At 45.3% G+C, this 144,179-nt stretch overlaps 1 long non-coding RNA gene across 1 annotated transcript; it reads left to right on the top strand.

Moving 5' to 3' along the window:
- The first annotated feature begins 33,434 nt into the window (after positions 1-33,434).
- Positions 33,435-101,660, top strand: LOC138282859 (uncharacterized). The gene is made up of 3 exons (XR_011201014.1): positions 33,435-33,522; positions 36,587-36,659; positions 101,071-101,660. It is a non-coding gene; the product is annotated as an uncharacterized lncRNA (long non-coding RNA).
- The last annotated feature ends 42,519 nt before the right edge of the window (positions 101,661-144,179 follow it).

The following is a 144,179-nucleotide window of genomic DNA, read 5'->3' as shown; positions in this document are numbered from 1 at the left end:
AGATAAGATAATCAAGGAGATCGTGCATTGTAAAAGTCAACGTTGGTCAAGATGGAGTCTCAAAAGAGATTATGAAATGAAGTACAAACATGTTTTTGATGAGTTATCTACTCTAAATGATCTTTTATTCCATTCCAGATCATTAGTAGTACCCGAAGGAATGAGGAAAAAACTACTGACCATGGCACATGAATGTCATATTGGCATGCGTGCCATGAAGAGAAGGATAAGAGAGAGTTTCTGGTTCACAGGTTTAGACAGAAGTGAAAAACATTTCGTAAGGGATTGTATGAGTTGTGCTATCAGCAATAAATCACAAGTAACTGTTCCTATTCCAGTAGAAGCAGTCAAGGTTCCAGTGAAAGCTTGGAGTAAATTGGTCATTGATATTATAGGCCCATTGATTTTATCTGGTGGAACTCCGGAATATGGTATTGTTGTCATTGATTATTACAGCCATTGGCCTGAGGTCAAGTTTGGGAAGGTACCAAATTCAACAAGTGTAATAAAATTTCTGAAATCTTTTTTTTGCGATGGAAGGGGTTGTGGATGAGATTCTGACAGATAATGGGTGCCAGGGTACATATATGTAATTTGAAGAATTTTCAGCATTCATGGGCATAAGACACACTAAAACGTCACTATATTACCCAAGGAGTAATGGCCTTATCGAGAGGTCCAATAGAGTTATTAAGGAGAATGTGCATTTGGCTAAGGCCAGTGAGTTGGATTGTAGACTGGAGTTGAGAAAATTGTTGTGGGCAGTACGCACCACAACTAATTGCAAACAGAGATATCAATATTCATATTTTTGAGAGAACGTGTACCTGCAAGTTAGTGAGAGACTGGATGGGTCAAGTTGAAATCCCGAAAAGAAAAATAGATGATATAGGAAGGAAAAGGGAAAAAGCACAAAGTACATATGTTCAAACACAACATAAATGAGAAATCAGAAAGGTAAAGGTTGGTGATTATGTAAGAGTGAAACGTTCAAGAATAATTTCCAAAGGTGAATCAAAATTCTGAGACCAAAAGAAAGTGGTGGAAGTAAGAAATAGAGCTGTAAAGCTAGAGGATGGTAAATGGTGAAACAAAGATAAAATATCAGTATCTCAATTTCAGAAGCATGAAAAGCAAGAAGGAATGAATGCAATAGGTGGTGACATTCCGAAAGAAGGAGTTAGGCATAAACCATCCGCAAGACTAACTAGATTACCTAATAAGTTCTGTGATTATATTTTGAAATAGTAAAATGTAATTCTTACTAACCTCATGCATTAGTTATGTATTTGGACTTTAATATATACAAGATGTTTAGATGTATTTCACAAAATTGTTATATATCAGGATTATTTCCTGAAAGATGGTATATTTCATATGTTGTACATTTTTTTCTTGAAGGTCATATGTTATTGACAATAGTGGAACTTCCACTAGAATGTATTTTTTTTTTTGTTTTGTTATAAAGGAGAAAGATTTGTTGGGATGTAATGTAGTGTAATCTTAGACCATGTATGCAATGTGGGGTGTAAGGTAATGTAATGTTGTGCCATATATGCAATTTTATATCCTCATCGTCATGGTAGTGCCTCTCCTTCATTATAATCTCATTGTAGAATGTAGAGGGTGGAAAGGTTCTGGAGGGAATTTAGAGGGATGACAGTTGGTCGAAGGATGCAGATTGTGAGGAGCTGTTTTCCGTCCTGCTGTTAGATACAATACACTTGTTTCAACCTACCAGAATTTGTTCTTCTTAATAGCCATGCTGAGGAGTCTTCTGGCTTCTAGTAGGCATCTGCTCCACCTGCCCGGGATCAAGAACAAGATTTCCTAAGATCTACAGAATGTCCTGCCATCTTGATTCTGGAAGAATGCCACCTTAGAAACCCCATACAATGGAGCCAGCATGACAAACCTGGTTGCTACAACCTACATGCCCATTACATAGGCTTGGGCAGACAGCCATCTGATTCTGAGTCGAACACCAGACTAATGAGTGTGGAAAACTTTCTGAACCAAGTATGAAAAGAATGAAAATGATGTGGATTTGTCCAAACTCCTGTCAGGTGAGATGGGGTGGAAATTGAGCCCATTTTCTTTAGCATGTATTCAATACTGGTTTCTACTGTTGTGCTTTCTAAGCTACAGTGGTTCATAAGGTTCTTTTTTACTGATCCCCAAGCTTTGTAAAGAGAAACCTTCTACTTGACTTTCTCTCACAACCCAAACAGTTTGAGATCTTTATATCAGCATCCGCGCGGCATGTATGTGAACTTTTTGTGTCTGATTTGTGGGCTTGCTCTGAGTAGAATCCTTCTTGGTGTTCTTGTTCTCCTGATTTGAGGCTAACTTATCACTATAATTAAGTATTTTATGCCTTGAGCTAGGAGGAGGACAAAGCTGTATTCATGCATGTTTTACAGCGCTCCTTCCAAATGGCGATTCGTTAAGGTATGTTTCAATGTTTTCCAATGGACACCTCAAGGGAGGTCATAACCCATTTGCAAATGGGAAGGGGGTGCCGTTGGGACCCCTTATCATTTATAACTCTTAAAAAGAAAGTTTGTTGGGGAGTAGGCAATAGTCCATGGAACCAGCGCTCACACAAGCAAACAAAAACTTTAAATGCAGCCCTGTTTCCTTTAAGAATAATGGCTTGCATTAAAAAAAGCTGACTTTATTTAAAATGCAGTCACAGACATGGTGGTCTGCTGACCTCAGCAGGCCACCATGTCTGTGATGGCATTCAGTTGTAGTTAGTCACAATTTTCGACCTTCCTCATGAATATTGAGGAGGTAGGTGGGAATGCGAAACACTACGATTCAGAATTTGGCAAACCAACCTATTAATACAGTCAGTTCACAAAATACTTTTCCATTTGCAAACATTGTGCACAATATGTGACCATTTTTGCTAATGTTCCATTGACACCTTGTGCCTTGACACCAGACAGGTGAAATGTGCAAACCAGCTTACTCATCTGAAACTGTTTACATTTTTGTTACTTATGAAGGCCATCTACTAGTTCTTGTGAGTTCTTCTAGGCACCTGCTTGTACATTTGGCAAAAATGTTATTATGTGATCAATGCTATAAAATCAAATGTACAATAGAGTGTATAGTTGATTCCTGCTTTTTCCTATGGATCATTGCTCCATTGTCCATGTATGAAGGATCATCCTCTTTTCAGTGATTCTTGTAATTCAGAGACAGTTACATTTTGTCACATGTCACAGGCTCAGCTAAAATGTAAGACAAAGTTTTGTCAACAGGTCTTGGTGCTTTGGTCACCATGACTTGGCCAAGAGTGGTCACTGGAGTGGGGCTAGGGGTCCATTCCACAACTCCACGCTCCAAGACAAGACAGAGGTTTCTCCTTTAGGGGATTTAGTGGTAGGTTGGCCCTGTGTTTGGAAAACCAGTCAGGTCACACAATGCAATGAGGTTCCGTTTTGAAATGTGAGTCTGTTTTGGTTCTTATTGATAAATCAATATGTACTTGTTAAATGTCTTGGTAAGAGGCAATGGGAAAAAAAACAATGTCTGTGCAGGAAAGGGGGAGTCCTGGGAACTAGGAGATAAATACATGATTGATAGTTCACAGGAACAAAGTAGGATGATTGGGAGAGACAACATTATTGCTTAGGTCCACATTGCAGACTATATTGAATGAATGATGGTGTAAGAGGTACTGGGACTGAGCCACCTCAGACTTTTTCCAAGTTTTGACTGACTGTGACCCAAGGTGTTTGATTGCAAGGGGGGCAGTGAGCATCCATGAGTGCACTTTCAGTTCTCTCTCTTATGTTAACCACTCCCTTCTTATCCCGAAAGCTCCTCTCGCCATTCATGGGAATGAGCTGGGCTGCAAGATGGCAGACCACCTAATCCCTTATACTTGGGCAGAGTGAGGATATGGTAGGTGAAATCTGAGACCAGAGAGTCAAATCCGAGTAAGCTTCCACCAAGAGGGGCTCCCAAACATCACATACACCCGGTATGGCCAGAGCACATGTAGAGTTTTAAAAAGCTGGGTTAAATGTACTGAATATGATAATAATAGGTGTTTCTAAGAAGAAAGCACCTTTGATATTAGTGCCTAAATAGTCTCAAAAGAAGGACAAGAAACCCTAGGAATAGAGCTGTTGGCTTTCTTGAACTGGCATGAAAAACCCTGGATTGTCTGCAAGAATCACAAGTGAACAGTCTTAAGGACATCCAGGCAAATTTTTTCCAAAGCACCGCAGTTTCAATACCTCTTCACTCAAATCACTAGTGACATTCAGGAAGACAGGAGGATCTATTAGACATGATGATTTTCCCCGTTCCAGCAGATGGAGCAGGAAGTGTGGCAGTGCCCAGTGATGGTGCATCACTAGTTGAAATGCACTCCAGGGTAGCATATGCAGGGACAGCACAAGTAGTGTGCATGTAAGTGCAGCAAGCAGCAGTGTAGTAAGAACCACGTCTGATGCATTGACTAGGTGTGAAGCTGGCAGGATGACACCTGAGTTACCACTTTTGGCAAATCTTAGTTGATTCCTCAACATTCCAAGTAACGTGTGTCATGATCTGTGAGTTACCTGCCAGTGCTCAACAGGCATGCAACTGAAGTACTCCAAACTCGCGTGCTGAGTTTATTCCAGGGAAAGAAAGGATTGCAATAGCCCCAGAGCATTAGCACTGCTCGGCAAAAGGCGTGCATAGGCTGAACTTGAATGTTGTTTGGAAATGACAGTTTGAACATGTCCCGTGCAAGATCCACATTCTTTAACGTGTCCTTTCTGGGTAATCAAGATACTTTGTTGGTGACTCAGTCCCAAATTCCAGAATTTTTTGAAACTTTAGAGATTGTTTGCTTTCCTTTAACAGTGTGTCTAGAAATGGAAGGTGAACACAGAAATATTCTAAGGATTTAAGTCATGTTTGGAAACAAAGTTTGATAATTTGGAGTACAGATTGTGAATTAATTTGGAGCAGTATAGAACTATATTTTGGTGCACATCTTTGTAATTCTTGGCACGGCGACCACTAGGACGCCTTAACATGACTGCTGGTGATGGAGGACTCAGTCCTCCTTTTACTTTCGTAATCGCGCATGCACACAGTGTCAATTTTCCAACCTTCTCGAGGTTATTGGCCCAAGTGCAGCGTGATTCGACCTCAGGCACATCTCTAATCCCACGGAACGCCCAAAGGGGGCCTAATCGTTGGAAGGCTTTGCCCACGGGGTTATTTAGAAGGTGCTCCTCCACACTTAATTCTGCTGCAGAGAAAGAGTGTCTGAACACCTTTAGTGACTATAGTAATTGTTATAAACATTCTGGGGCTGCCCCCCCCGAACTCCTTCACTACTCTTGTTAGACAGCTATGACATACTACACCAAAGAGGATGAGTATTATCAGGAATTCCCTGATATGCCAGAAGAATATCTTATGGAGGACAGGCCCTGGGAAACTATGTCAAGGGCTCTGCCAACCAGGCTCTTATTAAGGCTTTGAAGCCCTTCGCCCAGCCTCTTATGGGATTTGGCCATTGTGAGATTAGGGGGTGACCCCACCGCGAGAATACCTCCAGGGACGACCTGACATGTGATTTGGGCATTACTCAGGGAGCCTCACTAGGGCCAGCTTCCTCAGCCGAGATTCTTGCGCACATGGATACGTCTGCCCTAAAGAATCATGAGTCGGGCCCTTCGCATTGTTTGGCTCCTCAGAATCCTTTCCTGGGCCCTCTACACTGATGATGGAGGCATCCCCCTCTACTTCTTCCCATGATCCAATTCAAATCAAGCACAAGACGATTCTAAACCTTCAGGTAAATGCAAACGTAAATCCTGCAATCTACAGAAGGACATTCTGGTGTAACGTGCCTTGTCGTTTGACCCTACCCACCCTCATTCCACAGAGTTGATTCCCTGTGCTGAAGTGGCGCATTACATGCAGGACAGATTGCGGAAGGAATTCAACCACATTATGCGCAACACCCTGAGTTCAGAATGTCCCTGTCTTTCCCTTTTAGGTAAAGTGGAGAATACTCCTGAATTAGATCCCAATATGGTGATATTAACTATCAAAGTTACTAAGTATCCTAAGAAGGGCCTGGACCACGAATGGAAGTGATGTCAGGACAAGCTCCTGGATTTTTCCGGTCCCATTACAAAGTTCCTGGACCTCGCGGTACAAGCAAAAAAAGCTGATTCTCCGCTGGACACAGTACTGGAATGGGCTCAGCGAGCCGTCTGTCTCTTGGGCAATGCCAACTATGCTATGTCTACTGAGCGTGGGTGATCCTTTCTGAAGCGCATTGACCCGAAGTTGGCAGAATTGGCCTCTAAGGAGCCGGGATCACTGACAAATGGAATGCTATTTGGGGACAAATTTGTCAAAGACTTAAGGAAGTATGTAGCCACCTTTTCTGCGTGGATAAGGCCCAGACATCGATGAAAATATGTTCAGTGGAGGCCTTTTTGTCAGGGCTGGACGCGACAGAGGCCGAGTGCCAGGTCACGGATTTTACCAGGCCTCAGGAGGATATTCCCAATGGGGTCAAGGTAACTCCTATGCCACATTCGGATTTTAACTCCACCCTATCCTGAAGAGGTCAGGCCTTGGCTTCAGAGGCAACACTTGAGGAGGTTTCAACTCACCGGATGGCGCAACCACAGGTGAGAGTCATTCCCTTTTCAGAGGTGAAGGCTAAAGTGGCATATTACAGCCTGGGAACACATTTCTCAGGATCCATAGATCTTGCAAACGGTCCGGGGGTTCAGACTACAATTTTGTTCCTCCCCTCAGCAGAAAGCCCCTCCAAGCCCCATTCATTTTTCACAGACAGAAAGAGAGCAATTTTATGGACATCAAAATCAGTGCGCTTCTTCGGAAGCAAGCTATAGTCAAAACTAACCCGCATCCCTCTGGGTTTGTCAGTACGATCTTCTTAGTGCAGAAGAAAGGCAGGGGCTCCCATCTAGTTCTCAACCTGAGAAAGTTCAACTCTTTGATTATCTACCGTCACTTCAAGATAGAAGGTATTCATTTATTAAGAAATATTTTGCAAGAGGGAGACTTCCTGGTGCGGCTATCCCTCAAAGACACGTATCTAACTGTTCCAGTTTATGGTCCGCACAGGCAGTATCTTCAGTGACCAATGGTTCGAGTTCCCCATGCTCCCCCTTCGGTCTATCATCGGCCCCTGGATGCTTCACCAAGCTCTTGCACCTGGTAGTGCAGTTCCTCAGGGAAAGAGGCATCCACCTCATTATTTATCTTGACAATATTTTGATAATGGCTCAAAGCGAAGAGTCAGTCTTGAGGCATCTGTTGTGGACGATGCAGCTGCTTCAGGAGCTGGGCTTCCTCATAAACTCTGACAAGTTAATCCTGATCTGGTCTCGAACTATAGAATTTTTAGGTTTCCAGGTAGATTCTATCAGAACTCAATTGTTGTTACCCCTGATGAAATTGAACTCTATCAGGAAAGAGTTGAGGAGAGCCCTTGCCTCTCCGACTATATCACTGAAGACTCTTTCTCGTCTGGTGGGTCTTTTGGCCTCTTCTGTCCAGGCAATTTTTCCGGGCCCTCTTCATTACAGGGCTCTTCAGCCCTTGAAGATTTTTCATCTTCACAAAGGGCTCTTCTATTTGGAACAGATTCTGCTGTCCCAAGAGGCCAGAGTGGAAATAACCTGGTGGGTAGATCACATGGATGCGTGAAACGCCAGGGCCGTTTTTGCCTCCTTTTCGAAAGTAGTGATAGAATTGGATGTCAGCCGGTGGGGCTGGGTAACTCGTTGCGGATCAGTGGATACGGGGGACCGGTGGTCCCCAGAGAAGCTGAAGCTCCATATCAATTGCCTGGAACTCCTAGCGGGGTGTTTGTGATTCGATCCCTTTCTCCACGCAGAGCGAGTTGTTGTATACTGCTTTGCATGGACAACATTTCGGCGGTGTGATATATCATCGCCTGGGTGGTACCGAATCCCAAGTTCTGGAGGAGATAGCCAAGAAATTCTGGCAATTTTGTCTCCAGCATCGTATCTCAGTGACAGCAGAGTATATTATGGGATGCGCCAATCTGGTGGCGGACTGGAACTCTTGCTTCCACAGATTTTTCGCAACCTACACCAATTTTGGGGTCCGTGTTCCATAGACCTGTTTGCGTCAAGACTGAATGTTCAGCTGCTGCGGTTATTCAGTTGGAGACCAGACCCACAAGCAGCGGGATCAGATGCCTTTCTCTAATCATGGGGGACAGAGCTGCTACATGCTTTTCCCCCAATTTCCATGATTAAAAGAGAACTCTGTCAGGTGAGGAGACAGGTAGCAGAGAACATTTTGGTGACACCGCTTCGGAAGGCTCAACCGTGGATTCCTGTGGCAATGTCGCTGTTATGTGATTGACCGATTTGCACCCCATTTGATCTCTCTCTGCTTCTGGATCCATCTGGACTCATCCTTTGTTAATAGCGGGGCAGTGTCACACATGGCCTAGAGACTTTCCAGCGACGTTGGCTGGTGCCATGAGTTTCAGACAAAGCAATGTTTTTCTTATCCCAATCCTGGTCCCCTTCCACACATAAACAATACAAATCTTCTTGGAAGAGATGGGTTTGTTGGTGTGGTGAACAACGTATTGATTCTAGGTGAGCGAGCATTAATATGATCGTTAATTTTCACTTCCATTTAGCTCCTCAGGGTTTGGCTTACAGAACCAATAATAATTAAAGGTCCGCAGTTTGTGCAGGACATCCTACTCTGGAGGGTACACCTGTACGAAAACATCTGTTATTATGCAAGCTTCTTTGGGGCATCAGAATAGTTAGGCCTTCTCAGCCTAGTTATTCTTCATTATGGGATGTAGATGTGGTCTACGTTTTTTGGGAGCCTGGCCTTGTAACGAGGACCTTTCACTCAAACAGTTATCAGCAAAGCTTACTCTGCTTCTTTGTCTGATTTCTTGTTGTTGTGTCTCAGATGTTCATGCGCTAGACTCTGCAGCAGTCGCAGCTCGTTTTGCTCATGCAAAGGGGGTTGGCAGTGGCGCGCACAGGAGGTGTGCGAGAGCAGTTCTAAAAATTAATTAAAAAAAAAAAAACGTACTTCGCTGCTTGCCGCGCCGCTTTTCTCCTCCGTCTTGTTGCAAGCAGGCACAGGCTCCCAGCCTGCCCTGTGGCCAATCCTGATGCTGCTCAGACCAGCGTCAGGATTGCCTGGGAGTGCCCTGGCTGGGCACTCCCACGCAGACTGGGAGCCTGTGCAGGCTCTCTCCAGCCTGGAGACAGCCTACCCTGCATGTGTGTTTGGCCGGCCTGAGACAGCTGGCCAAACACACATGTACTATGAGGTGCGTGCACAGTGCACTCCCCTCGGTGCTCGTCACACCTATGGCCCGCTCCTTCCACCACGAAGGGATAATAAACCCTGTTTATAATCCCTTCGTGGTGAAAGGTTTGCAGCTTCTGCTCCTGGCGGGGGAGCAACACCCCTCCACCCTGATGGAGGATCTGCCCCTGCTTAGCATGTAGGGTATTTACACCTTCGGGAGTCTCTTTGACTGTTTCTAGAAGTACAAAGACTGCATCTAAATGTATCTCCTATCCAGTTTTTCCCCATGGTCATAAGTTATGCGTAGTCAAGTGTTTGAAGGCTTATGAGGATTGTACTCGCGAGATTCGTCGAGGTGTCCAGGGACAATTATTAATTTTGTTACAGAGTCCATTTGACCCAGTTTATGCAGCTACGTTGGCCAGATGGGTCAGATGGTTGCTAGGGGAGGCTGGGATTGACATTTCCAAGTTCACTCTGTCCATGGAGATATGTCCTCTAAAGCATTTTGTACAGGTTCTAGTTTATTGTGGCAGCGGACTGGTCTTCGGATTCTACATCCAAGGTATTTAATCATAAGCCTATTGTTGATGTGGCATCTACAGTAGTGGACCAGCTTTGAACTAGCATAATCCGAAGCCTCCAATCCTAACATATAATAAAAATGTTTCTAGCTAACGCGTCAAGATTTTTCTATTCTATTAAGGACACAGAGGTGAGGATTATCCTATCCATAGTTAGAAGGAGATTGCATATTGTTCTGAATAAATGCATAAATTGTAATGCCACCCACTGATCCATTGGGTCAGAATGAGTAATATTTGTATGTCTTTTCATTTGTCCTAGGTTCGGACAATAAAGGTACATGAATGATCAGGAGATATGGAGAAGAAGGTTTCGTCTTGGTTTGGGCCAGTTGGCAGAAATTGATTAGAGAGGTCGGCGGTTCCCTCCTTCGTTTGGATTCCAGTTCAGAGGAGTCAGGTTGATATTTTCCAGTTGATCTCAAAGAAAGAGGAAGGACAGTATCGTTTAGGACATATATATATGGGAAAGGCATATGATTTGATAACAGTATGGACTACAGGGGATCTTTGGATAAGTAGTTTTTTGTGTTTAATGTTTTTGATTGGCTGCTGTTTATTCTTCAGTTAAGAAAGAGAAGAATAATCCTCATCTCCGTGTCCTTAAAAGAAATGAAAATTCTAGACCCATTAGCTAGAAAAAGGTTTTACCCTGTTGAATGTTTCTTATATTTTTATGAAAATATGACCTTGAATGTGAATCAGCACCAGAGGATGTGTACTCACAGAAATGGAAGGTAGTTACATAGTTAGAAGAAAGAGTGAGATTATTACTTGTGTTCAGCAGCATTGATTACATAGATATTATTTATGTTCCAGCTTTGAGTAACACCAGCATTACATTTTATCAAATAGATTCAGAAACATAGGAATAATCTGAAGATATGTATTTTTTCCATAAGATGTCATAGGTAATTCAACATTTTGGTCATGTACTAAATATATACATCTTGACTTTACATATCCGTGGCAATGAGCAGCTTACAGTGCCCAGCAGACTGAGGAGTCAGATTGGCAATATCTACTGTCTCTGTTTCCGAACGTTGCTTTTTACCAGCGGCTGTTAGTGAAAGCACAAGAGCAATATGTGTGGGTTAGCAAAATAAATTGTCTGAATTGGTGTCAGTGGCAAACCATTGTGTAGATGTTCAAGACTAAAAATAAACAACTGAATTAAAATTGTTTTCTTTACAAATGTTGTCTTTTCAGGAGATGTTCAGAAGGAGGGGCAGAGGAGGGCAGGATGGACAAGGAGGTGAAAAAGTTGGGACTGGCCAAGAGTGGGGGAAGAGGAGAGTCTGTTCCGCCCATTAAATTCTTCTGTTTAAGTTTTGGTCAGCTGGAACATTGGAAACCAGACTCTCTGACTCTACATTGGGCTGTGCATCAGCAGCTGATATTGTCAAGATTCATTTTAAGTAAATGCAAAATCAACCACACATACCTTACTATGCAATGAGTCCTGAGGAGAAAGCAGGAATCCATCTGGTAATTGCTGCTTTGTTGAAGCAAGACGCCTTGATCCCCCCTTCTCACATCCGTCATACTTCCATTTTGCCAACAGAAAGCCTGAACTTGGGATCTTTGAATATATTGCTGTGTCTTCCTGCTATATATCGAAATTTGCTACTGTTCTTTTATGGATCCCGCCTACAGCCATGCATTTTACAGTTGTTCATTTGTGCCCTGCTTTCTTCTCTATTCCTTTACACCCTGAAAGACACTTCGGGGCATATTTATGAGAGGCATGCGCTGCCGGTGCGTCACTTTTTTTGACGCTCCAGCAGCGCAAGCCTCTCAACCAAATCTATGAGGACACGTAAAGCCACATTGCGTGGCTTTGCATGGCCTCAGAGATACAGAGTAAGACAAAGCAGGTGAAGTCGCTGCATTGCCTTACTCTGTGCCAGGGAGGTGTTCCATGGGCGTTGCAGTCGGTTTTCCCACATAGCACCTATGGATTTTGACGCTGCCGCATATTGACTTTATCACGTAAACCTGCGATACTGCCAAAATCTTACGCTGCCTCAGAGCAGGCATAATGAGAAATATTTTAATCTATCCTGCAGCACACATAGGAAGAGGAAACTGCCTCTCGGAATTGTTTTTGTGCAGGAAGGTCTTCCTTTCTACACGAACACAGTCCTGCATGCAATGCAGTTACCCTTACCCCGGGGTGCAAGGGTGCCTGCGTTGGTGCTAGGCAGCCAATTGTGCTCTAGTGCAGGGGAAAAGACAAGAATGCACCATATTTTATAAATACGGTGCATTCCTGCCCTTTCATGTTGGCGTAGGAAAGGGCTGCAAGAAGACTTGTGGCGCTGCCCTATGCCAATTTCCCATAAATACGGAATTTTCTTTTTGCATTCTCATTCTGCTCTCAAATGACAAGGATTAGTCTTCCACAAGTGTATACAGAGTCACTATATATCCTTTAATAAGCACTTAAGAAAGATTTTAGTTGTGTCATGTGCTTCTACCATGTTTCAATATATTAGTGACTTGTTGGTGGTGCTTGATTATGCTGACTAGTGCAAACATGATCAAACATGATTTCGCTTCTGTTCACTGAACTAGTAAACAGGGACACATAGCCTCTAGAGACAAGTTGCAGATCTGTTTACCCTGTGTGTGCTTGTGTGTGTGTGGGTATGTGTGTGTGAGAGAGAGAGAGAAAAAGAGAGAGAGAGAGCTTCATAAGTAGCTCGGTCCAGTTACTGTTTCTGAAATGCGCACTGTTCGTGGGATGGCAAGTATTGTCAACAACTGAACTTAGGTTATGTAGGATCTCGTAAAGAAAGGTACTTCATAATCCTTTTCCTGGTCTACGGAATCAGAGCAACGCTTTGTGTCTCTGCTTCCGTACTTGCCTCTCCTAGCTCTGACTTTGCCTGATTACACAAATCCTTTCTCTCTCTGATGTCACTCTGTTCTGTCATGGGACAAAGGTTTGACCCAGGACCATGGTGATAAAAGAAAGCAATCAATTATTACTCATTTGATGCTGTGGCTGCAGGGTTGCCTCCATGCTTATGTGCCATGGTGATGGCTGAACACCTTGTTGAAATGTCTGAAAATATTATCCTTTAATCACCCCTCACCAGGCTCATACTACGCAAAATCGGCCTGAGCACTAAAATAAAAGTGCCCCCGACTAGCGAACCACATAGCTAAAAAGTGGTCCGTGTTTGGGCCAGATTTGAACTTGTATAGACACGTTGTATCTTTGTATCCATATGTTTACTGCAGGCAGTGCTTGAGGTAAGCTCAGAGAAATTATCAGTGAAAGCCACCCACCTGGCTATAAAGACCAGCATACAAACTGCTAAAAATACATCCCACAGTCTGATCTGTCAGAGAAGCTCATCGGGCACTGCCTGGCTGCCCACTACGCAAGTCCGTCCCTGCCCCTCACTCGCTGTGACCCATGCTTTGGTTGTATTTGTACTCACAACTAAAACATACCAATGCCAAGGCTGGAATAAATGTATGTGGATAGTTCCCGCCTTAAAATTTCTGAGAGTAAGCTAGTTGTTGACTGTATGCCATGCCCATGAAATACTGGAGAGTCATTGTGTATCGTAAGAATATTCTGACCAGTTTACGAATATTCTGACCAGTTTACTGAATTAACCCATGGTTGCATTCAAAGCACCAAGAAGAGTGTCACTATGTTCACTGATCCAAACTACATCTTTGGTATTTTCGCATTTTGTGATAGCAAAAGAGTTTTCTCACATCTGCAGGTACTCCCATTAAGAACTGATCTCATGTAAAAGGTTTACCCACTACTGTTTGACTCCCAGGGGAACTAGCAGTTGTTAAATGTGCTGCCAACCAATCTACCCAAGAAGAAGGATAGTGGGGAAATGCTTTTGCTGACAATGCTGCTTCATCTGGTAATTGTAATTTGACTCTATTTGTGCCCCAAACTGCTGAACCTCTCATGCCACCCTAGAGGATCTTGCAGTTACAGGAGCAGACACCGAAGCATGAAAAGATGATTTGGACAGGGTACCTGTGTCACAGAGAGCCAGATTAGCTGTGACATGACAAGAATAGTAAAATGGTTGCTGCTAAAATGGCTAAAATGATGTTACCTATTTTAGCTCGTTTATATCATGGTATTGCACATGGTATGGTATGATCTGTGCCACGGGCACCCACTGATTAGCACTACATTTTCCACCAATGCTCAACAGTACTGTCATTCATGCAGTTTGTCAGACTCACAATGTTCATAAGAGCAAAAAGACCACAGGCTGTCCATTCAATTCCTTGGGCACATTCCTTCCTTGTTCAATGCCCGGGTGTTGCTTTTATGTTTACTTGTTGGTCTTGTTTGTAATGTTTCAGATGACTGGAAGCATACCTAAGCTGATGCTATCATTGTGGCCACAAAACTGATAGAAACCCTCGATTATTGGTCTGGTTGGCCTGGATGACGGGCTAACTGTAAATGTGTGTTATCCTTGATGTTGGAGTGGAGGGTGAGTGCCCAGAGTGTGCCATGGATACAAGACTCCTTCCTCTACCAGTGTGGCCTTTTTTGCACACATATCGGTTTGATTTTCATAGCTGCCACTGTCCCCTTTTCATGTGTGGCACCTTCAGCCAGTCTGTGCTTCAGGTGATTTGGACTTTTGGTCTGGCAGTCCCCGGAATGCAAAGTGTTATTTAGGGTTACATTCACGCTATTGCCCCGCGTATTTTGATGAACTGAAGTTGCTCTTCGACATATTTAATCTGATACACATTTGTACCCATTAGCTTATTCTTTATTGATGGTTTGTGAAGGGGTACACATTTCTATTTCAGTCTGGAATGGCTACTTGGCCACAGTCATTTTTCGTAATCCTAATTTTTGCCTATGGTTACAAAAACTGTGATTTGCTGATTACAGACAGGTTTGTGTTTTTGTTTATTATACGATAGTTAATAACATGTCTGCCTGTGCCATTAAGTACACATTTTCATATTGTGGAAAACAGATTACATTTCTTGCCGTAGTGGTAAGAAGCTCAGTGAGTACTACATCATAAATTCAGAACTCATATTTCGAACTTAATTACTGAAACACTTTTAACGTGCATGCATACCATTTAAAAAAGAATAACTGGGTGTAAAAAAGGTAGAAACATGTTAAAATGATATTAGTAATATGCCATTAGATTTAAGTGGGCTAAATTAACAATGAGGTGACAATGTGTGGGCAATTAAACTCAAAGATGCTCTTTAAAGAGGTGCTGTTTTCATTTTGAAACATGAGCATGTTGTTCTATCAAGTTTGATTTTCCTGAAAATTAGTATTATATTAAATGAGAATAAATGGATGAAGAGGAGACCCATTTTCAGCTAGATTGTGTATTATCAAGGAGGACAGTGGAGAAACAGACCAAGTATTTGAGGGTAGAAATCTGTCCCACCCACCTATATGCAGCAGTGATTCCAGGGCAGGGTTAAACGTTTATGGTTTGAGAGAGTACATATAACAATGAAATTCACCTTTCAAAAAATGAAAAGATAATTCTAACTGAATAATTTCAAATTGAATGACAAAATCTTACAAATAAAATCAGATATTGTGAAGGCACACTTTCCACCAAGTACTACATATTTTTAGAGGTGGGCGGATTTCACAGAGTTTCACTTCGCTGAATTCTGTGGAGTTACAGAAAAACTCTGGCAGAAAATATGTTGCTCGCGCTGCAGTTTAATGCCAGTAGCACAAGCAGCGCTGAAAATCAGTGCAAAAGGTACTATGGCCCTCATTATGACATTGGCGGTAAATCATGCTTAATGCCACAGTGACGGCCACCAACATACTGCTGCGGTGGTGAATATCCGTTCGCCATATTATGACATACACACACCAATCCGACAGAATACAGCCACATACATAAATACACCAGCCCAAAGGTCAGTGATAAAGTGGTGGTACAAACACCCATACTGTTACGACAACAGAACAACCCCCATCACATTATGACCCATGAATCGTCATGGTGGACATTCAACGGCATTAAACCATTGGCGGTACATACCGCCGCACTCAGAATGGACACCCACATGGAAAACAACACCACAGTGGCTAATACAAAAGACACACAACTGACACACCCACACCACTATCAAACACACACCCACATTACCCACAAACCTTTACGAATACAAATCATTGCCACAAGACTGACACCAAGACCACTGCAACAACTAGACACACACACCCCTTACACCCATATATCCCTCACGCACCCCACATCACACACCCCACCACATTACTCAACACACTCTCACCAACACACACCACCCAACACTCATGTCCCTGCAAAAGGCACCCCTGTTTCACTGATGAGGAGTTAAGGGTCATGGTGGAGGAAATTGTCACAGTAGAGCCGCTGCTCTTTGGAGCATATGTACAGCAGATATCCATTGCAAGGAAGATGGAGCTATGGCAGAGAATCGTGGACAGGGTGAACGCCATGAGACAGCATCCAAGAACAAGAGACAACATCAGGAAGAAGTGGAACGACCTACAGGGGAAGGTACGTTCCATTGCAGCAAGGCACCAGCTTGCCATAGAAAAGACTGGCGGTAGACCCCGCCTCCTCCCCCACAGCTCACAGCATGGGAGGAGCAAGTCTTGGCATTACTGCATCCTGAGGGACTCACTGGAGTAGCCGGAGGACTGGACACTGGTAAGTCAACAATTACCACTTATCACCTCTATACCTGCATTCCATCACACACCCTCACACTCACTCCCATCACTCCACTCCATCCCACACACTGCACCTACACATATGACTAACCCCAATGCCAAGCCCTGCATGCTATACCAATGCATGGACAGCCCTCCCAGCCCTGCATGAACACCCATCACAAAAGCATGCATAGCATAGGGAAACTAACAATCATACAATACATCACCTTACAAGCAAAAGGTGGCAGGGCAACACCAACGATAGAGGGGAAGCCAAGGATGTACAATATATCACACACGTGAAGCATAATACATCACGTACATCCCCACAGGTACCCCAGCCAATGTCAGCGGAGAGGAGGTGCCACGACTATCCAGTCCCCCAACAGAAGATGCCCCCAGTGATGACAGTAACTCTGGACTTCAGGATCTGGATGTCCCACCTGGCCCATCAGGGACCACTGGACACCCGGTCACCCAAGCCCACTCACAGTTCACCACAGAGCCTCCCCCATCAGTATCCAACACCACAGCACCCACCCAGCATACCCACACCTCTGTCCTCAGGACACATCAATCAGCAGTGTGCCCACCTGTACAGGGACCCCAGTCCACACTTCGTACCCAAGACAGTCATGGGCCTGCCTGGGGTCAGTGGCAGTGGGCACACCGTTCAGGGGACAGAGGCACAGGACGAGGGAACCGACTCTTCAGGAGACTTCTCTGAGATCCTGGGAGCCTACCAACATTCCCAGGACACGATGGGCCAGATCCGTGCAGGAGAACAGGCGGCTGCAAGTGGGACAGTATCAGGGAATCAGGGAGGACTTGCAGGCCATTAACACCACCCTGATCTCCATAGCAGGGGTGCTGGCAGACATGGCCAACATCATGAGGGAGGCAACAGCACATCAGCGGGCCCCTACCACTAGCCAGTCCATTGACCAGCCCTCCATTACCGCTGCAGCTAGTGGACAGTAGGCCCACCAGAGGACCCACAAGCCACCAGCACCCCTCCCCCTGCAGAAGGTGAACCACCCACAAACGTTCCCTGTGACCCAGACAGAAGCCAGAGACATATGCAAAGACCACCACCAGGAAATGAGGCTCTCCTGATTGTCCCCCTTGTGCCCCACTCAGTCACCTTGCCCACTTTGAACTGCCTTTGCTCCCCTTCCTATGGCCCCTTGAACACTGCACCTGTGCTACAAACAGACTGGAACAATACCCTGGATGTTCCTCCATCATCACCCCATTCCATTGCACTTTCCCCTCAATTTCTTAGCACTACAATAAACACCCTTGAACACAAATTGACCACTAGTATTTTATGTATTGAAAATGTGTATTTATGGAAACAGTCACATCTAGTGCAAATTAACTGTACACTGTGAGAGCATAAACATAATGACCTGTAGCTGGCTGTAGTCAGCACATCAGTACACAGTTGTTATATCACCAACATCTGTAAAATGACAAACCATAGGTGACAGTAAGTTGAGATGCAAAGGAAGTTAATGCCATCATGCTACAGCCACAGAGAATACACCAGTAGTCATAGGAATGTGCAGTTGCACTGTCTCACCTGTGTGTCATTGAAAGTACTGATGGATAACTGATGTTCTGTTGTCCTCATCCTCAGCCTCTCTGTCCTCAGGGTCTACTGCTGCCACAGGGGCATTTCCAGTCTCCTCCTCCTGCAGAAAAGGTACATGGCATCTGAGGGCCAGGTTGTGTAACATGCAGAATGCCACCACTATCTGGCAGACCTTCTTGGCTGAGTAGACAAGGGATCCCACTGTCAGATGGAGGCGTCTGAACCTGGCCTTCAGGAGGCCTTCAGGAGACCGAAAGTCCTCTAGACGATCCGTCTGGTTCACCCATGTGCCTCATTATAACATTACTCAGCCCCTGTCCTGGCATTCCTCACAGGGGTCAGTAGCCACGATAGGCTTGGGTAGCCAGAGTCACCTGAAAGTATTGAGGGACTACATTTAGCCTCACACAATCCTATGGGGTTCACACCAGAAGGCATACACTGACATATAGTCAGTGGGGACCAAGGCCCACCTATTAGCCACACCCTGTGCCTCTGTAGATGGGCCATCACATTTGGGATGCTGCTATTCCTCAGAACAAAGGCATCATGCACCGACCCAGGATACTTAGCATTGACGTGGGAGATGTACTGGTCCGCCAGGCACACCATCTGCACATTCAGTGTGTGGAAACTGTTACGATTCCTGAACACCTGTTCATTCTGGTGGGCGGGGGGAACAAACGCAATATGTGTCCCGTCAATCGCCCCAATAATATTGGGGATATGTCCCACTGCATAGAATCCGGCCTTCACAGTGGCCAAATCTTCCACTTGGGGGAAAGAAATGGAGCTGCACATGTGTCTCACCAGGGCAGACAAGACTCTAGCCTGCACAATTGAGAACATTGGCTGTGACATTCCTGCTGGCAAGCCCACTGTCCCTTGGAAAGAACCAGTTGCCAAGAAATGGAGCACTGATAGCACTTGCACAAGAGAGGTGATCCCAGTAAGATGACGGATGGATGAGACCAGGTCTGGCTCCCATTGGGCACACAGCTCTGTGAGGATAATGTGCCTGTCCTCCAGTGTAGCTAAGTTCACAAGGGGTCTGTACACGGGGATATGTCTCCACCTACTATTCATCCATAGAGGTAGGTATCTAAGGGACACAAGAGTGAGTAGGCTGTCACAATTGGAACAATCGAACCACAACTTCAGTGTACTTGGTGCAGTTATGTAATGGGACAGTGTCTAATCTGTGACGCAGTTAATGTCGATATGACCGTTGTCCCCACCCCCCGAAATGGCGACTGTCTGTCCTGTATGTAGGGACAGGTGGAAGTGAGGTAATTCCTCTGACATTGGGCGTCGTGGCAGAAGACGGTCTTGCACCGCCGTGCAATTTCTCATTGGATAATATGCGGCTCTATGGAGTACAGTGGCCAATGGGGATCTGCACCGGCTGTGACAGTGTACACAGCTGCGGACGTGACCGCCATTTTCTATCTGATTCCTCACTTGTTTTTTGACCTTCAACAGGAGAACACCTACACCTCGTGTGCTGCTGTGACCTGTGTCTGGAACCTATAGGGCCCATGTGACCGGGGAAAGGGCCCCTGCCTTCACTTCAGAGGAGTTAGTGTCACTGGTGGATGGGGTCCTACCCCAGTATAGACTGCTGTATGGGCCTCCAGACCAACAGGTGAGTACACATTGGGCACGATGCATGTGGGAAGGATGGATGGGGATGTGTGTGCAAACATCCTGTCATCAGGGGTGCAGGGGGGAATGTCTTGTGGTGGTGTAGATGGTGTGTGCCAGGCGATGTATGTGCCAGTGGTGATGGAAACGGGTATGGTGGGCCATTTGTGTGACAGGCTGGACTGTTTGTTTAACAGTGTTCTGTTCTATTACCTCTGGAGGTCCACGCCCATCAAAATAAGGGATTATGGTGTGCCATCGGCAAGGACGTACGGACCCTGGGGGTCTATGGCAGGCGGAACACCCACTGTCAGAAATGGTGGGAGGACGAGAGATGCTGGGCATGGAAGACCGCAGAGGCCCAACTGGGGATGGCCTCCCAACGAGGAAGGGGTGCCCATCGGATTCTGAACCCCCCTCTGATGGCCCGCATACTCGTGGTGGCCTACCCTGAGCTGGATGGGCGCTTGAGGGAATCACAGCAGCCACAAGGTGGTGAGTACAGTGGGTATCATTCTAAAATTTGGTAGATGGGGTGGGATTCGGGTGGTGGATGTGAGTTAGTGGGTGCCCCTAAGGCCAGGCCAGACATTGCAGCGTGGGTCAACTCTAGGGTAATGGGTGTATATCAAATGCAGCTAGCCCAGCTTGTTAGCATCCCATTTCAGGCAGGGCTTTCTGGGTATGAGGAAGGGTGCAGTTGGTGGTGTGTGGCCCTAATCTTGCCTTAGCATCTAGCCATATCACTGGCAGTGCAATGCATAGTGCTTAAGCCTATTCCCTGTGTGTGACGGTGCTTTGTATGCCAACTGTGGTGTTGGTGCCATCATTGACCCAGTGTTTCCTTTGTCTCTCTCCTCCCCCTTTTTTGTTCTGTCATCCTGTCCTTGTGTGCATTAGCATTATCTGGAGGAGGAGCAGGGGCACCGGCGACAGAGGGAGCTGCATCCCACAGGACCTTGGAGGCAGAGTCCACCGACGCCGAGGGAAACAGTGGGACGGAGGGCGAGGGGAGCACCACGGCGGAGACAGGAGGTGACAACACAGACTCAGATACCGCCACCGATGGAAGCTCCCTGGTGGTGGCGGACACCTCCGTGACCACCCCAGCTGCAGGTACAGCCCCCACCCCTGTAATAGCACCGCCCTCCCAGTAGCCCCTCAGCAAGTTGCCTGTGCCCGCTCACCCAGGAGGGTGGGTATCTCCTTCGTACTAGGCACCTCAGGCCCTGCCCCAGTGAGCCCTGCTGCCCTGAGTGAGGAGGCTATTGACCTCCTGAGATCCATCTCTTTAGGGCAATCAACCATTGTGAATGCCATCCAGGGGCTGGCATCCCAGATGCAGCAATGCAATGCATTCATGGAGGGCATTCACGGTAGATTGGCGGCCCAACAGAGATCGATTCAGGCTCTGGCCTCCTCTCTGATGGCAGCCATTGTCCCTGTTTCTACCGTCCCCCCTCCAGCTTCTACTTCCCAGTACCATTCTCCTCAATCCCAACCCATCCCAAGCACACAGACAGACGAGCATGCGCACAAGACAACACACGAGTGGCACAGGCAAACACAAGCACCACACATCATCCCACAGGCACTCACACGAACACCATTCAGTTGCAGACACGACAACATCCACTGCCTCCACTGTCTCCGCCCTCCTCCTCCTCCACCACCCACCCAGTTAAGTCCACACTGACACCTGCATGCACTACATCAATATCCACTACCAGCATCATCACCACACCAAGCAGAACACACACCTCACTGGAAGACACGTACACAACATCTATGCACGCGTCCCCTGTGTCCTCTCCCACCGTGTATGCCCCCACTTCTAAAGTACACAAACGCGAGTACTCAGACACCAAACAGCCATCCACTTCACTTCAGCATACAGCCCATGCACCTGCACCCAAATCGAGCAGACATACACCTCCGATGACCACTCCCTCATCCTCCCACCCCAGCGTCCCTAAGAAACTTTTCCTTTCCACAATTGACCTCTTCCCTACCCCTACCCCCGTCCTGCACGTATGGACAGGGTAGCAAGGACACAGCCCAGCACCTCAGCCAAATAGTCCACGGGGACAGTGGTAGCACCACCTACTCGTGGTGGTAGAGATACCAGACCAACAACACTGAAGGGGAAGGAGGCAGCACCACCTGGGATGAAAGGGAAGAGTCCGGCTCCAGCTGTGAGGAAGGGGAAGGAGCCTGCACCAGCTGGGAAAAGGGGAAGGAGCCTGCATCAGCTGTGAAGAAGGGGAAGGAGACTGCACCAGCTGGGAATAAGGGCAGGGAGCCTGCACCACCAGCAGAGGGGGGGAAGAGCCCATCCACCCCTCTCAGGAAGGGTAAGGGATCCCCAACCCATGACCAGGAGGAGAAGCAGCACCCTACACCAGCGGAACCTGTCAGCCAAACACCACCACCACCAGCAGCTGTCACAGGGCCCCCACCGCCTGCCATGGATGTACTGCCATAACAGAGTGCAGGGGCTGTCCGTGAGCCTCCCCCAACCACCACCAGCATGCAGCCATCACAGAGTGCAGGAGCTGTCCGGGAGCCTCCCTCAACCACCACTAGCATGCAGCCATCACAGAGTGAACGGGCTGTCCAGGAGCCTCCCCCAACCACCACCAGCATGAGGCCATCACTGCCAGCAGATGCCATGTAGTCCACTCTCCAGGGGCTACTGTGCGGGCTGCCCCTTCCAGAACCAGTGGGCAAGACACCCACTCGAGAGACTGTAGCCTTGCACTCCCCAGGACAAAGAGCACAGGGCATTTTGCCCCCTCCAGAACCAGTGGGTAAGATCCCCACTCGAGGGACTGTGGCCTTGCACTCCCCAGGACAAAGCAATGGGCATGTTGCCCTCTCCAGAACCAGTGGGCAAGACCCCCACTCGAGGGACTGTGGCCTTGCGCTCCCCAGGACAAAGAGCACAGGGCTTGTTGCCCCCTCCAGAACCAGTGGGCAAGACACCCACTTAAGAGACTGTGGCCTTGCACTCCCCAGGACAAAGAGCACAGGGCATGTTGCCCCTTCCAGAACCAGTGGGCAAGACACCCACTCAGAAGACTGTGACCTTTCACTTCCCAGGACAAAGCAATGGGCATGTTGCCCACTCAAGAACCAGTGGGCAAGACACCCAATTGAGAGACTGTGGCCTTGCACTTCCCAGGACAAAGAGCACAGGGCATGTTGACCCCCCCCCCTCCAGAACCAGTGGGAAAGACACCCACTCCAGAGACTGTGGCCTGGCCCTTACCAGGACAAAGTAATGGGCATGTTGCCCCTCCAGAACCAGTGGGCTTGTTCCCGCATCTGGCAGAGGTGCCCCCCCACCACTGAGGTGCCAGCCTATTTGCCAACTGATGCCCCTGCAGTGTTCTATCCGGATTTGGGCAGGATTCGAGTTGGGCCTGGGACTGTGCCCTGTGGCCATGTGGGCCCTTTGAACTATGGACTGGGCAGTGTCCCTTTTTTATACATGTGTACATATCTGTTTCATGGCCAAATCGGATTATTAATTTTGATGTTGAACTGATTACAATCACTTGTGTCAATTCCTGTTGTCCTTGCATTCTGCAGATTTTCTGGTCAAACTGTTTTTGTAATGCAGCTGGTTGTGTGTATGGTTTGTGTGTGTCGGATGTGTGTTGTGCATGTGTGTGTCACTCTCTTTTTCCTCCCACCCTTCCTTGTGTGCTAGGCGCCTGTACTCACCGTCGTCTTCGCTGGCGTTGGTGTTCCAGGTGGAGCATAACATAGAATATCATCGGGAAAACTTGCAGTTCCGGTTCCATGATGGTGTGGTTCTTCCCTGTGTCTCTAATGGTGAGTCCTTTGACTTTTTTGCTCTGTTTCCGCCAGGCTTTTGATGGCATTGGTACCACCCCGGAAAAGGTGGCGGTTTGCAGGGTCTTAATATGGTGGGCGGAACTTTGTCTTCTGCCTGGCTGTAGGCGGCTGCCGCCATGGTGACTGTTGTTTCCGCCCTGGTGGTTGGTGTGGTACATTGGCTGTATATCGAAGATATCACCGCCATGGTCATAATTTGGCGGTAGTTATCGCCAGCCTGTTGGCAGTATTATTGCCACTTTACCACCAACCGCCAGGGTCGTAATCAGGGCCTAAATACTCAATCAGAGCCACACAAAACATAAGTAATATTGTCTGGTGTTGGGAAAACACTCTCTAACCAACCCTCCTAAACATGGAAATACATGAGTCACAAATGCTACTCTACAACATATAAGGGTAAAAAGTGTGGCAAGGAAATGAAGGATAAAAAGTATTTGAAAAAACTACATCTAGGGCAAAACAAGACTAACCAAAGTGGCAAAAAGTAAGTAAAAAGGGAAAGTGTCAGCATGTAGAACCTTGGTCAAGAGTCTTCTCAAGGGTCAGAAAAATCTAGATCTCAGCTCTGCATTGGGGCAAAGATAAAATAAAAGCAGAGAGGTCTGTTCCTCTCAGAGGTCATGGGAAGGAGTAAGTCCAAGCAAAGTCTGTGTTTGGGAAGGTGAGGGGCAAGGGGAGAGGTCACTACCTCTCAGAGTCCAGGAAAAGAGGTGCCTTCATAGTCTGGGGAAGAAGTGACTCAAGTCCAACTGGGAACAGTAAATTAAAGTCCAACATATAATTTGATTCGTCCATAGTCATCACCATGGGCATTAGAAGATTTTCCCATGAACATCATGGGAAAACATATATCTTTTTTTCCCCTGTACCACTTTGCAACAAATTATATCATTCGGCCATTCTTCACATCCTCTGGTCTCTCATGTGCTTCTTTAAGGTTACTTTGCCAGTCTCACTACGGGTAGAGCTATACAATATCTGTTCCCAAACAAACATTTGAATGACATCTGGAAAGAATGTCAAGTTAACAAGAATGACAAAACATTTTCTACACGTCTTATGAAATAGGGCCTTGCAGGCCTCAAATAGGGTAATTAAAATGAATTTAAAATAGTACATTCATTTATCTTCAGCAGGTCACATATATATCAAAATGATGTATTCATCATTAATAAACTTTGTCAGTATTCATGTTGCAGTAGGTTCAGAATGAAATAGCCTTGTCAATACATTTCATTAGATATAATGGAAAACTGCTTTTCGACATTAAAGTGTAGCATTTAAAATACTATTTCAAAGAAATTTGTTACCGTGTTAGTGCAGACTATTAAAAAACATGATAAAGAAACACAAGAAATCAAAACAAATTGTTATATTTGCAGTAAAATAGTTCTACTGCATCACACTAGTTCATTAGTCTATAGCGAATGTACCTTAACACAGGCCTTCAGTGCACCACTTTACAAATTACTTTGTTATGAATTACATTCTAACATATCACTGTTGTCACACATAGATTTTCAGTTGTGACGTCAAAGGTAGCACTAACATTTTGGCTACATCAGCTCTATTGTATTTAGAGTACACCATACACCTAACTCTTCATTTTAAAGACTGTAACCTTATATTATCACTATGCAGACTATGCTAAAAGCCTATCACATTCTCATTGGAAAATTAAAACACTTTCTATCACCATTTTACAAAGTACTCCAGGGTTCTTTTACTTCACTACCTTGAGGGCACCTATGTGCCACAGAGGTTGGGCCTTCAAACCTCTCTGGCAAGGTTTCCTTCAAACATTGGCCTCATTTACAGTATTATGGAATTAACATATGTGTTTATTATTAAATGGACTAATTAGTTTTGTGTCACTACCTTGCCATGGATTTATAGACTTGCACCACCATCACATTATCAATATTTGCACATGAGGAGCAGTGGACTGATTTTCAAGCTGTCCAAACATAAGTGCCACAATTGTGAGACCAAAGGGAGATCACCACCCTAGATGATCTGGAAGAAGATAGTCTCAACTATCATAGACACTGCAGGTTTGTAATAGGCCCAGCTGTTGCGTACTGGTGCGATTTAATCAACTACTAGAATCCTGGAGTGTTAATGGGGACTTTACTATATAAAATACTGTGTGAGGAGCCATTACTTACCTAGTGTAATTGGGTTGTTGGTGTATGCTGTTTGAAGGTGCTGGTGAAATGCGTATGCCTTCTGCATGCATCTACATTTGAGAGGCGTCCACAGTATATTCCGCTCTGTCATTTTGCTGCCTCCTCCACAAAGCACTTTGCTTAGTGACAGGGTTTTGCATGATTAATCCTTCTTGTATTGTGATTAGTATATTGAGGGGTTCTGAGAACCTCACCAGGGGTGGACAAATGATTATCCTGTGGGAGCAGCGGCATATTAATCCAAGACTTGTGAGTATTGAGAGAGCGCCACTTAATGACACTGGTGTGGGTTCCTAGGGTTGTTTCATGGAGCTGAAATATGGTGATTCTCCATGAAGCTGTTTATAGCTGTCGTTGGTTTTTAACCTTGGAACAAAAATGTACTATCTCACAATTTTTAATATAACTTTAGAGTGCTTTATTTGGCACTCCTGATCTTGCTAGGAGCTGTAAGTAGTAGTTTAATGGTACTCACTTCACTGTTCTCAGAAGGATGGAAGGCTGAGTCTTACCTTGTGACTGCAGCTCTGTTCACTGCTCTGGGTTGGTGCCCTGTGGGTTCTAACGTGTCCCAAGTATGAAGAGATTTGCTGTGGTGCAAGATGCCCTGAAGGGAGTTCTTAGTGTTTGACAGAGAGCTTTCAGCTGCACTTGAGTATAGAGTGGAGCTCAGAGCAGTAAGAAGTGCAGGGATATATGCTAGTACATTCCATTGTTATGCTTAGTTGCAAGAGTGTGGGTTTATAGTTTGACTTACGTGAGGAGGTTTTTGATGTCATCCATGAGCCCCAGAGAGGTGCTCCTATCGTATCATCGTAAGGATTGTAGCTGTGCTTCATTGCGAAGAGAATCGAGATAGTTGCACGTCCTGATTCCTACAATCATAGCATTGATAACTCATTCTTCCTTTGTGTGTCATTGGTTCAGCAGTGATCACCCTAAGCAGTTCTTTACAGTCTTCCTGAATTCCAGCTTATAGTGGTTGTTTGTTTCCTTTTTTGTCAAGGAGTTTCAGAGATTGATTGTTTGTACCGTCAGTGTATGTGTTCATGGTGAAATGATTCACTCGCAGCGCTAGGGGAAGAATAGAGTCCATGGTCACATGCTGGTTCTTGATACAAGAGGTGATCCAAGCTCCTGTAGCCAGCTGTTTGTCTATTGGTACACTCCCACTTCCAACAGGTGAGGGTCACTGTTTTGGTGGGTTAAACTTTCATGCAGTTGATCACCATTCATTGGTCTGTAGCTCCAAGGGAACAGACTAAACCGGAGGAGTATATGACTGCTGAGTTTCAGGCTTGCAGTAGGATCTGGATGTCATCTGCATACTTGTCAGAGTTTAGATTGCAGGACTTGTTGTGGTCTGCCAGTTGGCTAAGGTACAGGCACTGAAGAGGATTGGAGAGATGATGGACTCTTGCGGCACAACAGTCAGTGCAGACCCAAGTTGAAGACTGAAATAGGAGCTTGATGATGCTTGATCTTTGGGAGATCCAATCTAGAATGGTCCCTGGAATAACAAGAATGTCTAGCCTCAGTAGTAGGGTGGGGTGTTGGACTATCATTTTCTATCAAGAAGTTGGAGATGTGGGTGAAGGCCAATCTTTTAATGAGTTTGCCAGAAAATTGTGTGTTGAAGATTGGGTGTTAGTTACCCACCTCTGCTGGATTGATGTTTTATTTCTTCGTGTCCAGCTTGATGTAAAGGGTCTTCTAGTCATTGGGACAAATGACTGAGGTTCATGTTTCTATAGGAATAATGATGGTTTTCTGTATATTCAAATGGCAGCAATTTAATAATATGCCTATGTGTAAAATACACAATGAGCGAACTCCAAAACCTACTACGTTATGTTATTTCATACAGTGAATGTGTGTAGCACTCATTCCAATACGTCTGTCAGTACGACCTGCTTCCTCTGTATAATGTCATATGTGTATTTAATGTTCATTTTTCGTAGGCCTGACTCCAATACATGCACAGACAGTATACAGGCCTCCAGCATATGCATTGCATACATGCCTCTGATATATATACACTGAGTGGATGCCTCAGGTACACACACCGTTTGTAAGTATATATGCAAAGTGTAGAAGCTTTGGAAATATGCATAGTATTGCAGTCTCTGATGTATGCATAGTACAGAAGTCTTGGATGTGTTCACAGTATGCCGTTATCACATAAATGCATAGCATGCAAGCTTCTAATACATGCACAGCTTGCAGGCCCCTGATATGTAAATATTATAACATTTTATGTAGATATAGTTTTTCATACTACAGTTCTGATGTTTATAAAGACTGCAAATAACAAGTACTACTATTACCTAGTTTACTGGTAACAGTACCATTCAGAAGGATGAAAGGCTGAGTTGGCCTCTCTGGGATTCCAACTTGTGACTTGCAGTTTACAACCTGTGTCAGGGGCAAACACGTTATTCAGCCATGAGTTACACTACCTTTCCTTTACAATGCAACACAATTCACAAAACTCCGAGGAGGGGAATATTAACAGACTAGAAAAATACAGTACCATATGTTTGAGCGTTATCGCCAGCCACACGTACACCATTTTCTACCAAAAAAAAAAACCTGCACGTGGAAGACCCTGCCTATTGCCTGGGGACCCTTTCATTACTTCTATGTTGTGATGATTGGGGGCAACGATCCAAAAACGTGTTCTTGGCTAAGGCCTTGCTCCAGATTATCGCCAAAGAACACGCTCTTTGTCTTGTAATGATAAAACTAGACATTGGCTCCCAGCCTTCTGGCGAAGGAAGGTTCCAGAACCTCCCCCACCCTCAAGCACCAGCCCTTAACACTCGCTTGGCCGAAGTGAAGAAGATGATTGTAATGTGAGTGAGTAAAGTAAAGGCGGCCTCACGGGACTGCGAGGTGACGTCACATCTGAGGCGCAGTGAGAATGTGTGTAGCAGATGTTTCTGGTGATGTACTTTACGTGATCTCACGCACCCCCCAGGGCCGGTGTGTTTACGCACTCCAAGGACCATGAGGGGTGTTCTCCTTCTCCGCGGTGACGAAGTTCAAGCACATTTATCGCTTCGTCCTTGTGCTGTATCCAGCAAAGTTATGTGTCGTATTTTGGTTCAAGCGTAGAGAGTTCGATTATAATTTAGCCTCAGTTATTTACAAAACTGCATCACGTTTTCTTGTGTTTCCCGATAAGCAATCTGCTGTTATACTTTGCATAATGTACTACCTCCTGTGTTTTATAAACAGGGCCACCGAAATTATGCGTCGGGGAGGATCACGTTATGTTGCCGATTTGGTTAAATTATGTGGCTAGACAAGGCAAGGTATGCGAGTAATGTGGCATATTTTCTGATGGTATTGCTTCATTATTTTGACATTTTTACATATAGTAATACTGTGTGAGAACAAATATCACCTTTTTAGTATTCGTTTTTTACTCAAATATAGTAATAAGCAACAGGACACGTCACTATGTTTTTAGTAATGTTTGGTTGTTTGAGCTAGAAACGCCCCAGTTGCAAGTAGGATTGTTTTTGTGGAGGAAGGCACGCCTTCATGCACAAAAATAATCCTGAGTGGCATATTCCTCTTTCCATTCTGCCGCACACATAGAAAGAGAAAGTAATTAGGAGAAATAGAGATATTTCTCCTAGTTCCGCCTCTACTGAGAGTTGTATCTTTTTACCGAATTCCCAGGTTTACACGGTCTTGTAAATCTGGGAAAAACCATGGAAGTTGTGTGGGAACACCCACCCAACACCCATGGAACGCCTTCCCAGAGCAGAGTAATGCAACACATTGATGTGTGCTGCATTGCGTTACTCCAGCTTTTTGAAGCCACACAAAATAGCTTGGCTTGCCCTTCACACAGCTGTGACCACTTAGTTTATTTTTCCAGTTGCCTTAACTTGAACTTTTAGGGCCACACACAACATTTTAATTCTTTAAAAGTTTCCTAGATTTTTGTAACCAATTTTATTAGCATTTTAGTTCACAACACCTATATGATTGAAGGAACAATGACATATATAGGTGCGAAGCCCACCAAAGGGTTACATAGGATGATGTATTCAATCACAGGGGCATATGGTTCAGTTAATGTAAACCATATTAAAACTCAACAACTATTAACCAGTCATGTGATGCTTCCTACAACGTAGCGGTGTGGACTATTGCACTATGACACAATGCATCCTATCCAGGCAGGGTCCAGGCCAGTTGTGTCGGGATATGTCATGCTATTGAGATGTTACTCAGGATCTGTGGTGGTTAAATGAGTAGTGGTAACAATCATGAAAGTGTCTTCAATAACTAGATAATCTATGGTGTTTTTCTCTGGAAGCAGCACAGATGAGAGGAGGGCAGTCATTAACCTACTTGGATGTTTATATCTCCCTGCAGTACAACTGTCACCTAACCTTTTAACACACAGTAATTTTATCATACAGTTCTTTGCTTCCATAAAATACATATCCATTCCTATGGTAGTTACTTGTAATGCTTCTCATTACCATACAACATCCTTTTAAAGCCCGACCTATTGGCATTGCCAATGCTTGTTCTAATCATTTGGCCTCTGGATGCACCTTATAAAAGAAAGGTTATGGTTACAGATACCCATAACAAATGTGGAATATGTGCCATGAAAGAGAAATGCAACCTGCAGTTAGTGATTGGTTACAGAACATCATTTAAAAAGTTTAATGTAAGTTACTTTCAGTGTGGGGGGAACAGTTTGGAAAGTTTGGTAACAGGTAGCTAGAGTGCTGATTTCTTCACAGGACCCAATTCCGAGCTGCACAGTGCAGGACATAACAGATGCCAGAATCTGGTCTGTAATTGCACTCTGCACCATTCAATTATTAGTTTCATCCCCCGAAATGTCGAATCCGCAAACACAGTGTTGTTTTCCACATGGTTATCGCCAGGTCTGGGGAAAATTCCGGTCCTGTTTATCAGGTGCAGGAGCTGGAGTCCACTATAAGGCTGCTCGAGGGAAGTTATCTTTGACAAATGTGTGACTACAAGGTCTGCCTGACTCTAGCATCCTATGTGGCACAGAAATATGTTTAATGATGATCTGTATGAATGGCATATGAATGGATTGCATGCTAAAATTTTGAATTCCGCATGATAGATTTAAATAGAGTGAGACATAAAAATAAAAGGATCTAAGATAGATTGGTCCTGAGGAAAGCCACGTGACCCTGATGGGCACTATAGTTGACTGAAAAATGTAGATCTGCAGACGTTGGAGCAATTATACCTCCAGAGCATTGTCTTTGTTTTTAATCTTGCAAAAGGTCCTCCAAATAAATAAACTCAGAGCCATCCCGCAGGCAATTTTAGTATTCTTAGATCCCCTTGCCCACAATATAAGTGCTCCCTTGAGGGTCAAGGTAGAGCCTTCCCAAATACGCAAAGGAAGCGTGCCACTAGGAACTTCTAGTTGGTGAGAGTCCTTTTAAAACACCGTTTCTGTGTTCCTGCAGGCTACAGGATGCAGACTTTGGGTTGTTGTTAAGGGTGTTTTTACATTGCTTTGTGCTCCCATTTTAATACTTTGTATGAGCAGGTGATAAATGGGAGTAGAGAGTCTGCTGGAGTCCAAGGTTTGAGAGTGCATCTAGATTTGGGCAGCTGTGGCTTAAATGGAGGAAGCATTGCATGCTCCCTCTGACATATTGGTGGGGATTCACGTGGCAGAACAGGCTGTGCCTTTGCACGCAGCTCTTTCTTCAATGTCTCAGGAGATTCTAGCAGGCACACAAACACACCTCTAAAATCTGGCACGATGCAGGATCACTGGGCCACTTGGAACTACTGAGTGCAATATCTCCCATGGGGGATACCTCTCTTGACAACTCGTGACCGGATCTATGATCTAATAGCCGGAAAATGCAAAACTAGTTCCTCCCGATGGTCAGTTAGAAGTTAGGGAAATGTTTTGCTGATTAGTGATAGCTGAAGATTTGAGATGCCGCTTGCCATAAGATACCCCAGAGAGAGTTCCTACAAGTGCAGTACAATTCACAATAATCCAGCTTTCTCCCTGCCTCAGGAGCACTACGAGCAGCACTGATATGTGGTGAGAGTGATTTTGATTATAATTAGGCAGTGTGAGCACAGAGTACCCTGATGTCTTCCTCCTGAAACTGCCGCTGAGGGAGGATCTCCCCTCCATTGCCTGATTGGCTGTTGCACAGAAACAGATTTGGTGCTGTATGGCTACCTAATAGAGAAGACTGCACCAAACACTGATGAGGGAGGCGATCAGTGGCATAGAGATGGCAGTGAGAGCCAACACCCTACACCGCGGGGCACCACAACAATTCTTGTGCGTTGGTGCTATATGGTCCTGCCTTTGCCCTACCAGACTTATTTCTCCTAGTTCTGTGTGGGTAAAGGGCCTGACTCGAATTGGATTTTGATATTAGATATGGAAGCACACTAGTAATTACCATAGTTCACTCCCCTACACACCCACAACCCTCAGAGCCCCAGTTTAGTATGACTAAAGATTTTTTCTATGTGGAAAACGCCCCGACGCATAGCATTTTGGGCCTATTTGAAGCAAGGCAAACAGGCACTACTGAAAAGGTTAGTTGGGGTGTCCATAGGAACTTTTACCCCTTTGGTTAGGGAGTGCTCAGGACTTATACTGACCTACTAAATAGTGCCAGGAATAAATGCCCCACATAAAGGCACCACATCCAATCACTTTCTTGACCGGAAGAGCAAATGAGGACTGGACCTGCTCTCTGTGACCTGAGAGGAGCTCTGAAGCACCGGATCTGCTCCCTTTTGTACCCAGGATAAAGAAGTGGACTTCAGTGGTCAGTTGGCTGGCCTCTTCTGTGGCTACAGGGGCACATGTTTCAAGAGGCCTTTTTCTAAACTGCCCAGCTGACTGGATACAACTGGACCTGCACTGCACTTTTTTGTTGGTCCCTGCCTGAGACTCTGAGAGCCTCTAGGTGCCCTCCCCTAAGGTCCTGGGGTATTTAGGCTATTTGGGTACTAGGTCTATCATTGGCACTTTGCACTTTTTGGTGTTTTTTCTAATTAAAACTTTAAAAAATATATCTCCGGTTCCCCTTATCAGATTTTTGTTGTTAAGGTGTCATTTTACTAAATTTAGGTCTATTTTTCTAATTCAGTTTAGGATTTTTATTTGTTGGTGTTTTGACTCTATTGCTGTTTTGGTTCTGCATAAACAGTTTACGCATTGCCCTGAGTTAAGCCTGTCTTCTCTGTGCTGTTGCTACTAGCAGTTGAGATCAGGTTAATTTAGTGAGATGAAAGGTTCGCTCTGACAAGAGTTGTGATTATTCCTGTCCACCTCAAATAATAATCAAATATCTTAACTCACTCACAATATTGTTACTTCTTGATGTAATTGTTTACTTACAGATTATTTGCTTTCTGCCTGCAATAAACAAATCACATGTTTATTTTTATGTTTATTGATTTAAACAATTATATAATAAGTTTTAAAATAGTTGAATATTGATCTCTTTAATAATTGTATTGACAGGTGGAAAGAATGACTGCTCCATTTCGATTAGTATTCTGATAATGGGACGAGGGCCCTGACACTTGCAAGCCAATTGAATGGTAATGACATGGGCTTCATGCATAAATGTCTCTCTTTCAGCCACCAGACAAAGTGGTCCAGGCATTAGGTAATGGTGATTGTTCTAAAGTGCCCTTTTTGGAAGCCCCCTCCCCCAATGTTTGCTGCCATATGCTGTTGTTTGTGACCTGTTAGGGTACTGAGGCCTGCTAGCCAGACCTCAGTACTGATGCTCTTTCCCTCAAACTGTATGTCAAATTGCATAGGCCAGTTGGCAAGGACTTTACCACCCCCTGTAAGTCCCTCCTAATTGGTACCCATGGGACCCAGGGCAATGGTGGTAAAGGGGTCACCAGGGCTGCAGAACTGATTGTGCCACCCTATGTGACCCGAGTAAAAGTGAGACTGCAGAGCTGCCATGTCAGCCTGCATGAGCAGCCTGCTGCTTGAGAGTGACTCTTCCCACACCAGGTGCAGGCTGGGTCCCTTTATAGACCATAGTACTGGTCAGTCACCCATATGGCAGGCCTCTTATAGCCCAGGAGGCAGGGTGCACTGTATTATGAGTGAGGACATATAGGCATGAGCATAAATGACCCCGTGATAGTATTTAAAATGTAATGCTACCACGAGTAACTGGAAGTCCATAGACGGGCATCTGAACAGTTTCCAGATGTCCAGCTCCGTAATGGTCCGTCTGATTTCCCCCATGTTTGGTATCAAACATCTTGCTTTTTGACCCAGACCATAATGCCCATGCTCAGGATTAACTAGCATGTGCCCTGGTAGCATCCTTGGACGTTACCAAGCACTCTGATGTTTTGCCAGGCTCTCTCAAACCTCTGCTACCATAGACAAGAGTCTGCCTCCTGCTAGTTGTGAAAGCACTTCCACAGGATGGAGTCAAAAGGCCCGGGCAGGCAGGAGGTCACATCTCCTCCCTCCCAGGCTGGCTAGTGTGAAAAGATAATCAAGGCGGTGAGCCTCAAAGGCTCCAAGCGCCCTTGTAATGTAATTACTTGCCCCCCACCCGAGGGCAAAGCCCTACCCGCCTTGTCCGGCACAACAGGTGGGAAATTAGCTGTGCAGGAGGCGTACACCTCCAAAAGGCTAGTCATACCTTTAGGTGGGCTAGGAGGTTTGTACAGCTGAGAGAGAGTTCTACCATCTTGGCAACGCTTAGGTTTTGTGGATACTGAGTAGGAAAGTGACCCACTCCCACAGGAATTGGTCACTACAGGGGCGGCTTAGCCATGGGGACCATTGGCCACTGTTCCCCCTCACCCTTAACACCCCCTAAAACCAGGATTTAAGGTCCCCTGGCACCAGAACCTTAGTTCTTAATGGAAAGAAGAAGAGGCACAGAGAAGATGTCGTCACCAACAACAGGACTTGGACTTCAGCCGCAGCTCGAACAGAGGACACAAGTGACCTAAGGAGACCACCACTGGAACTGAGTGACTGACGAGTGCCCAGGGCGAAAGCTCATTAGTCCCAGCAAGAGGGACCCCAGTGGACACCGAGAAGCCAAGAAAGGCTCTCCTGACTGGTGGCATCAGTCCCCTATAGACTGCAGGAGTAAACGGTATGCTGAAGTCGAAGAACTGCGACCCGAAAAGCTCTGTGTGAGTGAGCCTAAGATAACTTGGTGTCCTGCATCCAAAGAGTGGGAGTGAGGTCTCTGCCAAGTGTCAAGCCTCTACTCCCTGACAGATGACCCCCAGCCATCGCAGCACCAGCGGACCACTTTTACAGCTACAAAGGCGTGTCTGTTGCCAATCCGGAAACTGACGGCCACGCGGACTCACAGACTCCAGAGCAGACCCCCAGGATAGAGACTTCTCCCGTGGTTCTGCATCCTGAAGAGAGTGACCTTGAGAGGAGCAGCAAAGCAGTTTCAGCGTGACCAGCTCCCGTGATTGACAGCTTGAAGCCACCTCGGCACCTGGAGCCACCGGACGTGGTGGCGAAGTTCCAACTGTTCATTCCTGCTCTTGTCCCCCCCCCAAAGACCCCTACATCCAAAAGGTAGAGCGTGTCTCCACCCCCAAGTACCCATTTGCCAAGTGGTGCAAACGTGTCAGCAGTCGCGGACCCTGTCAACACCAAGGACAGCCAAAGCACCTCTACACCCGGACTCCCTGGGCAAGGTAATAAGAAACTGACTGTTGACTCTTGGTCTAGGGCCCCGCAGAACCTTATGTCCAGATGGGTTTTCCGGAGCTCACCCTGCAAGTGCCCGAGTACACACTTTGATTTTCTCAATTTTCTTCAATGGGAACCATTTAAACAGTGAAAATACCCTATTTTCCAAAACTTCTAAAATTCACAACTTCGGTTGTGTGTTACTTAAAATATTTGTTTTGGTGTCTAAATTCCCCTTAAAATGTCATTTTCTTCTTAATTGGTGTCAGATTTATTTTGAGTCGGGCCATTTACCTTTCATGCATGTTGGTATTGTGAAATGCGTTACACATGTTCCTCTAAGTAGCCTGACTGCTCTTTGCCACATTACCAGGACTGAGCTGAGGTTTACTGGTATGAACCCGAGGTCCACTACTGGGTAATGTGCTAGTATTCCATGGTAAGACTTCCCAATCATACAACATAATACTGCCACCTTGTTACAGTGATGATTTTATTTGGGCTATTATGTAGCCCACAATTAATTTGGTTATCGTCTACATATATCTGAAAGTTGACTTGATGCTGCTCAAGATGTTCTGCCATGGGACATATGTAGACATTACACAAGACTAAAGAGAGGGAAGAATCGTGAGGGATGTCACCCTGAACTTTCTGAATGGGAGATTCAGCTGTTTCAATCTTGATTTTTTGGGTGCAGTTGAATAGCAGGCCCCGGGTCCAGGGTACATTGAAACCTGTTATTGCTGCCCATCTTTCTAGCCTGTCTAACAAACTTGTGTGGCCAGAGGTGTCATAGGTCACAAACAGGTCAATCAGTATAAAGGCTGTTTTCTTATGTTCTTCCATTGAGAGGAGGACCACCTCATTTATGTTGGCTATGGTTGTTTTGATGCCTGGTGCACATCTTGGATGGTGAAGTTCTTGCTTTTATAGCTTTCTTATCCCTTTCCTTTGCAGGATCTTGCTGAGGAAAGATCTTAGTTGTGGATCTGTAACCTGCAAGGATTTTGGGATCTGCTTTCCAGACATGGTATGATAATGACATGGACATGGGTCAGGTACTATTCTTGAACTGAGGTAGATAATTATCATGTTAGTTGTGCCTAATGCAGAGGGGAGGGGGGCAATTGTTTAAGTCATACAGCTGAGCATTGATCCACCTGGGAGTTGGCCACCTGTTTTGCCAGCCAGGCTGACCATGTTGTTAGTCTTTTGGGGTTTCAAGACAACAAACGTGTGGTCCTTAAAGACAGCAAAATTGCAGAATATGGAGATAATGGAAGTAGGTCAGGTGTGCAGTGAATAGTCTCCTGTATTTAGCTTTGAAGACGTTTAGTAGGTTTTCGCAGTGTATTTGGGATGCACAAGGGTTGCTTTTTAGAGCATCTGGGATTGATGGGGGTTGTCATTTCCAGTGATACTGAAGCACAGGTGATATGTAACAAAAATCTGGCAGAGTAACCAGGGTCCTAAGGTGAAGGGAAATAAGACTAGCAGCAACAATTGAACTCTTCTATACTCACAAGCAATGTTACCTCTAATTATTTTTCTCGTTGCGCAGCATTGGAATGTTTATGAGTGTCCTTTTTAAATCAGTGTGTTGACTCCCAAATAGCGGTGGGTGATCAAGTTACTGCTTCAGTTGCGGTAGCAGGAAAGGATGGGCAAAAATGGGTATCTAGCAAGATATTTTTTTAACTTCCAGCAGCACAATTTAATGTTTCAACTGTTCCCCTAATAGGTCTTACAATTTGAAACCCTGGTTAGGGAAAGGTAATTTCAGTACAAAGGAGTTTGCAGTTGATGCTTGCCTCTAAATCAGTCAGATTATGTACAGATGTTTTAATATATAAAATATGTTGTAATCACCACACAAATATGTGGGAGACAGTTTTTTTTGTGCTAGATGATTTGTGTTGGTTGAGGATTTCCCTCTTTTCTGCGTTGTCACCCAGGATTTTTCCACTTTTGCTGGACCCTATATTTTCCATGGCTTTATAACTCGGCTGTTCCAGCTCCTACCACTCAGTAATTAGCCGTGAATAGGTGTGAAAGTCTTCGAGCACACAATAGGTTGACCTTTATGGGCAGAGACGATTCCTCTGAGCTCCACAGAACAAGCAGAATAGGGCTGTGGAGATGCTTTTTGATACTGTAGTGTCAAATGCTGTGTGTGCGTCAGATCCTGCTTTACAGGTCTGCTGGGCTCACTTGGGCACACTTGGAAGGGAAGACAACAGGATGAGGTTGCCTGGACAGATTTTGTGGATCCACTGCCTAGCTGGTGAAGGACTCTGCTTTTGTCCTACAAGACTTCTGTCTCTGGGTTTTTTGTGGATACACTGGGTACCTCAAGGTCAGAAGATGGCTGGACCCACACTGTGACTAAAGAGGAGCCCTGAAGGACTGGGTCTGCTCCTTCCTGTACCCAGGACAAAGACGTAGACCCCAAGGGTTATAGGAAGACAACAAGCTGCAAGAGGCCTTTTCCTGGAAGTGCCCAGCTGCCTAGTGGCAACTGGACCTGGCCTGGACCCCACTGTTGACCTCTGCCTGTTACCCTGCGGGGCTTTCTAAGTGCCTCCTTTTAGATTTAGATTTTAGAAAAGTAGTCCTGTGGTGGATTGGGACCTAAAGTACAATGTCAGAAGGTAAATTCATTTACAAGGATAAAACCTAGTTTGTGTATCTGACCCGTACTCCATCATGGTCAGCCTAACACCGTGCTTAGAACCTGCTCTAACACAGCCAGTGACTATCATTTTTTGCACATTTTTTACTTAAAAATGTAAAACTCCATATCTTTGTTCCCTTTTTTGGATTTTTGTCACTTTATTAATTAAATGTTACCCTATTTTTCCAATTCCGTTAGGGATCTTTATTGTTTTGCATTTTGACTTTGCCACTTTTTCATACTGCAAAAATGTTTTACACATTCCCCTAAGTTACGGCTCTTTGCTCTGTGCCATAGCTACCAGAAGGTTAAGCTCAGGTTCATTTAGTGACTTTGAGGGTTCACCCTCAAAATGATTGTGATTATTTCTCAATAAACCAGGAGGCATAAAAGGACTATGGCCCTCATTCCAACCGCGGCGGTCAATGACCGCCGGGTTGGTGGACCGCGGGAGCACCGCCGACAAGCCGGCGGTGCTCCAATGGGCATTCCGACCGCGGCGGTAAAGCCGCGGTCGGACCGGCAACACTGGCGGTCTCCCGCCAGTGTACCGCCGCCCATTGGAATCCTCCAAGGCGGCGCAGCTAGCTGCGCCGCCGAGGGGATTCCGACCCCCCCTACCGCCATCCAGTTCCCGGCGGTTCTCCCGCCGGGAACCGGATGGCGGTAGGGGGGGTCGCGGGGCCCCCGTAAGAGGGCCCCTAAATGTATTTCACTGTCTGCTGCGCAGACAGTGAAATACGCGACGGGTGCAACTGCACCCGTCGCACAGCTTCCACTCCGCCGGCTCGATTCCGAGCTGGCTTCATCGTGGAAGCCTCTTTCCCGCTGGGCTGGCGGGCGGCCTGAAGGCGGCCGCCCGCCAGCCCAGCGGGAAAGTCAGAATTACCGCCGCGGTCTTTCGACCGCGGAACGGTATTCTGGCGGCTCCCGCCGGCCGCGCGGTGACCGCGGCGGGCGGGAGTCGGAATGACCCCCTATGTCACAAATAGATGAATCACAAATTAATTACCGGCATGTGCACTATGAATCATGAAAAGTAATAATGATGCTACCAATGAATCCCCTATAACTTGATGATTTATGAACAATATTTGTATTTCTACTGTTTGAACAAAGATTGAGACACATTTATAAGCCCAGTATAAGTGCAATTACAATTTCTGTTTGGTCTGTGGGCAAAAAGGACCTTTCCTGCCCCTTGTGGGTATGTGCCAAAGTAGAACATTTCTACTTTTTTTTGTCCAGTTCCAGAAATCTGCCATAAAAAAGCAAGAACAGATCTGTTCTCATCCTAAAAACCATAAACATGCAAAGCACTCACTCTGGACCATATCTGGCAAGAAGCTTTTTCTGTAGACTTCATTATACAGTAGGAGGGGGAGAGGGGCTCTCAGCTTAGAGACACACAACAGATGGGTGAATAAAATACCTCCACTTTACCAATAGCCATAACTGTGCTTATCTTGACTTCTACTCACAGTGCAGGCTCTGGGTGATAACCTGGTACGCAAGCCTGAGGTACAATGTAGAGGGTAGCAAGCTCGCCCCGAGGGAGAGGTACTGAGGAGTTGGTTAGTGATCCCATTAGCCAATGGGGACTTTTATTGCGGACAGATACCCATCGGAAAGGAGACAGGGAGGTTGACTAGTGCTTTTCCATGCATTCACAGTACACCCTCTGGCGAGTAGGTGAATCTTTTGAGATGGCACAAAGCAGCCATCAGGAATAAGAGCTCTAGGAAGTTATACCTGTGGAAAGAAAAATCTTTACGCTATTGGTACAACTGATCTGTCTCCCTACAGTAACAAAGGAAAACTAAAATGCCCTGTTATTCCCTGTAATCGAAGAAGATGCATTGGGATATGGGACATAGACTGCTACCACGTGGCCTGGACACACCAGTTCCTTATAAGTTACACAAGAAATCACAATAAACATACATCAGTACAAGTACCCAGTTGAAAGAGGAACAAGAGTTCTGGTTTACATTAAAATGAAGTCCAAGCAGGAGTCGTTCATGCTATTTACATTTGTTAATGATGTCCACAAGCGCAAGTTCTTGGGCCATCCTAACCCTTAATAATCATCTCATCCAGTGTCATTTCAAGACCTTGCTGTAAACTTGGAAGGCCACTGAAGATAGTTGAATGCATTTCTGGGAACAAGCACTAGTGTTTAGCACGCATCATTTATTTGGTTGGTTCTTCCATGGATGTTGCATGCTAACCTAGTAATTGCATAGCCATGGGTTTGTTTAATAAACATTGTTTATGATCAATGTATGTAAGATCTCATGGCGTACGATTGTTAAAAGTTTTTTTAAAACTTTGTGCATGCAGTATGTAATTCAGATTTACTTAGGGGTTGTACTTAGAGGGTTTACACGCAGATGTGTAGATTCCACTTCTTCTTATTATGTGTTTAGTTAACTGATGGAAGTTGAAGACCCATCACGTTTCTGACAGTACTTTGCATTAAAGTTGCACCTCATACTTATTAGTCCATTACACCATCCTTAAGAGCTATCACTTTCTACATAGTGCAGATTAAACTCTAACATTCCCGTTTGCATACTGGTGGCACAATGTGACTAGCAGGAGATCAGGTCTCACTGTCTCACAGATATGAATGAGGCTGTCTCGGCCTGAACCCTTTGGACAGTCCATGGTGAAATATGGGTTTATTTTACTTTTGTTTTGAAACAAAAGGGCCTGATTTAAAAGTTGGCGGAGAGGGCATGCAGTCTCAATGGCGACAGACTTCCCTCTCTGCCAACCTTATGGTCTGCATGCTGGATTTAGAATCGAGCGGACCATAGGTTTGACTCCATCTCCGCCATGGCCAAACTCATCTGTCAGCCCAACGGAGTAGGGGCTGTCGGAGGTGTGGCTGTATATCCACACGCTTAATTTAGATTAGCAGACATGCAGACAATTTTCAGTGCTCTTCACCACCAGAAAAAACCTGCCGATAAGAGGCATTAAAAAGTGCTCAGTGCCCCCCTCGTCATGGGAAGGAAACTCCCAGGGCAAGGGGGGGCATAATTATTATTATTTTTTACAAAAAGGAAATCCGACTTTGGGCTTTTCTTTTTGAGAATATAAAAAGCACATTGTAAGTTTGCCCTGAGGCCCCATCTTGTTGACTGAGCGTCCATCACACTTACAATGCATTGACAAGAACCTCGGAGATGGCATTTCCTGCCAATGCTAGAAATGTCTGCTGCGGGAGCGAACATTTCCTAATTTGGCACATGGCACCTCCATCAGGGCGATGGAGTAATTTACTTCATCACCCTGTCTGAGAAACGGACCGCCTTCCAAGAATTAAAACAGGCCCAAAGTTTTCTGAATCGGAGATGAAAGGTATTTTATACTCTTGAAATAGAGCTTGGTATTGTGCCTCCTCTTTGCATGGTCCTCATTAACTATAAAAGCTTTGGGCCCAATTCACACACAGCATAAAGCAGTTCTATAGTATAACCACTTACATACAACAAAATGCAGTTCACAAATCTCCGACTGGAGACCTTGGCCTCCGCCTCTTCTATCACGTTTGCGCTTGGATCGCCACCACAGTGTTGAAAATCTCCACACAGATCTTAACACATGTAGACATACAAATTAGTTGTAATTGCGGGAGGGAGTGGATGGAATAATGGGTAATAATTGCTTCTAAATGGGAGGGGCTTAAGGAGGTTTGGGGAGGGGACATGCTGATAGAAAATAAAAACGTATTTAAGAGTAAGATAATTGCAATTCACAAAATACACTTCAAAAGTTACTACAGCCATAAAGATGTCAAAACAGGTTCAAATGTAGTCCAGCCCAACCACACATGGCCAAACACGAGGGTTCCAACACACTCCCACACAAAACAATGCAGATAGAGAATTTATCTAATAACCCATAGAGACCAGTGTTATATTAATTAAATTAGACTGACATTTAAATATTATGGCCCTCATAACAACCCTGGGGTTCGGTGTTAAAGCGGCGGTAATACCGCCAACAGGCCGGCGGTAAAAAAAAATGGGATCACGACCATGGCAGAAACCGCCAACATAGACAGCCACTTTAACACTTCGACCGCCACGGCGGTAGCAACAAACACCGCTGCGGTAACCGCCAACAGACAGGTGGAAGACAATGTACCGCCCACAGTATTACAACAGGCCAATCCACCACCTTTTCCGGGGTGGTACCAGCGACATCAAAAGCATGGCGGAAACAGGACTTGGAAGGGAAACCACTCACCTTTCCACACTCAACGAAGAACCAGGACGTCATGGAGCCCGAACTACAGGTGCTGCCCAAGCTGTTCTACCTCCTCATCTACCATGAGCACCAAAGACGGCGGCGACGACCACGGTGAGTACTGCACCAGCACACAGGGGAGGGGGAAGGAAAAAGAGAGTGACACACACACGCAACACCCCCACCCCCACCCTCACTCCCAACACCATACACACACACAGATCCAACAACATTACTCTTCCTCCTGGAAGAACGCAACAAGTGTAATAATCGAAAATACAGATAGGGCAAGATAACTTGAAATGATCAGTATATGCAAATATTTACAGCAAGTACACAAGTCCATACACTGTTCCATCAAATGTTCGTGGACCAGTGGTCCCAAAAAGCATGGGCCAAGCTCACACATGACACCTGCCTCAAAATGGAGAGAAAAATGCAGGGGCATCAGGTCGAAAAAAACACAAGCACCTCAGGTGGAAGAGGAGGGGGGTCACCTCAGACGGATGATGGGACGACACCACTGCTCCTCGAGGGGGCTCCATGCCCACTGCCTGCTCCTGGGGAGTGCAAAGCCACAGTCTCTCAAGTGGGTAGGTTGCCCACTGCTTGCCCCTGGGGAGTGCAAAGCCACAGTCTCTCAAGTGGGTGGGTTGCCCACTGCTTGCTCATGGGGAGTGCAAGGCCACAGTCTCTCAAGTGGATGCTTTTCTCCACTGGTTCTGGAGGGGACTTGGTACCCAGAGTGCTACATCCTGCCAAGTACTGGGTGAGTGGATGCTGTTCTCCACTGGTTCTGGAGGGGGCTTGGTGCCCAGAGTGCTTCATCCTGCCAAGGACTGGGTTAGTGGATGCTGTTCTCCACTGGTTCTGAAGGGGGCTTGGTGCCCAGAGTGCTTCATCCTGCCAAGGACTGGGTGAGTGGATGCTGTCCTCTACTGGTTGTGGAGGGGCCTTGGTGCCCAGTGATGCTGCACCTGGGGTGTGGCAGTTCCCATTCGCTCACCTGGGTGTCTGAGCCACGAGATTTCCAGGGAACAGGTAGCATGATACTCCATGGGTGCAGACACACACTCCACCGTGCGGCGACTTAGCCTGCCAACTGCTGGTAGTGCCAGTGCTGGTTGTGGTGCCTCATGTAGTGTGTGCAGGAGCCAGGACGTCTCCAGGAGCCTCGGCCAGCTGCCCACTGGGGATTCTGCTAATGTCCACTGTAGTGGCACTGGCTGGGCACGTAGCGGGACGGGTGGTGGTGGCAGAGCGGGGTCTGCGGGGGTGGATGCGGCGGTGTCTGCGGCAGAGATGCTGGCGGTGGTGCAGGTGTCAGTACTTGTGGAGGGAGACACCAGGCCGTCTCCTGCAGTCTCGGAAGGCTGCCCACTGGGGATGATGCTGGTGACTGTAGTAGAGGCAGCAGACATGCAGGTGGCAGTGCAGGTGACAGTCGTTGCGGCGGTGGCCACCGCCGTACAGGTTGCTGGTTTCTCCTGCAGAGGGGGTGACACCAGTCCCTCACCCAGATGCTCCGTGCCCTGAGATGACTTCCCTTTGCCCTTGTGTCCCTTCCCCACCTTGGATGTCAATGCTGGCAGGTGGCGGATTAGGGTGGTCCTTGGCCTCACTAGGTGGCACTCTGGCAGCCCTGAAGGGTGGCGCCTTTGCTGTTCCTGGACTTGCAGGGACCACACTGGATGTGTTTTTTTTTGGCTGGGCTGGGATTTGGACATCCTAGTCCTAGAGGAAGGACGGTGGGGTGTAGGGAAGAGGTCAATGGAAGCTAGGAAAAGTTTTTTTTAGACACACTGGGACAGGAAGATGGAGGGGGTTTGGGAGTGGAGGAAGAGGTAGTGGTTGTAGGAGGTGTACGTCTGCTGAGCTTGGGTGAAGGTGCATGGGCTGGAGGCTGTTGTGAGGTGGATGGCTGTTGAGTGGGTGTGTGCCTGCATTTGTGTACTTTCGGAGGAGGGTTCACAGACATACTGGGAGAGGACACAGGGGACGTGTGCATGGTAGTGGGGGTTGTGATTGCACATGAGCGGTGTGTGGTGATGGGCGTGTTGGTAATGGAGGTAGTGGCTGAGGATGTAGTGCATGCAGGTGTGAGTGGAGATAAGACTGGGAGGGAGGTGGAGGAGGGGGACACAGTGGAGGCAGTGGACGTTGTTGTGTCTGCATGGGTATGGTGCTTGTGTGAGTGCCTGTGGGATGTGTGGTGCTTATGTTTGCCTGGGCCACTTTTGTGTGTTGTTGTGTGTGCATGCTGGTCTGATGGTGTGCTGGGGATAGGCTGAGGTAGAGGGGATTGGGTCTGGGTAGTGGAAGTTGAAGGGGGGAGGCTGGACATAGGGACAATGGCTGCCATCAGTGCTGAGGCCAGAGCCTGAAATGCTCTCTGTTTGGCCGCCACACCAGAATGAATGCCCTCCAGGTATGCATTTGTTTGCTGCAAATGCCTCTCGACACCCTGGATGGCATTCAGAATGGTTGACTGCCCAACAGTGAGGGATCTCAGGAGGTCAATAGCCTCCTCACTGAGGCCAGCAAGGCAGACTGGGGCTGGGCCTGATGTGCCTGGAGCAAAGGAGATGCCCACCCTCCTTGGTGAGCGGGCGCAGGAACCACGCCGAGTAGCTGCTGGGAGGGTGGTGCTGGTAGGGGGGATGGCGGCTGTACCTGTTGTTGCGGTGGGCACAGAGGTGCCCGCCACCGCAAGGGAGCTCCCATCAGAGGAGGAGTCGCTGTTCCTTGTGTCCCCTCCTGTCCCCGTCGTGGAGCTCCCCTCGCCCTCCGTCCCACTGGTGCCTTCAGACTCCTTACATTCACGCTCCTGGGCCATGTGGGTTGCAGCTCCCTCTTGCTCCGGTGCCACTGCTCCTCCACCAGATGATGCTAAACACAAGGACAGGGTGACAAAACAAAAAGGGGGGAAAGACAGAGGAGACACATGGGCAATGCCAGCAACACCACTACAGTTGGCGGACACAACACACACTGAGCTGCCCTATGCACTAGGCCATGCACTAACAGTTCGTAGGAAAATCACCTGCCTATGGGGGACTATGCCTAACCCCATTTGCTGCACCCCTGTAACCCACAGGAGCCTGACTAGTTTTAGATGGCCACTACCACTATTGTGGTTGGAGTGCCACAGATCCGGCCTAACAATGGACCTACCCTGGCAAGTTCGCACTGGCCTAGGGAAACCCACAGCCCACATCCCCCACCCAGACACCTCGTAAAGCGCGCAGAGTCAGCTGAATGAGACTGTACTATCCCCCTTGTGGCTGCTGTGATGCCCTCAAGCGCCCATCCAACTCCGGATATGCCACCGCCAGGATCCGGAACATCAGGGGGGTCATGGTTCGACGGGCACCCCTTCCACGTTGGGAGGCCAGCCCGAGCTGGGCCTCCGCCGTCTTTGTCCAGCGGCGCAGGTCCTCCCATCACTTGCAGCAGTGGATGCTCCGTCTATGATAGACCCCCAGGGTCTGCACTTCCTTGGCGATGGCACGCCAAATACCCTTCTTCTGGTGGGCGCTGACCTACAGGAAAGGTACAGGAGAAAAGGAAATGACACCCCCTTCCAGTTCTACATACCCATTGCCCCCCACTTCCCACCCATGCCCTGACACATGCAGGCCTCAGCCCCCCCCAACATGTCTCTTACATCCACACCACTCCATACATTCCTGTACCACGCATCATGCTGACAGTGTACTCACCTGTTTGTCTGGAGGACCATAGACTAGCGTGTACTGGGGGAGGACCCCATCCATTAGTCTCTCCAACTCCTCCACAGTGAAGGCAGGGGCCCTTTCCCCAGACACTGTTGCCATTGTCGCTTCCAGACTCAGGTCACAGCAGCACTTGCAGTGTAAGTCCTCTCCTGTTGAAGGTCAGGTATCAAGTGAGTAAACAGATCGAAAATGGCGGTCACGTCCGTGGCGGTGCGTACCGTCACCACCGGCATACATCGTCAGTGGCTCCTGGAACCCATAGGGCCCAATGATAACCAATGCTGAATAGTGCGGCGGTCTTCGACCGCCTACCGCGACGCTACTCAATGCCAGCGCAGTTACCTCATTTCCCCTTGTCCCTCCCTACAGGTCAGGCAGCCGCCATTTCAGGGTGGCACATGGCAGGGCACCTTACTGCGTCACAGCATTTTTGGGCAGGAATACGGACAGCCAGCGCCACACTCCGATTACATGACAATAGTGCAAGACACCCTTGTGCTACCTATGTGGTGTATAACCCTCTGCTCACCCTTCTCCTCCATAGGGCCCATCCGCTGGGGCAAATGATGAAATGGCCTCATCCTCCAGATACCGACCCCTGGTGGACCTGTCAACAATGGAAGAAAGACACATTATAATCACCTACAGACTAGATCGTGCCACAATTCAAGAACTGTGTGCCCAGTTGGAGCCAGACTTGATGTGAGCTATCCGCCAGCCCACAGGAGTCCCCCCTCTAGTGCAGGTCCTGTCAGTGCTCCATTTCCTGGCCAGTGGTTCATTTCAGACAACAGTGGCCATGGCATCAGGGATGTCTCTGGCCAGTGTTCTCTAATGTGTTGTCCAGAGTTTTGTCTGCCCTGCTGAAACACATGCGCAGCTACATCGTTTTCCCCCAGGTGGAGGATTTGCCCACAGTGAAAGGTGACTTCTATGCCCTTGGACATATCCCCAACATCATTGGTGCCATTGATGGAACACATGTGGCATTTCACCCCCCCCCCCTTGCAGGGCTGAACAGGTGTACAGAAACCTCAGAAGCTACCAATCCATGAATGTGCAGATGGTGTGTTTGGCAGACTAGTACATCTCCCATGTGAATGCCAAGTTTCCAGGATCAGTGCATGACGCCTACATTTTGAGGAATAGCAGCATCCCTTATGTGATGGGCCAACTCCAGAGGCCCAGTGTGTGGCTGATAGGTGAGGCCAAGGTCCCCACACAGTTTGAATAGGTGTCTGGGTATGGGGTAGTCCCTAAGGGTTTGTGTATGTCTAATAGATGCCCCTCGATCTTTGCAGGTGACTCTGGTTACCCCAACCTGTCATGGCTACTGACCCCAGTGAGGAATCCCAGGACAAGGGCAAAGGAACGCTACAATGAGGCGCATGGGCGAACTAGGAGAGTAATAGAGCGGACGTTCGGACTCCTGAATGCCAGGTTCCGGTGCCTCCATCTGACAGGTGGCTACCTATACTACTCACCGAAGAAGGTGTGCCAGATAATCGTGGCATGCTGTATGTTGCACAACCTGGCATTGCGACGCCAGGTGCCTTTTCTGCAGGAGGATGGGCCTGATATTGGTCTTGTGGCAGCTGTGGAGCCTGTGGACAGTAAAGAAGAGGATGCACAAGAAGAAGATATAGACAACAGAAACAACATCATCATGCAATACTTCCAGTGAGATACAGGTAAGAGACTGGCACAGCTCATCTCATATGTCACTACTGTAGGACATTGTATAAGTCTTCCTTTTTACCTCTGTGTATGGACCCTGACAGTTCACTTTGGCTTTCCTTTTCACAGATCTGGGTACCACATTCTGCCTTCTGCTATGTTTACTGCTGCCCAACAACTGTCATCCTTTGGTATGTGCAAATGAACATTGACATTGATATTTGTCGATGAAGTTGTAATAACACATTTGTGAAAGTACAGACTGACTCCAGATCTTTTTGTGATTCAAGGGTGTTTATTTAAGTGCTAATAAGTAGAGGGGTATGTGGAAAGGGCTGGGGTGATGGTGGAGGAAGGTCCATGGTAGAGTCCAGTCTATTGGTATCACAGGTGCATTGTCCGAAGGGGCATAGGAAAGGGGGCAATGGCAGTTCAATGTTGACAGGGTGACATAGTGGGAGAGAAGGGCGACTAGCAGGAGGGTCCTATTTCCTGGCGGGGGTCTTGGCAATGTTCTCTGTCTTGTGCCTGGATCGCAGGGACCGTTTGCGGGGTGGTTCTCTTTCTGCAGGGTGCTGGTGTCCTGTTAGTCCTGTGGCGGGGCCTCCTGTCCGCTAGCGCCGGCGGAGGTGGAAGGCTGTTCCTCAGTTTGGCTAGTGTCAGGGGCTAATTTGTTGTGCCACTGCCTCCCTCATGGTGGTGGCTATGTCAGCCAGCACCCCTGCAATGGAGACCAGGGTGGTGTTGATGTCCTTCAAGTCCTCCCTGAACCCCAGGTACTGTCCCTCCTGCAGCTTGGCCAGTACCGTGGCCATGGTCTCCTGGGAATGGTGGTTTGCTCCCAGGATCCCTGCAAGAGCCTCGTGGAGAGTGGGTTCTCTGGGCCTGTCCTCCCCCTGTTGCACAGCAGTCCTCCCAGCTTCCCTGTTATCCTGTGCCTCTGTCCCCTGAACCGTGTGCCCACTGCCACTGACCCTAGGTCCCTGATCGTCCTGTGCCTGTCGGGTTGCCTGGGGTCCCTGTAGTGGTGGACACACTGGTGATTGACGTGTCCTGGGCCCGCTGGGTGGGTGCTGTGCTGGTGTTTCCTGAGGGGGGATGTTCAGTGGTGGTTTGTGACTGTGGTAGGGGAACCGACTGTCCAGAGGTCCCTGATGGGCCGGGCTGGTCATCTTGATCCAGGCGCGCAGAGATGTGTGAGGGGATGTTTGTTGTGATGTGTTGTGTTGGGGTGTGTTGTTTGAGGTGAGTGGATGTTGTATGAGTGATGGTGTTATGTGCCTGTGGATGGTGGTGTTGAGTTTGCTATCCTCTGTATCTCTGCTTCTTCAAAAAATGTCGTAAGGGTTTGTGGGTAATGTGGGTGTGTGTTTTATAGTGTTGTGGGTGTGTGGATGTGGTGTGTGTATGTGTGTCAGGTGTGTGTCTTTTGAATTGTCCAGTGTGGTTGTGTTCTGTAGATGTGCGTGTATTTTGAGCGCGGCGGTGTGTACCGCCAATGGTTTACCGCAGTTGAATGACCGCTGCGTTGATTTGTGGGTCGTGATAGTGTGGGTGTATTTCTGTTGGCGTAACGGTGTGGGTTTTGCTATCGCCAGTTTATCACTGACCTGTGGTGTGGCGGACTTGTGTGGGTGTCTGTATTGTGGCGGATTACGAGATGTGGGTTGTAATACCTGTAGCGGATTTCCGCCACGGTATGTTGGCGGCCGTCAGCACGGCAGTCGGCGGCATTTACCGCCAGGGTTGTAATGAGGGCCTATGTGTTTGTGTGTGATGAAATATATATATTTATTTTAACATTTTAATGATAAAGTGAATTTGAAAACAATGCATTCAACTTGTAATTATGAAAAAAATCAAATGACTTTAAATTATTTAATTACAACTTCAAACCACCTTTACTAAATATTGAATAAAAATAAAAATCTTAGTGAGGATGAACATTTTTTCAGTTCATTGTTTAAAAATATCATTTGATCGTTTAATGTGCTGTAAAATTGTATTTTATCATTTACAGGTTAACAGCAAATATTTTACATTAATTTATATTTAATACATACATTTAAATTTATGTAATTATTCAGTGGCGTAACAAAACTTGAGAGGGCCCCCTGCAAAGTACATGGAGGGGCCCTCCTCTAGACGCAAGAGCTCTCAGAGCAGGGCTCAGTGCTGAGGGAGCCCCTCTGGAGCTCAGGGCCCCCTGCGGGGGCTTTGTTACGCCACTGTAATTATTTTTTCAAAAACATTTTAAAATTTATTCAATTTCCCTATACCTTTCCATAGGGAAATCTTTGCCACTAGATTTTCATCCAGGATATCACTACCAGAAGGTGGAAAGCTACTAGTAGTAACTTTACACTCATAAATCCTGTTGCAGGAGACTCAAACCCCTTATTTGTCAGGGTGCTTAATCTTTTGTATTCCCTTAAAATAAAAAAAAATGAAAAGCGATTCTCCGGGCTTTGCTGGTGTGTTGTGTACTATCATTGATTCACCTTGAGGTGTTGTTTGGCGTTCACTCTGTGAACTGCAACAAAAATGCTGACTCACTGTATGATTAGCACTTCAGACAAGAACAATGTGTTCAAGGTCCCCCCCAAATATAAATATGTTGCAGGGGCTGATAAAAAAATCAGATATCTACTTTTTCATCACCCCAGAGGAAGGACCACAACAGCCTTCCCAGAATGAAAGAATATGGGGGGTGGATAGTGAGAGAATTTGAGTTATAGACTTTGATCTCAGTTCATAGTATCCACCATGTGTCATGCAGTGTAGTTTGTGGTATTCATGTTGTGCAATACAGGGTGCTTAACAGATATTCTTCTTTAAGATAGTGCTCATTGATGCACCACTGCCGCCTAGGTGGAACATTAGATGCAAGGATGATTGTAACAATGTCAAAATTAACATCTCTACACCAATCCATAGCCACCCAGAAACCATGCAGCCTATAGGTATCAACAGCATATTAAATTCAAGGTAAGATTTTCAATTTGTATTGATTCCCAGTATTCGTTGAAACATATTTTCTTCTTTTTCTGTGTGTGGGCAGTTCAGGGTGTAATCCTGAAATATTATTTTATTTTATGGCAAAATGTAAACTGATGGCCTCCCAAATTCCACTTCTAATTCCAAAACAGTGAACCAAATGTCTGCTATAAGTTGCCAATAACTTCTCAGTTCCCCATTGTAATGGCTTTTCGTCAATCTCAGCACCAATGATTCCTTTTTCAAAAAGGTGTCAAAGGTCAAAGAATTAGAAATAGATCTTCAATATTTCCAGTCTTATTAATCCTGTTCTTAGGGCCTCCTTAGGAAAAAAAGAACCAAAAAGTAGTTTGTAGGCTCAAGACATATATTTATTTATTAATTTATGTTTAAAAAAAAAAAAAAAATTGTTGGTGTTTTATTCATGTTAGATAATTGCTTGTTTATGGGCCTTTCTGTCTACAAGTCTGCAGACAAAATGTTCATAAATTGTCAAGAACCGCTCCCACTCCTCCCTGTATTATGCCGCAGTCAGTGACACAGCTCGTGAGAAAGTCGAAATGAGAACTGGGGCTCTAACCAGGTTCGGACTGAGACAGAAACTAGGCCTGGGCACCAAAATTAACCCCCAAGGTGCCTCGTATGAGCTGGTCTCGTCCTCGCACACGGTTCCCATGTGCCAAGGACGAGACCACCTCGTCCTGCACCGGGCCCACTAGCGCTCCCCCCATGGGCCTCCCACCTACCCGCCAATGGCAGGGATGGAAGGGGAATCGCTTCCCCTTCCACCCTGACACCCCCCTCGCCCACCCAAGTGACATCTGATGACAGAGCGCAAAAGCATTTCTCTTCCAATCGGGAGGTGGGGAGGGAGAGGCATGAAAGGAAAGGAAAGACTTTTCCTTTCCTTTCATGTCTCTCTCAGCATTTGCAGTCGGGCAGCAGAAATGCCCACTAGACACCAGGGATTTAAAAAATATATATATTTCAATAAGGGGAGTGGCCCCTTGGGCAAGGGTCGCTCCCTAGGGGGGCAGTTATTTTTAAGGCCTTTTCTGACCCCCTGGGGGCAGATCAGCCTATTGTTGTTAGGCCGATCTGCCCCCAGGGGGGGCAGAAAACTCTAGAAGCCAGGGATTATGTATTCTTTTCTTTTTCCAGGAGGGGAGCGACCCCTTAGGTAAGGGTCGCTCCCCTGGGAGCAAATTATTTGTAGGCCATTTTTGCCCCCCTTGGGGCAGATCGTCCTATTGGTATTAGGCCAATCTGCAGAAACAGGGGGGGCAGAAACTACTGGACACCAGTGATTTTTTTAAAATTTATATTTATGTATAAGGGGAGCGGCCCCTTGGGCAAGGACCGCTTCCCAGCGGACCATATTATTTTTAGGCCATTTCTGTCCCCCCGGGGGCAGAAAACCCCTAGACACCAGGGATATGTTTTTTTAAATGTGGGGAGCAACCCCTTAGGTGAGGGTCCCTCCCCGGGGGGCCAAATTATTTTTAGGCCATTTATATCATTAGGCCGATCTGCCCCCAGGAGGGGCAGAAACCACTAGACACCAGGGAATTTTGTTTATACTTGCACATCAGAGGAGCGGCCCCTTGGGCAAGGGACGCTCCCCGGGGGGGCAAAATACCCCCTAGACACTAGGGATACATTTTTTTGAGTTTATTTTTTTTATATATGTGGGAAGCGACCCCTTAGGCAAGAGTCGCTCCCGGAGGAGGGCCCAAATTATTTTTAGGCCATTTCTGCCCCCTCTGTGGGCAGATCGGCCTAATACAATTAGGCAGATCTGCCCCCAGGGTGAGCAGAAACCACTAGACACCAGGGATTTTTTTTATTTTTTTATACTTACGCATAAGGGGAGCGACCCATTGGGCAAGGGCCGCTACCCAGTGGGGCAAAATATTTTTAGGCCTTTTCTGCCCCCCCGGGGGGGGCAGAAACCTCTAGACACCAGGGATATATATATTTTTTAATTTTCTTTATGTTTTTATGTATGGGAAGCGACCTCCTGTGGGGCAAATTGTATTTAGGCCATTTCTGCCCACCTTTGGGGCAGATCAGCCTATTTTTGTTAGGCCAATCTGCCCCCAAGGGGGGGCAGAACCCACTAGACACCAGGGATTTGTATTTTTTGCATCAATTTCACGCAAGGGGAGCAACCCCTTAGGCAAGGCTTGTTCCCCTGGGGGGTGGCAAATTAATTTTAGGCCATTTCTGCCCCCTTTGGGGGCAGATCGGCCTATTTTTATTAGGCCAATCTGCCCCCAAGGGGGGCAGAAACCACTAGGCACTGGGTATTTTTTTTTTGCGCCAATTTCACACAAGGGGAGCGACCCCTTACTGCTCATAAAATAACCAACAGATTCACTGACCTAGCGCTGATTCTAGCTAGGAGAGAAATAACCTCACACTGGAAGGACCCGAGGAGCCCCCAAGTAAATAGATGGCAAAGTGCAATGGAGAAATGGGCAGAATCCGAGGGAACTGTGCTACTGAAAGAAGCACTACAGGGACTAAGACCTAGAGACAATGGCACACAGTGGGACTTGATGCTGGAGAACCTAAGGACCATGGATGCTCCCACCTCAGAGGATGACACTTCTACCTCAGACACCGAATCCGAGCAGATAATCAAGCCTACCACACAGAATGCTATGGAGTTGCGAGTCACCACTTAGCTACAGAGAATTGTTGTAGTAAGAACTTTCATTGTCGAACTATGTGCACGACGGGGGGAGGGGGGTTTGAGAACTTCGTTGGGGACTACCATAGTAATTGTATTTGATACATGCTGTAACCATTTAATAAAGGAAATCAAAGATATATTTAAAAAAAAAGAAAAAAAGAAAAGGGGAGCGACCCCTTAGGCAAGGGTCGCTCCCGTGGGGGGGGCAAATTTATTTTAGGCCATTTCTGCTCCACTTGGGGACAGATTGGCCTATTTCTATTAGGCCGATCTGCCCCCAGGGGGGGGGGCAGAAACCACTTAGGCACCAGGGATTGGTGTGTGTGTATGTGTGTGTTTTGTTTGGGGGGACAACCCCTTGGGCAAGGGTCGCTCCCCATGGGGGGACATTACTGTTGGCCATATCTGCCCCCCTTGTGGGCAGATCGGCCTATTTTTGGAAGGCCCATCAGCCACCAAGGGGGGCAGGCAGCCCACCAGAGACCAGGGCAGATTTGTTTTCAAAATAAGAGGGTGGGGGTATGTCCATACCCCCACCCCAAATAAATGGAGCCAAAGTTGTTCTGCACACCAGTGGGTAGATGGGGCAATTACCTCCAATCCACACCCCGGGCAAGGGGGGTGGGGGGGAGGGCAGAAAGTCTGCTAAAAGCTAGGGAATAAAAAAATAAAAAATAGTGGGGTGGTGGCTACCAACCGGTATAAGCCTGGTTATGCCCCCATCCCATCTGAAGGGGGTAACAGTCTTTCAGCTCTCCCCCGCACACTAAAACATCTTATCCCATGGCAAGCAAGAGGACATTTGATTAATTTGGGTTTTGGTTTTACATTGTGGCCATGAGAGCTTGGCTAACTCTCAAAATCGTCCCACTTGGAATGGCGAGGGCTGCACTTTTTGGACTTTTAGACGCTGCCATGTAGAAAAACCCACAAGACCTACACACATCTGAAAACTAAACATATGGTTGATTCCAGGGTGGTGTGCTTCGCATGCACTCGCACCATTTTCTTACCCACAATGACCTGCAAACCTCCAACTTAGCTGGAAATCACACATTTATCCCACATTTTTGTGATGGGACCTTCTGGAATCTGCAGGAATCCACAAAATTTCTACCACCCAGCATTGTCTCCTCTATACCGCTAAAAATTCTGCTGCACTTGTCAGCCTAAAAATGTTTGTTTTCAAACTGCCCTTTTGGACCTACTTTGGTTCCCTCTCAATTTTCACATGTTTTTGGCTCTTCTCTGTCACAGGCACTTGGCCCACCTACACAAGTGAGGCATCATTTTTACCGGGAGACTGAGGGGAACATTGGGTACTAGGAAATTTGTCCCAATGCGGTGATCCCACACAGAAATGTGGGAAAATATAGTTTTTTTAGCTAAATTTGAGGTTTGCTGAGGATTCTGGGTAAGAAATCATTTGGGGATCCACAAAAAGTCACACCTCCTTCGACTCCCTCGGGTGTATAGTTTTTAGAAATGTCTGGGTTTGGTAGGTTTCCCTAGATGGCTGCTGAGCCCAGGACCAAAAACGCAGATGCCCACCCCGCAAAAACAGGTAGTTTTGTATTTGATAATTTTGATGTGTCCAGATAGTGTTTTGGGGCATTTCCTGTCACGGGCGCTAGGCCTACCCACAAAAGTCAGGTACCATTTTTATCGGGAGACTTGGGGGAGCGCTGGGTGGAAGGAAATTTGTGGCTCCTCTCAGATTCCAGAACTTTCTGTCACCGAAATGAGAGGAAAAGGTGTTTTTTTGGCCACATTTTGATGTTTGCAAAGGATCCTGGGTAACAGAACCTGGTGAGAGCCCCACAAGTCACCCCATCTTGTTTTCCCCTAGGTGTCTAGTTGTAAAAAATGTGAAGGTTTGGTAGGTTTTCCTTGGTACCAGCTGAGCTAGAGGCTAAAATCCACAGCTAGGCACTTTGAAAAAACAGCTCTGTTTTCTTTGGGAAAATGTGATGTGTCCAGGTTGTGTTTTGGGGCATTTCCTGTCGCAGGCGCTAGGCCTACCCACACAAGTGAGGTACCATTTTTATCGGGAGACTTGGGGGAATGCTGGGTGGAAGGAAATTTGTGGCTCCTCTCAGATTCCAGAACTTTCTGTCACCGAAATGTGAGGAAAAAGGTTTTTTTGGGCCAAATTTTGAGGTTTGCAAAGGGTTCTGGGTAACAGAACCTAGTGAGAGCCCCACAAGCCACCCCATCTTGGATTTCCCTAGGTGTCTAGTTTTCAAAAATGCGCAGGTTTGGTAGGTTTCCCTAGGTGCCGGATGAGCTAAAGGCCAAAATCTACAGCTAGGCACTTTGCAAAAAACACGTCAGATTTCAATGTAGAAATGTGATGAGTCCATGTTGCGTTTCCTGTAGCGAGCATTAGGCCTACCCACGCAAGTGAGGTACCATTTTTATCGGGAGACTTGGGGGAACACAGAATAGCAAAACAAGTGTTATTGCCCCTAGTCTTTCTCTACATTTTTTCATTCCAAATGTAAGACAGTGTGTAAAAAAGACCTCTATTTGAGAAATGCCCTGTAATTCATATGCTAGTATGGGCACCCCGGAATTCAGAGATGTGCAAATAACCACTGCTTCTCAACACCTTATCTTGTGCCCATTTTGGAAATACAAAGGTTTTCTTGATACCTATTTTTCACTCTTTATATTTCAGCAAATTAATTGCTGTATACCTGGTATGGAATGAAAACCCATTGCAAGGTGCAGCTCATTTATTGGTTCTGGATACCTAGGGTTCTTGATGAACTTACAAGCCCTGTATATCCCCGCAACCAGAAGAGTCCAGCAGACATAACGGTATACTGCTTTAAAAAATCTGACATCGCAGGAAAAAGTTACAGAGTAAAACGTGAAGAAAAATGGCTGTTTTTTTACCTCTATTTCTATATTTCTTTTATTTCAGCTGTTATTTTCTGTAGGAAACCCTTGTAGGATCTACACAAATTACCCCCTGCTGAATTCATAATTTTGTCTACTTTTCAGAAATGTCTAGCTTTCTGGGGTCCAGCATTGGTTTCACACCCACAAAATTGTGTTGAAAAATTGGGTTTTTTGATTCAAGTCTGCCTGTTCCTGAAAGCTGGGAAGGTGGTGATTTTAGCACCACAAACCCTTTGTTGATGCCATTTTCAGGGGAAAAAACCACAAGCCTTCTTCTGCAGCCCTTTTTCCCCATTTAAAACAAAGAAAAAACGAAATGTTTGCTGATTTTGGCTAATTTCTTGGTCTCCTTCAGGGGAACCCACAAAGTCTGGGTACCTCTAGAATCCTTAGGATGTTGGAAAAAAAGGACGCAAATTTGGCGTGGGTAGCTTATGTGGACAAAAAGTTATGAGGGCCTACGCGCAAACTGCTCCAAATAGCCAAAAAAAGACCTGGCACCTGAGGGGGGAAAAGGCCTGGCAGTGAAGTGGTTAAAAGATCAACTGCATGTATCATGCTCCCGGATTCGGGAATGTTTTTCAAAGACCAGGCTCTAATGAGTCATCGCCTTCAACAGAATCTACTCCCTGGTGTTCCTTTCCCACGCCCTTCCCCACCAAAACATGGAGCCAGTTTGCCTTGTGATTTTGTCCAAGGCTGCTGCAACAAGGTACAGCTGGTGAGTGGTTGCCCTGTGCTTATGTGTAAGTATTTATTGCCTCTGACATGAATAACACAGTGCGGAATATCATGAAAGATGATTGTGGGCCTTGGACTGACTTGCACAATGAGGGGAAAAGAGAAAAATTAAAATATGGAAACATCACAGTGAAAAGGATCTATAGAAAAAGTAAGCATGAGAGAGAAATGTTAGAAAAGTAAGAATGAGGGGGAAAATGCGGGTAATAAAATGGGCAAGAAAGGAACAGAGGAGGAAGGTCCATGTAGGACATAAAAACTTAGCTAAACTGGAGACAATTGCTCCGTAAGTGTCCGATCTAGGAATACTCAGTGCTACCAGATATTGTTTTAGCAACAAACCTACATACTCGGAGTATCCTCTGTTTCCGAGGGCGCTTGCAAGCTTTACTAAAGGACAAGTGCAACACAGTTTCCTTTTACCGTTTACAAGCTGGGCATCCATCGTTTACCATGCTCGAATTACACCATTTTCAGAAAAAACTGTTAATGGGGAGAGTCCCATTTCTGAATTTTATATACAATTGCCTTGCAGCAGGCAGGGTAATATAATCCATAAATGGTTCAAAACAGTGGCCCAGTTTAAAATCCCGTGAGTCACGTGGTGATGTGATATAAACATTTTCAGAGGCAACCTTGGCGAGTACTTTTCTGAAAGCATCTTTTTTGTCACATTTTTTGCATTCCCACAATTATCCCAGAGGTCCCTCAGCCCTAGCTGTGAATGGACAGAAGTAATCCAAGTGATTTTATGGGAACTATCCAAAGCTATGACTTCTCCTAGTGATAGCTGATAGTCTGATACTTTTCCACCCCAGATGTCTCCACAATACCAGTACCCTCAGGCCAGTTTTTTGGGGCAATATGTTTAATGCCTAAAGATTTGATGACTAAATAAATGTGTAGAGGTATTGATGGGGTGTTCTGTGGTAAGCCCCAAAGCCCTGTCAAAAGTGTGTTTACTACAGATGTCAGTTTCTTATTTCCCATGACCTTGCTTCATAAACGGTCCCTCCCAATCTTCTATGTTATAGAGTTGGATAGCCGTTGAAATAGACCTGAAGGACGTGGATTTGTAAAATCTAAGTATCCCCGAGGTGTTCTTCTGTATTTTGACCGCACTCTTTCCAATTTCCTCTGTCCAATCACCCAAATAGTAAAAATAATTTACTCTTTCCAGTCTCGTGATCCCCAGCATAACCCAGGCCTCACGAAAAGATTGATGAGGGTGAAATGACATATTTGTTTTTTGTGGGATTTAATTCTAAGCTTCGAGTGTTACAAAACTCCACAAATGTATTCAGGAGCAGTTGTGCATCCCCTGGGGTTTTAGAAATAAGGAGTGTGTCATCAGCGTAAAGGAGTGCTGGCATTCTGCTCCCGGCTACTACTTGGGGAGCCGTGCATACAGCTGTTAAGATGGCTGATATAAGGGAATAATAGTGTTGATTCCATGACACAACCATATCACCTCCCTGTCTATTGAGATGCATTCATTCAGTTCACCATGGTCAGCCCACCTCACTCAGGCATGATTTCCATTGCGCACGCATATAATATGCAACAGAAAATTACTTGATACCTCCAGTCGACCTAGAACAGTCCTTGGTTTTGGTCGCAGTATCAGGTCAAAAGCCGACTTCTGGTCAATAATTATATTATACAAATGCCCTTTATTTACTAGGGTTGTCTTCCAGTAGATCATGAAAAACCTAAGGACCTGGTCAAATCAAATCAAAAGTATATTCTTTATTATTTAGTTAATTAAAACCTTAACAATTTTACTTGTGTACATCTAAATAGTTATAGTTCCACAGTGCACTTACTATCAATATTTTGTGTCAATATGACTGTCAGTTCTTACCTATAATAATTAATTAAATCAGGTATGATAAAAGCAGTATAATGGTCTATAAAATTAGGAAGATACACCAGTTCCCATTGATTGTTGAATACTGTCTGCTCTAAACAAGATATAACCATTTATAAAAGAAAATCAACGTGGCATCCTTCTGGAAGAAAATGTGGCCTACTTTCAACTAAACTGGGCCGGATTCGCTTTAGCTTTCCCCCTAAAAGTGATTGTTAATTACTTGATCATGTAGCAATAAAAGTTCATCAGTTTAGTATTCAGTTGGGGATAAGATAGATTGAGACTTTTTATTATTGCTGCCCTACATGTGTGGATGCCTCCGGCAATTAAGTATTTTTTTAACTGAGTAACACGAGCCGTGTGTAGGTAGGGACATCTGCATATCAGATGTATAAAGTCCTCTTTCTTACAACCACAGAGCCTACATGATGTTACGCCACTGTATTTCCAAGATGGTTGGTCAACCAAGGTCGGTTGTCAGCCACAATGGATTGTCATCAATTTTCTTTTTATGTGCACTGAAAAAGTGAGACTTAAGTAAGGCGTTGGCTTCAGACCTTCATAATATTTAACCCCCATCCAAGCATGAGATTGCTGGCTAAAACTATTCATATTGACTTTGTTTATTATTTACCTGAATTTTGCAAAAGGTAATTTCTTATTCCAAAGCACAGCTGTGCTTGTCTGGTACAGTGCCTTAAAGAGGTACTTATTATGTGTTAACTCAGGGTCACTTTCAAGCGCCGTCCATAATGCACTGTTTAATGATGAATGGTATCTGCTTAGTTTGATCTTGTACCAACTTTTTATGGACATGCACATCATCCCCAAAGACTCAGTAATAAGCCCAAATTCAAGGCGCCCCTGAAATGGCGAAGCATTTTGAGGAAGTTGAAACACCCGCTTAAGGGCGGTGACCTGCAATTTATTCAAAAGGAGTACGTCTTTTCCATGCAACGCAACCCTTGCACATGCCACCGTCTGGAGTATTTTCGCTGCAATTAGTGATGACAGCGGCTTAAAAGAAGGGCCCTCCAGTTTCTTAGCAAGTGCACAAAATGCAAATACCAGGGTGTTTCTTTTTTTAACATATATTGCCTCTGCTCCTGGTGATTGCATCTGGTGTCAATGTATGAACCCAACACCTTGTAACTGCTTTCCTCTTCCAGCTGGATTCCATCCAGTCATGTCTAAGCGGGGGCCAGAGTAACACCTGATTAGCATTGTTTTTGTTTTTACTGTGTTGATTTCCAATTTGTTGATAAAGACATCATTTTTCAGTTCAATCAAGGATCTTTGTAGACCAGCTTTTGTTAAGCTCATTGAAAACCACATCATCTGCATAGGAGAGATGAGTCAGATGTAGAGAGCCCAAACTCAGTGGATTTGAGTTGACCTTGTCAAGATGTGGTGTTATGTTTGCCATGAACAAGTTAAAAAGGTGTGGAGCCAACACACCCCTGCTTCAGACCCTTATTTATGGCGATCTTTCTTGAAATACTGGAGCCATCCCCCAATTTGACACAAATCCAGGTTTGTGTGTAGAGTTGTTCTATTCCTCGCAGTATTCTTTTGGGGATGTTCCAAACCCTTAATTACTTCCACAATGTGCCACGATGAACACAATTAAATGCAGCTTTTAGGTCTATGAAACAGCGATATAGTTTTTGCTGTTTTCGCTTGCACTTATCCACTGTTAGGGAGATGGCTAAGATGTTTGTAATTGTGCCGAGCCCTCTGCGAAATCCAGTCTGGTTAAGTGGGATTAAGTTGTTCTTATCAGACCACTCTGTGAGGTCATCTAGGAGATCAGTGACACATGGGCCCATATTTATACTTTTTGACGCAAAACTGCGCTATCGCAGTTTTGCGTAAAAAAAATTTGCGCCGTCTAACGCCATTTGGATGCGCCATTCGGGCGTCAAATTTATACTTTGACGTACGGCGGCGCAACCAACAGGTGGGAGTCATTATTTCGTGACGCAAACAGCGTCGGCCTGTCGTAAGGGAAACCCACGTAAAAGGGACGCAAATCACTGTGGGTCGATTTACGACAGCGCAATCGTGAAAACGCCGTTTTTTTTCACGCTATTGCGTGACATTTTAGCGCGAAAACTGCACTTACAGGAGAGGAGACCCAAAATGGATCCCAGATGCCCCAACAGACCCCAGGAGGATGAGAGCAGACCAGGACCCAGCCAGGAGGAAGCATACAGGAACCAGGACATGTTAAAGAAAAAAAGAAAGTGTCGCTTCAGTGCAGAGGAGCAGGAAATCCTGGTGAAAGAGGTGACGGAACACCAGCACCAACTTTTCATATCCTCAAAATTGCCACTCAGTAGGAGAGAGGCCATCTGGAAAGAAATTGTGGACAAGATAAACAGTGTGGCTGAAGAACGCCGGACAGTCACCGAGTGTAAGAAACGCTGGCATGACTGTAAACGTAGGACCAAAGAGAAAATGGCCAGGAACAGGAAGGCAGCAATGCAGACTGGAGGGGGGAGTCCAGCACAACAGGAGGCTCTGGACCACATGGAGGAGATGGTCGCAGCCGTCATCCTGGAGGAGATCGTCACAGGGATACAAGGACTGGACAGCGCAGACTACCACGACACTACGCACATGCAGGGTAAGTCGCATGGGGAATTACAATGCAATAATGGGGACAGTAAGCAGGGGGGGGATACCTACTACACAATGCATGTAACTTAGCACATATATGAAGTGGCATGGGGAAAGGGGCACGGCAGGGGGGAATGGCCAGTACTGACCATAGCCGGGGCACGACAAAATACTGCCACCACTACAGTCCCATGGGGACATCCTGTAATTACAACAAGAGAGCCAAGGGAAACCAGTGACAGGTGGGAAGGACACTACCCTGAATCCACATCCAGGCACTTGTTTTGCACAAACTATTCCCCATCAACTAGGTCCCTACCTGTAATGCAGTAGCAAATACAACAACTGCAACTTAACTGCCACCACAGTTGACAATAACACCTCTCATCTCTGGGCAGCTATAGTACCAAATGGCAGGAACCCCACCCTGGAACATACATTCCTAAATTAGGGGGTGAGGATGACATCTGCAACTACTCCTAGAAATAAGACAAAGGTACCAGTACACTTAAATGCCGAATGTCCATAACTGACACATACATAAGCCTAAGTAAACAGCAATAGGAGCCACACAGCACTAACGACACACACATGCTGCATACGTCAGGGTCCCTCACGTGCCTGCCTAACAATGCTACATCACAAATGTCATACTGCTCAGACAACAACATTGACGAGGGGACACAGGCAACTGGTCAATGAAACACATCTGCACAGTCTAACCAAAAAATAGGACATTCATACGCTAAACAGGCCAATCCAGTAAGACACACATGAGACCCCATCAGATACAAACATCAACAATGTTTACATCCATACCACATCCTAACATTGACATACATAGGTCATGCCACCTAACATGTACAGATCATGCAATGTGAATAAAAAGTGTATGGTGCAGGGCCTGTGAGGCAAGTGTGCTGGCAGGGCAGTCACAACACCCACAGTCAGTCAAAGTGTAGCGTGGCAAGTGAAACGTATACTTTGCGCAATAGCCTCAGGCTGGAGGCCTTTGTGCATCTTACCCTGAATGTACTTATACTCATTTGCTCACATCTAAGTGCCTCAGAGCACTTTGCACTAAATGAATCTCATTGCCCTTCCTATCAGTTAATGTAGCAAATAGTCAGTCCTAAGGTGTTGGCAATTAGTCAAATCACCCTGTTTTGCCTACTTCTGCACTGGAGTTTGCCAGAACATATTCACTCTGTGGCCCAGTCAAGGATACCGTCTGGTTCGTTGATGATAGATGTGGTAGGGGTTAAGGTTTGCCATTCCTGCGTAGGGAAACTTTGTCATCACAATGACATATGTCTTTTAAATTCACTTCCTCGTCCCAAGACACGCATGGGGGAGTTTACAAACAGAAAATCACATCTAGATGCTGCCTGCCTTGCTGCTGATGCACAACCAGATCCCAGCCCATTCCTCTGATATGAGGGATGATGTCTCCCCTGTGATTCAGACAGCCAAGCTCCAAACTTAACATGCAGTGCTATATATAGAACAAGCAGAGGGAGAGTAGAAACTGTTAGGCACCATGATAGCTGTGTACCAATGTATTACTCTCCTGCGGACTATTTCAGTTCTAACTGTGTGTATTGTTTTGGTTATTGGGGCTCACACCTAAATTCCTACAAGTCAGTTGTACAATGAAACTTCATATCAAACAAATACTGTCTGTGTCATTTGTGTATGGGAACATACCGGAAAAGATAGAAATGTGTAGGACCTGAGTGACCACCACTTCCCTGAGAAGTCCCAAAGATGTCATGGGCTTGGACTTCTAAACATTCCTCTGTTGTGGGAGACCAGAGGCACTGCTAGTCTGTCTGAGCTAAATAGAATATCTGGGTGACCGAGTTATTTACAAGTGGGTCAAACTTAGTCCCCCACACCATTAGCTATCCTGCTGCCTAGAAAGCCAAGAATCACATGTAGGATAATGAGAGCCCACCCAAACAAATGTCCCTCCATAACAATAGTGAAACACCGAGGGAGGAGTAGGACAAAAAAATGCATATTCCTAAATAATTACAAATCAACACCTAGAGATGACCTGGCAGGCATGTCTGATAGCTCCATATCATATATGTGACACACAGGTGGGCCATAGGCCTACAACAATGCCCTATGACAGACAGCAGATACCAAGACAAAATCAGAGTACAAAGTTAAGGCATCCAAAGGCTTGTATCTTAGTGCTAAATGATCTCAACACAGACACACTAATTGTACCCTGTTTCTTTGCAGAGGAACACGGATCTCCTGCCGATATGCCTGTCCATGAGTTCCCTGATGACATGGATGACGAGAACATCAACCTCACACAAGAGACCATTGACATGGTCCTCGAAAGCCTCCAAACCCCCCCTTCAGTAACAAGGAGGAGCCAAGAAGAAGCAGCCACCACAGTAGAACCACCCGCCACCCCAATTGTAAGACCTGCCAGCTCCAACACAGCTGAGGACTCTGACGACACTGGCACCAGCTTCGAAAGAACAGTCGTTGGGGTCCAGCGGGAGCTGGCCAAGGAGGTGCGGGTGGGGATGCAAACTATGGCAGCCAGCCTTGAGGGGGTGCGTTCGTGCATGCTGTCAACTGCTGATCAGGCAGCTGCAATGCAAGCCAGAACATCGCTGTTGGAGGAACTTTTAGTAACACAGAAGGCAATCTGCACAGCTGTCATCCAGTTGACCAAACAACTCCAACAGCAAGCCAGTCAGCGTGTGCACGAATGCAACATCGAACCCCTCAGGGCAGACCTGGCTGCCTACCATCGGGATGTGGCTGCCATTCTGAAAAACCAGCACGCTCTCCTTGCTGCAGTACTGCCCTTCATAACTGGACAGGGATCAGCCCCCGGGATGTCTGCCTCCATGTCTTCTGACACTGAGGTGTGTGTTGCCCCTTCAAAACCAACAACAACAAGGACACACCAGGCAACACACACATCAGAAGAAGAAGACATGGAACAGATAACATTCACTCGCAAGAGTACCCGGAAGCCCTAGTCCCTGCACCATGCCCCACTCTGACCAAGGTCCTACGTTTTGACACATGCCAGCCTCACTCCAACTACCCTCAATGACTGTTCGGCAATCTACTGTTTAACTTGTCCACATTGGCTGTAAATGTTTCTCTCCTACCATTTGGCAATTCCTGTTCCTCTGCACCGTCTGTGACATCACCCCAGCATGTCAGGAGCATCATCCACACCCTGTAAATAGGATCACCATTTAAGAATGCACCAGAACGGACTCACCTAACATTGTTAATGGACTTTTTGCACTACTCCACCTAAAAATAAATATCACTTGCACACCTATTGTGTCTCTGTGTCATTTCACACTTCAACTGTGCAGTACATAACTCCAAAGTGGCTGTGTGGCAACCATGTTGATTCTCTATACTACTGTCCTGATTTCATGTATACTGAAACATCTGTGCAGTGGCCAGGATTGCATCATAGCTTTACTAGACTGAGGAAAATAACTGATGTAGGGACTAAGCACACACAATCATGCTGTGTTGGACAGAATGAGGCCCCATCCATAGCTATTCTAGACAACTAATGATGGATGAGAAATGTAGGCACCTTGCGATACTAAAACAATACATTATGCTGTAAAATGAAAGGAATGATAACCAAATTACACTGCATCAATCACCCTTACAGCGTATACTACCATGAAGGAAAGTCATGCTCAAGCAGTACACACATGATGTAGGTCAGCAATGACAGCAACAAGACAAGAGTGTGAACAAATACTCATCTACAAAGCTCTCCCTGAACTTCACAATGCTGTCCGACCTATCTATTTACCTACAAAATCAACTCTGGAAGCACTCTTTGTGAAGTAGGATACATACCAACCCCAAATCTTGATGATCTATGCACACTACCAATGGTGGCTCTCCCACACAGTGGATACTTACCAAGTTAGCACACGGGTAGCTGGCATGTTAAACCTCAATAGCCTGGGGATAGCGAGCATGGGACACAAATGTCATACTAAAACTTTCTGCTACACTGATGTCAAGGCCATGAAAAGGTAGCACCTAACGCATCAGGTAAAGGGTTAACAAAATTTTTATTTCCAATAAGTAAGCAACTAAGAGGCAACTAAGGGAAAGATAAACCTACACTAATCTAACCTGACTACTACTAACCCACAACTGTCCCTAACTAACCTAAGCTAAACTTACTCTACACATGTAACGAAACGATCTAAACATCAACCCCCCACCCACCATTATGAGACAAGACACATGCAGGACAACACTTACTAACCTACACACATACTACACTATCCTAAACAAACATATATTTTTTTGTATTTTTTTTGTTTTTAGAATTTTTTTTTTTTTTTTTTTTTTAAACAGGAATCCCAACATTGCCCCCCACCCACCCACCCACACAAAAAGATAAGATATAAAGAAGAAGGACCCCCCACCCTCTTACCTAACACTAACTAAGCTAATTACCTACACTTATCCTATAACTAACCCCCCAAACCCAACTAACAGTATGAAATAGGAAAGAGGTGAGAGGGGAGGGGTAAAAGTTCTGGAGGGCAAAATGTCTACGGATTTGGCCTCCGTACTGTTCGCCGGATGGAGCGCACCTTCTTTTTCACCTCAGCCATGTCCTCCGTCAGGGTGTCAACTTTTGCAATCAACCTGTCCAATTTCCTTGACAATGCGTGGAAGTCCGCTGGGTTGATCGGAGGGTCAGTGCAGGTCTGGGTGCCGGTGGAGGTGGATTGTGTTGGTGGAGTGGTGTGGGCACGGGACTGCCCTGCTCCCACCACACGGCTGGGTCCAGGTCTGGATGAGGATGCCTGGTCCGTTGCTGGGTCCACTTGGCCAGACCTGGTGGATGTAGTGGCGGGGGTTCTTGGGGGCACCGTTGGGGGAGCCTGTGGTGTGGCATACCACGCCCCGGAGGCCCGTTCCGAATTGTATCTGCGGGCCATCCTCCGATACCCACACTGCACCTGCAGGATGTGGCTGTACCTCATTGCCCGGCGCTCAAACTGGTTGCGAGCTGCGGCACTCAGGTTTGCAGCTGTGAAGGGAAAAGGCAAATATTGAGCATAGAATTTACAGTGGGTTGAATACCACAATGGGTAATTTGACCATTACTAGCAATGTATTGGTTGCAGCAATTGTTACAACATATTTCACGGGAAGGCTCAGAGGAAGTACATGTGAATCATGCATACTGAAGGGCATATCACATATAGCATATCCATGTCTCTACATGATGGATGACATCACCCTAAACTACTCCTACAATTCATACCTAAGCCATTATACATTATGGCACCAGCTCGTCCGCATACTGACTTCACTACATATGTCATTCTATGTGATAAGAATCACACTCCTCACTCAATGGCATTTCGAAATAGTTGTGTGCTAAGATTGAACCCCTGGCCATGAATCATATGTCGACACTATGGGCCAGATGTAGGAATTGATGGGAAATCAACTAGCAAATTGCAAAGCTGAACGGTGTCTCTGACACCGTCTGCGAGTCACTATGGGGTCCCTAAATCCCACCTCATGAACATCAATGATGTGGGTTCCAACTTGCACCACCTTAGCAACTATGGGCACTCACGGGGATGGAGGCCTGCTGGGAACAGCAGAACTCCATAGACGTGACTGCTTTTAAATGAAGCAAGATATTTTTCACCAAGTGTAGGCCCTTTATCTGAAAGGAAAATGAGCTGCGATTTGTTTAAATTCACAACAATTGATTGTTCGTAATTTACACAATAATTATTGCTCCCCTAGACCACTGGCTGTTTTGTGCAGGAGTATTTTGGTCCACTCACAAAGGTGAAGGTTCACAATGAGGACCCCTTCCAGTCAGCAAGTTGGTTAGCAGCCACTTCAAGTGGATGATAACAGCTACTCACTTTGCAACCACGTACTCGTTAGCAAATGGGATTGCCTAACACTGTGATTTGCAAGTAGGGCTGGTAAACTCCTTTATTTTTTTACTTTAGAAAAGCATTTTGCGAATATGTACATGACTACCAAAAACATTTCGGATTAGGAAACAGACGTTTGCAACTCACTAACATCAAATTATGCTATTTGCAATGTGGAGACATTTTGCTACATCTGGACCTAGGTACAAACTCAAGTCACAAAAGGTGTTAAGTACGTGTAACATACTGTTTGCTACAGTCCTAGGTACCCTGTTTCACAGTAACATCCCAGTCTTTGTGGGTGGTGTGGGAAGAACAAACAACAATCCCATGATCAATGCACAACCAGGAGTGTACAGAAAGTTCAACAAGCATGTGCCTTCACACACAACACCTATGAAGGGCTAGCAACACGTTGGAGTCAGCCCAACCTTGTCACATCCCAGGTCCACACATGTCAAAATGATATGACTTAGCCAAACATAACATACTATTAGTGAGGCATGTTTTACAACACACACAGAGGAGGTAGAACACCCATTCACATGATTCAACAGAACACCTAGGCCATTGCACTCAAGTCACACACACTTCGAGGTCACCTTGTGGAAGTACATGCCCCCGGAAGATCCGACCTACAGTGTACACAGTCCATCCTCAACTAGGAAGAAGCACTTGTCATCGAAGCCATGTGCCTAAGCTATCTGGGAGACTGCCAGTCTGATATGCTGACTCAGTTAATGGCAAGTTCCTGACCAAGTCTAACATTGACCAGTGTATTCAAAATGAGTCATGCTATTCCCAATTGTCGCACTAATTGAATGACCTACTGCCCCTCAATCTGAGAGATGACTAGGTATTGCTTTACCGAAACATTATTCCAATTTGATATCACACCAAAACAACAAAGCCAATGAATGGCCAGCACATCATATCATGAATTGTCCTGAACACACAGTAATCCATCATGCTTCATTTCCAAACAATGTAAATAGCACTTAGGCAACACTCACTGTAGGTATCGGGGTCGTCAAAATGGGCTACCTCACCAACGGTGTACGGGGCTGGTCCACCTGTAAAGCATGAAAGGAAGATTATACTCAGACTGGGTGAACAGACAAATAATTTCTGTTACAATGACAGTGTGTGAATATTACATGGTAATGATACACTTTCACACATGCTCATCCTGCCTGGCTGACTTTGTATTCTAGATTATCATTGGATGAGTCTCCTGCTCCAGTGACACACCCTACTACACTCATGCAGTGGCCAGGACAGTCATGTGTCGTCCAAGTTACTCCTCCATTAGTAGGCCCGAACAATCATGTGATCCATACATCTCAGCATGTGCATTCCAGAGAGAAACATTCCACAACTGGTTCCATGAGGACTGCATGACCACTCACAATCAAACAGGCTATGTGGACAGGTTCAACACACAGCAACCAGACACACATGTGACATATGTGTGGACAACATGACTAACTTCATGTGACGTGAAGGCAACACACAGGTGTTGCATCATCATGTGTTTGCAATTTTCGGTCTAGCTATGGCGTCTACATATGTAGGTATGTTGTTTCTACATGACGTACTCACTGGCCATTATGACCAGTAGAGTACAAATAGAGCAGTTCACGTGTTGCTTTTCAGACACAAATGCAACACTACATTCCATGCAGCTACAGCCATCTGGTATGTGTTGCAAAAATGAGGCATCGGCCTGGTAGCATAGGTCTTCATACACACCCGGCAACAAATACACATTTGGACACATATGTATACCTTTGTAGCGCAGCATTTGCATCATTTTGTGACGCAGAGAGGGGGCTACTTAGCAAAATACAAATAGATGTTGCATTTTACTGCTGTTATTGGGTGTACATGTGTAGCAAAAATGGGGATTTATGTGTATGCCCATGGGCCTAGGTTTCCCTAGTATAACACGCAGTCAGCTACTTATTTTGCAGATTGGCTACCAATCATCACATGTTCACGCACACATTCCTATTATTCCCATGTAATTGATTATTACTCACCAACATAGCCACCAATCCGGAGTCCCAGGTGGTCCAGCAGGTCCTGTTCCCTGCTGATCAGATCTGCCCAGCGGTGCTTGAGTTGATGGATATTCCTCAGACTCCCGTAGACCCGGACCAGGTGATGGCGCACCTTCTCCCAACGGATTTTCCTCGCCTCCGTGTGATACCCCTGTATCACACGGCCCCCAGCCTCCAGCATCAGTGGGAGGAAATGGCTTACGAGCCATATGAAGCCCCCCAATTCGTCCTCACCCATCCTGGACAGGCGAGGCCTACCTGACATGATGCGAGGTGGAAAAAAAGTACCAAAGAAAAATGAAAGAAAAAGTGGATAATGGGGAAAGGTAGAGGTGTGAAAGAAAAAGAAGAAGGAGAAAAATAGCCCAACTAACCCCCCAAACTATGCTACCCACAACAGACTCCCACAGACAATACAAACTATCACAGGTATAGACAAAACAACACTAAACAGACTGAGACAATGTTTGACAACAATAAAAGATTGACACAAAGACAAAATACAAGGCACACAGGACACTAAAGCAGTAAAACACAGGACAACACCTTTCACACAACCACACAGTCTAGATAACTCTGAGACTGCAAAGTGAAAGTGAAAGTCAACTCCCAGTACAGATTTGGTAAACAGGATATCCTATTACATCACTTCCTGCATAAAATGGCCGCCGTTTTTATTTTCGCGTAATGCGTCATATTTTCACGCATACACAGATGTGCGTCATATTTTTTTGACGCATTACAGTGCACATGATGCGGAGTGTAAAAATATGCTATGAATATTAATATTTCAAATTGTACATGAGATGACCAACATATTGTGCATGTAGCGTCAATTTCACCACGCATACATCATGGGCGTCGTTTTTTTTACACGTACAGTGGTGCACATGATGCGGAGTCAAAAAATATGATATGAATATTAATAATTAATAATGTACATGAGATGACCAACATATTGTCCATGTAGCGTCATTTTTACCACGCATACATCATGGGCGTCATTTTTTTTACACGTACAGTGGTGCACATGATGCGGAGTGAAAAAAAATGGTATGAATATTAATAATTAATACTGTACATGAAATGACCAACATATTGTCCATGTAGCGTCATTTTGACCACGCATACATCATGGGCGTCATTTTTTTTACACGTACAGGGGTGCACATGATGTGGAGTGAAAAAAAATGGTATGAATATTAATAATTAATACTGTACATGAAATGAGCAATATATTGTGCATATAGCGTCATTTTGACCACGCATACATCATGTGCGTGGTTTTTATTACACGTACAGTAGTGCACATGATGCAGAGTCAAAAATATTGTGGATGTAAATAATAATTTGAAGGTGAAATATCAAGACACTTTTGGATACATTTGTATCTGACTCTGCATTGTGTGCACTCATGTACATGAACAAATTATGACGGCCATGCTGTATGCGTAGAATATGGAGCAAATTTATCCAAATGTCTTCATGTGTTTAGCTTTGGAAAGGTGATTTGTCATGGTAAAACGGTGCGATGTGAGACACATTTGTGTTTGTATATGACAAATGTCCGTACTTTTATGTATAGACGGCCTTCACACTGTGATGTTTGGGATACGTTAACTAATGTATTGACCATATTTGACAACATATTTGGTGTAATTGCTGATGGCTATTTTGAAATGAGGTTTTTGATACCATTATGTATTCCGTCTCCAAAATGTCCCCACCTTTATGATGGGGATGCTTTTATCTGTAGTCCTAACAGGGAGTGGGAGAGTCACTTTCAGTTTTTAGGGGGCTGACCATGTCCCATTATGATTTTGTGTTTCATATTTGTGTAGGACTTGTGACATGGAGGCCACATATGTGCCTTATGCATGTGTTTAGTTCACAAGTACATGATTCCTGTATGTTTTGGGGGTGGTAGAGGTGGAGTTAGGCCCCCAGCACCCTAGGATTTGACCATCCAGAATAGCTACTGTATCCATGGAGTATTTTTATCATATCCTGGCAAACCTGCAGCAGCGGGCGAATGTAAGGCCATATGGTATGAATGACTGTTGACCATTCATTCATCTCATTAGCCCATTTGACGTTTGCAGTATTGATGATTTGGAGCTAAGTTGCATACCATTTTCATATGACTAAGGGGGTCATTCTGACCGCGGCGGGCGGCAGTCGCCGCCCGCCAAGCGGTTCCCGCCGAAAGACCGCGGCGGTCATTCTGGCTTTCCCACTGGGCTGGCGGGCAACCGCCAAAAGTCGGCCCGCCAGCCCAGCGGGAAACACCCTTCCCACGAGGACGCCGGCTCAGAATGGAGCCGGCGGAGTGGGAAGGTGCGACGGGTGCAGTTGCACCCGTCGCAAATTTCTGTGTCTGCAAAGCAGACACTGAAATTCTTTGTGGGTCCCTCTTACGGGGGCCCCTGCAGTGCCCATGCCATTGGCATGGGCACTGCAGGGGCCCCCAGGGTCCCCGCGGCACCCCCTACCGCCATCCTGTTCCTGGCGGAAGACCCGCCAGGAACAGGATGGCGGTAGGGGGTGTCAGAATCCCCATGGCGGCGGAGCGCGCTCCGCCGCCATGGCGGATTCTCAAGGGCAGCGGGAAGTCCGTTTCTGGCCGCGGCTGAACCGCCGCGGTCAGAATGCCCATCGGTGCACCGCCAGCCTGTTGGCGGTGCTACCGCCGACCTTCGCCATGGCGGTAATTACCGCCAGGGTCAGAATGACCCCCTAAGTTTGCAAGACTCTCAGCGTTCACGATGTGATAATGCGAAGATTGTTTTGCTTGTCTGTGTCCCTTTCTGCATAAACTGGTTTAGTGTCATGTTACAATCTTCCTGCTCGGTTCAAACTGGGACACAACTGTGATGGTCTACTTTCAAATATTAGGTTGGTTGTATGACATATGTGTACATGTGTGTGGGAATGTGGATCCAGTATGACCTGTCTGTGTGTATGTTGTCACTGTAACTTCAAGGTCTCCTCCTGAGTTAGTGGCAGCTGATGTTGTTGCAATTGTGTATTGCTCACATCATACACTTGAGAGAAGCCATTGATGACATGTTCACGTACACATGGATGGTCCCACCCTGTCTCTGAACACGTGTGATGTGACTTTCAAATGATCTCAAATTTTGGGCTGGATGAGAGACTGTTTCAGTTGTTTGGATCAGGCATGTCTAATTGTCACATTTGTACTCTTGTTGGGCTCTGTGTATGGTAATGTAACATGTCACATCCTACCCTCTGTGCATACAGTTGTGATGTTTATTTTTGGTGTGATGAATTTTAATGGCATTCTTGATCAATGAGACGACATTCATCTTCAGCTATTTCAAACTAAAGGTGGTCAGAAATGAATAGGCCAAAGCATGATGTGGTGTTTGTGATCTGTGTTTATTTACAAGTGTGGAATACAAGTGATTATAATGACTTAAGTAAAAAAATTGTTCACAAGCTGTTGGCGCCTACGCACTCCTGCTGCGGTGTTAGGTTGTTCCCCCTCCTGTTGCAGGCCAGCATCCTCCTCATCCTCATCCTCAGGCATGTCTGGGTCCGGTTCAAGGAGGGGAATGTTCCTTTGTACACAAATATTGTCTAATATGGCACAAGTGAGTATGATTTTGCATACCATCTCTGGGGAGTATAGTAGGCTTCCGCCAGTGATGTCAAGGCAGCGGAACCTTGACTTTAGGATCCCAAAGGTCCTCTCCACAATGCTGCGTGTCCTCTTGTGGGCGTCATTGTATGCCCGCTCAGCAGCAGTATTTGGGTTCCCATATGGTGTCATTATCCAAGGCTGGATGCCATACCCCTGATCAGCTGAAAGAGAAACACAGAATGGTATCAATTAGATGTAGGAGGCACTGTTGTACGTATCTTTGATGGCAGTAGTTGTGTTGTGTTGTCTGTGACTATTTTGTGTACTAATGTGACAACCTATGGTTGTTGGTGGAAACTTTGGCATTGTTTTTTTTCCTTGGCTGAGCAAGTGTTTGTTGTCTAACTGTTTGTCAGCAGGATGTATTGGTTTCTCAAGTACAGTGTGCCCTCCCTTGCATTGTGACTTGTGACACAGGTGTCCGTGTGTCCTCACTGGGGGTGTGATGATAGTTCCATGCAGAGTTGAAACATGAAAGGGTATTAGAAACGTCCATATGAACATAGCCAGGCCATCCCATCCCTTAAAAGTTATGCATTGTATTAGTGTACAGGTTATTGTGAGACTTCCAATTTGCAAGGTGACATTTAGGCAACCACAGTCATGAATGTCTTCACACTAAGCTGTGGAGTAAATTCAAATGTGTGAGAGGTTCAATGGTGACTTGTGACACATGGCTAGTGATGTGAGTACCTCAGTGTGTCCCTGTCTAGGTGTTGCTATTGTGGTGTATGTGTTGTTTATCCTAGAGGGTTTCTGTGCAGTGAGTATATAAGTAGATTTTTGTCCTTACCAACAAGTAGTCCATTGCCATACCGTCCATCCTGGAAGTGTTGGTTGATGGTGCAGTGACGGAAGATGAATGCGTCATGTACACTCCCAGGATATTTAGCCACAATGTTGCTGATCAGTCCTTGGTGATCGACTATGGCCTGCACGTTGATGGAATTTGTGTGCTTCCTGTTGCGGTAGAGGTGTTCACTCGCAGCAGGTGGCACAAGGCGTACGTGTGTGCAGTCAATTGCACCAAGGACGTGCGGAAAGCCACTGATGGCGTAGAACCCCTGTTTTGTTTCCTGCTGCTTCTGCAGTGTGTTAGGGAAGCAGATGTGGCGGGGTGTCAGTCCAATTATGGCATCCAGTACTTTAGGCAAGAATGCGGAGAAAGATGGTTGTGAGATTCCACCAACCAGGGCACCAGTTGTCTGAAAGGAGCCACTTGCCAGCAGGTGAAGTACGGCAAGCAGCTTTGTTTCTGTTGGGATAGTGCGTGGAGTCACTAAAGTGGGGGCCAATTGCTGTTCAATATTTGTCAGCAGCTGCTGAATGGCCTGCCAGTTCAACCGGTACCTCTGGATGATGTCTCGTTCCCTGAGGCCATGCAGGGTTGTTCTTGGGCGGAATATCCTCTCCTGCCTTCTGCGCTGTCTTTGGGGTCCCTGCTGTTGTTGTTGTGGCTGCTGTTGTTGCTGCAGGGCTCTGCGTCTACGTGCACGTTGAAGAAAAAGCACCTCCATGTCTCCCTGTTGCTGCTCTGCTGCTCTGCTGCTCTGTTGTTTGTTCTGTGTGTTCTGATTAAGTACAGGTGTGTTTGCCCCATTTTAACGCCTGCCCTGACCCAGGTGTTAAAATTTCACGCTATTCGTGCTTTGCGCCATTTTTTTGCGCCGCCTGCCGCGCGGGAGTGATTTTTGCCCTGGAGCATAAATACCACGCACCGCTATGTGCGTCTGTTTTTAGACGGGAACGCCTTCCTTGCATCTCATTAACGCAAGGAAGGCGTTCACGCCAAAAAATGACGCTATTTGCCCATACTTTGACGCTAGACGCGTCTAACGCCAAAGTATAAATATGGCGTTAGTTTTGCGCCGAATTTGCGTCGAAAAAAACGACGCAAATTCGGCGCAAACGAAGTATAAATACGGGCCCTGGTATTTTCCTCCCTCGTCTAATAATGCGATTAATCTGTAATTTGCTGGATTAATGCGGTCTCCACCTTTGAAGATGGGGCTGATAATGGAGCCACACCAGCTCTATGGAATACTGCTGTTGACTCCACCTCTTTATATGAGATAGACAGCAGATTTGCCCAGTATTCCGTATCCCATTTAAAGATGTCCTGTGGGATTCCATTGGGTCCTGGCGCTCTATCTCTTCTGCCTTTAATTATTAATTTGTGCAAAACTTCAAACAGTAAAACAGTGAAAACACCACACAGAGAACGATAAAGCTTAATTTTATGAGTAAAGCAAGACCAAAACAACAAGAATCCAATAAGAAGAAGTCGAGATATGAATTTTAAAAGATTAAAATGCAAACAAATGCTCAAAAGCATAAAGCACCAACCGGGGATAGATGGTCGCGCTAGACTGGGTGAAATCCAAATGATCAGAACGACCATGATGGAGCACTGGTTGGATACAGTCTCAGACCTGCTGAAGTTTTACCTTCTCAGAATTGAGCCAAGAGTCGTGTTCACAGGGGAGAAGTTCGCTGGGGGCAAAAAGAGTGTCACTGGCGGTGGTCCGTGGGCATGAAGATTCGGCCGGGCATCGCAGGCTGGACTCTCACAGTCGCAAGTGGCAATGCTTGCTGCATGTAGAGACAAACTTGTGGTGACTCATGCTTATTCCTTCATGCTAGCAGCCTGGTTCTGGTGCCCAAAAGCTTGATTTCAGGAGCCAAAAACACTTCCAAGGGCCCAGGGCTGGAGATGCGCTTCTTGGGGGTCAGGAGTTGGTTGAAGACAGGTCCAGGAGCTAGATCAGGTGAGTTGGAAGTCAGTTGTGTCCCTGAGACTTCAGAAACAGGTTGCAAGCCAGCAAGTCCTTGGAGTCACTTTGTTTCTAGGATGTAGAGCTGCAGTTTCAGTCCTTCTCACTCCCAGGCAAGAGGGCAGCAGGCAGCAGGTCAGCACAACAAAGCCGAGTCCAGCCAGAGTCCAGTAGAGCCCAGCAGAGTGCCTGTCCTTCGTCGCAGAGTATCCAAAGGTCCAAAGGTGTGCTGAGTTGGTGGTGTCAGAGGTCCTGTACTTATACCCAGTCATGCCTTTGAAGTGGGGGTGACTTAAAAGAAAGGGGTTTTGAAGTGCACAGAGGTCCTCCCTTCCTGCCCTGGCTCCAGACTCACTATGGGGGTATGCAGCCCTTTCTGTGGGGCAGGACACTGTCCATTCAGGAGTGTCCGTCCCTCCCTCCCATCCTGCCCAGGATGGCCATTCAGACTGCGGACGATCCATCAGTCATTTATCCCTAAGCTCTTTAAGGGTGTGGTTGCCTAATGGGAATGTACAAGCCCAGCTGTCACCCACTCCAGATGTGTATTAGAGACAGGCAGTAGGCACCAAATGGCTAAAGTAAGAAAATACCAACTTTCTAAAAGTGGTATTTTCCAAACTGCAATTTAACATCAGACTTCCGCATAAGTTGTGATTTTAAATTGTGAGTCCAGAGACACCAAACTTGACAAGCCTATCTCTTCCAAATTGTGAATTACATTTATAAGATGTAATAAGATAATTCCAATGTTATCCCATCTGAGCAAAAGGCCTTGAAGTGAAACAGTGAAAAGGGACTTCTAGAGTTTTTCACTACCAGGACATGTAAAACAAAGTACATGTCCTACATTTTAAATACAATGCATCCTGCCCATGGATTGTCAAGGGCCTACCTTAGGGGTGACATATATATTACAAGGAAGATTTAAGCCTGGCAAGAGGTTAAACTTGCCAGGTCAACATGGCAGTTTAAAACTGCATACACAGACTCTGCAGTGACAGGCCTGAGACATGGTTAGAGAACTACGTAAGTGGGTAGCACAATCAGTGCTGCAGACCCACTAGTAGCATTTTATTTACAAGCCTTGGGTTCATGTAGTGCACTTTACTAGGCACTTACAGGTAAATTAAATATGCCAATTAAGTAGGAGCCAATGTTATCAATTGTAGAGGAGAGATCACACACATGCACTTTAGCACTGGTTAGCAGCGGTAAAGTGCTCAGTCCCTAAGCTAAACCCAATAAAAACGAGGTCAGAAAAAGATGAGAAGGAAGGCAAAAAGTTGGGGGTTACCCTTCGGAGAGGGACATTTTCCAACAGCTATCAATTAAACTTATCAGCTCGGATTGTGTTTGTTCCCATACATATGTATATTGAGCAGGACGCTTTGCAAGTTTCCTATTATTTTGTGCCGACATTTCACATACAGTGAGTGCAGATGCTGGGAATTCCACTGTGTACCTGATGCTATTAGTACATCGTTATCAGATTATGAGATGCAAGTGAAGCATAAAATGTGGTATTGGTGCTTGTGCACTCGACTACTGCATGTTTTGCCTAGTTTTACTGGGAAAAATTGCACCTATTTTTCCCCAGGTAAATGTGTCTGAGGTAGATTACAGAGGTGCCCTAATTGCTCATAAACCAGAATCGTGATTCTCTCATAAATGAGAGTGTGCACCACAAATGACAATTTGCACCCATATCGGGATTTGTAAAGCACTTGTATTGAGGCCTTTACAGTTTTTGTTTTCCTCCCAAACGATACTTCCCAGAGGTTGGGTGGGAAAGGTAAAGGTGCAATTTCTTTTTATGATTTTTGCATCATTCTGTGCAGTTGGTGTGTGTGTGGGGGGGTGAGTGGGTGTGTGTGTGTGTTGGTTGTACCTGGGTTCACTTCAATTAATTTTTAAGGATGGGAAAGGAATGGCAGGAACACTTGGAAGGGTTGATGCACCCAATAGTTTTGGCGGTTGGTGATATGAATTAGAGAAGAGGGGGAGGAGCATCGTGGAAGATTGAGGGTCACCAAATATGAAGGAACATTATCCAATATTATTTGCTTGATTTTTGTGTCAGTTTCTGCAGTTTACAAGAGGGGAATGGAAATAGGATGCTCTGCATTTGTATGCATGAAGACCAAAGCCTAGTGGTACGTGGAAGCCATGTTTGTACCTGGTATTGCTTGTGTTTTGGAAGTATGGGGAGACTGTCAGTGCACATTTCGCCTCCACCTCCACTCAAGAGTTGGAGCAAAGAGCTAGGTAGAATCCATTGTACTTTTCTCCTAATTGTCCATACATGGTATTTACTATTGCTCATGGGTTGGAATGGGAGGGAATGTGTAAGAAGGCTGGTACTTAAGGTTTCTGATAGTTATCCAAAAATAGACGAATTTTTAAGTTGAATCTCCAGGCCTCATTGACTAGGCACAAATCAGGCACTTTTTCAGTGGAAACGCAATATTTAATTTGTCTTTCAAAAGGTACACCATAATTTTTATACTGAAGTCACAAAGCATGACTGTATTCTTATTTCCTCTTGCTTGAAAGAATAGCAAAAAAGGATCTACTTAACCCATAAGCAAAATAATTCATAAATGCTTATGAACTGGCCACCACCTAGATATCCCCACTGTGGCACAGTCTGAAGTAAAAGCCTCTTAATGCCTTAGGGTAAGTAAAACTCTGAGCCTCATTTACAAGAAATGACACATCGTTGGTGCAACACAGCGATGCGTCCAAAACTTTAACACCGCAGTATGACAGATCCTGACGCCATGCTTGCGCCATATTTACAAAATGGTGCACCATGGCATTAGGATCTTGGCTGTCTCAAAAAAGGTGATGCTAGCCTGTGTGCCAAAAAATGCTGCTACTGCTGCAAAAGTGATGCTAGGCTGAATAGCGGCATGTAATGTGACAAAAGCCATCCTAGTGTCACTTTTCAGCACTGAAAGTGGCAAAAATAATCAAAAAATGCTGCATTTTGAAAAAAAAAAAACAGAATACACTCCAGAAACAGACATAGAGAACCCAGAAGACCAGAGAACCCAGGACAATCCAGCAACCCCAGTACCAGCCAGGATGTCCAGACAGACTCCCAGGAGATGGGGAAGAGGAGGAGAAAGTGCAAGTTCAATCATCTTGATCACTGAGGTGACAGAGTATCAACACCAGCTATTCATCACCTCAAAATTGCCACCAGGGACGAAAGAGTCCATATGGCAGTCCATTGTGGACAAGGTGAACAGTGTGGCAGAAGTGAAGAGGACAGTGATCGATTGTAAGAAAAGTGCTGGCACAACTGCAAGCGCAGGACAAAGAACAAACTGGCCAGCAACATCAAGGCAGCATTGCAGACTGGAGGTGGAAGCCCTGCGCCCCAGGAGCAGCTGGATGAGCTGGAGACGATGGTGGCAGCTGCCATCCACGAGGAGTCAGTGACAGGAATCCCAGGACAGGACACTGCGGCTTATGATGAGCAACAAGGTGTGTGTGGGGACTACAGCCTTACATCTTGGTTTCTGAGCTTGAAGGGTAGTAGACTTACCATGAGGGGTAGTGGTAATGCACTGCTGCTAAGTACATGTGTGGAATGCTGGTGCCATTGCGGTACAGCCTTATTGTTGTACCAAAGGTTTAGGGTCCTCAGTCTGCCTGTTTGGGGATATGCTAGGGGGAATTATCAGTCATGTTCTGCTGTGTAGGCATGTCATGCTGCATTGTCAGCTGCTGTGTCAAGTACCTGTTTCTGACCACTCAGGGAGGTGAACAATAGAGGATGTTACCTATGTTACAACTTTCCTGTCCCACACTTGTGTGACTGCCTATGCAGACCCTTACATATGTGGTATCATAGCTGCTGGGGATGTCATCCTGTGTATGTGTTCAAATGCTGTGGATGTATGTATTGTTTACATGCCTTACAACTTTGTGCCTGATTCCATTTCATTTTCCCTCTTCAGGTCACATCTCTGTCTGCAAGCTGATTTCTGTATTGTCTTTTGCCATCATTGACACTGGAAATCATTACAGTTTGAATTTACTTACAGACCTGCCTGGGTGTCCCACTACATCTGTCGCTTCATTGTTGTGGTGCTGACATGTGTATTTATTTGCTGCTTGGAAACAGGATTGCCGCTACATACAATGAAGAGACATGCACCATGACTTGTGTGAATTTGTGTTTATTAAGTGTATGGCATTACAGTCCAGAGGAGTGGGGTATTGGTGTGGGTGCTGATCAGAGCAAGTGGTACAGCTGTTTGTCTCACAGGTCCTGTATTCATTTGCCCGGTATGCTGTGTACTTGGTATTGGACAGCCAATGGGGTGTAACAGTGGCACATAAGGGTGACAGTTCAGAAGAAGAATCACTTCCTGGTGGGGGGATTGGTCTTGGCCTGAGGTCCTGCAGTATGTCTGGATGTGCGGCCTCTTTTGCGGGGGTCCCTCAGCTGCAGGGGTAGGGGTGCTGGTGGCCTGTGGGTCCTCCTCCTGTGCCTCAATTCCAGGAGCAGGTGCTGATGTTGTTGCCAGTGGTGTTGCCTGACTACTGGATGTGGCCTGCTGTTGGGTTGAGGATGTCCGCAGGATGTTGCTCAATTCCTTGAACTCCCCTAATATGGAGACCATGGTGGCATTGAGAACCTGACACTGCTACATGGCCTCCTGGTGGTATTCCCCCTGCAGCCTTTGCATGTCCTGCAAGGTGGTGAGTATCTGGCCCATCTTGTCCTGGGTTTGCTGATAGACTCCTAGGACTATGGAGATGGCCTCCTGGCCAGTCGTGTCCTGTACCAGCCTCGTCCCTTGGCCTATGTTTGCCCTCCCAGTGGCCCTTGCCCACTGTGCCTGTGCCCCTGGTGCAGTGTGCCCCCTCCCACTGACACCAGGACCATCATTGTCTTGGGTTTGCACCGTTGACTCCTGCCCCTGTGGGGCACACTGTTGTTTGATGTGACCTTGGGACACAGGTATGGGAAGGTGGGCTCTGCTGTACATTGGCTGCCACAGGGGAGGTGGTTACAGTCGTGGTCAGGGTGATGCCGGTGGTGGTGGACTGACCACTCATGCCTGATAGGCCAGGTTTGTCGTCCATATCCATACTTCCAGGGGAGTCCTCCCCTATTGGACCTGCTTCCAGACTTGGGCTCTCTGTCACTGGGCTCCTCTGCTGTGTGTCAGTATTTGGGATACCTTTGTAATGAGAGGTATTGTGTCAGATGATGGTATTGTAGCAGTGGCACACATGGTTGTATGCCATCATTAATTGGATTTGCAGTAATGGCATTGACAGTTAGCAGTCCACTGCTTGTGTTCCCATCGGTGGAATGTTACAATGGGCTTGTTTTAGAGGATATTTCATGTTTGCCTTGCTATTGTCATTGCCATGTACTGATGTGCATTCCTCATACTTATTGGTGATGGGGAGTGACACAGTTTAAGGTGCAATTGCAGTGATGTAATGTGGATGTAGCAGTCATGCAAGGGTAGGGAGTGTTTCATTGTGGTAGATGTGATACTTGCTGCAGTGTGGGGTAACCATGCACTAGGTGGGCCTGTGTCGGAATGATGTCAGTAGGGTGCTGTGGCATGCAAGTGTGGGTATTAGGTCCATGGTGGGTTTGTGCACGTTAGGGTGGTGTGAGGGGGTGAGAGGGTGGTGGGGGTACATGCTGTGCACAGGGACATGTTGGCCAGGGAGTACAGTAGACTTACCAGTGTCCAGTCCAGTAGGTATTCCCGTCAGCCCTTCTGGATGTAATATGGCCAGGACCTTCGCATCCCACAGTGACATGTCTGGGTGGTCCGGTGGGGGCCCACCACCTCTCCTCATAAGAGCGAATTGGTGCCTGGAAGCCATTGCCCGTACCTTCCCCCTAAAGTCGTTCCACCTCTTCCTAATGTCCTCCCTTGTGTGTGGATGGTTCCCCACTGCATTCACCCTGATGACTATCCTCTGCCAAAGGTCGTTCTTCCGGGCTATGGATGTCTGCTGGACCTGTGCTGCAAACAGTTGCGGCTCCACTCTGACGATTTCATCAACCATTTCCCTGAGCTCCTCTTCAAAGCATCGTGTTTTTTTTGGTGGTGGTATGGTGGTTGTGTTGTGGGTGGGGGTGTTTGTTGTGCAGGGATTTTGGGTGTGCTGTTTGTTGATGTGAGTTTGTGTAGTGGTATGTGTGTGTGCTGTGTGGTGTTTGTGTGCAGTAGTGTGTTGTGTGATGCGTGTTCAGTGTGATGGTGCCTGTGGTATCTAGGTGCAGTGCCTCCTTTCAGTGTGCTCTTGCCTCGCTCTGTTAGAGTTTCCTGTTGCAAAGGGTTCTGGGTATGTGTGGGGGTGTGTTTTGTAGTGCTATGGACAGGTGTGTGTATGTGTCTCAGGTGTTGGATATTGGTATTGCCAATGTGGTGAAGTGTTCTGGTGGTGGTGCCTTTTTTTCCCTGTGGCGGTTCCTGCCGCCAATGGATTGCCGCCGTGTTGGGTCCGCAGTGCTGATTTGTGAATTGTTATTTGGCGGGCGGGATATTCTCAGCGTGGCGGTGCTGATGGTGCAGCTGCCTCCTTCACGCCATCCTTTTGGCCGACGATGTCGTTTTTGGGTATATTTTGGGCAGTGTTGTGTGGGTGAGTCGTAATACGGCAGTCTTCACTCCGCCATCACTGTCGGTCTTTCTGCGGCTGCTTGCACAGCGGTGTTCGGTGATGACCGCCAAACTCTGAATGACCACCAAAGTCATGTTGGAACTGAACACTGTCACAACTCCGTGTAAGAGTTGCAATGGCTGCATGGAACATGTGTGACAAGGTGGGGGGACATCATTAGTAATAATGGTCATCATGATTTGCCCAGGTATAACAACCAATGGTAGAATTTGGGCTTGCGCAGAATATCCATCGTAATATGTCCTGCCACTGCCATGGGGCACAGTCCTGACACAGGGTACACATGACCTTACACATTGAACAGACACGGTGGAATGCACATCAGCATGGATGAGACCATATGCAGCTAAGGCTGCAGGTCCACCACACAAAACCAACAACCATTGGTAATTGCAACAAGTTTAATCAAACTTTTGGGATCAAAATATATTCTGGGTGGAATGTAGGCAGAGTGTGTCATATACACTATGTATCAAAGATATACACATGTCAGACACATATGCAGGCTTCACACAAGTGTCCTTAACCTAAAAATTCTACATTCGGAGTCAGTTGTTGAGTAATAATTCCTAGGTAGCAATGGTTCACCCATCATCAACAATGCCTGACCTGTGTATGTAGCTTTAAATATTATGATCTGTATGACAACATCACAGACAAAAACACAATACACAATCACAAATCAGAACTATTGCATTGAACTGAATGCCAAACATATGTGGATGCACTGTTGTCAACATGCATATATATGCACAATGTGCAACAATTTGCATGCTGTAGAGTATTTAACACACACATTGGTGGAACAGACTAATCCCACCCTTGTCACATTGTTGCATGGACTACCACATGTGGCCATACCCAAAATGCCACACTGCAGCACAGCCCATGTCATATGTATGTTGATTCAGGGTGCATCTAAGAACAATGCAAAAAAACACGCAATCAGGAATTGAGTTAAAAAATATGATGCAAATGCATCTAAAACATCCGCAAACACAAAGTAATTGACGCATGGACCCTTAGCGTGAATTTCACCTTCGCACACCTCTCAATGTCTATGCAAATGACGCACGTGCATTATGCGTCTAAAAAAAACTACGCGAATGTCAAATGCGTCAAATAAATACATGTATAACTGAAAAACGTGACACACGGGGACAAGAAGTGATATAATAGGAAATCCTGTCTACAAGCATGGTAAGGTGGGTGTAGTTTCACTTTCTCCTTATAGTCTGTGCCTTTCTGACTGTGTGGTTGTGTTTTGGAGCTGATGGTTGTGTCTTTGTTGTTGATTGCAGTTTGTGGTGTCCCTCCTGTCATGTCCTGTCATTCATTGTGTGCATTTTGTCCCAGTAGTTGTGATTTTGTGTGCTTATTGTCTAAAATTGTATTTGTACTGTGGGGTGTCTGTCTGCGGTAGTTTAGCATTTGGGATAGTTGGGATTAGTTAGTGGGGTTAAGTTTCCGTTGATTTTTATTTATTTCTTGGTACTTGGGGTCAACTTTGACCATTTACAACATGTCTGGCAGGGGGAGGCTGATGAGGATGTCAGAGGATGAGTTAGGTAGATTTGTGTGATGGTTATGTCACTACCTACATATGATGCTAGAGATGGGTGGCCGGGTCATCCAGGGATACTGGACCGAGGCCAGGCAGCTGCGTTGGGGCAAGGTGCTCCATCACCTGAAGAGAGTGTACAGGAGCAGCAGGAATGAGGACCAGCTCAAGCATCGCTGGGCAGATCTGATGGCCAGGAAACAGGATCTGCTTGATCACTTTGGTGTTGAGATCGGCGGACCTGTTGGTGAGTCTCCCTTTGGCATACTATTTACTGTTCACTGCTCTTGAATGACTGTAGCAGATGAGTTAGAGTGCTGCATGCAATGCTTGTGGACAGGTTGTATGCAACCAGAATTAAATGTATCTGCACCAGTCTAGACCTGGAGTTCACATGTCCAACCATGATACCAATGCAGGTGAGATGTCTGGTGAGTCCTGCACAACCATCACGTAGGCACACATTTCAGAGGCCATGGCGACACCTGTGTCCCGGCATAGTGTCATGTATGAAACGCCAAGGCACTGCCAATCTACCATACTTTCCCTGGATTGTGTCAACAAAGTTGGACAATGCATGTATAGTGCAACTTTGTCATCATTTAACGCACATGACCCCTGCCCCTGCCATAATGTTAGCAAAGGGGGCTTACCTGCTTTAGGGGGCAATATATATGGGGCATTTGATACCATTAGACAACCTTGCCACATAAGTCATGGATTAATCAACCCATGATCATTGCAGACTTAAAATTGAGCGGCATGTCTATCACAAAGTGCCTCTGGGTGCTTTGCAGGACAGGTCAGAGTACCTGAGTAATATGTCTTGAAAAGCGCCAGGGTAGTGTCATGTTGTTTTACACAACTCCCCATTATACCAGTTTGTTCTATAGATGGCCCACATATGGTTGTTGCAGGGTGTAGCACTACATGAGTCTCTGGCCCAGTGTTAGTGTTCAGATGTGTGGCACTTATTCGCCTGAGTGTCTGTGTCATTGTGTGATCGTAGTGGTGTGTCTGTTGCACTGTTTTCCTCTGGGATAACTAGCTCACTCCTCTCAACTAGTTCACACAGAAATTTGTTGTCCACTCGCAGTGACTGTGATATGACACTTTGGACCTCATTTTGTACATGGTGGGATACACCGCCGGCAACTGTGCTGACGGTCGACAGAAGACCGCCAGCGTGGCGAAGCCCCCGCCGGCCCTATAATGATTTTCCCGCTGGGCCGGCGGGCGGAAACATTGTTTCTGCCAGCCGGCCAAGCGAGAAACAGAGCATTTACATTGACGCCGGCTCAATGTGGCAGTGCGGCAGGTGCAGCAGCACCCATTGCGCATTTCACTGCCCATAACTCGGGCAGTGAAACTCACGACGGGGCTGTGCATGGGGGCCCCTGAGTCACCCATTCCGCCAACCTTTCCCTGGCTGTGTAAACCACCAGGAAAAGGCTGGCGGAAAGGGACTCATAATCCGCAGGGCATCGCTACTTGCAGCGCTGCCATGTTGGATCTGAAATGCCACCAGGCTGCCTGGTGGCGGCAGCCTGGCAGTGGTGGTGTTTCCACTGTGGTGTTTCCGCCACAGTCATAATAGGGTGGGCGGTCCATGGACCGCCAGATTCAGAATGAGGGCCTAAGTATGGTTTTCCATTCATGTCTTACAGGTGGACCTGCCCCCTACACAATTGGCGAAATGGTGCGATTTGGGGACCCAGATGTATCCAGTAGGTGTGATAATGTGTGTCCTGTGAAGTAATCCAGGGTTTTGTGTGAGTGAGTCCTGTGTGTTGATGCTGTGATGTGATAAGCTGTCCAATGATCAGATATCAAAGTAGGCTGGATGCTGACATTATGGCCCTTTTAAAGGATCCCCATGCACCACCAGAGGGTCACATCTTGTGAGGCACGTGGTGCACAATGGCCAGCATCATGTACACAAGGTGTAGACAAGCCACATGAAGGGCCATATTGTAAGAAGCTCTGAAGGCTCCAGGTTACCAAGTAGAGGAAGAATCCATATATAACACAGGAAAACGTAGTGTGTAGTCACTTTATTCAATAAAAGGATCCATAACGGCAGGCAGCACCCTGTCAAGTCCCAAGCCAGTGACCAACTGTCAAGAGCTGGCTCTAGAACCTTACAAAGCACTGACGCAGTCATAGAACAAAACACAACAAAATGGAACAGAAGAGTTAAAGGGAAAGAACATATTAAAGGGAAAGAACATATTATTACATCATTTTCCCCCTTTAACAAAACAACTAAAGAAATACAAAACAAACTTTAACATTAGTCAATGATATAATCATCAAACCTTGAAGGCATTTTAATTGCCCTATTGCTACGACTATACTTCTGCACAGATGAACTACCAAAACTTGAATTTTTTGTGTTGATACCCAGTGAGGTCATTTCATTAGGCAACATACTAGTTTCTGTTCTTGTAACGTCCACAACTTCATTTTGTAGTCCATCAGCAGAATCTCTGTAACGTAGAGTACTTCCACTTGTAGGAGAAGATGCAGGAACATCATGATACAGCAAACCGTTGGAAAAATCATCACTCCTATCCAAATATACTTCCCTGAATACCTGTACCTGTCTGTTGGTGATGGGAATAACACTGTTACGGTTCCACCACCCCTTGCCCTCCAACAAAACAGAGGCTTTTGTCACTTTCAATACCTTCACTGGTAGAGAATATTTTGATTCCCCTTTTGTAACTCTTTGAGGTTTTCTTATCAGACCCCAATCATGGACGTTTATATCCCTGTCCTTGACTTTATGTCTTTTATCATAATTCATCTTTTGTATCAATTGTTTCTCCAATACCCAATTCCTTACATCACTTATGGCTACATTGGACTTATTAAAATCATCCATAAGCGAATTGGCTAACCAAGTAGGTAAAAGCTTAGATTTTGACTCTCTACCTCTGAGGAGACAAAAAGGTGAAACCCCAGTGGTAGTGTGAGGTGTATTTAGATAGGCCCAAATGTTTTCCTTGAGGAAATCTCTAACATCGCGATTACTAGCTACAGCAGTCTGAATGCCTTCCTTCAAAATTCTATTGGCTCTCTCCACCAAACCATTTGAGGCAGGACTGTACAAAGCAACCTGCAGATGTTTGATGTTGAATTTTCCTAAAAAAATTGCCATTTTCTTAGAAGTGAAATGAATACCATTATCAGTCACTATCACTGATGGGGCACCTTCCAAATCAAACAAATTGGATAAAAATGTAATTGCGGATTCAGTGTCTGTGCTCTCTACAAATGAATAATATATCCACTTTGAAAAGTAGTCAATAGCAACCACAAGATACCTCATATCTCTAGCTAACAACAAATATACGGACCAGAAAAATCTAACGCAATTTTTTCCCATGGCTTGAATGGTGGAGTAACAGTATGCAAGGGTTTAATATTGTTTTTCCAGTGTTTGTCAGACACCACACATGAAGAACAATAGTTGACAAACTCAGCCACTTCTTTATCCATATTGGGCCACCAATACTTCATCTTGAGCATTCTGCATGTGGCAGAAACTCCAAGGTGACCTTCGTGTGCTATCTTAATTAATTGTGGTCTCAAATCCTTTGGAGGTACACAGACAGACCCCCTCATACAGAAGCCATTTTCACATGATAATTCCATATCAAGTTGGTTGTATGTATTCATTTTGCCACTATATTTATTTTTATTCGGCCAACCATGCGTGACATAATAAAGAACTTGCGAGAGGACCACGTCATTCGCCATGGCCAACTCCCATTCCTCTTGTGTGAACAACCCATCCGAATCAGAAACAAGGTCTAGAACTCCCACCACACACTCCACATCTCGATTATCCGTAACACTAGTAGTATGTGGCAAAGGAAGTCTTGATAAGCAATCCGCTCTTACATTCTTCCCTCCAGTAATGTATTTGGCTTCTAGATTATACTCTTGCAATTTAGATAAGAGTCGCACTAATCTAGCGGAAGCCTTACCAAGACCATCGCCTCTCAATAGGAATACTAACGGCTTGTGATCAGTAAATATCTCGAAATTAGTTCCCCAAATATATGTCTTGAATTTTTGAACCGCCCAAACACAAGCTAATGCTTCCCTTTCAATAGTGCTTTAGTTACTCTCAGCACTAGAAAGTGACCTAGATGCAAAAGCGATTGTACATTCTTGACCATTCTGCAACTGCCCAAACACCGCTCCAAGACCCTTAAGGCTAGCATCAACCGTTATAAAAGATTTACAATTGGGAATGTAAGGTTTCAAATTTGGGCTAGATGCGACAATGTTTTTGATATTCTCGAACGCATCATTGACTTCCTTGTCCCAGACAAACTTGCACCCCTTTTTTAGTAGTGACCGAAGAGATTGGACAATTATAGCAAAACCATTAACAAATCTGGAGTAATATTCACACAGTCCAAGAAAAGAACGTAACTTGTCTTTGTTTGACGGATAAGGGGCTTTCATAAGGGCTTCCAGATTGCACATTTTAGGTTTGATGTTCTCAGCAGCTATAGAATGCCCGAGGTAGTCTACACTTTCAACTAAAAAGTTGCATTTTTCAGTTTTAATAGTCAAACCATAATTTTGAAGTATGCCAAAGACTTCATTTAGTGTATGCTCATGTTCTTCTATAGTTGCCGTATGGATTAGAATGTCATCTTGGAATGCGCAAACCCCTTTAATGTGTCCAAACAATGTGTCCATCATTTTTTGAAAGACACTCGCCGCTGAGGCAAGACCAAAAGGTAATCTGAGGAATTTAAAAGCACCAAATGGAGTCACTAAAGTGGTTAAATCTTGGAAATCATTACTAAGAGGAATCTGATGGTACGCCGAATGTAAGTCAATGGTCGAAAAGAACTTTGAATTTCCCACTGTGGTAATTAGTTCTTGTATATGGGGTAAGGGGTGACAATCCACTAAGATATTTTTATTGAGAGATCTCAAGCCTACACATAACCTAAGATCTCCATTTCTTTTCTTAGTAACTACAATCGGAGAAACCCACTCAGAAGCATTTGTGGGAGAAATAATATTGTCTGTCACTAACTTTTTGAGTAACTTACCAAGTTGGTCTCTGATAGACAGCGGGACTGGTCTTACTTTATGAGAGACAGGAACAGCACCATCCTTGAGTTTGATAGTGTGCTCAAAGCCTTTGACATTCCCAACTTTGTCAACAGAAATGTTGGGAAACTTACAAATATAATGTTCTGGAACAATGTTATTGGGAACAATGTGCAACACAGACTCACCCTCATCTATGTATGGCCTCTCACCTAACTTGATAGGATCCTCCTGCCCTGGGCACAGAATAATGCCTAGACGTGCTAAGTCCTTCCAGCCTAATATGTTCCTCCCCTTCACAGCCACGTAGATTTTAGTAACTGTAGGCCTTCCCATCACTTCTAATTCAGCATAGAAAAAACCCAACAAATCGATGTCCTGATCCCCGAATGCTTTGGGTGCAATATCAGCTTTTTCTAAATTCTTAGTGTCAGGCCATAACTGAAAAAATGTTTTGTCTGCTAGAATGGTGATGGGAGCACCGGAGTCAGCCATTAGAGGTAAAACTCTAGAATCAACTTTTGCTTCACAAATAGGACCTTTGATATGTTCACCCACACCCCTTCTGCACTGATTAGGGAGATCCACACTAAGAACAACATTAGATAGTCTGTTAACACAGACTCCTCCTCCGCATTCTCATTATACACATTACTGATTTTTACTTTGGACCCAGAATTCGAGTAGAAATTTATTTGTTTGTTTGCAAACAGCTTGGAAATGGCCAATTTTGTGACGCTTCAAACATATTTTTCCCAGGGTAGGACAAACAGGATTGTTACCCAAATGATTATGAGAACCACAACGGAAGCAAACCCTACCATACTGGGGTGGTATTTTTTTATGTTTAGTTGGTCTCTCTCTGACAAAACTTACAGTTGTTTCATCTCCCACTTGATTCACATTCAAATGTTCATTACGTCCAGACCCAACGTTCTGCCCACACACAACTTTGGATGAAACAATTGATCTCTCAATCGCCTTAGCTAAATCCACCACTTCATCTAAGGATGGGTTGCGACAAGCAAGTAAGCATTCTCGAATTTTCTTGGAATAGCAATAGAAAACAAATTGATCCCTAATGTACATATCAACAATATTACCAAAATCACATTTTGCTGCAAGTACACGCAAATTAGCTAAAAATTAGTCCACAGATTCATCTGCAGATTGTCTGCACATAGCAAAGTTGAATCTCTCCAGTAGAACATTTGAGTCATAAGAAAATTGTTTTTTTATCCTCTCCTTTCCTTCGATATAAACATCCCACACCACATTATCACCAGAAGGAGGTTGAATTGTAGGCAGATTGTCGAATATGCGCTGACCAGCAATTCCCAGATGATTATATAGAAGCGCTAACTTCCTAGATGGTGAGAATCCAATGGCGTCTATCGCTGACAAGTAATTTTCAAAAATTCTCACCCATTCGTTCCATCTAATTTCTGGTTTACCAGCCTTTTGTAAGAAAGGAGGTGGTTGCATGACTAACTGATTCGAAGCCATAATAGAGAGTGTTTATATATATATGTCTATTCCAATATATGTAAATTCCTTTGCTACTTTGTCCTGCAATAATAACTTTTTCCAAACAAATAGTTCACTTGCTCCTGAAGAACCTGGAGAACATACATGCAATGGTGCTGCAACAAAATATGCTCAAGTTACAAACAAGCCAGAAAGTTTGTCACAAATGTTACCAGGCAGAAGATAGAGTTTTTTTTTTTTTTCCTTTTTCTTGCTAGGAAACAAAGTTGCTCTAATCAAGGAAGGCAACGTCTGCACGTCCACAGTGACAGAAATAATAGCAAACAACGTCTGACAACGCGTTCTCAGGCCGGGAAACAGCGTTGTTTGTTGCTAGGCAATATCCGACTCACACACGCGTACACGCACCAGAATGAACGCGTCCTCAGCCCGGGAAACAGCGTCGCTAGTCGCTAGGCAACATCCGACACACACGCACTGGAATGAACTCGCGCTCGAGCCTTCAAAGATAAACACTGTAAACGCTCGAGCGCTTCCCGATATCTCCTCACTTTTCCAAATATACTTTTAGCTCACAAAATATGTAGACAGAGCCCGGGGCTAATCTTCAATGACGTACAGCGGTGAATTCTTCCAAACGTAATACGCAGTGCAGGCGGTCAGTGGATCACGCAGTCGATGATACAGTCGATGACACCCCACTCCTGGACCAAAAATGTAAGAAGCTCTGAAGGCTCCAGGTTACCAAGTAGAGGAAGAATCCATATATAACACAGGAAAACGGTGTAGTCACTTTATTCAATAAAAGGATCCACGACGGCAGGCAGCACCCTCTCAAGTCCCAAGCCAGTGACCAACTGTCAAGAGCTGGCTCTAGAACCTTACAAAGCACTGACGCAGTCATAGAGCAAAACACAACAAAATGGAACAGAAGAGTTAAAGGGAAAGAACATATTATTACACATATGTGACTCAGAATCACAGAGTGCAACGCTGTGGGAATATTGGTAGTGGCACACTCCATCATTCTCACAACACAGGTATGCACCATAATGAACCCAATTTGGTGCATCCCTGTATTGTCATAAAGATGGAGGACTGGGCTGGCAATTGTCCCCCAGCATGGCACCCCGTCTTTTGCACTCCATGTATGTTACACTTATGTGGAATGTAATTAGCTTGCATGCAGGTCAAGGCTAAATATGTGCTGGCATGGAAATGGGTGTGTAAGGAATAGTAGTGGCAGATTAGGTATTGATGGGTGTCTACACCTGGACACATGAATGTAGATGTGAGGTGTCCTATGGATTCTAGCTTTCTAATTCTCAGCCCTCCTAACATATGGTCCACTCCTTGAGTCCATGTATGCGTGGGCATGCCTTAGTGGATGACCAGGACAGTTGAGGCGATGGATTGCATGGCCATCCCCCCCTTAGGCTCAGGGGTAGTCTAATACCAAATTTGTAAGTAAATGTGATGCTCACAGTGTAGGTGACAGTCATATTGATCAGGCTAGCATATGTACTTATCAGCTCTGACCCCTTATGGTTACCAACATCATCCAATCCTCCCATTAACATGTCCAAGTTCCTGGTGATGTATGGTTGTCAATAGACACAGATGATGAGGAAGTTTGGGCCTGATCTATGTCAAGTTTGCACGTTTGCATTATTCTTTAGAATGCAAAAGCAAAGCACACTTCCATATGTTTGGTTCATTTTTGCATTTTGCGTCGCCTTAGTGTCAATAAAATTATGGTAAGGCAGCATTGTCATTACATTTATCAGGTCCATTGTCTTTTCTGGAATGGAATGTGAGTTGGAGTGCATGTGTAATTAGATGTAGCAGTGTAAGCTACTAATCTGTACAGACTCCACACAATGCTGACACTGATGGTTGCCTTTCTCCATTTCACAGCTGCCAACATGAGCAAAGATGAGCTATGCGCATTCCAAAAGAGGACAGTGAGGTACCGCCATATCCTGGCAGTGGAATCTGACTTCCGTAGAATGGCTCACTGCTATTGTGCTGAGAGGGCAGTGGGGGAATGGCAGGCATTCCCACAAGGGGTCCCCACAGTGGCAAAGAGGGCACCGCAAACACATGTCTCCTCAGCAGTGCAGGGGGGCACATCTGGCACCACTCCCACTACCTCGGTTGCAACAACTTCAACTACAACAGTGCAACAGCCCACACCACCTGCTGCCATGGACACGCAATTTCTGCAGGATCTGAAGAGGGACGTTTCTCTGATCCTGAAACGTTTGGACAGTTTGGAGAAGGAGGTGGCTGCCAACACCAAAAGGCTGAAGTATATTAAAAAAAACTGAAAAAGGCCAAACTCTGAGTTAATCTGAACTGCCACCTCCAAGTTCTGTCCCTTCGCTTCTGCTTTTAAATTATGTTTTATTGTGGGTTTTAGGGGGATAGTGTTAGGTTAGTGTAGGTATGTAGTTTAGTTAAGATAAATGGATTTGGGGGGTGGGTTATTTACTTATTACGTGTTAATTGGTGGGTGGGTAGGTTGAGGGTAATTATGGGGTATCTATGTGTTTAATACAAAATACAAAATACAAAAAAATATATGTATGTTTAGATTTAGTTAGCATATGTGTAATATTAGTATATGTTGTCCTGCATGTGTCCTGTAACTTAAGGAGGGAGGTGGACCAATGTTTAGAGTGTGGAGTTAAATGTGTTAGTTAAGTTTAGCATAGGGTAGTTAGATTTAGTTGTTGGTTAAGTACAGTTAGAATAGGTTAGTTTAGGATAGGGTACGTTTTATTCATTTTTTAGTTCAGTTTAATACTTAATAAAACAAATTGGCTACTCCTATACATTTTGTGCCATATGCTAGTGTCTCGGGGTCTTGTGTGTTGGCCTAGGGATTCCATCCTGCCTCCTGATCCCTCTCTTGACATGTGCATCACCTATTGACAACTGAGCTGTCACATTGGCAGCAACAACACATCTCCTTGTCCATGCATCTGTCAAGGTGACTGTTAACTTTGTATTGGACAGGGAGGTGTGGAAATTCAGCTGTCAGTGTTTGGGTCCTGTGTAGGAATGTTGGGGACTGTGGCACATCTGACAACAGCCTACATTTGAACTCTATCCTTCAAAAGTGACTGGTGGCAATCACTAAGGAGGTTAGGTGTCTCTATTTCACACCAATGTGTTCTACTAGTACACCCAGCTGACAATATCGCCCGAGAACTGTTTCGCAGCCATTCCAGCCGTATGTAGTGAGTGAAGCATACATGTGTTCATTCATTTTTTACATACTCAGTGAATTGCTTGTAGGGGATGAGACCAGATTTGACATTTCTCATGTTGGAACCTTGTGTGTAGGTATGTGCCCCTATATTCCTGCACTCTTGTACTGACACTCTGTGACTGATGACATGGTTACACACATCACAATTCCTAAGCCCAGTAGGTGTGTCACAATACACAAAGACATGCTGTTTGTGTAGGAGGTGTTTATTTACAAATGTCGTAGTGCAATATTTACAATGTCCAGGTCAGTGACCCCATTTGTGAAATCCATACAATTGTGACACAACACAAGTCCAGGGTTGAGGGACATGTCATGGGACATGCTTTGGTGAAGTGCTGTTAAATGCGGAGGAACTTGAATTACCAATTGGTAAGTGAGAGACAATGACAGTCCATAGCAGACAGGACAACAGTGTGTCGGTGAAGAGTGCACATATCCAACTGTGCTAACACTGGCATGATCTAAAGCACAGGACAAAGGAAAACACTGCCCATGTGGCATGGGCTGGTGTTACTGGGAACTCGTACGAGTAAAGATGATCTGTTCCAAATCTTCTTCCTCTGATGTGTGTGGTGTTTCCTCTGCCCCTAATGGTGGCGGTGGGGAGGTAGAGGAGGCCACACACACTTCAGTGGTTGGATATGTGGGCTCCCAATTCCCGGCAGCTGCTATCTGTGGAACAGCATATGGCATCACTGCAGCAAGGAGGAGCTGCTGATTTTTGAGGATATCAGCTAAATCCCGGTGGTAGGCAGCTATGTCTGCCCTGAGGGAGGCCACTTCCCGGTGCATGGAGTCCAGCTTGCTCTCAATCACGCTGCTGCCAGATTGGGAGGGCAGTTGTTGTGGCCCCTCCCTCATGGCAGCAGCTATGTCCCTCGGACACTGTTGGACTCAATGCAGTGGAGAGTGTGGGACGGTGAGCCTTGTTTGGCTGCAGTCTGTTCATTGGCCATAGCGAAGCACATGCGCATACCCTCTAGGCTGGCTGCTACAGTCTCCCTCCCCACCCCCACCCCCACCTCCTTGGCCAGCACCCGCTGGACTCCTACCACTGTCCTCTCAAAGTTGGTTCCCGGGTCCTCGGAGTCCTCACCTGTGTCAGTGCTGGCAGGTCGTACTATTGGGGTGTTGGGTGGGGTATCTGGGATGGCTGCTACATTATATGTCCTCCTTGCGACTGGAGGTGGTATCTGGAGGGATACTAGGACTTCTTTGAGGGTCTCTTGGTTTATGGTTGTCAGCTGGTCATCCAGGTCATCCAGGTCATCCAGGTCATCGGGGTACTCCAGGACAGGCAGATCAGCAGGAGAGCCATCATCCTCTACAATGAGATGGTGTAAAATCAACCTTTCTGTGTTATGGCAGTTGGCATGTCAGGTCACTGACTTGCTATTGGAGGCTCATTGTTATCTTACTTCCCAAACATTGTTTCTGTACATCATGGTTGCATTCTATCAGCCCTTTGCCCCCAACTGAGTGTCACATGAGGGGAAGGTCAGGTGGCGCAATTGGCTACGTCATATCTACTAGATATATCTACATCCTTTTGGCGGCTTGACACCATCTTGTTATTGTCAACCCTCCCTATGCATCCATTTACATGGTAGTGCCTTGCAATGGGTGTTGCAGTGGTCAAGCCACAGTACCACACATGTCAATATGGCTCTGTCTTACATGTTTCACATACACCTGTGCGGTACTGGGACATTGCACCACCCCAGGGATGGCATTGCCAAGACACTATGCTGTTGTTTCCTTTGATAGCTCCTCATGTTGATGTATGTGTATGTGTGCTGCATTGCACAGCACACATGGCCCTAGGAGATTTCCATGTCGTCTTCTGTCTGTGCTGGAAGGTGTGCCCTCCTACACAACTATGATCTCCCCCTCAATGCAGCCATCCTTGCACTATGATGCACAAGATACAGCATAGTGGCAGTGCAGCTACCTTGACACAGGCACAGGGGTGGACCCAGGGATGGCCAGCATGGGTAAATGTTTTTGCTGTGTACATCATTTTGTATATGACAGTGCCTGATGTTAAATTATTTCATGGACATAGCCAGTTAACTGAAGTTGAACTTAGGTCAGGGCCTTGGGCTAGTTTGATGTTGATTCTGCAGGTAGTCATACTGGTCCCTCATTACAAGTGTGGCAGTCTTATGACCACCTGACTGCCATTGTCTATATGACCACCCCGAACAGTGCAGGTGGTAGTGGCACATGTTGTCAATGGGGACTGCCCCATGGGCCAATGGCCTGGCACTGGCAGGTTTCTAGCAGCTTACAGACTGGCAATACCACCTGTCTTGTGACACCAGACCAGTATTATGATCATCGCTACCCTCCAGGTGTGTTCCCGCTTTTCCACCAGCCTTTGCATGGCGGTAAAACCCCCATTCAAAGGTTGGTGGTAATGTGGTGTGGTGTGCCCCTGGGTGCCCCTGCACAGCCCATGCACCTGGCATGGGCAATGCAGGGTTCCCATGTCCTGCCCCTTTGCCCTTTCCACTGCCTGATTTGCAGGGCTAAGAGCAGCATGTCCTGTCACACCCAATACACCCCAAGACTGGCACTGACTCTATTTGATCCATCAACAATGTCGTGCTAAGTGCCCCACAGAGCTACCATGAGCAGACAGATTTCCACTCGCCATCCCAACGTGTGACTCATACTGCCAACCGCAAAGGGTACACTGCACTGGCAGTCTTACCAACACTAGACTTGCCCATGCACCATCCCCACCCGTCAATGTGGAATTGTACACCATTATGTTCACAGTCATACACCATGTTGTGTATGTGTCTGTTTATTTCCCCATTCCTATGTATCTCACATGGTTGTGTCAGAGTTGTTGTGGGCTCAGCCTGTATCTGTTGTGACCTACAGTTTGTTATCTGTGGTACATATTTTCTGTAGTGGCCCATTTCTGATCAGCATCAAGATGTGTGGTTCCACACTACACCAGTTTAGTTGCTCTGGGTAGTGGTATGTTTCTGGTGATATAGGACCACCCTGCTCTTCCCCCGTGCCTGCTTTGATTATTTTTGCCTGCACCCAGGGGGCATCCTCACTGCATGATGGAGTGGTGGCTGCCTTATGTGGATGTGTTGTTAATGCGCAGGGTGGTGATGCTACCGGCACATGTCTGGGTACTTTTGGGACGGTTGCAATGAATTGTCTGCTGTAAGATGCAGCACACATATGTTTGGGCAATGAGGCAAGGCAGTTGCAAGGTGTTACTGCAAGGGACACCACCATGATGTAACTCCAGGAATGGTATTGATTGAGTTCGTGTTGCGCCGCGACCTGCCGCGGCGCGCTCGGAAGCTCTGAGTCGGGTCGCGGCGGCCGCGGTTCAGCTCCTGGGCCGCGGTCGCACCACACTCCTTTCTTTTGTGCGTTTCCTCGCACGAGGCCCTGGGGTTTTCTCAGGCCTCGGCGAGCTCAGAGTGCGGCGCAACCTGGGAGCTAGTGATAAGCCTTCCCCCCACATTGGCACTTACCTGGTACTTTGTTTTCTTCTGTTCTTTTCTCTTCTGTTTTTGCTCTTCCTTTTATTCTCTGTCTCTTGTTGGGTGGAGCCATGTTTTTTGCTCTTTTTTTTCCCAGCATGTCTTTCTCTTCCCTGCATGCATCAGGATCCCTATCTAACATGGTGACTTCATCTATATTCCTATGGTAGTTTTTCCCAAACTAACATGGCGTATTTTTCCTTCCTGAAGGTCACTTCCTGTTCTTGGGTATATAAGGTCTAAGACACTTGGGGGGTCATTCTGACCCTGGCGGTCATGGACCGCCATGGCAGAGGGCGGCGGAAGCACCGCCAACAGGCTGGCGGTGCTTCCGTGGCATTCTGGCCGCGGCGGTACAGCCGTGGTCAGAGACGGGAAACCGGCGGTGTATCGCCGGTTTCCCGCTGCCCTGGGGAATCCTCCACGGCGGCGCTGCTAGCAGCGCCGCCATGGGGATTCCGACCCCCTTACCGCCATCCTGTTCCTGGCGGTGTTCCCCGCTAGGAACCGGATGGCGGTAAGGGGTGTCGTGGGGCCCCTGGGGGCCCCTGCAGTGCCCATGGCAATGGCATGGGCACTGCAGGGGCCCCCTAACAGGGCCCCACCAAGATTTTCAGTGTCTGCCAAGCAGACACTGAAAATCGCGACGGGTGCAACTGCACCCGTCGCACCCCTTCCACTGCGCCGGCTCCATTCGGAGCCGGCATCCTCATGGAAGGGGCTTTCCCGCTGGGCTGACGGGCGGCGTTCTGGCGGTCGCACGCCAGCCCAGCGGGAAACTCAGAATTACCGCGGCGGTCTTTTGACCGCGCAGCGGTATTCTGACGGCGGTACTTTGGCAGTCGGCCTCCGCCGACCGCCAAAGTCAGAATGAGGGCCTTGATCTCCTTGCGCTGCAACACTTCCTTTGGTGGTGATCACGCTCCGTGTTTTCCAGCTTTTTTGCCCCTTTTTCCTGGCCTTTCCAGTTATATATTTTTTTTAATTGAAAACTTACCTTGCCTGTGCCTTTTTGTTGTTTTAGGGAGTTCCAGCCTTGAGGTTTTTTCCTTCAAGTTTTATCTCAGGGACTCCTTTTGGGAGGCACTGACTGCCCTGACATTCCCTTGTCAGCAGCACCGTGGCTACCAGAAAGGGTCGCCCATACCTCAGCCAAGGCAGGACCAAGACCATCCTGCAGATAAATCTGGTAAGCGACAAGTCAGCCGTGACACTTCGTAGTCTCTGATGTCTTGGTCGTGTTGGTAGGGTTAATTTGACTAAATGCGAGGAATGTTGTGATGACACAGCCAGGGGCACAGTCATTAGACATGCCATCCATACCATGTGCTGCATATGTACATGTAGGTATTTAGCCCTGGTGTTTCACATATGTCCAAGTTGTGTATGTGTTGTGGTGCATGGCACTACCACGGCGTAGTTACATGTGTAGCTCACATCAGCATGGTGCAACTTGCTTCATGTGCAATGTGTCCCTCTGCGCTCCTTTGACATGCATTGTGTGTGTCCTATGTGCCTCCCCCTTCTTGAATTTGACAATTTAGCATTAATTTCCCTTGCAACTTAACCTACATTTGTGGTGTTTCCTGGTAGTCTGCGCCGTCCTGCGATTCCAGTGACCAGTTCCTCCGGGATGACCGCTGCAACCATCTCCTCCATTTAGTCCAGGTCTTCTTGTGGTGCTGGACTACCACCTCCAGTTTGCAGTGCTGCCTTCCTTGCCATTTTTTCCTTTGTCCTTCGCTTGCAATCATGCTAGCGTTTCTTGCACTCGGTTACGGTTCTCCTCACCTCTGCCACACTGTTAATCTTGTCTACCATCTGCTGCCAGTTTGCCTCTCTCCTGCCAATTGGCAATTTGGAGGTGATGGAGAGTTGATGTTGATGCTCCGTCACCTCTCTCACCAGTATTTGATGCTCCTCTTCACTGAAAAGACGCTTTCTCTTTTTCTTCTCCCTCCCCTGGGTCTTGTGTGTGTCCTCCTGGCTGATTCCTGGTTGATTGGGGTCACCCTAGGGTCTCTCCTGGCTTTCTGGCTTCTTTGCAATGTTTTCTGCATTAGCATCTAAAGTTGACGCTAACACGATAAAAAATGGTGCATTTCCATTTTGCGACATTATTACTGGTCGTAAAACAGGTTAGTCATTTTTCCGGCGTTAACGTCATTTTGCCTTACGACAATGCACAATGGTTAATGTCAAAAATGTTTACTCTAACCTGTTTTTAGCGCCACCCAATGTCATAGTATAAATATGATGCCCGGATGGTATTAAAAATTGGCGCTAGCCAGCGCTAAACTTTTTGACGCAAAACTGCGTTTGAGCAGTTTTGCGTCAAAAATTATAAATCTGCATCTAAATCCCTTTCAGTAGAGACCCAGCTCCTTTCTCCTGACACTGGACAGGTCCACTGGCTGAAGGGGAGCGGTGCTTGTGTACCCTTTCCTATCTGGATAATACACACTCAACCTTTACCAGTGGATGAACTCTTGTGAACAAGCTTTTGAGGAAACACCAACTGTAATTAAACAAATTATCACTATACTGAGCCTCGGTCACCATTTTGTGCTTGTGCTTTTAATGATGCTCTCGTCTCCTGCCCCTGTTGCTAATAACAGTGGAGACCCCCTCCCTTTACCTGATTCTGGACAGGAATACTAAGTAAGAAGCCAGATGGCCTAAGACGTATTCGGTTGGTGGATCTAGGGGCTCCCCTTTGACGTGGCAATGTTTAGGACAAAGTTATGCTAATTTTTTTCTGACCTGGATAGTCTGTGTCCATTCTTGTCAGGGCAACCATTCCAAGCTTGCATGTGCACTTATCATACATGGCAACGTTTTCCAGCTGGTAAGTGGGAGAGTTTGAAAACAAATGGAGGAATGTATTTCCCCCAATGGATTATATTCAAACAGAGGCAATTGTACGTGAGAGTCGCCTTAAAAAATCATGAGTCTCACATCTGAATCGGGTCCATTGGCATGCATGAGTTATGCTTTCACCTCTCACCCATTTGCTTATAATGTATTCCCCTGTGGGGGGACTGCTGGTTAGACTCCCTGGCTATGCCAAAATCACAAGGCTAGCAGGCGCGCAACCTGTTTGGTTCCTTGGGCAGCGGCTGTATTTGGAACTTAGATTTCTCTTTCTGTTCTTTTTTGATGTGTTTGTCACTTTATTTGTTGTTTATTTGATTTTCAGTTGTTATCGACACAAGGAATTCCTCTTCCGGGTAAGCGCAGTACAGACGTCACCAGCAGCTTTGCGTCCGGTCTACCATTTTGAGACGAATGGTCCATCCACCTGTCTCAGATGCCCGAATCCACATCCAACAACCAAGTCACCTGAGGAATGACTAACAACGCCAGAAAATGGAAAACTAGACTTTTGGACAGTAGCGTAAGAAAACTTGAGAAGGGGGGGCTGCAAAGTAGATGGAGGCCCCCAAACCAGCACCTAGTCAGGAGATCTTAAGCCAGGGGCCCGCTGCCCGTGCAGTGCACTGTGCTGAGGGAGTCCCCTGGAGCTCGGGCCACCTGCACTGCTTATAGAACTACTTACAAATGTACTAATGATATGTTCTATGGTCGTATGAGAAAAATATTTTTTGTAACTACTCGATTATATTTATATGTAAACCACTCTAACGACTGTGTTCTCTCACTAAGTATCTGTGTTCTATTTTTCAAGTCTAGAAAACGAATTCAGGGGTGTAAGGGCTTGCCCTCTTTAGAACGTCAGCGTAATGACATATCTACAGTTTAATTCTCAATAAATTATTTATTAAATCACCTCTTGGTTTTAAATCTCCTACTTCAATTTCAGGTTTTTTTTGGCACTATTTTTAGCTATCAGAAATACGTCTATAGCCAGGGCCACTGGAATTATGCAACACAGGAGGAGGGCCGAATTATGTGGAAAGACTAACTAAATCATGTGACAAGAAAAGGCAAATTATGCGGCATAACGTGACACATTTTGTGTTAGTATTACCTCCTTAGTTTTGCACGTTAACACTCTCTGGGCAAATATTTCGCTTCATTGGTACCACTTTGACACCCAAATACAGAAATAGGCCACGGAAAGGTGACCAGTCAACCTTTGCGAAGAGCCTTCCACTGGGCAGCAGCACCTTACCATATTTTTAGTACATTTTTACTGTTAACATCTGAAGACTATGAAGCCAAAAATGGATTATGCGGCAAAAGAAGCAAGTTATGCAGTAAACACTACAAACTCTCATAATTCTAGTGACCCTGCTTGCAAATAGTTTATGTATTATCTTCTAAATCAGGAAGAACGAGAATATGTGCCTGCTTCCCTGCACAAAAGTTGCATCGTTGCTAGTTGTCTATACTATACCGTTGATTTGTGCAGCAGATGAGGAATTACTTGGCAAATCCATAAGTATTGGGAAAATATTGTGGCCCCAGAATTGCATAATTCCTGTGGCCCTGTCTATAGCCAGAAAATAAATTGCTAGAATCCGTGAGCACCAGCATAGTCACTTCCAAAGCTGACTTTTAACATTTAGGCGTGGACATAGCAGAATTGTAAATAAATGCGCATGCCTTCCTGGAAAATTGCATTTTATTGAGTAGCATGGCCAGTTCTGCAGCAGCGCCAGGTGTTTGCCCATTTGATTGTGAGTGCTTTGGGCGCAGCCAGGGTCGGGCGCGTGCCTCTCCTTGCCAGGCTCCCTGGATGCTGCTTTCTGGCCCGGAAGTGGCTCTGTGCAATGAAGCGTGAATAACGAAACAACAAAAAAGGAATTAGAAAAGGAATGCATTTCATTAAGATGCCTTATGCAAGCCGGCGTTGTGTATTGACCGCGGCAGATGCGTCCTTCCATTTCACTGTGAATCCCTTTGGTGTTTATGACATCAAGGTCTGCTGGGCGGGTTCAAGCCACCAGGATGTACATCCTTGGTCAGTGACCCGCACGTGCGGCGTCGGGGGCAGACGGCGGAACAGGGTCTGTATTTCCAGACCTCTCGAGTTGTCTCAGGTCCTCGCAGCGGCGTAGCCAGGGCCCTAAAGCAAGCACGGAAGTGCCCACCCTCGCCTGGTTTGGTTGTGAAAACAGCTAGTGCTGGGGTAGAGTGAGACCCTCAACGGTGCCACTGCACGCGGTGCACTGTTGGCATCTAGAGTACATCCCTGTGTCGAAATAAGAAACCATGGGGCAGATGCACTAAAATGTACTAACATTTACTATCAGTTTGGGTTGGGTGTGCATTACCAAAGTGAAGCAAACTGGCGCAAAATATTTATTTGGAATGTGTTTTCCAGAGCAAAACATATTTTATTTTGTAAAAGTAACTCAAACTAGAGCTTTGCAATGCTTTGTATTACTTTGTGTCAAGGGGATATTGCATGAGTGGTGCGTGGACTTTCCCATGCAACCAACAACGGTTTTTGACATAAAACCCTATCTACCAGCAATGGGAGACAATGCTTTGTGCCAACAAATAACCCTCTTTCTGGAAATGTTTTTATTTCTCCAAAGTTTTCTGACTTTGTATGCAATGAGCAGCACACATCTAACTTTAAAGTTTGTCCAAGCATAGTATTTTGTACTGGGAGGTGACCCTTCTGGTACAAAACCTGTGTCAGACATCACACAGACACCTTTGAAGAGTGCGGCACTAGGCAGCACAGCATGCATAGAACCAGACCAGATCAGGAAGTTTTCTCTTACATTGCTCCTAAAGCGTGGAACAAACTCACACTCCACATCAGAGCCGCCCGGCTCTTAAATTCCGCAAGAAGGTGAAGACCTGACTTTTCAATTAACCAACCTACCATAGGAAGGGCTAGACACACACACCTACTCAGCACTATGATGCCCACATGGGTGATAGTACGATTTACAAATCCACATAACATAACATTGGCCTGGGGAAAAGAATTATGGGGTTCAGTATTTCCTTTGAATTCTGGTGTGTGTAGTCCAGACTTTATTGGATCCTCTATCTCACCCTAATAAATCAGTTCTGAAACATAATTTGGCTAAACCAACAAATGATTTTAAAAATGGATGGTCTGTTCCTGCACTGAAATGACTGATATCTCATCTCAAAGCACAGAAACTTACATCATAAAAGGTAACACATCAGAACTTTTACTTGGGTTACTAGAAACATGGCTATAAGAAAATGCTATTGGAAGAGATAAGAATCTACTTCAAGGGTCAATATCAATAGGTGAAAAACTTCTGCAGACTTAGAGACTAGAGCCAGGGGTGTAACAGAAGCCCCTGCAGTCACTATGGTACAGGGGGCCGCACTCCTTAAGGAGACCCCCAGTCCTTCAGTCGGCACCACTTAGGCCAATGTCAATGAATCTCAGTGAGATATGGGAGGCTCATGGGGCCCTCATCAGATTCTGCAAAGGGACCCCATCATTTAGCACTACGCCACTGACCACAGCAAATTCTGGTAATACATCAGTCGGCTGGATGACATTGCTAGCTTGTCCTACGAGAACTGGATGGGGATATAATGCAGAAAAATCACCTGCTGACATTTTATTGTACCCAATAAAATTATGTTATTAACAAATATGTTTTGGGGGTGAAAATCAATTGGTTGTCAAGGATGGACCCCACTCCTGGCAAGCCTACAATTAGTAATGCAGAGCCCAGACATATAGAGGCAGAACAAGTGCAATGAGCACCAAGCCAGCACTTAAAATATTCTGATCCATTGCAGCCTGTGGTCCAATTAGCATCCTAGGGTCACTTCATTAAGTTTGATTTAGAAAACTGGGAAAGTTGGCTTATTCCCAGAATCATGACATGGCTCCACATTGCACTGGGGGCCAGAGGTAACCCATCAGGTACCGCTTAATTGGTCAAGTGGATATTGATGCCAGAGCATATGCTAGCACTCTTTTAGGAGAATTAAAAAAATGGGGGGAACACACACACAGATCCTTTACGTCTTTCAAACTGGCTTTTGCCAGGAATATTGGCACAGTTGACAACATCGTCGCCCTGTCACATCAAGCAGTCCTCCTGCAGGTTATGCCTTTATTTGTGTGCTATGTCAAAATAACGGTGGACTGGGATGTTGCCCAAGTAATTACTAGTGACTGAGATTAATTCAAGCATTCCACCCGTCACTTGTTTTTGTATAGTTTAGTATGCCGATTATTAAGGCACCTGTGATGGGGTGGATTGCTCCATCTTGTGAGATAAACTAGCGGCCACCCTGTTTAGATCCTTCTCTCTTTATTCAGACACCTGGGTCAGTGCAAAGGTCAGCAATGGGTCCCACATCTCAAGACTTATACATACTAACAGATTGCCCAAGCAAGTTCGCAATTTGGCCTCTTCCCTATTTAGTCCTTACTATGCAGACTATAAAGACATTGGTTCCACCCTTCAAAAGGCCATGTCATTTCCACTTCGAATGTGCAATTAACCTATACGAATCCAGCAATGCGCTGAACACATAGTCATGCCTGATCAAGCCAGTGCTGGTCTCCAGAGAGCCTTACATTAACTACACATACATAATTTAATGAACAAGCTGGTTACCAATCAGACCAAAAGATTAAGAAAACATCATGGTCTTCAGGAGGCATAAACACAGGGCCAAAAAACTGGCATCTGGGATCCTCCATCCTAAACTACGCCACCACATATAATTACTCATGGCTTTGGGAAGCTGGCAAGGGTTGTCCAAGGTTTCACTTGTTTACCTTAAAGAACAGAGATGTCTCCATAACCTTTGCTTTGTGTAGGCTAAGCACAACGTTGCACAGCTCCTCTTCTGAAGCCGTATTAGAAGTTGTTAGAGCCAAGCTCCTCCCGTCCCTGACCGATAGCCAGAAGTCCTTTCCTTCCAAGAGTGCTCTCATCCTGGATTGCTAAAATGAAATTTTTCCAGTTCTATTCAACTCTTTATTTATGTTTTGGAAACTCATTAATATCGCACATTACATTTTTTGTTTTTAAATATTTTTACACGTAACCCCATTTTCATGTAGCAGCAACCTCAATGGAAATTGACGTAAATTCATGAAACCTTTAAAAAATGTAACAACTTTTGTGCAAATGACTTCAATTTTTGGATGATCATGGAATTCTGATGCCTCCATAGCAAACCTGAATGCATGTTACTATAAATTCAGGAAACCTTTAAAAAAATGTAAACTTTTGTGCAAATTACTTCATTTTTTTGTTGAAAAAGGAACTCTTGTAATCCCGTCCTCATAACATATACCAAGTTTTTAATATAAGGCGTACCGTTTTGTATCATATCTTCTTCTTATTCATGTAAAGCGCTCTCACACCTGATAGGGTCTTGTTTGCACTATATAAAACTCTAAATAAATAAATAAACGCGTGCTGCCGCAGCTGATTTAATATACTTCTTTAAAAACATTGGCCTTAAGAAGTGGCGATGCTGAAGGGTCAATGTGGAACAGACAACAAGCACAGGATTAAGATCCTGGATCCCCGAATTATAAAAGTTACATTCTTTCCGGCTTCTCCAGAAGAGGACCAGTTTGCTGTTAGCGCGGAAGTGAGTTCACTCAAAATAGTGCCCAGAAACGGCAAAGACCATCGTCAAAGTCCCAGGTCGGGTACTGCTGAGCTACCACGGAGACCAGTCTTGTCACAGGTTTGCCTGGAATTTGGGATAACTAGGCATGATCACGCCTGTAAAGCAGTAAATATTGTCACTGGTTTATAAATGCTGACCATGGTTCCTAGTGAGGGAAAGACCATTACTCTGTCAGCAAAGCTTCTAAAAGCGTATTCTTGGGTTTAGTATCTTCACTTGGCCAAAAAGGATCTACTTGGGTAAACGATCCATCATACACAGCTTTCAAAGCATCATCCAATCACAGCTTTGGTTATCTTTTAAGGCATCGAACTTTGTTAAATGCAAGCAATCAAAAAGATTGATTGATCATTATGATTCTTTATCAATGCAGTACTACTTAACAGTCACTGAGTACTTCATGCAGGCAAAATATTATTTTTCTGCTGTTCTCAATCAGATAATTCAGAACAGCCTGGAGGACCATTGACTCAGTAACTTGCAGATTCTGAAATTACAGCTCATTGATAATAAATCTAGAAGCTAATTGTAATATATAACTCGCAAAGATAATGTTTTAAACAGTTTAAGTCCCATTTAGGAAACATTTACCGGATTGGATCAGTACAGCAGCCATAATGCAACTGACATTGCTGAAAGTGTTGATTTATGAATATGGATCTTTGATACTTCTAAGTTTTAGTTATTAATGGATAATAATAGGAAATGATTGAGTGCTTAGACATGACACGGACACAGATCACATTGTAGGGAATTAATGACCAGTGAGAAGCCACTTTGGGTATTACCAGCTATCTGTAGTCCACCATTTTTTAAATTGAGATTAAAAAGGCATTTGTTTGGGCTCAGATTAGCCCGTACAAAAAACTGCTGCGGACCTACGGGCTTTCTTGTAACTTTTCACACAGTAATTTTTAAACAGAAAATTGGAAGTCTTACTCTACAGATGTAATTCTGAGACCTAGTGCTGCCAGTGCTTTCGTTACAGGATTATTAATAGATTAGAAATTAGCATGATTTTATGACATTCCGGGCCACAGAATAACAGACAGTATTTCTACTGTATAGACATCTAGTAAAGCTTTAACCTACAGTACGTGAGCACGGAAAGGGGTGTCCACAGAGGGGCGAAAGCACAAAGTGTGGTTAAAAAGTCCTGTAAATCAGCTAAATGAGTTGAAAAAAACAGGGTGGGGTCACTCCCCTGTTATTAGCAGCAGCGGCCGCTGCAAATCTTAAGGGGAGGGGCAGGCGGTGGGCGAGATGGAGGGAATAAAAAAATAATAAAAAACCCGTCGGCAGCCTTGCTCCTCTGCTCTTCTTCTGGTGTCCCAGCATTCAATGGGACACCAGCACAGGCTCCCTACTCAATCCTGGCACTGCTCTCATGCTAAACCTAGCATGAGAGCAGTGCCAGAATTGGTCTGAGTAACTTGTTCTGCCGCTTAGACACTGCGTGGGAGTCTGTGCAGTTTCTCCAACCCGGGTGTGTAACATAGCGGGGTTGGAGAAATCTAAGTGTGCATACTCCACTCCCCCTCCCGTCTCCCCCCTTCTGTGGCCCAGCCCCGCCCATCCCTGCACATGCTGCTGGCTGACCCAGCAGCTGAAAGATAAAACGATAATGATATATCGTTTTATTTTTCAGCTTCTGGCTTAGCCAGGGGGGCGACGTTCCTTTGCCATTGCAAAGGAGCCACCCCTGGTTATTAGTCCATTAGTAAGACCCGTATCTAATTCTCAGAGTGTAAGTCTTTGAAAACGTTCAAAACACCCTGCAGCAGCTGTTCTTAACCTGGGGGATCCCTTGGAGGGTGCATGACTGCTTAGAAAATAAAATAATATTAATAGATTAATAACGTGTCTATCAATAAATAAGCAAATAGTGAAAATTAAAATGTAATAGCACTCTGTAAATGTAAAGGAATTTGAAATTGGGGGTTAACAATTAGTTGGTATCCTCAGATTGATATGTGGGAGAAGTGCAAGTATATAAAACAGAATATAGAAAGGACGAAGGGTAGCCTCAATTGAATTTAGAAGAGCTGCACCCTTCGCACTAAAATCAAAATGTTTTTTTTTTATATTTGTGAATTAAATAACACATTTCATAATTTGTGTATTTGTTTGATGAATGTTTGTTTCAATAATTTTGTATAGAGTTTTGCAGTTCCAGTCAGTGAAATTGTTTATGCCGGGTCCCTAGATTCCAGTAATGACTCAGTGGGAGTCCCTGGATTCCAACAATGATTCATTAGGGATCCTCGGATTCCAGTAAAGATTAAGTGGGGTCCACAAGAATCAAAAGGTTAAGGGTCACTGCTTTGCTGTATCCCTTCAGCTGGATCATGAACCATAGCTGGATCATGAACCATAGATCCTCCTGGACCTCTGGGCCACGTTCGACACCTTCTGCCACCACCCTCTACGCTCACGCCTCAGCAGTGCAGGAATCCACGACGGAGCCGAGCCCTGAACTGGGTCACCCCCTTTCTCACCGGCAGAACCCAGAGAGTCTGCATCCCCCATTCCGCTCGGACGGAGGCCACCAAAATCATCTGCGGCGTACCCCAGGGTTTGTCCCTCAGCCCGACCCCCTTCAACGTCTACATGGCCCGGCTCGCTAAGATCGCCGATCCCACAACCTCAACATCATCTCATACGCTGATGACACCCAGCTGATCCTCTCCCTCACCAACGACTCCGCCAAGACCAACCTCCACGAAGGAATGAAGGCCGTCGCCGAATGGATAAAGAGCAGCTGCCTCAAACTCAATTCTGACAAGACGGAAGTCCTCATCTTCGGCTCCACCCCCTCTGCATGGGATGACTCCTGGTGGCCTGCCCCTCTCGGAGCCGCTCCGACTCCCACCAACCACACGCGCAACCTAGGATTCATCTTGGACTGCTCATTATCCATGACCCAGCAAGTCAATGCCATCTCCTTCTCCTGCTTCAACACCATCTGCATGCTCCGAAAGATCTACAAATGGATACCCACCGAAACCAGAAGAACAGTCACCCAAGCCCTCGTAAGCAGCAAACTGGACTACAGCAATGCCCTCTACGCAGGAACCACGGCCAAACTACATAAGAGGCTGCAACGCATCCAGAACGCCTCCGCACGCCTCATCCTGGACATCCCCCGCCACTGCCACATCACAGACCACCTGAGAAACCTGCACTGGCTCCCAGTCAACAAGAGAATCACATTGAAACTCCTCACCCACGCTCACAAAGCACTGCACAACACCGAACCAGAATACCTCAACAGGCGGCTCTCCTTCTACACCCCGACCCGGCATCTACGCTCTACCGACCTCACCCTCGCAACTTTCCCACGCGTCCGCAGAACTACAACCGGCGGTAGATCATTCTCGCACCTCGCTGCCAAAACGTGGAACACTCTTCCCACCCACCTGTGCCAGACCAAAGACCTCCTTACCTTCAGAAAACTTCTCAAGACCTGGCTGTTCGAGCAGTAGCAACACCTCCCCTCTCCCCCCCCCCTCAGCGCCTTGAGACCCTCATGGGTGAATAGTGCGCTTTACAAATTCCTGATTGATTGATTAATTGATAGCAGTTGACCCTGTTGAAGGCACTGGCTGATGTAGGCACCTTAACTCCACGGATCCCTCTTAATTCCATACTTCCTTAAGACTATTATAAGAGCCATAATATTGCAAGTCCAAGAATGCAAACAAACCTGGTGTGTCTGAACCATGCACTCTTTCCACTGGACTACTTGAGGGGTTCTTGCTCGAACTTGGCTCAAGCTTTCACCTCTAACTTAGCTCCACAGACAACTTCCCTGCTTGATGCCCCACTACTTGGTGATGTAGCTGCACAGTCTTGTGCATTCAAAGGTAAATGCACCTGCAAGGCTGTACTTCTTGCTTTAATAAGTATCCTAATGTTTTATCTATTGGATTTTATAATGTGAAGATAGTAGAAATCAAGAAGAGGTTCTTTTTAACCAATCCTCTTTGGCCTTCCTAGGTAGCTCATGAAGAACCTTTAGAAAGAGATTGCTCATGTTCTGGTCATCTGAGATGATGTAGCCTCCAGGCCTGGGGCTGCTTCACCGACTGCAAGGTGTGGCAATTAGACTACGGAAACAGTGCATGGCTTGGCCTTCCTGAGTACCCCAGAGAGAGCGCTTAGCATCAGACTCCAGTCCTGGAGTTCTGGGTCACCTGAGTCCCTGTGCCTTCAGTCATGTGGTTGCTTGTCTGGCCGTGGGTTTCAGAAAGCATTGAATTTAAGTGCAGTCTTTGTGCATCTCTGAATCCGTGACATAAACCCATTCTGTTCCCAAGCGGTGTCTCTCCTCCGTCACCCTTTCCCTGTGATATATTCAGCTTCAAAGCACTGCATGAAGGTACTGGGGGCAGATTAATGAAAAGTGGCGCTGCACCTAGTGTGGCGCCACTTTTCCTGCGCCTCCCCTAACGCCACCATGGTAGCGCCATATTTAAAATACGGCTGACGATGGCGGTAGTTAGGGGGACTAGCGTCATATTTTTTTTACGCTAGTCTGGCGCTCTGCAGGATTAGGATGCAAAATGATGACGATAATCCTGCAAAGTACCCAGAGGCCCATTGTAATCAATTGGAGCCTCTTTTTAACGCCTGCACTTAGTAGGTGTTAAAAAATACAAATAAAAATGGCGCAAAGGAATCTCGTAGATTCCTTTATGCCATTTTTATGGCCCACCTAGCACAGGAACACCCCCCTTGCATACATTATGCCAGTGCTTAATTTGTAAATGAAAAGGTGCCGGTGCCCAAAGCCCTCCTCTTTAATACGCGGCTGCTGCAATTAAATGTGCGAACACGGAATACTGAGGCAGAGTAATCCCGAAGCCATCTCAGACCTCTTCAATCCGTTTACAGCCACTCCCTGTCCTTCAGCTCACTCTTGCAGCTTTCTACTTTCTCCCATTGTGACGGTTTTTCTTTTTTCTCTTCCTCCGTCTTTCCCAAACACGTCTTTTGCTCACAGCAAATGCTTGAGGCAGAAGAGTAAGCGCCGGCCCTCAAAAATAAGTGCTGGTGCTCAGCACCGGAAACAACAAGCACAAATTAAGCACTGCATTATGCCTGGCACAAGCATAATGTAGCGCAAGGGGTTACAAAGTGGCGCAATGCAAGCATTGCGCCACTTTGTTAATGTGGCATGGCGTGTTTCCCCTTCCAATGCCACATTAGCGTAACAAAAAATGGCGCTAATGTGACGCTGGAACGGCGCAAGGCCCACATACACCTGGCCCTAGGTTTGGGAAAAATGTGTCGGAAGGAAGCTTTTTCTGTGGGCACTCGGTGAATAAACCCCTGCAATAGCGAGTAGAAGCTTATCTTAAGATGGAATGTCCATTTCGGATATATAGAGATCGGCTTTGCTTGTAACGGTAAAAAAACTGGATACCTTCAAAATAAAGAATTAAAAAAAGGAAGTAATGCATATTTACGTCTCACAAGTTTGTGAAATACAAATATTTTACTGCAATAGTTTGTGCAGTTCTTTCCTTGCAGAAACTTCAGGACACTCCTTAATGCAATATCTGGTCGGTGGTCGAACTCCCGTGACGAGGAAATCGGTTTGTTTTACCTTCACCGCCCCCCCAGTGTGACTCATGCACTGCCGCCGCCGCGCGCAGACAGGAAACCGCTGCAGCCCCAAATGCTGAGCCCATAGTCTCAACATCTGTCCTCTGTCTGGAATGCTCTTTATTCAACACGACCTTAGCGGGGCAATCGAGCCCTGTGCATCAGTGCTGGCTATGGCGATGGATTTTCCGTACTTACATTATACATCTTTCAATCCATCAATCAATCAAGAATTTATAAAGCGCGCTATGTACAGGGGTACATATATATATGTTCACAATAGGGCACAGGGAGGTCGAGAGATTCGTCCAGTTGTGGTCAAATGCTGAAGCCCAGATTCTCCTGCAGATCTGATGACAAGCTCAGCCTCTTGGACACGTAAACATGTAAGCGCTAATATGAATGCAAATAGCATTTACTCTCATCAGAATCTGAAGGAAAGTTGCATTTATACCGGTTTCTACATAGGCAGTTTTCACCAACGGTATCCTGTGCAAAACAGTGTGTAATAGTATAAGCACGGCGACTGGAATTATGTAGCAGGGGAGGGTCAAATTACGCGGCACGGTGTAGTAAATTATGTGGCAAGAAAAGGGAAATTATACCGCACTATATGCGGCCCATTTTGTGATAATATTACTTAATTTCTGTGTAATTCTTAAGCTTCTTAACACTGTCTGGGATTAGTTGCACCTCATCAGTACCAGTTTAACACCGAAATATAGCAGTAAATTACAGAAAGGTAACCAGTCAACCTTTGCTGTCCACTGCGCTACGACACGTTGCTGCGTTTTTACTAACTTTTGAACTGTGAGCTAGAAACAATTTTTTTGTTAAAATGTATAGATTATGCGGCAGATGATGGTTTATGTGGCAAATGCCACAAATCTACAATTATGCGAAAATCGCCGCAGCCGCACAATCACGTCATTCCAGCCCTGGGTATAAACCATGGATACAACTGGTCCAAATCCTTTTACTCACGTTACTTCCTGTCAGTTAAGACCAAGATCACGTTCACAGGTGCAAATTATGTGCAATTTCGGGAATTTGCAGGCAGTTGGCTATTCCTGAGAATGCAAATCTGAACCAGGTGACTTTTTTTTACCGCGCACTAAATACCACATCTGTGGTAGTACCGAAAGGGTTCACATTGCGCTGGACAAGAAACCAGGCGCTAAACCTTTTGTTCGCCACAGGCGTATTTCATCCATGTGGAATGTTCTCTGGGGGATGGGGAAGGAAACGGGGGTCGAAAACGTGGATATTGTGCCTTACCTTTTCAAAAGACTAAAGTTCTGCAGGTTCCCTTCGTCAGGCTGAGGCAGTGTCTCCTCTGGGAGAGGCAGAACGAACAAGCAATAAAACCAGAAGCTCCCTGGGGATTTGCTGGTAAACAGCTTGTTTAAAGTGCAGGTGGCGAACCTTTGTGCCAAACTCCTCCTGGTGCAGTCAGAGGCAAGACATAAAGGCCACCAGGTTTGCACAGCAGCAAGCAAGCTTTGTGTGCATGTGTTATGTTGATAATGATCAGCTCGGAAAAGGTTACAATTATATCTGACTAATGTGAGTCTGAAACACTGCCATCAGATCACACGAAAACACAGGGGGGCCCTACTGTTAGAACAGGCTTTGACAAAGCCAATAGGTGCAGGTTTCATTTTCAGCTTCAATATAACATATAAAAAAGCCTGTTGCAGTGAAAAAAACAAAAAATAGTATTTTTGGTATACAATTTATCTTTAAAATAAAGTTGTTAATGTGTGGTGATCAACTGTGGTTTTGAGGTGGTAAATAGTCCATTTTGCATTGTAATGCAGGTGTTGTATAGGAGGTGGAATGATACACCAAACATCCAATAGCATGAGATGAGACAGTAATTCTTCTCTGGTCCAGAGTCAGAATCCATGCATATTTGAAATAATTGTTAACAGTAAGTTTTGCAGACAGTTGTGCTTTCAAGCCAGACCTACAAATGAAAGATTATTGACTGGACTATCTGACAGGTTCCTATCACCATTAACTGTTGATGTATAATCCATTTATTTAATTGTCTTCCATACTGCTAATTTTTAGTGTGAAGTAGTGCTAGCAGGTTTGTTGTCATTCGTTTAATCTTAGATATCCATCTCCCCAGGTCTGGATGGGCGCAGATCGCATGGGAAGAAGCACTCACATATGAAGCTTCAGAGCCCTGTTTCTAATGAACGTAAGCGGGCTGTGTCCATTGGTGGAGCGGATGATCCTTGTGATGTCAAAGTGAGAGGGAAAAGTCCTTCTGAAGAGCTTCATCGTAAGGTTTCTTTTGAATGCTCTCAGATTTGGTTGATTCCACAGATCTGAGGTTTACAGATTCCAGCAATGAGTGCAAAGAACGTGGGTCCTTCTCCCTCCATGTCATTTTATTGAATCTGGGTTGAAGTAAATTGTTGTATGTTTGTGCATCCTACCCCTTCCTGCAAAGACCACTTTGGGGTAGATTTACAAACATTTTGTGCTGGGTTAGCATCACAAAAATAATGATATTCAGTACAAAATGCTTTTGCCTAAATTCAATGCTAAACTTGTTTTGCATGGGAAAGAACCCTAAAAGTAACGCAAAGCAACATTACCACTCTCCTACTAAATGGGCGTGACTCCTCTGCTATACTTGTTCTCTCTATGATGCTTGGACTTTTCACAATCCTTATGGCTTCAGTAACACTGATGGCACCACTGCTGGGCCTTGCATTGTGAGGAAAAGTTAAGCAGGAGTACAGTGAAGTACTAGGCCCAAAACAGTTTAAATAAAATAATTTGACCTGGGAGCCGCTTGGACTTTAATCACACAGGGATTTGGGTGACCCCGCCTCTGTCCCTGCGACCATGAGATTGAACTCAAAACCCTAAGACTATTTCTAAAACCTTGAGCGGTCCCAGGCGGGATCACTTCATGAATTATGGGACATGAAGATGTCTCGAGCACTGAAACACGAACATTGCTGCTCTCTAAGTCACAGCTTGCTCAGCAGTTTGGCCTAGTTATGTACATGCATTCTTCAAGAAAGCACCAACCACAAGCATCCCACAAGGAAGAGCAATGCAGCAGAGCAGACGCGGTCAGACCACAAGGGTAAAATCATGTGTCAGGTAAGGACAGCTTCGGGCTAAAATGTTAAATGACTGCTGCGGTGTTTACCACACAAAGCCCTGGTAATTTGTAAAGAAGCAAGAAACTTTATTCACCACAACCATCTACCAGTGGGAAGTCAAAACTGCTTTACAATTTAGAAGTAACGCTTCTCTGAGTACAATAGCAGGCAGCGCCACAATTCACAGAAGCGTAGCCCACACCAACACATAACACCGTCTTCTGTTTGTCTCCCATGGCAATGTACTCAGCCTCCTCTAGTCATATTTCTGTGCTTTGCAGTCAATGGAAACTGAACTTTCACACACCTCTGCTCATCACCACACATACATCTTCACCCTCATACTTCTACATCATTGCACTTTTCTGTGCTCTCCCAGGCACCACACGCGGAGCACACAATACAATGGGCCTTCTCCTGCCACTCACTGCTCTTTCTAAGTTATCTGTGGTCCTAACATGCCTAGAGCACCTCACTTGCAGTGGGCATCCCACAAGGCTCTATCTTTGGTCCTCTCCTTTCCTCAATCTACACCATTGACCTTTGCACCATTATCTCATTTGGGTTCTCACCTTTATGCAGATAACACCCAAATCTTTTATCATTTTCTACATTATCACTTGATCTAGGATTTACAAATATCTAACTATCTGACTGTCAGTGGATGGTTTGATGGTCCCTATGTTAAGCTCTTCTAAAAACCCAGGTCCTGTATCTCCCCCACCAAAGCACCTATCTGTCTTATTTAATCAGTCCACTTCCACCAGCCCCAACTACCCAATGTTTTCCTTAGCAACGGTATGGTCCCTTTGCTCCCATCCACAGAAAATAAATCCTTTATAACTACTGCAGTAATCTCAACACAGTATCCAGCATTGAACGTAGACACTATTAACCCACATGTCCCATTCAATACATCTGAAACTCTCATCAACTCACGTGTAAGTAGCAGCCTGCAGTGCTGACATAATTTTTCATTTAGTGCTTTCCAATGATCATCTATACCAGTGGTTCCCATCCTGTGGTCCAGGGACCCCTGGGGGTTCTGCAAAGCCTCCTCAGGGGGTCTGTGACTGATTAGAAAATTCAATAATATTGACAGATTAGGTTCTCAGCTTTCAGTAACGACTCTGTTGGGGGTCCCCAGATTCCAATAAAGATTAGGTAGGGGTCCCGGGCTCCAGTAATGATAAAGTGGGGAGTGTTGGAGCAGGTGTGCTAATATGAGAATATGCTAATGACTTGCGTATACATAATAATGAAAAGAATGATATTAATAAATGAAAATAACGTGTAGGGCCATATTTATACTTTTTGACGCAAAACTGCGCTAACGCAGTTTTGCGCCAAAAACATTAGCGCTGGCTAACGCCATTCTGAAGCGCCATGCAGGCGCCGTATTTATTGAATGGCGTTAGCCGACCGGCGCTGCCAGGTGTGCGTGAAAAAAAAAGACGTACACCAGGCAGCGCCGGCGTAGGGGGAAAATGGCGTTTGGGCGTCCCAAAATGGGGCAAGTCAGGCTGAGGCAAAAAAATCGTCTTAACCCGATTTGCGCAATTTTTTTTGGGCGCCCAGACGCCATTAACATGACTCCTGTCTTAGCAAAGACAGGAGTCATGCCCCCTTGCCCAATGGCCATGCCCAGGGGACTTATGTCCCCTGGGCATGGTCATTGGGCATAGTGGCATGTAGGGGGGCACAAATCAGGCCCCCCTATGCCACAACATTTTTTAAAAAAAATACTTACCACAACTTACCTTTTCTTCCCTGGGATGGGTCCCTCCTTCCTTGGGTGTCCTCCTGGGGTGGGCAAGGGTGGCAGGGGGTGTCCCTGGGGGCAGGGGAGGGCACCTCTGGGCTCATTCTGAGCCCACAGGTCCCTTAACGCCTGACCCAGGCGTTAAAAAGAGGCGCAAATGTGGGGTTTTTAGTCCCGCCCACTCCCGGGCGTCATTTTTGCCCGGGAGTATAAATACGACGCATATGCATCGCAGTCATTTTTTAAGACGGGAACGCCTACCTTGCATATCATTAACGCAAGGAAGGTGTTCACGCAAAAAAATGACGCTAACTCCATGAACTTTGGCGCTAGACGCGTCTAACGCCAAAGTATAAATATGGAGTTAGTTTTGCGTCGAATTTGCGTCGAAAAAAACGACGCAAATTCGGCGCAAACTGAGTATAAATATGCCCCGTAATGTGCAAAATGCACCCACGGGGAGTGGTCACCATCTGTGCTAAAAGTACTAAATACTGTGAAATGTTGTAAAGTTTGTATTAATATATCATAATTAACGATATCATCTATGTTTTGTAATGCCATATGTTCTGAGCTTAGCCAGAGGCCTAGTCAGCGCTGGGCCTTGCCTGCTTAAATATGGAGACGCGATGAGCTGCCGCAGACTGGAACTGGAGAGAAGAACCTTGAACTGTACAGAGTTCAACCATGAGCTGATAAGAGAAAACTGCAAACTCACCAGCGGACAGGAGACGATCAGAACAAATTGATACAATTATGTGTAGAGTAGGCTAAATGTACTTTCCCAGGACTTGAACAATGGAGCTACAGACTAAGAGCTGGGGGCAACAATTTAGTTACCTGAAGAACCGGATGATGTACTCATCGACAAGAGGACCAATCATGTTAATGGAACTTGACTCTCAAAATAACATAGACAAGTGGTAAACATAAATTATAGGTTAGAGTCATAACCCCTGATAAGGTTGACCAATGGGCAAATTGTGGGACGAACTGAGAGACCCTAATAAAAAGTCATGACATTAAGGGAAAAATCAGAATGGAGAGGCGAAAGTTGATGACGTCAGGAGATGCTGTCCGAAGAGTTGAAAATTGGGCTTGCTTTTGTGAGCCTGAGCCTTGCTGATGACTAATGACCTGGAGACAAAGTCTGACTCGTTGCCGATCTATCTTGGATAGGTAGCTAAAACCTGACTGACTAATGAATGCTTTTCTTTCTAGGTACCAACTGCGCTGTTTAAAACGTTTTTCTCTCTTAGATAGATTTTCCAAATTACTGATTTTTGACTAAATTGTTTTAGCATGAAGACCCACATGCTGATACTAATCTGGAGATAGGTAGGCTGACAAGGGTGGCTGAGGGTGACTTAGACTGACTGACTTATATTGCTGAATCATTCGATATATTATGAATTGCTATTTGCTTGTTTAACATTGATAGCATATTAACAAGTGATGAGAGTTTATTGCTTAAGTTGGTAATAAAGGAAATTGGTAATCATGATATGGTTTGAATAAAGTTTTATGAGTAGAGTTGTAACTAATAGGTAATAAACAGAATATACTTTCATATGAGTCATGGTGGTTTTTTTCTGATTAGATTAGTTCATGGATATTTGAGTCGATCAGATAGAATTTTTGAAGTTTTCTTTTACTCGCTATACTTGACTAGGGTACCCTACGTGATCCAAAAGATTCATCGACCTATACGCGTCCCCTTGTAAGTTTACTTACTAAGGACAAGGTGCGCCATCAGGAGTCCACAGAAGTCAAAAGGTTGGGAACCACTGATCTATTCCATGCTCGATAAGGTACTAAACCTGGCAACTGAAGCTTGTACAGTCTTCCCACTCCCACCTTAACCTACTGTCACGAAGCTGCCTTGCTCTCTGCCTAAAAGAAGGTCAAATATACCAGCTAACTACCACTCAGACATTCTGTCCCACTACACTCCAACTCGGATCCGAAGATCTAAAAAGCCATACCCTCCTAGTTGTAGTGTCCTCCCCATACTGGGTACCTCCCAATGACTACTACACACACAGAGCTGTAGATTACAGGTTTTTATTACCCTGCGTGTACCTGTGAACTCAACATTCAATACTAAGCTTTTATTACATTCCACTCTAACGATTACATCGCATTGCTACAGAGTCCGTTCAGAGCCAAAAGGGTTCAGTTATAAAACTCGCAAGACACTTCCCTAGTCACACCAAGGTCACCCTGTGCCATTCCAGGTTATAATCCTTTTATATTCTAGACTTTCTACAATAGAACTCCCTATCACTGAACATTTTTGAAAGCCCTATCCTCACAACTAGAAAGACATGAATGGTAATGCCACAATCACCTTAAACTACTGTAAATTTATTTTACACCTGCCTGGCTCATTAGGTACTCACTAGGCGTGTCTTCGCCACCAGTGTTTATACATTTAGCACAAATAATCCACATCAAAACCAATCATTTTAACACAAAGCTGATTCTTTGTACTTCGGCTGCCTCTTATAAACAATGATCCCGTTCAAGATGTTACAGCTACTAAGAAATAAACAAAATAAAATAAATGAATATAATGTCATTACGAACGCAGTGTTTCCTAACCTGTGCTTTTCAGTCACAAATGATTGCTCATGTCGATGTTAAATGGGGATAAACCAAGATTACTACACCCAGAATACATTATTTGTCAAGCAAACAGGGGCGGCTCCTTCGCAATGGCGAAGGAGTGTTTCCCCCCTGACTAAACCAGCAGCCGAAAAATAAAACAACAGTTTACTATTGTTTTATTTTTCAGTTGCTGGCTCAGCCAGCAGCATGTGCAGGGAAGGGAGGGGTTGGGCCACATAAGGGGAGAGGAAGTGGAGTGCACTTAATTGTGCATGTGTGTTTGGCCAGCAGTCTTCGGCTGGCCAAACACACATGCACACTTAGGTTTCTCCAACCTGGCTGTCTTACATATTTCTCCTTTGAAGCTTTGATTGCTACAACTCCCGGTTCCCCTCAGGGTTCATCTCAATAGGACAAACAAGAAGCACCTCCTCCATGCTCAGACTGCCATGCAGTGTCTGAGCTGCAGACCAAGCCAATCAGACCAATCCTGGTTCTGCTCTCATGCTACGTTTAGCATGAGAGCAGTGCCAGGATTGCATGGGGAGCCTGTGCTTGAGTCCCAAAGACTGCTGGGACACCAACACCATTGAGAGGGAACAGAAGTGAGGCTGCTGGCGTCGGAAAGGTACTTTTTTTTATTTATTATTAATATTTTTTTTGTATTTCATCCCACCTATACCGTTAACCCCTCCCCTTGAGATTAGCAGCCGCCGCCACTGTAAGCAAAAGGCGAGGACTGTCAAGCATGGTGTCCATGATGGCAAGTAGTGAGGTAGCACCCTACATGGGACAGCTTCCAATGGTTTCTACATCCCTCACCCGGCTTCTTCATATATTGAAGACAGAAACCAGTGCAACCAGATCCACCTTTTTAAACTGACTTCCATAGCAAGTGCTCATATGGAATGCAGATTTTCCTAGTTGGAAAAATGATGGAAGGTCTTGATTTTATTAAAGACACTGAGGTGAATATTATGCTTCCTTAACTTATTACGTTTATTATAGCAGCAATGAATCATGAAAACTACATTCCCCAGAAAACCCTGGTTCACAAACTTCAGGTAGAGGGGAAGTGAAACCACTAATCAGTCACGATCTTAGTCTATATGTAGCAGTTACTAGAAAGCACCAACCTCTTTTCTTGATGTAATGCCAAATTAAATTCCATGAATGAACAGAAGAACATCAATAGAAACCTAGCAGAAACAATAGCATAACTTGTTCTGAATTCCCAGACGACGTGTCATGAATATTCAGATGCCTGGATTCTTGCGCTTCATGTATGTCCTATTGAGATGAATCCTGAGGGAGAACCGGGAGTTGTAGCAATTGAAGTCCCAAAGGTTTATGTATCTTCTTGAGCCTAAAGCACAGTCTTTGCCCTCTGGCAGAAGATATATTTGCCTTGGTATTTAGAAAGAAGGTACAGGAAATAAAAAATCTGGCAAGATAAAGACATGGATATTTGCCTCTGTGCCTAGATTTTTAGAAAGTGAGAAAAAGAAAATCTGTAATCAGTAGCTTTTAATTCAAGCCATTTAAGGCCACTACATAAAACTTTGGATGAGTAGAAAAAGGATACCCACTTCTAGTGAAGGAATTCTCTGTGCATCTGTTAACGAAAAAGAGCTCAGAAGGAGAATAATGTTGATAATGTCCTGTGTGAACACCTGGAGTCACATCACTTGAGACTCTTTCTTCTTTTAAACAAATCTTTTAAAATTAATTTTCACCTTAAAGCAAAGCAAGTACATTGGGTGCCATAGGTTATGCAAAGGGTACAAGAAATAACAGATCCAGCATCCTGTCCAACCCCAGGTCGTGCCAGCCGGCGTCCCAAAAGGACCCTACCAGAGTATTAGCTGTAGATGTGTAGCGGGGGAAATGCTCGTCCAGGACGAAGTGGTGGGACCGGAGGGGAGAGGATGGGGGGAAGACAAAAGGGGAGAGGATGGGACAGGGGTTTTCATTGACATTCCTAGTCCCCCTAACTAGTGTAAGGTCTTGGTTCTGGTATGTTAAAGGGCCCTGAGCCTTTGAGGTGTGAGGCTATGAAAATTCAAGCTTAGACATAGAATCTATGAGTTGCTGCCATAAATCGGTGAATTTCTTGTCTGTGTTTGGTAAGCTGTGAGTGATACGTTCCATGGCTAGGGTCTGCCACATCTTGTGAAACCATAAGGATGAGGGTGGGCATTCTCTTCTCTTCCAGTAGAGGGCAATCAATTGCTTACCTGCTCCATTCGTGTGGCACGCGAGTGCTCGAGCCCGCTATCCCCGTCATCTTGGTTGGACGTATCCTCAGAAGCACTACGGCAGGATCAGCTGCAGTAGGGTGTCCTAGGGCCACTTTGATTGCACCAGAAGTTTTTCCAGAACATCTGTATAAACGCACAATTCCACTACCTATGCTTGAATGTTCCAATCTCTTGGTTACAGTGCAAGCAGAGGTTGAAGGTCCTGGGGTACATACGCTGGAGTCTGGCGGGAGTGAGGTACACTTGGCCCATCATTTTGTACGCTGACTCCCTCTGGAGGATGCAGTGTGGAATTTCAGTAGGGTCGCCCACAGGTACTCCCAGCCTTTGGGGGATATGTCCTTTCCTATCCATCGCCCACCTAGTTTGGTAGTTGTGAGGGGCGCAGGGTTTGGAGAATAGAATACTATGGTAAGTTTTTGACATTAGCCTCTTTGAGCCCTTAAAATACTCAAAATGGGTTAATGGTCTAATGGCCATCACCCGATTCAGGGGGGTGTAGTATCCAGTGTCTAAGCTGGCAGTACTGGAGTCCTGAGTCCAGTAGTATTCCAGAAGGCTGGGGCAGGCCAGCCACCCCGTCTCTTGGGAGCATCAACATTTTGTTTGATATTCACAGGGTCTTTTCCCATCCAAATAAATGTTGTTTTTCTGAAGCTGAATGAAGCTCTGGGCTGGTATGCAAGTGGGTAGCATTTGAACTGAGGTCTCTAGGGAGGATATTCATTTTGACAACGTTAATGCACCCCAACCAAGACAGGTAGAGTGTTTATTACTGCTGAAGATCTTCAAGGGTATTTTTGTAGAGTTGCCTCCAGTTACATCCTGAACACTCCTCTAGATATGGTGTGATATTGATTCCCAAGTATTTGATTGATTGCTGGGCCCACTGGGGACAGGGTTAGCTCCTTAAGTAGAGAGAGCGCATGGTGGGACTGTGAGATTGAGCACATGGGGTTTGGCCAGGTTGACTCTGAAGCCTGAGACTTTTTCAAAGTCCTCCCAGACAGGCGTTACGGCTGCTAGAGAGTCTTCGGAATTAGTGAGAGTGAAAAGGACGCTGTCTGCAAACAGGCAGATCTTGTGCATTTGGTTGCGAGTGGGATGCCAGCACTAGCGGGCTCCTGTCTGATTCTGGTGGTTAATGGTTCTACCACCAGGGCAAAGAGCAGAGGGGAGAACCAGCATCCGTGTCTTCTGCCCCATGTCAGAGTGATGGGCGCCAGGCATCACCAGTTGAGTCTGGTCGCTGTGGTGGAAGTAGTGTAGACCACAAGGATTTTCTCCCGGAAGCCCTGTGAGATCTGAAGTTTGCGTAGGACCTCTCCCATGAAAGCCCAGCTCACTCGAATGAAAGCTTCCTTTGTGTGGAGGGAGAGTAGTAAAGCTGGGATATCTCTTGTGCTTTTGTGTATTTTCAATTAGTTGAGCCAAATGACGAATGTTGTCGGACCCTTGTAGGTTGCAAATGAATCCAATTGGGCCAGTTCTATGAGACCTGGGAGCAGGGGGTCTAGACGCATTGATAGTATTTTGTATAGATTTTGGCATCTGAGTCTTAAGAGAGCAATAGGCTAGTACAGTGCCCCTTCTGTCGGATCTTTGCAAGAGGACAGCGACCCTGCAGGGGGGCTTGTATGCCCAGGAGAAATCAGGACTGTGTCACATATACCCCACAATAGTAAACACTCGCTAAGTTTGCTGTTCCTGTGCCTTTTCTGTAGGATTTTTGGGCCAAATAGCTCACAATTATACAAAAGCGTGTGACTGCATAATTTTCTGTGGTTTCACATCAAAAGAGTGATGCAAAATTAACTAAATTACTCTGATTACTCTGGCGTAATTAAAAGTTTGCCCAGGCCTACCTATATCCCCATTTTCATTTGTAAAATGCTAATTGAGAAAGGAAACCCTGAGCTGCTGGACCAGTCTCTGAACTTACAAGCTCACATAATGTGTACACAGGCTCATGTATGCACCTGACACACGATTAACTACCAATCTGGAATGAGGGCTTAGGGTGCTCAATGCCTGATTATGGGTTGTCCATAATGACCTGGAGTAAGGTGGTCACCCAACGCACACCTCGGCCTCAGGACATAAATTATAGCCAAAACGTACAAATATGAGCCATAAAGTGGAACCGGAGTGATGGCAGATTCTTCTACCTCAAAATTATAAAGGCCTTGTCATTTATAATACCTAAGTACCAGCCCTCGATGGTCATTTTGTGTCTCATCTATTATAAGACCTTAAGTGCTGGCATGCCTACACACCAGTTCTAATACTTCAAAACACTTAAAATGCTACATGATGCCTCATTTTCAGACTACAGAATTGCAACCAGACACAGCTCATCTGAAAAACCCATCCCAAAAATCTCATCCCAAACCCTTAGCAGCTCTCTGTCGGCATATCCCTTCATTTCTTGACAGGCTTATGAATCTATTCTGTTTCCGAAGACCCAAATTCCAGAAAACACAAGTATTCGTGAAAACGCAGCAACCAATTTCAGTAGTGATGCCCATGCTGTTATTCAACAACACACCCACCTCTGTGCCTCCATCATGAGCTTGATGCAATCCAGACCCACCAATAAGCGGCCTGTATGTAACACTCCTCCTTCAGGCTTTGCCTAATAAACCTCTGTCTCCAAGATCTGTTCTTGCCTCTTTGATCATTTACTGCCTTGCTGTTGCTGCAGTCCATGGCCTAACTGCAAGTTTCTCTCAACCCTCCACATTATCCTTTCCACTCTTTCCTGCCTTTGATCTGCAGTCAACTGCAGCTGTTAAGCTGTTTTCTAATAGTTTTGTGTCATAGTTTGCTCTTCTTTCCTTGTCCATTTCCATTGTGCTGCTTTTCTTGTTTTCCTTTGTGTCCGATCATTGTGATTACCTTTTGTTTTTCTGTACTTATCTCTTTTATGTGCTCCGCAGCGTCCTTATTTTTGCTCTTTAGTTTTCTGCCATTGCTTGAGTGTGTATTCTTTGCAATCTCTTGCTTACTGTTCAGGCCATGTTTCTTGCTTGCACAGCTCCTAAGTCCCTTGTTATTGCCCTTCCATATTAGTTTTCCAGCTTTATCCTGCTTTGCTACTTTTTCCTGCTTGTTACTGTCACTAGGCTTCTTGTCCTTACCTTGCCCTCTTCGGAATCCACATGTAGCCTGCTGCCTTGGTTGGACTTGTTGTCACAGTTGTTATGTCCCCTGTGCTTGTTATACTTTGCTAGGTGTCCAGCTTTACTCTGTTGTTTCACTAGTTCCAAGTGTGTTTTCTTGTTTCATCTGCCTTATGTCATGCTATCTTTGCTTATTTGGAGATGTCTTCTCCCTGGAGCTTGCCTTAGGTCTTCTTGGGTACAGAGGGCCTGATTTAGAGTCTGGCGGAGGGGGTTACTATGTCACAAATGTGACGGATATCCCGTCCGCCATATTACGATCCATTGTATCCTATGGACATTGTAATATGGCAGACCAGATATCTGTCACATTGGTGACGGAGTAGCCCGTCCACCAAACTCTTAGTCAGTCCCCTAGTGTTTTGGTAAGAGTGCTATTTTACAGCTGTATTTCTTTAGTACAAGGACCAGTTCCTGATTTTCAGGTTGTGTGTAAGACAGCCATCCTTTGATGGTGCTGTATGTCTTCCCAGGTGAGTGAAATATTGCTATTTTTTTTAATAGTAATTTCCACTATGAATTATAAGACTTTTTCACCTACATGTAGGTGTAATCCATTGGTATTCACAAACATTTTCCCAGAGGCCAAAAAGTTTGGTCTGTGATGTGACTGAGAGCCACATTGATGCCAGCAGGGTGGTTGTCAAGGCTGGGTGGGGTGGATGGGAAGCTGAAGCATATATACACCAAAGGCCAAGGTTATCAATGTTTTGTGTCAACCTTGGGCCACACAAGGCGACGCAGGGCAACACAAAACCTAGATTCAGATTTACTAAGGCACTGATGGCCACCCTAGTGGCCCTGCGGTGCTTTGTAAATCTGGAGAAATGCAAGGCAGCGCAAGTCGCTGTCTTGCGTGACATTGCATGGTGAGGGCGTTACATGGGTGGAGTGTGGGTGTTCTAACGCATCCACCCACATATTCTGACACATTCCCAGATTTACCAACACTGGTACACCTGGTAATGCATCAGAACTGTACACCTTTCCACCAAGGGCGCAACAAAGAGAACTGCTCATTTCTGATAATTTTTCCTCTTTCTAAGTGTGCTGCAAAATGCAGCATTTTATAGCACACTTAGAAAGGGGAAAATGCCAGTGACGATTGTTTTTGTGCAGGAAAGTATCCCTTCTTGCATAAAAACAATCCTGTCTACAAAGCAGGCACCGTTGCACAGTGTTGCATGGGTGTCTGTGTTGGTGCAAGGTAGCAAATTGTGGCCTAGTGCAAGGAGACAACAGGAATGCCCCGTGTAATATTAAATATGGCGCATTTGTTTCCGCTCCCTTTCACACATCATAGCACAGCAAGGTGTCTTTCTGTGTTGTGTTGCATGAAATATTGATAAATTAGCCCCCAGGTGGGTTAACTGCACAAGATGAAACCAGAAAACCTGGAATTAATCCTGGCTTCCCCACTTTACCAATTGTGTGATCATAGGCAGTTGTTTTGTTTCACATTCCCTCTTTTTTTCTTCATTATAACATATCAGAGGCCCCCTAAGTGCATGACCTCAGGATGTGCACTGTACAAGACCTTCTCCTGTGTTTGATTTAATAAACTATAATATTGTTCATGTATAATAGAAACCCAGTCTAAGAGTGAATGTTTCTACATTCATGTTTGAAAACTATCACTGTAAAAAAATACATCTTAATGTATTAATATAATCTGATGTACTAAGGTGAAACGGTTCTGCATGTTAATAAAATGCACTTTTTGAATTTTGAAGACAGCATATCATATTTTTACACTTTTGCCGCAAGATGTGTTTAAAATTGAAGGTGTACTTAAAGTTAAGCAGTCCAGGACACTCTAGTTACTACTTTTCTTTAACTTAACTTAACCTTTAAATAACTGTTAGTCTGTTAATTTAACATCTTTTTAATGTTGGTGCTGATTTGACAAAACAGCAGCCCACTGCTGTTGTTGACCAGGGGGTCGCATGTAAAGGTCAGGAGGGCCACATGCGGCACCCGGAACGTCTCACTGATATAATCGTTGTTTTTTTCCTAGGATGCCTCTACATCAGTGGTTCCCAACCTGTGGTCCGGGGACCCCTGGGAGTCCGCATAGCCCCCTCAGGTGGTCCACAACTGCTTAGAAAATGAAATGATATTAACAGATTAATAAAGTGTATATGAATAAAGTGGTTAAATGTACAATTGAACATTTTAAAACTTACTGTAAATGTCAATGAATTTGAAATTGGAGGCTAACAATTAAATTAGTATCCTCAAATTGATTTGTGGGAGCAGGGCAGGTGCATCAAACAGAATATATTATGAACATCGTGTGGCTTCAATTAAATTTAGAAAAGCTCCAACCTTCCTATTAAAAATTTTTTTTAATTTTTTTTATTTATATTTGTATGTAAATTAAATACAATGTGTTATAATTTGTGTATGTGTTTGATGAATGCTTGCTTCTGCATTTTTTGTGTATTGTTTTGCTGTTCAAATCATCAACAATGTTTAGGTCGGGGTCATTAGCTTCCAGTAATGACTCAGTGGGGGATCCCCGGATTCCAATAATGATTCAGTGGGGTCCCTAGGTTTCAGCAATGAAAAAGTGATGGTCCATAGAGGTCAAAAGGTTGGGAACCACTACTCTACATAGTCACTCCTGCTGCTCCCTTTTCACGTTTTTTCAGAGTGATTATGTACATAAAAATTCTGCACAGAGACATTAAGTTTAAGTAGTCTGTTGTAGTTCAAGGATTTTATCTCTTGACACCACTGGTGGTAACCCAGGGTGTTGGTGCAGTTATTGTTTTTTCCCTTTGCCTCTCGGGTGATCTCAAACTAGCTCAGATTAGTATTAGGTGGAGCTATGGGATGGCTTCAAAGTGGTTCAGCTAAGCCTATGAACTGTTAAAACCATTGGTGATTTATAAAGTTTTTTATTTTCTCCAAAAAATTCAAAATCAATGTATTTATCTAAACGAATTTAAGAGCCTTCTTAGCTTTGCACTTGTGGTATAATATCATGATCTAATTTTGTACACATGCTTAGTCTTATAAGGCCTACTTTCAATTAAATCACATTACAAACAGTGCATGCACTAGTTCAGTAACTGTAAAAGCTACTATATGAACTACAGACAGCGCAGCTCAGAAATCCAGACTTGCAACCATTTTTAAAAATATATTTTTATTGAGATTTTACATTGTAAACACCAATGCAAGCAGGAAAATGTAAACAGACTTTCAAGGTACGGTTGCAATCAGAGTGTTCAACAACTTACAGTTTATCCAGTGTGGTTGGTATTGTACATTAGGGGACCAATAGCAGGTTGTTTTCTCGCTGTGTGATAGATTTTCATGGTGGTAGATATGTCCTCGTGGGACAGTGACAGGGGTAGTGCACAGAATCACTTGGGAGAGTACATATCTCATAAGTAGAAGACTATCTAATGTAGGAATCAACTATGATTATACCAGAACACAGCTGTGGCCCGTCCTTTAGGGTGGAGGGGCTATGCCCCCCCCCACCTTTTGCCTCTCATTAAGAGTGCCTGTTAGGCTGAACAAAGGTCAGCCTGACAGACAATCTTCATGTTCAGCTCGGACAGCCAGGAGCGATACATGCGCGATTTGCGCAGACTTCTGGCTGCCTGAGCTCAACTTTGCTGGGCTGAAAAGGTCACAGCTCCTATGGGTGTGACCTCCTCATCTCAACAAAGGTGCCTTGAGGCCCTCCCCCTCGGAGACAAGGGGGAGCGTCTCCCATTGACTCCAACCTGGGTGCTTCAGGATTAAGCCCTGAAGCGCCCAGGGCGAGTGTCAATCAGTGACACCTCGTCACATAGTGGGATGGGGTCAGAAGTCTCACTGACCCCATTCTACTCTGTGACGAAGTTGGGACTGCTGCCTTCCCTCATTGGCTGACCTAAGCTGAGTGTTGTGAATGGATGTGCGCATGTGTGTGAATGAATGAGTGTGAGTGTGTTTCCCTCCTGCAACCCTCCCTCCTAAAATTACAGGCCACCACTGCCAGAACATGACAGAGGGGGAAATGTGGGTTCAGGGGGAAGGTGTATGTGGGTTTGGGGGTTCTTCAATAGTAGCCACCAGGATTCATGGATAGAAAAGGGGGGAAAGTGAGGTAGCGCCTCCGGCCCCACCCTCGGATGGGCATATTCCCCTGTGGCGGGGTAGTCTCTGCGGAGAAGGGGAATTACAGTGGTGAACCATCCTTGAGACACAATAGTCAGTGAGTGTCAAGGAGGGTAAGGTGGGGTGGATAATGACACTGTTAGGTTGAGGTCTAGAGACTTGCATGCGAATGCACGGACCAGCGTTTGGTCACAGGATACATGAATCCATGGACACATCAAGGTGGCAAAGTGACATCCCCTGGGTTTTTGGCAACGGCAGTCCAAAAATTCGTCCTATTCCTCCGCAATTGGGTATGTATGTAGACCCTGGCTCTCCTCCCCTGTGAAGGGCTTTCCTTTCCGTTGTGACCAATTAATTGTTATTGATCACCAGGCCAGGTCTGAGGTAGCTGCTGCGGACATCCACATGATGTAATAGCACTTTTTGCTAGAAGGAGAGCCAGGTCCAATGACCTCAAACCTGCTCTACATCTTCAGGAACGTTGAAGGGTTCCTAGTTTGCAGATTTCCTACTTTAGTTGGATGGACAGACCTGTACAACATTCCAAATCTTCAAACATCAGTGATCCGAATGGCATCAGGGACAGGCAATCCCACAGCATATTCTAGAACTCCACGGGGTGGTAACATCGTGGGCAGTAAGGAAACATCCCTGGGGAAGATTCAGCTGAGATGAGCCAGGGATGCGTAGGCTTGGTGGAGTATAAAGAATTGGATTAACTGAAAATGTGGGGCCTTATAGTTAAAAAGACAAAAACAACCAACCTCCAATTCAGGTTCCAATATTGGAATCCTTATAATGATTCTCGAGACGTCAAGCTTAAACTTTATACATACCGGCACGTCGTCTCCCTGTTTCACTGGTTTGGCATTGGCTACAGTCGGAGTGCTCAGGAACAGCGAGACGGGAAGACGACGGGGAAGCTCGTGAGCCGGCCTCCACCAGTTAGTGGAGTCCCCCTCCATGGGACCATTATGAGGCTTCCTCATAAATCTTTATCTTGCTTTAATCAGAAGCCGCGACTTGTGGCAGGAATTGTGGTTTGCCACTATTAACGAGATCTTTACTCAAAGGGAGCAGTCGATTTGTCAAAGATAAGACCAAACTTCCCCATGTGCATCTTTTAACTATTAAGAGTGGATATTTATATGCCCTGATGACGGTGTGTGACCGGCTGGTCACATGACAACGAAACGCGTGTCGGAACGATTCTTGGTATAAATACCTGATGTTTCTCTCTCTGGATCCCACAACATACATTAGAGTTAGACATTTGGAGGACGATTCATTTAAGGATGGAATCAATATATTAAGCTTGACTCACCGCAACATAATAAGACTTTGAATGAACATAAAGTGTCAATAGTCGAATTTGGAAAATTATTCCCGTGCAACATATTTAACAATTGATGTAATTGTTCTCCTTTATTAGTGGAGGATCGTGTGAGTAATATCTGTTAGGCCATCCGTATTTTTACCGCTTTTTAACCGGTAAGCATGAAAAGAGTATGTTGGTATGAGTGATTTTGGTAGGAAGTACAAATTTAGGTCCTTCTATTTATAAAATAAGATATATAATGATATTAAATACTAATTTGTATGTGTACAAGTAAAAAGAATCATGTTTATTATTGTTTCTGCATGTATAAAGTTAAAGCTTGACTGCAGCGCACATAGAAAGAGGAAGAAAAAGAGGAATAAATAAAGATATTCTCCTCGTTACGCCTGCACGGGGAGGCGCAGCATTCTGACGCATTCCCACCTCTGCCACTATTGGTAACTCTGGGAATGATTCAGAATCCATGGGTGGATGCGTGGGACACCCACACTCCACCCATGGAAAGCCTCCCCGGGGAGGGTAATGCAGCAATTTGCGCTGCCTTGCGTTACTCCATATTTACCAAGCACAGAGAGCCACGCAGGCCGGCCTTGTGTGGCTTGGTAAATCTCAGGTTGATAAATGCCCCTTATTCTTTTACAAATCAAGCAGCACTGCCATGAGCGCGGTTACAAAGAAACCCCAGCCTATCCATGCAGGAAGCCAACAGGAAAAAGAAACTGCAGTGTCACCAGACAGAGGTTAGCAGAAAGACTGATGCAGAGCAGTAAATCCCTTACGTGGGAGTCCTGAGGCTGACAGAAAGTCAGGTGATGTGAGCTCAGGCAGGAAACCATTGCTCGGCAGGAATGTTGTCTCTGCTGACGCAGTCCCTGAGTAATGCAATAACCACTTCACATTACTGCGCTCGCGCTACTGTTGGAGAGGCGCACGCATGCTACGTATTTAAATCACCCCACAGTGTTGTCATAAACATTCTCTAGATCCAGGCTTTGCGTCAGACAGCCAATAGCTAAGCGGGACTCAGTGAGTGAACGGGAGACGGGGGTCAGGGTAAAGCCTTCTGGCAGGCGCGAGGACCGCCTGCTTTTTTGAATGTGCCGCACCGTGACAGGCTGTACCTCTGCGGGACCTGTTCTGCAGCATCACTGGGCACCTGTCTATGGACAATTTCCAGAGCTGTCTTTGTAGATTGTCTGTCATTTCCACAACATAAGGTTTGTACTTTACTTTATGTGCCCGCCCAGCAGAAAGGAGGAGGTAGGCGGTGCAGGATATGAAAAATAAAGTAGCTACAAATAAACGAATACAGGCATTGGCAAAGCCAATAGGCCCGGGGAAGCCCGCTATTTGTTTTACATAATTACATTTTGGCAAACGTGCAATAGGAATAAACACAAAATAGTTAAACAAGGAATGCAAATTACAAATGTTAAAAATGTTTACAAGAGGCTTGCATGTGTGCAATAGAAAGTAAGTAGAAAATGACCCATCGCAAAAAGGAACGAAATCATGCAATATATAGCTCGACCTGAAAACAGTCATAGGCCTACCAGTCCCTACACTGAAGTGGACTGTTTTTAGGCAGATGTTCACAGGTGCAAGAGCAAAATCACATCACTCATAGTAAAATGAGCGAATGGCTGAAATGGGCTGACCCATTGCCCCACGCCATAGGCTAGGGTGGGCGGAAGAAAATGTGAATGATGCTTGAATAGACCAATCAGCGAAGAGGGATGGCTCAAGTCTTTCACTATATATAGTTTTTTTTTTTTTTTTTTTTTTTGGAAAACATGAGGCACAGGAGACAACGAAGGCTGTATTTGGAGACAAGTGAAATTCCTTCAAAGGACTGATAATATGTCATAAAACTCATAAACTCCCTTACAGACACAATACATACCATGTGTAATATGGCAATACGAATTTCTTCTTCGTTCCTTCCACTCTAAATAGGAGCCCTTGCAAGCTGCAGTACATTGATACATTGTATCTCTAACCTGCATTAACACCTTCAAGGCAGCAGCTAGGCCTCGTTAAGAGTTGGAGTGGGCAGAACTGGCGTAATTCTCTCCAGCAAAATTACTCTTAATTACCACAAAATTACTCGTAATTTTGCGTGATTACATGGGAAGCATAATCCAGAATTTACGCTATTTTCTTAGTGCAAAAATGCACTCACATGTCCAAAATGGGCCCTAGGATGCATTTTGTGCTAAGAAAATATTAACTGCAGGACATGAACAGCAGGAGCCAGCAGCCGCATGCTCTCTCTTACTTCGTTGTTCCTGTGCTCCTGCGGTGGGATTTTTGACCCAATTTACTCTAAATAACTGAAGATGGTATAATTGCATAAATTCTGTAATTTCACATCACAGGTCTAATGCATAATTCCTGAAATTACTCCAATTAGTCCGACGTAATTAAAGTTTCACCCAGGCCTAGTTAGGAGTTGCCCAAAATGGAACCAGCAGGAGGCATACCGTATCAAACTACTACAAGCGACCAAGTATTTCTGGATCCAGTAGTGTGGTGTCCGAAAATCTCCAGACCAACTTTATCTGGGCATGACTGACCATCTAGTTAAATCGAGGTTGACTCTGGGCAGCGGAAGCAGGCAGGGGCGCACCCTGTCACTACCCGCCTGACACCCTGCCCTCCCTTTGGCCAATCACCTTCCTGCACCATGGAGAAAGCACATTGTGTTCCCACGTGCACTAACCCTACCCGCAGCACATCCCCGCTACCATTTACCATCTGCTCAAAGCTAGAGGTAAAAGGCAGCAGTAAAATGCCTGTTATTGAGCCTGGAATCGAGAATGACACCAGAAAACGACCCAGGATTCTTGTGTACATACGTTATTCCCCATTCTAGGGTCAATTACATATAATTCACATTATTTTGGAGTGTGATGCAGACTGGAATTGACATTAGTCATGCATGGCACTTTCAGGCAAACATGGAATCTTAGCTAGTTTGGTTTTGCACCCCGGCATGCTGAGCTCGACAAGGACGCTAATGGGGAAAGGCAAAGGCTGTGCTCTGCAGCTCATTCAGCCATCTCTGTGGAAGCCCCCAGGCCTCAGATGTGCTCCCAAGGATGTCTGGAGGAGACATCAGGCGTGCTAGAGCAGAGGGCTCTTTTCCCACCTGGCTCCCAATGCTTGGAATGAGCTTCTTCTCTCTAATCGAGAAACATGACTGTATTTCTAGGTCTACATGTTATAAGTCTTATTTCCCATTCTGGGGCCAATACCTTATAATTCCCATTATTTGGGTCAGTGACGTTAGTCATGCATGGCACTTACAGGCAAACGTGGCACCTTAGCAAATTTCATTTTCCACCCTGGCATCTTCAGTTCACAAGTGCGCTGATGGAGAATCCACAAAAAAGCGAAATTCCGTCTCCAATAAGTTGTGAACGAGCCACTTAATAGAGACACCTCCTGCTGCACCATTTGTTCTGCCGGAGAGTGGATCAGCTGCTCGGCCTAGAGTGACAGGACGGCTCTAAGTCACAATATCAGGTGACAAAGTATCGTCCTGCAGGAATACTGAGTGCACAATATTCTCAACCACTATCTCATCCAGGTAAATATTTATAAGCAAGTGAAGTTTTCCTCTTGTTAAGTCCATGCCTACATACATTTAAGAGGTATATATTGTCAAGGTAAATAGATGTAGCGCTCAGATTAGTAAATGTAACAACAGTTTCTGTTCATACAGCGTTGATTGAAAAGAGTATCTGTTTCTGGTCAGGATTTTGTGTACATTCAACTCGTCAGACTCATCCTAATAGAACATTAAATCAAACTGGTTTTCGAGGGTCTGCATTGACATAGATATACAATTTGAATCACCGATGTAGCAAACTATGATCCAACCCTATTTATGTAAGTTACTATAGTGCCTAGACTAGGTGGCACTAAGTCACATGGATGAAAGCACAACGTGTTACAGCAAACTTCTACCATCATCTCAGCAGACCACATGATGCATACATGAATGTGTTTCCTATCACTGTTTTCGGTGGGGGCTATGCTATAGAGCCTCCTCCTCGGTATGCCCATTATTTTGGTCTAGTTAGACTTTGTTGACAACTGCACCCGCTACTGTGTATGGTGGCTTGTCCCAAATTTGTGCTATGCCTGTTTTTCTCAACCCATTATATAACTGCCATACAGTGAATACCCTCTGAAGGTTGGCTCAATTGAGAATAACTGTTTCCCATTTCTCTGAGCTGGGGACCCCTGCGGACTTCCAGGCCATTGCTGTTTGCAGCGCTTAACTTGTAAAAAACACATACGCGCCAGGCCTTATCAGGAGGCCACTGCAGCTTGCACCAGCGATTGTCCCTGACGGCTCCCAACGACAGCACTAACACACCTACTGGCCATCACACTCCTAGAAATGTGACAATTCAGACTATTCCAGTTCCCTAAAGCTATAGTAATAGCTTCTGATGCAGGTAGTGGTAATTTCTATTTATATTGTGTTAATGAACAACTTTTGTTGTGCTCATGTGTACTTTGCACAAACAGCGCCACCATCTGGCAGGCTGTCATAAGTGCAGGTGTTGACAATTAAGTACCGGTGCCGAGCACCGGAAACCACCGGCTCAAATTAAGCGCTGGTTTTGCCACTTCTTAATTACCATGGCAGGATCTGTAAAATAGTCTCAATAAACAAACGTCTGGCTTTTACTAAATTGTTTTTCTGTGAGCCAGCAGTCAACTTATGGATTCTACGAGCACTGTTAAAACAGGGTTGGCTCACATCATATGGGACTTCCCAGCCCCAGCTGCTTTATAGGCTTATGCCCTGCACTCTGAACAGTGTATTTGCTGTAATAAGACCCACTGTCTGGTCTGTCCCTGGTACACTCAGTTAAAGGTGTCCCCTGGCACAGACTGGGGCAGTGGCCCAACGTGTAAAACAACCCCTTGTTATTGTCAGTTTTCATGATTGGCTGTTTTTGAAACTAGTGCAGCCATCTCTGTGGCACCCGCCTCGGCCTGAGATGGGCTCCCAAAAATGTCTGGGGGCGATACCTGGCATGCTAGAGCAAGCGGGTGCTACTCTTTTTAACTGTTGATCACTGCTTGGAATACGCTTACTGCCTCTATTCGCTCCACTGGATCCCTCTCAGAATTTAGTAAGAAACTTTAAAAAATGGCTGTTCCATCTTAGCTTAATTTCAAACCTCAAGGTAATAACCTTTTGTTCCTCGCTGGGATACCCTTACGGGTGAGATGCTCGTGTTACAAATACAAATAGCATAACATAAGAGATGGAGTGACTCTGTGGGTCATAGAGCCCACCCACTTTCAAAGAGGGTGCTGCGTGTACTACTGCATCTGTTTGTGAGTTACAAACCAGTGGTAGTGGGCTTCACTGCATACTGCGACTATACAGTTGGAACCAGGTTCTCTCTTCCTCTCCTCCCAATGTTAAAGAAGCTGACTTTAGCCAAGGTCCTGACCACCATTTGGACCATTAACCGGCCATGATTTGCGGATTAATGGGGCATATTTCCTTACGCCTGAAAGGTAGGACACAGACAGTTCATGCGATTCACAGTCAGGGGACAGCAACACCTGTGCAAGACAATGCCCTTTTGTCTAAAAAAACAAAACAAAATAATTTTAGAACCCTGTTCCTGATTGTGGCCTATCAGTGACTTTACAACATTAGTTTTCTACTTCAGCCTGATAAGGTTTGCCAGGGTGCAAAGAGGCAGATCATCCTCTTTGGCATGCCCCTTTCCTGCAAATTCATTGTGTGTGTGTGCGTGTGCACGTGTGTGGACATGCACGCACATGAAACTGTTAATGCACACCCACAACTGAAACTTTAAGACTCACCAGAGTGCTCAACTGGCATATTTTCCCTCATTGCATATGCACAAATTGATATGTGCCTACACATATGTTGAATTTACATTTTGTGTGATGAGAGGGGAGCAGATGTTGAGGATGTCGTTCGTCCCCTCTGTTCTCCTGTTAAATATTTTTCTGTTATGCAATTTTGGGTGACAAATAATTACTGTGAATTAACAGTTTTAAGGTTGCGTATGGTCATAACCAATGAACTAATAATGTTTCACTTGATAAAAAAAATGTATATGGCTTAGGAGTGTGTAAAAGCATGAAGCGTGTAAATGTAGCACATATATGTCACATTTTCGTGCGAGACACCATTTCATTAAAATGAATGCAGTTTCTCATACTTCCTTTATCCTGCTCATCCCCCTCCCAATCAGTGCCCCTCTGGAAGGCTTCTCTCCTCCCAGTTTCCGCAGACCGCAGCATTTGTGACGTCAAGTGTGGTTTTACTTAGAAAGAGTATATTGTGACTGAAACTTTTCCTGTATTCCCTAAGTATCTTTTAGAAGGAAGTCCACTGGAAGTTCTGATGTTTGATGGCAGAAGAACAGTATTTGCATGAGCTTTTGCTTAGCATATTTTATATTGTATTTTGCATCTCCAGACTGCAGTTGCTGAGGAGCAAACAGAATATTCCCTTTTCATTTTCTTTAAGATATAGATTAGTGCTAAAGGGCTTACTTGGGATGATTTTCCTTCTGATTTATCCAAAGTGAACTAACCAGGTCAGGCCATGCTGAATTTGCAGTTTTGCTGTTTATGTGTTTTTTGGAGGATCTGGGGCGACTTCTCATTTTCCTCCTGAGACTCTGTCCGTTTTGATTTTTTCCCCTTTGCCTTAGAATGCTGTTGCACACTTTATAAGTGCCTTAATAGGGATTAATATTCAGATTCTGCATTCTATATCTGAGTCTTCATGACTGTTAGAAATGGGGTTTTTGGTTGGCAGTCAGGTTACCCCCTGTCCAAGCAAAAGCCCTCACTCTAGTCAGGGTAAGTCACACACAATCCAAGATTATCCTGTGCCCACCCTCTGGTAGCTTGGCACGAGCAGTCAGGCTTAACTTAGAAGGCAATGTGTAAAGTATTTGTGCAATAAATCATACAATACCACCATATAGCACCACAAAAATACACCACACAGTGTTTAGAAAAATATATAATATTTATAAGGATAATTGTAGGTCAAAACGAATAAAGTTGCAATGTGAATTTGTAGAGATATCACTGAAAAGTGATATAAAGTGTCTTAAGTCTTTAAAAAGCAAACAAAGTCTCTTTGAAGCACAAAGTACCTGGTTTGGAGTGGAAAATCTCCTCAGAGGGCCACAGAAGAAGAGATACGTGGAAAAAGGGTGTGTGTGTCGATTTCTCCCCAGCACACACGGACTTGCGTCGTTATTTTTCACGCGGGAAAGTCGTGCGTCATTTTCCGGCGCGCGGACAGTCTCTTTCTGTGGATCGCAGGGATTACCAGATGTCCCGGGTCTGTGCGTGGATTCTCCTGCTTGTTTACCGGGTGCGCGTCGTTCTGCTGGGCTGTGCGTCGAAGTTTCGCACTCACAGCAGGCGTCGCGTCGATTTCTCCTCTGGAGGTCGGGCGGCGTTGTCCTTGCGAGGCCGTGCATCGAAGTTCCGGTCGTCCCGAAGGCGTCGCGTCGATCAGCGTCGGTGTGCGGTGTTTTTTCTCGCTGCGGAACAAGCTGTGCGGCGAAAATTTCGGCGCACAAAGCGTCCAAGTGAAAAAGAGAAGTCTTTTTGGTCCTGAGACTTCAGTGAACAGGAGGCAAGCTCTATCCAAGCCCTTGGAGAGCACTTTTACAGCCAGACAAGAGTTCAGCAAGGCAGCAGGGCAACAGCAAGGCAGCAGTCCTTTGTAGAAAGCAGTCAGGTGAGTCCTTTGGGCAGCCAGGCAGTTCTTCTTGGCAGGATGCAGGTTCTGGTTCAGGTTTCTTCTCCAGCAAGTGTCTGATGAGGTAGGGCAGAGGCCCTGTTTTATACCCAAATGTGCCTTTGAAGTGGAGGAGACTTCAAAGAGTGGCTAAGAAGTGCACCAGTTCCCCTTTCAGTTCAATCCTGTCTGCCAGGGTCCCAGTAGGGGGTGTGGCAGTCCTTTGTGTGAGAGCAGGCCCTCCACCCTCCCAGCCCAGGAAGACCCATTCAAAATGCAGATGTATGCAAGTGAGGCTGAGTACCCTGTGTTTGGGGTGTGTCTGAGTGAATGCACAAGGAGCTGTCAGCTAAGCCCAGCCAGACGTGGATTGTAAGGCACAGAAAGATTTAAGTGCAAAGAAATGCTCACTTTCTAAAAGTGGCATTTCTAGAATAGTAATATTAAATCCAACTTCACCAGCCAGCAGGACTTTATATTACCATTCTGGCCATACTAAATATGACCTTCCTACTCCTTTCAGATCAGCAGCTACCACTTCAATACTGTATGAGGGCAGCCCCAATGTTAGCCTATGAAGGGAGCAGGCCTCACAGTAGTGCAAAAATGAATTTAGGAGTTTTACACTACCAGGACATGTAAACTACACAGGTACATATCCTGCCTTTCACCCACACAGCACCCTGCTCTAGGGGTTACCTAGGGCACACATTAGAGGTGACTTATATGTGGAGAAAGGGGAGGTTTAGTCTTGGCAAGTACTTTTAAATGCCAAGTCGAGGTGACAGTGAAACTGCACACACAGGCCTTGCAATGGCAGGCCTGAGACAAGGGAAAGGGGCTACTTAAGTGGGTGGCACAACCAGTGCTGCAGGCCCACTAGTAGCATTTAATCTACCGGCCCTATGCACATAGAGTGCACATTACTAGGGACTTATAAGTAAATTAATAGTCCAATCAGGTATGATTCAAGGTTACTATGTTTTAAGGGAGAGAGCATGTGCACTTTAGCACTGGTTAGCAGTGGTAAAGTGCGCAGAGTCTAAAAGCCAGCAAAAACAGTGTCCAAAAAGTGGAGGGAGGCAGGCAAAAAGTTAGGGGTGACCACCCTAAGGCTATCAGGTCTAACAATGACATTTATAAAATTTTTCTGTAATGCTTTTGCTAAGATTTCCTGTAATAAATGTTTAAATCTTATTTTCCTGATCTAGAACTCAGTTATTGAGTGGTCACAGTTACAACTAGTTTATATTTATTCATACTCTTCTAATTTTATCAGTTTACAGGAAAAGAGTGGTGTCTCCAACCGCAAGATCCACAGAACTGTGGAGCCGAACTGCAGAGGTAAAATCTGGAGTATTTAAATTATTGGGTTTCATTGGATTATTGGGTTTGGCTCCCCAACAACATCAGGCAGTTAAGATGTGAATATTGTTGGCTGACTAATCTGCAAAGATTATGGAGCGACAGTGGCGTAGCGTGGGTTGTCAGCACCCGGGGCAAGGCAAGTAATTTGCGCCCCCTAACCCGGGGCAAGGCAAGTAATTTGCGCCCCCTAACCCGTGGATTTAGTCTCTTCCAAGATGTTGCGCCCGGTGCGGCCGGCCCCCCCTGCACCCCCCACGCTACGCCACTGTGGAGCGATGCCCTCCACGGTGGTTGTGCTCCTCAGCCCACGCGGCTCCTGGACTGGAAACAATGAGTTCTTGTTTAGAACTTTGGTTAGCTTCCATTTCTGGTATTACACAATGCCTGCTTACACAAATCATTAGATGACAAAAAAGTTGTAAAGCTGTCTGTTCAGAATGTTGTGGTTTACCCACAGAAGTTCTGCCTCTTTGGCAGACGTACAGACCAACCTCTGCAGAACATCCTTAAATATCTTCTTCATCTGCAGTGAATGGTGCCCAGTATTCAAACTTTTTTCTGGATTTGTCTGTCTGTCCTCCATTACATTCCTTTCCTTACGCTATAATTTGCTTCTTCCAACGGAATCTCAGGAAGCAGGCGCAAACATTAATACGGCTGCACTAGCGACAATTTGAAATACATGTGATATCTATATAAGTTGTATTTATGGCCCGAACTAGGCTCCTCAGTTACTAAATATTTCTCAGTTCGTAGTTTAACTGTCTGTTGATCACATCATTTATTTTGGTCTTTTTTTGTTTTATTCCTGGTGATTTCGTTTCATTTCAGGTAGTTTATTTTATTTCGATTTTTGACATGCATGGACCTGTATGGATCTCTTCATTGAAGATACTTCTGAGATTGTTTTTAACAGAATGGGGTGTTGGTAGGTGGATTTGTGATGTAGCGGCGAGATGAACATATTGGCTATATGGACTGCACCATGTTTATTTTGGTATATTACATACTTCGGGCATACATGGGCTGCTCCATGTTGATTTTTGTATATTAAATATTTCGGGCATCTATGGGCTGCACCATGTTGATTTTTGAATATTACATGTTTAGGGCATGTATGGGATGCACCATGTTGATTTTTTGGATATGACATACTTCAGGCATGTATGGGCTGCACCATGTTGATTTTTGTATAAGACATAATTCAGGTATGTATGGGCTACATCATGTTGATTTTTGTATATGACATACTTCGGACATGTATGGGCTGCACCATGTTGATTTTTGTATATGACATACTTCAGGCATGTATGGGCTGCACCATGTTGATTTTTGTATATTACATACTTCGGTGCATGTACGGGCTGCACCATGTTGATTTTTGTATATTACATACTTCGAGCATCTATGGGCTGCAACATGTTGATTTTTGTATATCACATGCTTAGGGCATATATGGGGTGCACCATGTTGAATTTTTGGATATGACATACTTCAGGCATGTATGGGCTGCACCATGTTGATTTTTGTATAAGACATACTTCAGGCATGTATGGGCTACATCATGTTGATTTTTGTAGATGACATACTTCTGGCATGTATGGGCTGCACCATGTTGAGTTTTTGTATATGACATAGTTCGGGCATGTATGGGCTGCACCATGTTGACTTTTGTATATTAAATACTTCGGGCATGTAAGGGCTGCACCATGTTGATTTTTGTATATTACATACCATGGGCATGTATGGGCTGCACCATGTTGATTTTGGTATATTACATACTATGGGCATGTATGGGCTGCACCCTGTTGATTTTTTAAATATGGCAAACTTCGGGCATGTCTGGGCTGCACCTTGTTGATTTTTGTATAAGACATGCTTCAGGCATGTATGGGCTGCCCATGTTGATTTTTGTATATTACATTCTTCGGGCATGTATGGGCTGCCCATGTTGATTTTTGTATATGACGTACTTCGGGCATGAATGGGCTGCACCATGCTAATTTTTGTATATGACATACTTTGGGCATGTATGGGCTGCACCATGTTGATTGTTTGTATAATACATTCTTCAGGCATGTATGGGCTGCACCATGTTGATTTTTTTATATTACATTCTTCGGGCATGAATGGGCTGCACCATGTTGATTTTTGTATATTACATTCTTCTGGCATGTATGGGCTGCACCATGTTGATTCTTGTATATTACATACTTCGGGCATGTATGGGCTGCACCATGTTGATTCTTGTATATTACATTCTTCGGGCATGTATGGGTTGCACCTTGTTTATTCTTGTATATTACATTCTTCAGGCATGTATGGGCTGCACCATGTTGATTTTTGTATATTACATTCTTCGGGCATGAATGGGCTGCACCATGTTGATTTTTGTATATTACATTCTTCGGGCATGTATGGGCTGCACCATGTTGAATTTTGTATATTACATTCTTCGGGCATGTATGGGTTGCACCTTGTTTATTCTTGTATAGTACATTCTTCAGGCATGTATGGGCTGCACCATGTTGATTTTTGTATATTACATTCTTCGGGCATGAATGGGCTGCACCATGTTGATTTTTGTATATTACATTCTTCGGGCATGTATGGGCTGCACCATGTTGAATTTTGTATATTACATTCTTCAGGCATGTATGGGTTGCACCATGTTTATTCTTGTATATTACATTCTTCGGGCATGTATGGGCTGCACCATGTTGATTTTTGTATATTACATTCTTCGGGCATGAATGGGCTGCACCATGTTGATTTTTGTATATTACATTCTTCAGGCATGTATGGGCTGCACTATGTTGAATTTTGTATATTACATTCTTCAGGCATGTATGGGCTGCACCATGTTGAATTTTGTATATTACATTCTTCAGGCATGTATGGGTTGCACCATGTTGATATTTTTGTATATTACATATTTCAGGCATGTATGGGCTGCACCATGTTGATATTTTTGTATATGACATATTTCAGGCATGTATGGGCTGCACAATGTTCATTTTTGTATATGACATTCTTCGGGCATGTATGGGCTGCACCATGTTGATTTTTGTATATTACATTCTTCGGACATGTATGGGCTACACCATGTTGAGTTTTGTATATTACATTCTTCGGGCATGTATGGGTTGCACCATGTTTATTCTTGTATATTACATTCTTCGGGCATGAATGGGCTGCACCATGTTGATTTTTGTATATTACATTCTTCAGGCATGTATGGGCTGCACTATGTTGAATTTTGTATATTACATTCTTCAGGCATGTATGGGCTGCACCATGTTGAATTTTGTATATTACATTCTTCAGGCATGTATGGGTTGCACCATGTTGATATTTTTGTATATTACATATTTCAGGCATGTATGGGCTGCACCATGTTGATATTTTTGTATATGACATATTTCAGGCATGTATGGGCTGCACAATGTTCATTTTTGTATATGACATTCTTCGGGCATGTATGGGCCTCACCATGTTGATTTTTGTATATTACATTCTTCGGACATGTATGGGCTACACCATGTTGAGTTTTGTATATTACATTCTTCGGGCATGTATGGGTTGCACCATGTTTATTCTTGTATATTACATTCTTCGGGCATGTATGGGCTGCACCATGTTGATTGTTGTATATTACATTCTTCGGGCATGAATGGGCTGCACCATGTTGATTTTTGTATATTACATTCTTCGGGCATGAATGGGCTGCACCATGTTGATTTTTGTATATTACATTCTTCGGGCATGTATGGGCTGCACCATGTTGATTCTTGTATATTACATACTTCGGGCATGTATGGGCTGCACCATGTTGATTCTTGTATATTACATTCTTCGGGCATGTATGGGTTGCACCTTGTTTATTCTTGTATATTACATTCTTCGGGCATGTATGGGCTGCACCATGTTGATTTTTGTATATTACATTCTTCGGGCATGAATGGGCTGCACCATGTTGATTTTTGTATATTACATTCTTCGGGCATGTATGGGCTGCACCATGTTGAATTTTGTGTATTACATTCTTCAGGCATGTATGGGCTGCACCATGTTTATTCTTGTATATTACATTCTTCGGGCATGTATGGGCTGCACCATGTTGATTTTTGTATATTACATTCTTCGGGCATGAATGGGCTGCACCATGTTGATTTTTGTATATTACATTCTTCAGGCATGTATGGGCTGCACTATGTTGAATTTTGTATATTACATTCTTCAGGCATGTATGGGCTGCACCATGTTGAATTTTGTATATTACATTCTTCGGGCATTAATGGGCTGCACCATGTTGATTTTTGTGTATGACATTCTTCGGGCATGTATGGGCTGCACCATGTTGATTCTTGTATATTACATACTTCGGGCATGTCTGGGCTGCACCATGTTGAATTTTGCATATTACATATTTCAGGCATATATGGGCTGCACCATGTTGATATTTTTGTATATGACATTCTTCGGGCATGTATGGGCTGCACCATGTTGATTCTTGTATATTACATACTTCGGGCATGTCTGGGCTGCACCATGTTGAATTTTGTATATTAC

This window comes from Pleurodeles waltl, chromosome 2_2, assembly GCF_031143425.1.
Source record: "Pleurodeles waltl isolate 20211129_DDA chromosome 2_2, aPleWal1.hap1.20221129, whole genome shotgun sequence".
In the NCBI taxonomy this organism is placed as follows: Eukaryota; Metazoa; Chordata; class Amphibia; order Caudata; family Salamandridae; genus Pleurodeles; species Pleurodeles waltl.
This window is presented reverse-complemented; position numbering and strand designations above follow the sequence as displayed.